This window comes from Cajanus cajan, chromosome 3 (genome assembly GCF_000230855.2).
Source record: "Cajanus cajan strain Asha chromosome 3, NIPB_CcT2T_4, whole genome shotgun sequence".
Taxonomy (NCBI): Eukaryota; Viridiplantae; Streptophyta; class Magnoliopsida; order Fabales; family Fabaceae; genus Cajanus; species Cajanus cajan.
This window is the reverse complement of record NC_138519.1, coordinates 131,989-271,045: the sequence shown is the minus strand read 5'-3', so window position 1 is coordinate 271,045 and position 139,057 is coordinate 131,989. Positions and strand designations below refer to the sequence as shown.

At 32.6% G+C, this 139,057-nt stretch overlaps 6 protein-coding genes and 2 long non-coding RNA genes across 36 annotated transcripts; 4 read left to right on the top strand and 4 right to left on the bottom strand.

The window, feature by feature from the left end:
• Nucleotides 1-14,895: 14,895 nt before the first annotated feature.
• CSLC6 (Cellulose-synthase-like C6) lies at nucleotides 14,896-23,789 on the bottom strand. Its single transcript, XM_083070042.1, has 5 exons — nucleotides 22,909-23,789; nucleotides 20,752-21,060; nucleotides 18,638-18,928; nucleotides 18,451-18,564; nucleotides 14,896-16,158 (listed from the first exon to the last, which is right to left on the bottom strand). Exons 1-5 carry the CDS (start codon nucleotides 23,635-23,637, stop codon nucleotides 15,523-15,525), a joined length of 2,079 nt encoding a protein of 692 aa, XP_082926168.1. The 5' UTR covers nucleotides 23,638-23,789; the 3' UTR covers nucleotides 14,896-15,522.
• Nucleotides 23,790-23,943: 154 nt separating this feature from the next.
• Nucleotides 23,944-26,577, top strand: LOC145955409 (uncharacterized). The gene is made up of 2 exons (XR_014432014.1): nucleotides 23,944-24,895; nucleotides 25,547-26,577. It is a non-coding gene; the product is annotated as an uncharacterized LOC145955409 (long non-coding RNA).
• Nucleotides 26,578-56,629: 30,052 nt separating this feature from the next.
• On the bottom strand, nucleotides 56,630-60,100 carry LOC109817592 (transcription factor bHLH62). The gene is made up of 8 exons (XM_020382880.3): nucleotides 58,781-60,100; nucleotides 58,350-58,565; nucleotides 58,191-58,256; nucleotides 58,021-58,089; nucleotides 57,845-57,916; nucleotides 57,493-57,723; nucleotides 57,136-57,238; nucleotides 56,630-57,028 (listed from the first exon to the last, which is right to left on the bottom strand). Exons 1-8 carry the CDS (start codon nucleotides 59,726-59,728, stop codon nucleotides 56,991-56,993), a joined length of 1,743 nt encoding a protein of 580 aa, XP_020238469.1. The 5' UTR covers nucleotides 59,729-60,100; the 3' UTR covers nucleotides 56,630-56,990.
• Nucleotides 60,101-63,365: 3,265 nt separating this feature from the next.
• Nucleotides 63,366-82,024, top strand: LOC109817593 (fatty acid amide hydrolase-like). 22 transcript variants are annotated; one of them, XM_083070038.1, is made up of 11 exons: nucleotides 63,366-63,639; nucleotides 63,740-63,804; nucleotides 64,084-64,206; nucleotides 64,287-64,402; nucleotides 64,529-64,589; nucleotides 64,979-65,043; nucleotides 65,300-65,433; nucleotides 66,228-66,423; nucleotides 66,552-66,586; nucleotides 66,757-66,806; nucleotides 68,168-68,450. In XM_083070038.1, exons 3-8 carry the CDS (start codon nucleotides 64,128-64,130, stop codon nucleotides 66,247-66,249), a joined length of 477 nt encoding a protein of 158 aa, XP_082926164.1. In that variant the 5' UTR covers nucleotides 63,366-63,639; nucleotides 63,740-63,804; nucleotides 64,084-64,127; the 3' UTR covers nucleotides 66,250-66,423; nucleotides 66,552-66,586; nucleotides 66,757-66,806; nucleotides 68,168-68,450. The 22 variants fall into 22 exon arrangements, with proteins under 22 accessions (XP_082926164.1, XP_082926153.1, XP_082926151.1 ...); XM_083070040.1 differs by lacking the exons at nucleotides 63,740-63,804; nucleotides 68,168-68,450 and adding exons at nucleotides 71,689-71,790; nucleotides 71,868-71,918 and having other exon boundaries at nucleotides 63,367-63,639; XM_083070041.1 differs by lacking the exons at nucleotides 63,740-63,804; nucleotides 68,168-68,450 and adding exons at nucleotides 70,678-70,774; nucleotides 70,852-70,978 and having other exon boundaries at nucleotides 63,367-63,639.
• Nucleotides 74,387-75,235, top strand: LOC145955939 (uncharacterized). The gene has a single exon (XM_083071487.1). The coding sequence runs from the start codon at nucleotides 74,387-74,389 to the stop codon at nucleotides 75,233-75,235; it is 849 nt and encodes a 282-aa protein (XP_082927613.1).
• LOC114917133 (uncharacterized) lies at nucleotides 75,593-78,837 on the bottom strand. Of its 2 annotated transcripts, none has more exons than XR_014432012.1 (3): nucleotides 78,426-78,837; nucleotides 77,730-78,309; nucleotides 75,593-75,931 (listed from the first exon to the last, which is right to left on the bottom strand). It is a non-coding gene; the product is annotated as an uncharacterized LOC114917133 (long non-coding RNA). The 2 variants fall into 2 exon arrangements; XR_014432013.1 differs by lacking the exon at nucleotides 75,593-75,931 and having other exon boundaries at nucleotides 77,105-78,091; nucleotides 78,239-78,309.
• Nucleotides 82,025-99,894: 17,870 nt separating the features above from the next.
• LOC109817600 (putative mitochondrial-processing peptidase subunit beta, mitochondrial) lies at nucleotides 99,895-107,656 on the top strand. 2 transcript variants are annotated; one of them, XM_083070019.1, is made up of 9 exons: nucleotides 99,895-100,747; nucleotides 102,252-102,416; nucleotides 102,585-102,632; nucleotides 102,816-102,967; nucleotides 103,080-103,188; nucleotides 103,806-103,904; nucleotides 106,186-106,251; nucleotides 107,104-107,211; nucleotides 107,320-107,656. In XM_083070019.1, exons 1-9 carry the CDS (start codon nucleotides 100,100-100,102, stop codon nucleotides 107,404-107,406), a joined length of 1,482 nt encoding a protein of 493 aa, XP_082926145.1. In that variant the 5' UTR covers nucleotides 99,895-100,099; the 3' UTR covers nucleotides 107,407-107,656. The 2 variants fall into 2 exon arrangements, with proteins under 2 accessions (XP_082926145.1, XP_020238495.2); XM_020382906.3 differs by having other exon boundaries at nucleotides 99,897-100,747; nucleotides 102,585-102,722.
• A 974-nt stretch (nucleotides 107,657-108,630) lies between these two features.
• Nucleotides 108,631-119,132, bottom strand: LOC109817597 (Disease resistance protein (TIR-NBS-LRR class) family). 6 transcript variants are annotated; one of them, XR_014432011.1, is made up of 6 exons: nucleotides 118,476-119,132; nucleotides 116,368-117,460; nucleotides 115,787-116,062; nucleotides 114,908-115,681; nucleotides 110,112-111,889; nucleotides 109,142-109,280 (listed from the first exon to the last, which is right to left on the bottom strand). XR_014432011.1 is itself a non-coding variant. In XM_020382899.3 (5 exons), exons 1-5 carry the CDS (start codon nucleotides 118,949-118,951, stop codon nucleotides 108,735-108,737), a joined length of 3,165 nt encoding a protein of 1,054 aa, XP_020238488.2. In that variant the 5' UTR covers nucleotides 118,952-119,123; the 3' UTR covers nucleotides 108,631-108,734. The 6 variants fall into 6 exon arrangements, 4 of the variants coding, with proteins under 4 accessions (XP_020238488.2, XP_020238491.2, XP_020238489.2 ...); XR_003805903.2 differs by lacking the exon at nucleotides 109,142-109,280 and having other exon boundaries at nucleotides 109,758-111,401; nucleotides 111,485-111,889; XM_020382899.3 differs by lacking the exon at nucleotides 110,112-111,889 and having other exon boundaries at nucleotides 108,631-109,280; nucleotides 118,476-119,123.
• Nucleotides 119,133-139,057: the final 19,925 nt, after the last annotated feature.

The following is a 139,057-nucleotide window of genomic DNA, read 5'->3' as shown; positions in this document are numbered from 1 at the left end:
ATATTTAAATTTAACAAATGTTGAGGCACAATTCTTATTATATTATGTTTTTTCACAAAAAAAAATATATATATTAAGAGAGTATTTGGTATCTGGAATGCTTTTACATTTTTTAGAATCTTAAAATTGGAATCTAAGTTTTTTATTTTTTATTTTTATTTTTTTATTTTTTATTTTTATGTTTGGTAGTTATTTATAAAAAAAATTCTAAAAAATGTAGTTTCTCAAACATGTAATTTTTCAAAAATCATTTTTATCTCATTTTTTCAAAAAAAAATTCATACAAAAGGGAGTAAAAATCCAACTTTTATAGAGAAAAAATTTAATGCATGTAAAAAGACCATAATATCCTTTTAAAACAGAAAGACTCTCTTTTTTCTATCTCCTATTTTTTTTTTTTCTATATCTATCTCTATCACTCTCACACCCCTTCTCTTCCTCTATCCCTCTCCCTCTCCCTCTCTCTCTCTCTCTCTCTCTCTCTCTCTCTTTCTCCCCTTCTATTTCTATTTCTCTTTCTCCCTCTCTCTCACTCTCACTCTCACTCCCCCTTTATTTCTCTCTCTTTCCTTCTCTCTTTTTCTTTCTCCCTTTCTCCTTCTATTTCTCTTTCTCCCTCTATTCCTCTCGCTTCCATATCTTTATTTCTCTCTTCCTGTTTAATGGTATTTGTTAATTTTTTAATTTATTTATTTGAATGAAATGAAATATATATTTTTATCCTTCTTAATTATTATGTAGCACTTTATTTTTTTCTTGTTGAATTCTATATTTAAATAATTTTAATTATAAGTTTTTGACATTTTAAAAATAGTTCAATGTCATATTTATTATAAGATCATGATTTTTAAAATTTGTAATTTCCAGAATCATGATTTCTAAGAATAAAAAAATCTCTACCTCACCAAATGCTCCCCAAAAGTGTGAAAAAAATTCAAACAATAAATTTTACTGAGAAATTTTGAACAAAATTAATTATATTCATCATTTTTCAATTTCTTTTTGTATTTATTTGTGTTATGCGTCACTTAATTTTTAACTATACAAAAGCGTGACTTAATTTATAACTATACAAATTATGACAAAATAAATTATTTTTAAATTTATTTTAACCAAAAATCATTATTTTTCCATCAATTTTAATCGTGTATAATTAAATTTATAACATGTAATTATGCATATCAATTCATATTATACATGAGAAAAATTATATCCTAAAATCATATCAATTTGATTTGTAATTTTAGTAACTATATATATATAATTTTTTTTGGCTAATTATTCTGTTATAATAATGTACATATTAATCTTTAGTTGTCAATTTTAAAATATTACATATACATGTCTATAAAAAAAATTGTTCACTTATTATAATTTATGCACAATTATATAAATTTTCATTAGATTCGACCTTATATATCTCCTATATTTAAAATATAACAATGACACAAATCATATTAAATTCAAAAATATATTAATGAATGGGTTAAGAATTAATATTTTAAAATTTTAGAATAAAACTAAATTGAATATAGCAATATAAAAAAAAATATTGTGATAAAAGAATTTTACTTTAATTTCCAACATATAAAGTAGTATACTTTAATTCCAGAGGTATAAGGCTATTATTAAAAAAAATTCATTAATTTAACATAAAATTTTATAAAATCTAATTTATAATTTAAGTAATCTTGTTTCTACTTAAAGAGAACTATAATACAATTACGATAACATAGAATGTTACAAATCATTTAAAAATTTGTATTAAATTTATAAAATCTAATTTATTATGTTGTATTAATTTTGCTTGACGATTTTATTATATCCTTTAAAGAGAACTATAATACAATTACGATAACATAGAATGTTACAAATCATTTAAAAATTTGTATTAAATTAGCTATTATATAAATCCTACATTTAAAACATAATAATAACATCAAGTTTAGATTGAGTTTACATTAATATGATTTTACTGTATTTTTTAATAAAATATAATTGAAAACTGAATTAATAATATTATAAATACGAAGATTAAATACATTAATAATTTGCATAACCAGAAACAAAAAAGCTACCGAAATTTGTGATGAAATAATTACTTGTTGATTGTGTAATTATTTATTCATATTATTAATGCATTTAATTTCCATAATTATGCAATTATAATGCATTAGTAATAATTTGAATAAAAAAAAGTTACTGAAAATTGAATTATGGAGATTAAATGCATTATAATTGCAGAATGTTTGTGTGATTTACTTCTTTAACAAAATATGCAACAAAAATTATATTAATTATTTATTGGTTCAAAATGTTTATCGTGTATAATTTTCAACTTGTATAACATTGTTGTTGTTGTTGTTTAAGACTTATCCAAAAAAATATAAAATTTCTTCAAAGTAGACATAATGGTAGAAAGACTAAATGTTGAATAATTATCGTGAATATGTCGATGTGAAAATTCAAAAAATTGTTGTAATAAACTTACATGTCATAATTCAGAGAAATTACATCTAAAACTAGCACATGAAATGATTGAATAATATATTTTAAAACATTTTTAATCACTATTAATTAAAATAGTTTACTTATTTATCCCTGCAGGAGCGCAAGTCCATATCTACTCTTTTGCTAACAACTAAAACGAACTTTTGATAACAGCTAAAGCGACACCTATACATTTGTACATGTCACTCTCCTTATTACGTGCATGTTTAAGGAAAAAAAAAAAAAAAGTAATTGATCAAGTTATTCAAAATTACAAAAAATGAGATTATTCAAGCAGGAAAATTTATCAAATTCCAACTAGTTAGAATGTTTAAATTACATATTTGCTACAATGTTTCTATTTTTTTTTAATGAGTACATTAGCAATGTGTACCCTTTTAATGAGACAAAATTTTATTAATTTATTTTATAATTAATCCAATAATTCAATATATGGGTATTTTTATAGTTTATGATTTCTTCACCGTTTTTTTACTCTTTTTTGTCACGAGGTCTCAACAGGGGTGGTCATGACTCATGAGGTGGGTACCGTCGGATTTGGTCTAAAATAATCTAAATTAGGTGCAAGTCATGAGAAAACTATGTTGAACTGATTCAAAGCAATTAGGCTTTCAATTTTGTTAGATTCCGGTTTAATGGGTGTGACAGATACTTGTTTGGGTTGTAGCGGGTAAATCATCATTACTGTTAGGAAGTTACTAAGGTACTTTGAAAGATTGTGGGAATATATTCTCCTATTTAAACTCATAAAAGATCTAAAAAATTACTAATTTAATTATAAAATAAATAATTTGAATTATATTTATAAAATAAAAAATTATAGAGATTAAAATTATAAGATTCTAATAATGCTATAAAACATTATAAAAGAAAAGAATTAATAAATAATAGAAATAAAAAATTATTATAATATAGAAATTTAAAAATTTAGGGTAAAAAAACAAAAATATACTTTAAAAATTATTAAAATTAAAATATTTTAATATATAATAATATTATTACAAAGAAAATTAAAACATATAAAATAAAAATAAAATGACTAAATAATTTAAAAAATAAAAGAATAAAATATCATAAATATTATATAAATAAATTCTAAAGCCTAAATATTAAAAAAGAAAATAATTAATAAATAATAAAAATAAAAAATTATTAAAATTAAACTATTTGAATATATAATAATATTATTAAAAATAAAATTATAACATAAAATAAAAATAAAATGATTAAATAATTCAAAAAATAAAAGAATAAAATATCATAAATATTATTTAAATAAATTATTAAAATATAAAATATAAAATAAAATTATAATTATAACTGTACCGGTATCCTCTCAAATAATATAGATACCATAGAATTTCTGTTATTATTATTATTATTATTATTATTATTATTGTTGTTGTTGTTATTATTATTATTATTATTATTGATATTATTATTATTATCATTATTATTATTATTATGATTATAATTATTATTATTATTAGGATTATTATTATTATTATGATTATTATTATAATTACGATTATTATTATTATTTATTATTATCACTTTTTTATTATTATTATTGATATTATTATTATTTTTCATTATTATTATCATTATTATTTTATTTTTTCAATCATGTCCTTTCTCAATTCTTCTTCCATGGCAAATTGCTTGCAGACAATGTCCTTCACCTGCATTGTGGCATGTTTTCGACATGCATAACTTACAACAACTAAATGACTTGTGCATCTATGTATACTATAACTAATATTATAATAAGTAAAATCCCACTTTTATGTTAACAAATGAATGCCAAAATCTTTTCTTTCGTCCATTCTTTTTCAAATGACGAGAGATCAAGATATTCCAAGTGACTGTAAAACCCTTTTTCTTCTTTAAAAAAGTTATTTTTTTTTTCTTTTTAATCTTCTCCTTCTCAAACTCAGGGCCTTCTGACTTGAAATGACTTGACTTTTTTCATCACATGGGTTGTATCTTTCATCTCCCTTGAGGTCTTCTTGTTCAAATTTCTTCATCATTGACGTCCCTTCTTCCTTAGCATGGAGTGGATCCTCCTAATGATAAACAATATCTCATCCTCAAAATCTTTGTCTTCTTCCTCAAAAAATGCTTTTATGGATTCCTCAACCTTCATGGCTTTGGACGATGAGCCTTTTCCAGGCTTCTAGATGTTGAGGGCTAAAGATTTGGCTTTCTTTCTAGCCTCGTCTTGTTGAAACTCAAGCTCATGTACCTTTAACAAACTGATCAACTCTTCAAGTAACAACTTGTTGAGGTCCTTGAACGCTCTTAAGGATGTGAATAGTGGTCTCCATTGTCTCGAAAACTATGCAACAATTTGTTAATGTGATCAAAATTATCATAAGTTCTTCGTAGAAAAGACATTTTACTTACAATGGTTTGTAATTGTCCAAACATGGTTTAAATGTTCTTATTTTCTTCCATGATAAACAATTTATACTTATATGCCAACAAACTTAGCTTGTTACGTTTTACTTGTGTGGCCCTTCGTACATGAGAACAAAGTGTTCCATATTTGTTTAACACTTTTGAAGTTGTGTAGTGTACTTTTCTTCAAATAGTGTACACATGATGGAGTTGTGAGCCATTGAGTTAAGGATGAATCTTTCCTTTTGCTTGTCACTCTATCTCACCTTGGGGATTTCCTTGTTTTGATCATTCAGTGGAATATAATTCTCGTTTTCAACAACATCTCACATGTTGATACGTCATCATCAAAGAATGCTTCCGATATTCGTACTTGACTTCTCTAAAAAGAGGTGGATGATTTACGGCTTGTCCCTCATTTTCCATTGAAAAAAATAGAAGGTGGGTTGAATGGGTAAGTAAAGGTTTTTAAAAACTTTTCGTTGAGCACGATATAAGTTCCTTTAAAACACTTTGTTTGATAAAAAATGAGAGATAAGGGATAAAGATAAAACACTGTTATTTTTATAATGGTTCACTCAACCTAGGTACTTCCTGTTACCTTCGAACTTGAAGATTCCATTAACTTGAATTTTTTTTACTCTAGTGTTATCTATGCCACTCCTGGCTACAGATGCAACAACTTATTGTAGTATTTTTCAACTAATCACTTCAAGCTTACAAGGGCAAAAAGGTTGAGTGTTTACAAACTAACTTTCATCGAGAGGATATGTATGTTTAGTACTCTTAGAGATGTTGACTTGCTAAGACAAGGATAACCAACTTAAGCTGTTGTCAAAAGATCGTCCACTGGACAATGTTTATAAGACTTGGAAGAAAATCAAAAGAGTTTCACTAGTGAAAAAAGACTTTTAAAATCAGTTATTTTCAACTTTTAAAATCGGTTCCGTAACCGATTTTAAAAAAGCCGATTTTAAAAATTAGACTTTTAAAATCGGTTATTTTATAACCGATTTTAAAAGTTGGCTGAGAAAAAAAAAATTAAACTGGAACGGGCCGTTCCAAAACTGGAACGGGCCGTTCCAGATTGTGAAAAAGGAAAAAATGAAGAATGTTGCTTAGAACGGGCCATTCTCCATGCAGTACGGCCCGTACTGAAAGGAGAACGGGTCGTTCTCCATTCAGTACGGCCAGTACTGCATGGAGAACGGGCCGTTCTCCTTTCAGTACAGGCCGTTCTTCAGGGAGAACGGGTCGTTCTCCTTGCAGTACGGGCCGTACTGCATGGAGAACGGCCCATTCTCCTTGCAGAACGGGCCGTTCCAGATTTTAAACTTGTTCAAAATGAATGAATCTACAACGAAAATACAGACAAAAAAAGAGTAAGAGAAAACGAAAAAGTTACAAGAAGAGGAAAACGAAAACGAAAACGAAATTTACCTCTTTAAAAAATGAGAACGCGAGAGAATGTAAAAACGTAGGAGGGAAAGATTAAAGAGAATGAGATTGGAGGGAAATCCGGAAATATAAAAGGTTTTTGACGATATTTTTAAAATCGGTTATTTTAGAACCGATTTTGTATACTACATACAAAATCGGTTCTAGAATAACCGATTTTAAAAGTAACACTTTTAAAATCGGTCATAAAAGAACTGATGTTAAAAGTACTTTTAAGATCGGTTCTTTTATAACCGATCTTAAAAGTTCTGTCTGACACAACTTTTAAGATCGGTTCTTTTATAACCGATCTTAAAAGTGTGTCAGACAGAACTTTTAAGATCGGTTAAATTTGAACCGATCTTAAAAGTGTTCGTATTATTTACAAAATTGTCACCGCGACACTTTTAAAATCAATTACCTTATAACCGATCTTAAAACTCCGATTTTAAATCCAATTTTTGTACTAGTGTTTATAAGAACAATTATATGTAAGTGTTTATACAATTTTCACAGAGTTATAATCATTAGCTCATTCTCTCAAGGTCTTATTGTATTTATTGGCTTCAAAATATATCCACTGGTGATAGCTTTGACACTTGGCCATTTGAGGTTGAGATCTTTGATCTTCAAAATATAGCATTTATCACACTTGTTTAGAGCTTCAATAATGTTAAAATATGAGAAGGGAATGAAGTAGAGAGGCTTCACTTGAACACACTACTTTAGGCATTAGTAATTCCTATTGTGATTGACTTTTCTTTTTCTAAATGCTATGCTGGTTTTGGTTCTTTGTACCATTTTTCGTGCATACACAAAAATAAAGCATCATATATTTTATAACTTGCACAAATTATTATAGTGTTTATAATGACTTGTTTTTGAATGTTTGAAATGCTTATTCAAAGGCGAGTAGACATTCAATAACCGTTGTACTTGTGAACAATTAGAGGATGTAGATGTTGGTCACAGTATGTTGGATGCTAGATACAAACACAAACTAGCCTAATTAATTAAGTGTTACACTTGTTTTATTTTTCATATTTTTAGAAGTTGGTTATTATAAAAATATTTTAGATCTTTATTTCTTCTACATCTTTGGACACATGATTCGTGAAATGACCTAACTTATTATAAGTCTATCAAAGTCATTGCTTTGTTGTAAAAAAACTAGAGTATTAGATGCATACTAATGTCTTGGGTTCAACAATATCTATCTATCACAAAAAAAATAATAATGTAACATTATGTTTTTAACAAAGACTAATTTTTTCATCTCTATCGGATAATTTTCATTTTCAAGTTAAGTACATATTAATTAATGTCTTTGAAAAAAAACATTTATTCTCCAAGCGATAAACTATCAATTCTAATCCAAGATAGAAAATTGAAAAACATCTCTATTTGCTTGGCTAAAACCATTGAGAATATGTTTAGTGCTTGATCAAAGTGATCAAGTTTCACTAACTTTAAAAAATTAAACAATATTATTTACCAAGCCATTGTTATGTCAACTTAAGTAGGATTTGATTTTCAACTTGAACTAGTTATCTAAGTATTCTTTGACACAAAGTCTCTTTTGGATTGAAGCTAAAAACATAAAGATTTGAGCTAAGGGTAAGTAACTACAAAATAATGTCTTATAAAAGAAGGGTAATGCAATGAATCACAAAAGGCAAAATAAAGATTTTTTGGAAGGTTTAAGTATGAAGTGCAATATATAAATTAATAACACACTCTAATTTAATTAAACAACTAATGTTTGTATTTATAGGCAGTTTCAGAAGACGCTTTTATAAAGAATAATGATCCTAAGACACTTCATAGATGCTTCTATTATTATATAAGATAGAGAGACAATACACTTCATATAAAAAAATGTTTATCTTAGCTTATAAAAATTTAGTTATATACTTACTTTAAATATTTTATCGACGAATGTGTTTTTCTTCTTCTGGTTAAAAACACCTTTTGTTATTATTAAAATACCTTTCGAGAAACCTAATTCATCCTTCATTTAAATTGTAGTGAGATGCGGATTAGGCACACAATGAGATGAAAAGAGAAAGATTGCTAAATAGAAGAATAAAGAATTGGTGAACTACAATGAAATGGAGGAAGAATAGCTAGTAACAAAGATGGGAGGATGGTTCCATGCCTGGTGGACTCGTTTACGACTGTCATGTTTTATTGATGATGGACAATGATAAATTGGGGATAGAACTTGAACTAGTTTTGGGAACCTAAGGGAATGGCAAGTGTGTCTACCTGGATTTTGTGCACCCATTTTGTTTGGGGACATCGCAATCCTCTCCTAACAGGCTTGATAGCTAAATATTTGTTGTTGGAAGCTAGGACTTATGGTACTTTGTACCTGCTACCAATCTTCACTGATAGTCATCCATTTAAGGTGCAAAACCATTAAGGTATGGGAGGCTATAATGGCAAATTAAATGCCCAATGGTGATAAGTATGTAGTTATGTGGTTTAGGGTATCAAGAAGGTTGTCTACCTAAAAATCAACACAAATTGATTTCGTAGGTTATATGTATTTTGTTACGTTTTCAGAGCGGAACTATCTTGAGGGTTGTATCCAAAGAAGACAAAATAAAGAAATTAAAAAAAAAAGTGATGTTCACATCGAAAAAACAAATAAGTAATTACTTCCTTTGTTTAGGTTACTAAAAATATCCCTAATTTTCATGCTTAGTGTAGATATTTTAGTGACAAAGCTAAGAAATCTAGGTATAGTGTTAGTTGTATTAGTTTTTTTTAAAATTTCCTATTACTAAACAACCTTTTTAAATTAAATCTTATGAATTGAACTTATATATAACATTGTTTTCAATTGAAAATTATTAAATAAACTAGTTAAAAAGCTAATCATAAAGTTCAAAAGAAGAAGAAAAGCAAATTAATACAATGTTAATAATGGTTCATAACTTCTCCTTTCTATTAATATTTATTTTTATTTGTTGCATCCTCTAACGTAATCCAAGGTGAAAAATTAGATTCCATTTGCAAACAAATTGCAAATCCTACATTTTGCTTATATGTCATTAAAACTATATTCCATTTGCAATGCAAGCAAGTTGTTGAATGGGGGTTAAGTCATTTTATTTGAGAGGAGAATTGTTGAGATACAAGTTAAGTTAAACATCATTAGAATAAAATGATAAATAAGAATTTATAAAATATATACATACTACATTAATAAAAAGTGTTTTGGGTGATGACCAAAACAAAAATCATGAAAATTTAGATTTAAAGTAGACAATATCTTATTATTACAAAAATATGTGCAAAAATATCCTAATACAATAATAAAATATAATAACCCTCCTCTAAATAAATATATCTCAACAAACAACTATCATCACATAACTCTATTGTAGATTCATGGTTGTAGACAAGATTATGAATACTAAATTTGAATGGGATTGTTTGAAAGGAGGGTGATGATTTTTAACACCCAAATAAATAGAATACCTTACGAAAATTGCTATATCATCCAAAAAAATCAAATTGAATCATCATTCAATTGTTAATTTAAATATAATACATAAAAAAATTTGGCATGTTATTTCTGACGAAATAACATTTTCCATTACCTTATGGATACCCCTAAGCTGTATCTATTTTGCACTTTTTATATATATATAATGAATATATCGATCATTTATCTATCATTTTTTTATCTCACTCAGTGGTGACAATTTTTGAGATTTTTTTTTTCATTTTGAAAAAGATTGGTGAGAGGGATTTTTGACGAAAGTAAATTAAAATAAAAATAAAATAAAAAAAATAAATAAAAAAAAACAAATTACCAGTATAGGTTGTCTTGGCCACGTGGTAGGTGGAACAGAAGGCGTAGGAGGAGATTGAGCCAAGTAATAGGACAAAAATTTGTGTAGATGGCGTAGGAGCTGAGTACTCCATCTCATGGCACGTGATGATGTAAAGATGGAGTAAGGGGGGAAAGAGTTTTCGATTAGGACAAAATGGGTGAAAATGACTCCTCACCCATGCGCCATGTGTAGGGACGAACCTTCTTGGGGACAGGGGGGAGCCATGGCTCCCCCAAATTTTTCTATAATATATATATATATATATATATATAATATTATATTTGTATAATTATTTTATGAAATGACTAATAAATGATAATATTTTTTTAGATTTCATTATTATGTATGTTTATTTTGAGTAGAAAAAATGAAAAATTTTATTATTATTTTAATTAGTAAAACATTTAATTTATATATAAAAGATTAATTTGGCACCTCCAAATTTTTTATCCAAGTTCTGCCATTGGCCATGTGTGTTTTTGGTTGTAGAGTGAGATGACGCATCCCCTATGCACCATCTATATACTCTTTTATCAGCTTTACCAGACTGACTTTTACTAGTTTTGACCGAAAGGGAACAAATGGCTTAGGGGGTCCTTAAGCTTTTCCTTGCACCCTTCGTTCCTGTTGTCTTAGCCCTTTCTCTCATTCTTCTCCCTAGTTTTCCTCTATAAATTCAGATGATGTTCTCCTTTTTCATTATAAAGTTGATTTCTATTTTTCTTGCTATTGTAAGTACTTAAATTTTGTAACATAGAATTTATTATTTATTTAATTGTGTTTTAGATTAATTTTATTTGTTATTGTGAAGGTTAAAAAATAAATATATTATTTGTGTATCTACTTTTGCAATTTGGTATGAAGTAAGTTTATAATTTTTATTCTTTAAATTTTTGTGTATATTGTAATATTAAGAAAAAATTAATGTGTTTAAAATATGTATAGATAATAACATGTAAATTTCAAAATAGTTATTAAAATAAAAAATGTGAAGTATAATAATTATATAATTTAAATTTAAAATTTGGAAAAAAAGTTTATAATTGGATTTATTAAATGTTCGTATTTTGTTGAATTTGTGTATTTATTTTAATATTATAAAATTGACAATTTTACCGAATATTATAAATTTGACAAATTGAAATAATAGTAATAAAATTTAATTTTGCTTTATATTTTATCAGAAATGTCTCGTAAAGGAGTGAATTATGTGTCAAACAATGACGACGAGGAAGAGATTGTTCAGTCAAAGGCTGACACATACATGCTACAAAAGCCAGATTGATAAAGTTGATAAAAGAGTATATAGATGGCGCATAAGGGGATGCGCTGATGTGAGTCAATCGATTATAAGGAAGGCGCCACAAATACGATTATTTGATAAGCCAAGAAAGATCGCCACAAGAATTGGAGAATTCTTGATAAGATCAGTTGATGCAAGGAAGAACCCTAACAGAGCTAAAACTCACAAAAAAAATGTAAGCTGAATAATCTGTCCCTTTTCTCAATTCCCAAAATGTTTAATACAACTTTAGTTTGAGTTTGCCTCATTTGGAAGTAAATAAAGAAAATTAAAATACTAATATCCCAACAGAAGCTAATATGCCCAAGTGGTTTGATGAAGGTATTATAAGCTTAAGGTCTTGTGTTCAAATCCTGAAATGTAGCATTTTATTATTTTTATTTTTAATACTGCCTTTTACAAAACAAAACTAACACAGGTTTGAAACTTAAGACATAAAAAGATAATAATAATAAAATAAAAGCTAAATCAGTTGGCCTCCTAGCTCTCCAAGCAAGCTATGCATGTAATAAGTCTAGCCTCCTCAAATGGGCCACTTTGTGCTCCAATGCCTCTTGGGTTTTTTTAAGCATCCTTCTAGTCATAGGCCCACCTAAGATTTGAATTGGATCTTGATCTTTATCCTCTTCGTCGTGGACTTGGGCCTTCTAATCATGGGCCTCTTGAGTTTGGGATTTTATGTCCACATCATGCCATCTCACTCTACAACCAAAAACACACATGACGCATGGGTGGGAGGAGCTATCTTCACCCATTTTGTCCTATTAGAAAACTCTTCCCCCCTTACTCCATATTTACATCCTCACGTGCCATGAGATGGAACACTCATCTCCTACGCCGTCTATACAAATTTTTGTCCTATTACTTGGCTCAACTCTCCCTTGCACCTTCTGTTCCACTTTCCACGTGGCCAAAACAATCTATACCGGTAATTTGTTTTTTTTTAATTTATTTTCTGCATTTTATTTTTATTTTAATTTCCTTTCGTCAAAAAGCCTGGCAAGAGACACCAAGTCAGAGCTATTAATTGCGTTGTCCCAAGTTTTAATTCAAAGTAAATCGTGTCATATTAAGTCATAACTTGATATTGTAGCACATTTACGTCAACCAAACCTGATTTTGTGGCACGTTTACTTTTATTGCATTTGCGCGTTTCCATGTCTATGATGGAATAGACTTGGTGAAGTGATTGTTGTTCTTCCTCAAGCTCCATCCATACGTCCAATCTAGATCTTAGAGGTTCTTCAATGGTGAAAATGCGGAAGCAAGACAAGCTCCAAAGCTTGTTTAGAAGCCACACTTGTGGTTCAGTTTCTTCTTGAAGAAAAAGAAGAAAAGAGAAACCAAGGCACAAAGGAGAAAGTCCTTTGTGAAGGTTTCCTAAGGGAGAGAGTTTCTCCACGGTTTCTAGGCTCTTGGAAGAGAGAATTTTGAGAGAAAATTCTAATTCATATATCCAAAAGTGATTACAAATGAGAGGTTTAGGCTTATATATAAGTAGGTAGCTTATGGAGCAAGCTAAGCTTAATCATGGTTCAAGTGAATCATGGTTGGCTTAGCTTGACCGTCCACTCTAGTTTAGGAGGGTTGTGGAGCAAGCTTCTATCTTAGCTTGCTTGAGAAGCAAGCTAAGTTAGAAGCTTGTAGCACAAGCTTCCTAAGGCACCAAGGCTTAAGAAGCCAATTGGGCCAAGGAGGGAGTTAGGCAACCTTGGGCTTGTTTTGTCCACTTCATTCGTTTCAATGATTTTGGATTTGGTTTAATTAGGTTCATCCAATGATGGTGAGACCAAGCTAAATCAATTCCTTGAAAAATATGAAGCAAAACAAGTCCAAAATGTAAAATTTGGCCTAGGCCCAACTCTGGCCCAATTGCTAATCACACTCTCATGCCTTACTATTTGTCACCCCACTTCTACTACTAAAAAATGTAAAATGGGTGACCTTTAATATAAGGTCAAATGGAGCAAAAGTCTCCAAAAAAACCTATTCTAAATACACAATAGAATGTTCTATAAAAAGGAAATAAAATGTCTTACAAATACAAAGACAAAAAGAGACCTATACAATGAAAACTATGTACAAAAGAACTATGTCTTCTTTTTAAGATAAAGTGGTCCATATGAAAAGTACATTGGGCTTCAAAAGCCCATTAACCTTCAAGCTATCCAATCCCTCCTGTATGCTCTTGGCCATAGCTCTAGTAATTAGGTCCTTGACCCATAGTCCATCACCCTCTAATTATGTATTTTGACTTATTTGGTAACTTCAAAGAAGTTGGAATTTCTAGATTATTCAAAACAATGAGCGAACTTAGAATAATATTATGAATTTTGTACTTCTATTTGTTTTTGATCTGACTGCTATTAAGGTTAATTGGTCATTATTTTTTTTTTTTTTTAGTTATAGATACATTTTTATCATGAAGAGTTTATATATTATAATTTCTTATAGATTGTTCACATATATTTCTATAATGATTTGATATTATCTATTTTAATTTTAAATTTATAATTTTTTTTTTGTTTTTAATCATCATATAAAAAAATTCTTTTTAATTAAGTATGTATATATTTTATAAACTTTTATTTTTCTTCTTATACAAGACCTTATTTATGTCATAATAACTACGTTACTGCTAGCCAGACATTATCACTGTGTTTTGGAATACATTTGTTACACTGGAAGTTAATCCGCAGAAGCAACTTAGGCTTGCTTCTGCATCATTTTAATAAATTATATTACTGTTAGCCTTTTCTTTTAAAAGTTAAGATACACACAACACAGATGTATATCCAGTTTATATAGCAGATCTCTCGAATCATGTTTTATAATGCCCCATTCAACTTGTCCCCAACGTGTGGTATCTTCATATACACTTCCTCTCGTGGACCTCCACATGTTAACTCTTTCGTAACATAAAAATGAAATAAAATTTCACCCCAACTTTACTGCACAAAATAAGAGCAAACATATTGAATTCACGTCGATACAGTATTTGCTATCAAGTTTTATATACCATTAAAACTAAGTTGTTTGCTTAGGTTACGTATTTCATTTTGACATACACTTGTACAGTGGGAGCAAAAGGAAATATTATGTCAATGGAGAAGTCTTGGAGCTTTAACTACGCAAAATGCAAAACAGGCCAACAATTTATGAGAAAATGATTGTTATGCTTATTATGTCAAAATCCTGAATTTTGCTAAAATCCTATATTTCTTTTCCTTTTGCTCAGTAGCATCAATGTTCTATAATTTTATAACCTTAGCCGATCAAAAGATACATTTGTGATTGCTAGATACACTCTCTTGTACATATGCTTGTAAAACTTCCACAAAATTGATATTGTCTATGCCCTAGGGCAATACATTTACAACTTATAGATGAGCTTAGTTTATCAGAAAGGTAATATTTAGGCTATCCATTGCTCAAAGTTTCACAATCATAATCAAGTACAAAATTAAACAATGATAAAGACAACCAAAAAAATTAAGGCTAAAAGATGAAAACATGCTTGCTGACAGGTGTTCCAAAAACCTCACTGCCTGGTATCAAATACAAATTGAGCAACGACACGTTGAAACTATATGTGATTGTACAGTTTGTCAATATTGAAAAAGAATAACAAATTCTATAATTTAACAATCTCCACCTTTTCAGTTCAGGCAGGCAAGCAACTGTATATTGGCATTAAAGGTCAGGAATGTTAAACCCCTTTTTTTTTCCAGAGCGTTGACACGTTTTGCCATTAGGAACTGAAACAAATTTTATGTAACTTAAGGCATATAACTTGGCAACAACAATGAGGCATAAGTCTTTACACCAAAAACAAACAGAACTTCGAGTTTGACGCCAAGCAGCAACTGATTTGCTTTAATTGGGAGCCAAAAACCACTGAACAGCTTAGGCTCAAATCAATGCGTTTAGGGATGGGTTTAAGGTTTGGCTATTCTGACCTTTATCTTGAATCAATGAGGATCTGAGAGGTTTTGTATGCACCCAAAATGCAAACTGTGGACCTCAACTAACCTGCTCTCCAATCAAATCAAGACCAACAACCAGAAAGCTTATCCCTTGAAATAATAGGAAGTAGAAGTGAATTCCTTGGGCAGATAATAAGCTTCTAACAGAGGCTGTCAATAATATAAATGCAAGATAAAGTTCTTTCCTGAAGAGACGATTTCTCTTGGTCTTCCCAATTTTCTTTGACAATTCTAGTTTGCTTAGTTCCTCAATGCCTGAATCTGAGGATGATCTATGAAGACTGTTAGATCGCATTAGAGGTTCAGCTTCTTTCTCAAAGGCCACCAAATCTGTCTCGGATGATCTTCCCAACTTTTTTGTAACCACCCACTCATATGAACTCCCAAAGCGAAGTAGTCCAGATATCATGGCATTAAATTTAGTTACTGACATAGTGTTCTCAAATAGAAGGTAAGGAACTATAAATGGAAATGACCGTGGAGCTGGGAGAACACTTAGGATGGACATGATTCCAGGAATGTAACAAACAACCCAGGCTGGGAGCTCAGCTTCGGGAAGGAACATGGTCAAGGGAAGAATGATGCAGAATAAGGTGAAGGAATAAAATGGCAGGATGAGCTTCCTCAGGAGGAAGAAAAGAAATATCAAATTGACCTTCTTTACCCAACTAACCTGGTACAAATGGAATTAACATCATATAACTCAAACTATTTTAATAAAATAGAGGACAAAAATGAGTTAGCATCCACTAAAGTGCAAGATGTTGACAAATAACTGTTTAAGCATTTCAACAGCCAAAAGTTTTGTACAAAATTTAAATAGCAATTTCTAATGTAAAGAAAAATAAATTTGGGAAAAATAACGTACAATAAGCCTGGACTCCATTAATCCACTACCCTAATATAGACGCTTTAACAATGTTGCATTAGGCATAAGATAGTTAATTAATATACCACATTGATCATTACTGTTTTTAAAACATCAATTACAACTATAATTGCATTATTAATGATATTGTGAGTTTTAATTAGGCGAACTTAACACTAATTTTAATTATTGGGCTGAATTGGGCCTCAACAATTTTTCAGCATTTGTATATTGACATTACTTCAGTGTTCTGACCATATTCCACTTATTTTAAACGCGATTCAGGTGGATGAGCATGCCATGGAAAGCTTATTTCAGGGGTCATCTTTTCAACTCGGTTTTGATTAGGGATTGCGAAAGAAAAAGCAGCTGTGATGTAGGGAATTTAGAATACAAATTAACACACTTTGTAATTCATTGTTTAGGGGTTGATAGCTCCAAGATTCTTCTTCTTCATGATTTCTGTGTTGTTGTTTAAAGCTTTTCTAACAGTGATTATCATGGAAGAAGACTAAAATCCTTATCAATCTAAGAGACTCAAGGATTGTGGTTAGGGTATTGAGTTTCTAATTTATATGCTTAATATTTTTATACTTTTATGGAGTTCTCTTGCAAACATGATTATGTTTCACCTATGTCTAATTGGATTTAGATTTTAATTTTATAATTAAAGTAATAAAACTAGGATTAATAAATCTGAAATCTTATTGAGGCTAGGTTAATTGAATTGATTTAAAATTAACATTGACTTAGGACGGTGATTGTGAATTTGTGATTCTTTCTTTGTTGATTGAATTCTAGATGATTACCTGGTGAAAATTCAAAATTATCAGATATATAAAACAAGTAAATACTTAAAAATGATCAAATTTTGCCACGTGAACTTGAATGCCTTGGATTAGTTTTTTGCTTACTTGATTTGAGATTTTCACTATACTTTATCTTGATTTTCTTGATTTGAACGCAACCCCAACACCAGACTGCCTTTTAATCGGATAAGAAATTCAATGTGTTCTTGGAAGAATGACCTAGAATCTTGTACTATATTTTAGTTAAGGAACTCGGTTATATTCTGGCTTGAGTGTGACACTCATGTCACACCTCACAAGCAGCCTTTACCCTGTCCGATATCGATTTGGATTTTTTAATGTTAAAGGCTTGACTGAAAGGTAACAAGTTAGGAGTAGACAGTTGATAGCCTTATGAGAAGTATCTAATGATTTTGCAACATATTTTCAAATGTCATCGCTTCAGCAGGAGATAGTCATATTATTAAAAAACAGAGTTGTAGATGACTGGGTCTGGAGAAAATTAACAGATCGAAAATACATTAATGGAGCAACTAGGAGTTCTCTCTGTCCTCAAGGAAAACCAGATGCTTTCCTGCTACCGTACACATCATGACCATTACTCAGACCAAGGCATGATGCAAGGACGACTTCACATTATTCTAGTGAACAGTTGGTGGGTGGGCTTTAGCTTTTAAGTTTTAACCCCTTACATGTCTTCTCAAGAAAGACAGTAAAACACACTACATATAATAATATCTAACATCAAATAAGTTGTATATGATAAGTAAGATGCACACAGAAGAACAATAATTCATGTATCTAATTGGGAACATCAACAAATACTATTTGGTCCTTCGTCAGCTTCCTAGTATGTAAACTACTTTACAATCTTATTATCATTGAAAAAAATCAGAAGAAAATATTTATGTAGCCTAATATCACAAATTTGATATTTGATACCATCAAACTCATCAAGTAGGCACTTTTCCTCTTATGAGAATCTATATTGTAAAATGTCTTAAACTATGCTAATAAATAATAATAACCAGAACAGGCACCTTCACGATGTGGGTCTGCTTCTAAGTGAATTTATGCAATAACAATTCAAATTTTGCTACCAAGAATTGGATACTCATTGAAAGACAATGTAGAGATAGAGTTCTTAAGTTAAAATACTGAAAAAGATCAAAGTGTCAAACTATATTTATACTAATGATATTATAACAACAACAACAACGGAATGATAGTTCCCTGGATTTAAAAGAATTCAACTGCTCTGAAAAAAAAATAAGCATGGATTCAATACCTTTGAACGAAGTATATCGAGAAAACACAAGCGGAACAATTGCATTGGACCGGAATGCCAGCGGTGTTGTTGTTTCTTATATGCCTCATAGGTCTCTGGAAGTTCACAAAGACACTGCCAGAAGCAAAATAGTCATATTAAACTCTAAAACATTTATTATTAGGCCAATATTTGAGATGTAGTGCACCTTAACATCATTGAGAAATATAAACTTCCATCCACAGAGATGAGCACGAACAGCAATATCCATGTCTTCAACAGTTGTTCGCTCCAACCAACCACCACTCTCCTCAAGGGCCTTTATTCTCCAGACACCAGCAGTTCCATTAAAACCAAAGAAGTTAAGGAAGATACCATTCACCTGCTGTTCCACCTCAAAGTGGAAAGACAAATTGATGTTCTGCAATCTTGTAAGCAAGTTCTCATCCTTGTTTACAAATGCCCATCTTGCCTGGACTAAAGCCAAATCATCCTTTCCCTTCAGTTAAGGCAAAACAGGGGAAAAAATGGTTAGACAGATGCTTAATACAGGACACACACAAAAAATATTCATCTAAAATGACTTCGTAATAAATAAGCATTTTCTACTATATGTCTAGACTATTGAAAACATTGTTCCAGTATTTATTTAGTTTCTATGTTATAAATATTATCTTCTTATCTAGAAATGATTTGTTTACTGTCATTCTAATAGAAGTCAATGTCATCAACTGGAGGCCTTATAAAACCCACACTAAAATCCCATACTTCTGATGTGGGACTCAAGTCCCTTACCTTCCAATTGGATCCTAGCATCCCACCACACTCCGCAACCTAGGCACCCTTGCGGGTTGGCTTGTGCACTAGCCCCTTTGACCAGGTCCTGGGCAAACACTGCAATGCCAGTGTCACCACTGACCACCCACGCTGCTTGTTTGCAGTTGGGAGACATGGTGGAAGGCTCTGATATCAATTAACAAGGATCTTCGGAAAACCACACCAGAAAAGCTAACTATTGTAGTTGGACCCAAGACCTTATAAACCCCAAACTAGAATCCCATACTTCCGATGTGGGACTCAAGTCACATACCTTGCAATATATTCTTTCCCCTATTTTCTGTTTAATTAATAAAATCTTTCTTTGGTAACACACATACCACCCTTTTGAAATTCAATCTTGTCCCCAAGTCTGGAATTCTGAGAGCTGAAAACAGCATTTGGAATCTTGACTCCATAACCTCCACCCTTTAAGATATTCCTCAGGAGATTCAAGGGCTGTGAATCTTGACTTCATAACCTCCACCCTTTAAGATATTCCTCAGGAGATTCAAGGGCTGTGAATCTTGACTTCATAACCTCCATCCTTCTCTTTGGAATTTGAACCCAGCAGGTTGGACCAATTTGTTAACAAAGAGAGATTTTATTTATCGAACAAAAAATAGGAGAGAAAGAATACTCTCTTCCCCCAAGATTTCTCCGATTCCCTTTCACAAAGGATTTCTCCTTTTATAAGTAGCTAGTGCTCAATTTGCAAAACCATATAGAACAGAATGAACCTCTTCCTTTCAACCATTGTATTTAACTCATTAACCCTCACTAACTAACTTAACTAATATCCAAAGTCCCAACTCCTAATTAATGTTTCCATTCCTCTCTCCTAACCCCTAACAAAGTATCAACAATATTTACAAGAAAATTTCTACTATGATGACTATATGTTGCAATATATGACCCTTGGATGAATTAAGCACACCTCTGGACTAAAAATGTGAAGTCAATTCCTAAAAATATACGTTTTTTTTTTTCACTGTTCCTAGAAAGGAGTCAATTATGTAACTTGAATACAAGCAACAAAAATTGAAATTGATAAGAAAGTAAACACTGATGGTTCAAAACCTCAGTTTTGAATGAGGATGGTGGATGGTTGGGTTGTGCATGCCTACAATACAACTTATCTTGGTTCAGAATGATTAATCTGATTTTAAATTGGCAATTAGATCGATAAGGAAATTTTATATTGTATGCTACAGACTACACATCCAAAAAGTGCACTGATCTCAATTTTTTATGGCCTAAAAACTGAAAAGCATGTATAAAATCTCCAAATTAAAACTCAAAGATAAAGCACCTTCAGAATCTACAACTCAGACTAATTTTAAGGATGTGTTCAATCTAAAACATGAAATTATTATAAGCATTTTACTGAAGTCTAAATAAAAAACATCTTTAACTGTTCTTTTCATACTCAAAAATATGCTGCTATATTTACTCAAATCAACAGTATTTTTTATTTTATCTTCAAATTTATAGACATAAAATTACCTTGAAATAAGGCACTGTCTTCTTTAAGAAATCCGGTGTTGGCTGAAAATCGGCATCAAATATTGCCACAAACTCATAATCCTTAACATAATCACAGCCCATTGCTGATTTAAGATTCCCTGCCTTGTAGCCTGTACGTATAAGGCGGTGTCTATATATTATCCGAACACCTCGTTGTTGCCATTTAAGCACTTCTGCCTTGATGAGCTGCTGGATATCTACTTCATCAGAATCATCAAGAACCTGCACAAGCATTTTCTCCTTTGGCCAATCCATGATACAAACTGCTCCAATGGATTGTTGGTATACCTATGGGCCAACAAGATAAAAATCAAGTAATGGTAACAAAAAGGAGAGTAGAGTGATATAAAATTAAGATATCACTTAATTGTTAATTGACCAGCTCATAAAGAAAACCTTTGCTGGTTTTATGTTCGTAGAAAGGCACTGATTGGAAAAAGCAGAGAAACTTCTAATGACATTGGTGATGAGAAGAGGCACCTCCTCCTTTCAACTAAAATGATGTTGATTATGAGTATTAAAAGAGAAATAAGGATAGAGGAGGAAAATTAGAGTGACATGATATGAGAAAAATGGCACTGTATTTGAAGACATAATAATTAAACAAGCAAGGTTTTGTAGGATGAGTTGGAAAAATATACACCTACCTTAATACCTTATTAGCATTTTCATATAAAATGTTTTTCCCACTTACACATTTATTTTCTGTTTATAAATACACTATATATCATATATCTCAGCATAGTGTTAAACAAATCTATTGCTTTTGCTCTCATATTTTCTTGTTTTCGTCTACACAGCCAAATGCTAGTTGCTTCTATAACCTTGCCTCAGTAATTGCTTCCCCATGTGGAGCATTAGGAGAAGAATATTCTTTCCCTAAACCAACCGCACACAAATAAAATTCCCTATCAATCCCTCTTTAAAATGGAGCATCAAAACCCAACAGCTAATCCAGTCTCAGTCTCATACAATGTCTCAGAAAACATTCATTTTGTCATGGCTCTAAGCTCCAAGACACACCCATCTGTTTTCCCATCTGCAAGTTACAAAGCTCTAACTTTAATCAACCACACATGGCCCAAGCCATATACCCTTACAAGACTGATTGCACAAGCCATCAAAAACCCTTCTGCACACACACGTCATTTAGTTGCACTTTGCTCTATTCAAAGAAGCATCCTTTATATAGTACAAATTTACGACTGATACAATAGCCTTGCTCCACTTATACATTTATTCTCTACCTACAAATACACTTCCCCAAGTTCAGAATTAGGAAAAAAATACATATGTTATTTTAGTTGTTGATACATAGTTTATGGATCTAGTAGTAGTTGTATGATCAATAGTATTTCATATATATTTTCAGTAGAGAAACACTCAAAAACTCTTCTAAACTTGTATCCAAGCAGGCTCATAATGTAACTAAAACAACCACATGCACAAGACAATCCTCCACCATTCCTTCTTTAAAATGAAGCATCAAAATTCAAAACTCAACACCTAAGCCAATCTTACTAAAAATGTCACACAAAACATCCATTGTATAATGCCTCCAAGCTCCAAGACAAACACTCTCACATTTTGCCATCACCAAGCTGCAAAAGCTCTAACTTCAATCACCCAAACCCAGCCCACACTACATGCCCCCAAAAGACTTGGCATTCGTTTGGAAGAATTTATTTACAGCTTTCTTGGACTTTTATAAAATAAATACATGTGCAAGCATTTGGAAGACCTTATGTATAAGCTGTTTTCGGCCTACTTCAATAGGCTATACAGGTCCATAAGCTGCTTTCAGTTTACGTCAATAAGCTATTAAAAAAAAAAAAACAACTTGCAACTTACATGAAAACAGTTTAACCCAATTTCCTTAAAGAAACAACCCATACATAAATGGAGCTTATTCCACTTATTCAGTGAGCCCTTAATTAAGTTGTGTACCCAAACGGACCCTTATAATACAAGCCACAACGGCACTCGCGCACACACCCATCATCGTTCATCAACATCTACATCCCTTGCGCACAACATTTAAGATCGCAAAGAAATAAGAAAACCCAACAATAAAAAAAAAAAAACAGCATTGACGAAACCGGTTCAAAAAGGACAAAGTAACCTACATCATCTTACCTCCCTCTCATTGCACATGGGAATCTGAACCAACACCATCGGAAAATCCTCCACGCTGGCACTATCATAATCCACACTCGCCAAAGGCTTGAGCCTCCGGAACTTGATCCAGAAACAGCCCAAGATTAAAATGATCCTGTCCACCGACTGCACGATGAACAGAACGGTGCACAGGTTGGCCAAACTCTGCAGCGGCGGCGACAGGTAAGCGGCCCGCACGTCGAGCCACTTGGCATAAACGACACCGAGCATCCCCAAAACGTCGGTGGGATCGGGGGGGCTGAAATGCCAGCCTTTGAAATACGCGACGAGCTCGAACCCTAGAAGGACGATGACGACGGCGAGGAACACGCGGATCGCGCGGTAGAGGCGCGAGGAGTCGCCGCGAAATGACGCAGAATCGGCGATCCGGCGGTTGGCGGTGCGGAAGAGGTGGAAGAGGCCGTTGGAGAGCCAGCCGAGGGATGCGGCGAGCTGCTGGAATTTGAGGAGGCAGACCCATGAGAGCTGCCGCGCGTTCCGGGAGCGCTCCTTCTCGACGGCGGCGTCGGTGGTGGCGGCGGACCCGATATCGAGCGTCGTGAACGACGGAGTCGGGGCGGAATGGGAGTGGTCGTGCTTGTGGTGGTGGAGGAGGTGGTGGTGGTCGTCGGGGGGGTCGAGGTTGTTGTTCTTCTCGCGCTGCTTGTTCCACCATTCCTGGAACTCGTAGTTGGGAGTGCGAGACATGGAAGAGAAGAGAAGAGCTTCGATTGATCGGAGCTTGGAAGAAAGACAAGTGATCTTTCTTCTTTTTTTGATTCAAAGGCCGAGGGGGTGTTGTTAGTGCTATAATTAAGGTAGCACCAAGTTTTTAGCTGAGGTGTGCTCCTGATGCTTTGGGCGTTTTCAGGGCTTCTATTTTTTAAAGGAAGACTCAAACAAAACTCAAAAACCAACACACCTTTTTAACTCTATCCCACCAAAATTAAATATAATCCTTCAATTCTATCTATTTTTAATTTTCATTCATGTAATTAAAACTCTACATTTTTATAATCACAACATGTTTTAAATATAAAATCTTGTTCATGTTATCCAAACCATCAAATCCCTCTGCATTTTCGATTTTATTTAAATATCTTTTTTATATTTATATTTTGACACAATTTTATATAGTCAAATAGTATAAAGATTAAAACGTAAAATTTTTAAATATAAAAACTAAAATAAAAGTTTGTGTAAGTTATAAAGATCAAATACTTACTTAAGTCTACATTATTTTATTAGTTGAAATACTTTTAAGAAAATTATTTATGAATATTTCATTGTTATTTTATATTTAAAAATAAATGTAAATATGATAGGTGAAATAATGTAATAAAAAATAATAAGAAAAATTGCGAGTCTCAGAGTTTGAAAATATGACTCTTATTACATTAGTCGTAGTATTTTTATTAGTTGTAATATTTTCCTTTCTTAAATTATTTGTTAAGAATATTAAGAAATGATTAATTATTTTTTATAATATCTTTAAAAAATAAATACATTAGTAGATATATAAATATAAATGTTTTTTATGGTGAAAATTTAGAGGGAATAATACCTTAATTTAAGGCAGAAAAGAATTCTGGACTTACGAAGTACACTTGTAGAAGTGTAATTATATTTACCTTATTTTAAAGAGATGAGTGTGGGATCAAACCATACTATTATAGTATTATTAAAGAGTCTACTTTTATAGGTGCTGTTACAATTTAGATATATAATTGTGTCTGTACAATCCTTTTATTATGATTATCATTGATTATTGACTGGGTGTCCCCGCGCTTCTTTCTGTTGCCGGTGGGTGACTGGGCGATCGCGGAGGATGGTGGCGCGTCAGTTGGGGAGCTGCGTAGATTGGGCAAGTCCACACAAACTCAAAGTGGTGATGAGAGATTGCCTGAGGATTTAGTTTGTGTATGTTAGCTGACAAAAAGGGATGAGTCATGTGACTTCAATTAAGGTATCACGTTAGTGTCGCTATTTTAAGTTGGTTACTGTGCTCTTGATTACTTTTTTTTTGGAATATATTTTAATAACTTTCAATTTTTTAGTTTTTGTTAAAAAAAAAATTTGACATTTAATTTTTTATTAGATAAATTAATCTTTATGATTAAATCTTCTTTGTTAAATGATAAGTATGGTAATAAGTCATAATTGATTGACTATTGATTTTTAAGTAACTTTTTAATAAATGTTAAATCATATAGTAAATATATTTTTTATATTGAGACAAATAATATGTCATATGGTTATCTAGTAGTAGTAATTGTTAGAGTAAATAGAAAAATTACACATATCATATGATTTGTCATCTAAGTTTCACTCGCTTAGATATCAATATTTCAATCAAATCATCACTTATTAATACACATCATTACTTAGAAAAACCTAATTCCAAGAACTAGCTTATGTGAGGAATAATTAATGAAAGATTAAAAGTTGGAAACAAAATTAAAAAAAAAAAAACTAAAAATCATGTTGAGTAGTGTAATTTAAATGTATGGTTTGTATGCATTGTCTGTATGTATAGTCTATGTGTTTAGTCTATACATATAAAGTTTGAAGGTTTAATATGTACATATAGTGATGGAATCATATTTTGGAATGCAAGAGGTGACACACTCAAAGATCCAAGAGGAGTGGGCTAGACATGGAATATTGGGCCAGTCAAAGCCCAATGGGCCCTATGGGCTTGGAAGCCCAAACCAAATTTCAACATGGGCCTATCTTGATATGCATATTCTTATTATATTTTGTTAGCATAGTTTGATTATATTTTGGTCTTGTATTTTGGACCACATAGAGTAACATTTTAGGTTTTAGGCTTGTTGGACCTAGTTTTGGGTTTCATGGGCCTTTGGGCTTTTGGTACCCAATATTGGGCTCATTTTCATTCTTGTAATTTTTCCTTTTCATTGTATTTGTTGGACCAATGTATTTAGGTCATTAGAATAGGAAAATACAAGGAATACTAAAGTAGGCTAATTAGGTTAAATTAGGTTTAATTTGGAAGTCATTTAAGTTACATTTGAGTCACATGTTTAGCACCATGGGTGGCTGAACATGTGCCACTCAAATTAACCCTAAATAACTCTCAAATCAAACCTAAATGCACCTTGGTACCTAAATTTTCGGACTTACACATGTGCACCAAAGTTTGAATTCAAATTTCAAATTTGAATTCAAACTTTAGGCGCCATTTTGTGAAGCCTTAGTTTAGGCGCCTATGTGTCACAATTCCGTGCATACTTAAGCCATTCCTTCACACTTTGTATTCACTTTTGAGATTAATAAAATTGGAGAGCTTATTCAGCCCAATTTTCTCTTGAGAGTCACCGTGAGAGAAAGCTTCACTTTAGGAACCCTACTAGGTTTTCCTCCTCTTTGAAGTGAGCTTTCCCTTGAACCTTAAGCTTGGATGCTTCCATCCAAGGCTTAAGCCTTCTTCATCCAAGAATTCTACCTCATTCAAGTGTTTCAAGCTTCGGTTCCAAGTCTCCTTGAAGAAGATCCGAGCTAAGGAGAAGCTAAGGAGAATATCATCTACCACACCTCCTTACCTCCTCCATCATATAGTCTAGTAGTGTAGTTTATAGGTAATATCTGTGTACTTTAGTTTGTTAATGTTATATGTTTGTATCATCTAATATTCTCTATAAATACATGTTTGTATTATTGCTCATTAAGAATGAGAGGTGAGTAGTCATGTGTAATACAAAAGTGTGAGAATAAAGTTTTTTTCTACTTAGTTTTCACTATATATTATCTATCACAAGTGTGTGTGGTTCCATGTGTGTCATCCCTAACAAATTGGTATCAAGAGCTTGTTGATTATGAGGGGCCTATGGGTGACATGTGTATAAAACCCACTAGGTTGTAAGGCATTTTTTTGTGAGAGAAAGTTTTTTGTGTGAGTTTCTACTATTTGTGCGTGAATACTTATACCTTTTTGCATGGTGTTAGAAGAGTGAATCATGGCTGTTTTCTTATGGGGCATTTCTCGGCCAACTTACCTATTTTTTGTGGCAAACACTTTGTGTAGTGATGTGTGAAGATGAGAGTCTTTTTTTGTTTCCAAGAAGTGCTAGAAATTGTGAAGAACAAAATTTAAGAAGTGGAAGAAGGTGTTATAGAGGTGCCACAGGCAACTTATAGAGAGGCCAAGAAGAAAGATTGTAAATTACTTTTCTTGATCCATCAATGTGCAGATTCTACAAATTTTGAGAAAATTTGCTCAGCTAGTTCGACAAAAGAAGCTTGGGATATATTGTATAGCTTATGGAGGTGCTCACAAAGTGAAGGAGGTGAAACTTCAATCTCTTCAAAGGCAATATGAGTTATTGTCTATGAATGATTAGGAGTTTGTAGCAGATTATTTCAATTGAATTCAAGCCCTCATTAATTCAATGAAATCTTGTAATGAAAAGTTTATAGATTAAATAGATTGTAGACAAGGTGCTAAAAACTTTGACTCCTCATTTTGATCATATTGTGGTGGCAATCAAGGAATCCAAAAGATTTTGAGACGATGAAGGTTGAGGAGTTGCAAAATCCCCTTAAAGCTCATGTACAAAGTCTTAATGAGAGGAAGAAAGGTGAAAAGATTCAAGAAGAAATCTTGTTGGCCAGAACCAATTGCAAGAAGAAAGGTGCAAGAAGAAAGGTTGCAAGAGTGATGGAGCTGGTGACTCATCAAATGATCAAGATTAGTGTCAAACTGAACATGATCAAACCAAGTCTTCAAACAAATGACAAGGTGATCCAATTTAAAGATTATTAGAAAGAAGAAACTTGATAAGAAGAAAATTCAATGTTACAATTGCTAAAATTAGGGGCATTTTGCAAAAGAATACAAAAAGTCGCAAAGGAGAAAAGGAAAACTCTGATGTCAAAGCATATCTTGCTCAAGACAAAGGATTAGATTTTGATCAAGAATTGATGGATGTGGAGAGTGGGGAATATAACTCTAAGGAGATTCATGGTTTTTGTCAAAATAAGGATATTGAACATGAGGTAATTGCTCCCTATACCCCTCAAAATAATGGATTGGTTGAAAGAAGGAATATAATTTTACAAAGGAAATTTAGAGTTGGTCTAGTGTTGTACTAAGTTAGAGGTTGTAAATACTTTTACTAAACCATTAAAGATAGATAGATTTAGGTAGTTAAAGGGGATGTTAGGAGTTGTGTCCTTAGAACATTTGAATTAAAGGGGAGCGTTGAGTAATGTAATTCAAATGTATAATATACATGCATCATTTGTATATATAATTTGTGTTTTTAGTCTATACATATAGAGTTTAAAGATTTAGTCTGTACATGTAGAGTCTGAAGGTTTAATTTGTACATATATTTTAATAGTATAGTCTATCAATGATATATATTTGTATTATCTATTAATATACTTTATAAATACATCTTTATATTATTGTTCATTAAGTATGATGGATAAATAGTTATATATAATATATAAGTGTAAAAATAAAGCTTTTTTTACTCAATTTTCACTTTTTGATATCTATTACGAATGCATGTGTTTTTATGTGTGTCATCTCCAGCAAATCCCATACTAAAAAATATTGAGACACTAAAATTGGATTTAATCCTTTTATTTTTTATTTTGCCCTCTTATATGTTCATTTGGTTTAGATTGCTTGATCATAGATGTTCGACTATCCATGTTCATTATTCTAGTCTAAAGTCTTTTTACGTGGACGCACGTTTGTTATTTATTCCTTGTAATTCGACAAGCGTGAAAAAAAAAGAACACTAATATTAAATGAGTATGGTCGTGTGTCACACTATTTGCAAAATTAGCCTTGTAGGTAGGCATGGCAACGGGGTGGGGCAGGGCGGGGGCGGATTTTACTTTCCCCGCCCCCATTCTTGCAAATTTAAATCGTCCCCGTCCCCGTCCCCGCTCCCGATACCTGCCAGGGATAAAATCTGGGTCCCCATCCCCGTCCCTAACGGGGTTCGGGTTTCCTCGCCCCGCCCCCGCCCCCGCCCCCGCCCCCGCTCCCGCTCCTATTTTTTTTTCTTCTTTTTTCTTTTAAATAAATATGAACAATTTTAAAAAAAAATAAAAGAAAAGTAAAATAATATAAATTTTTATATATAAATATTTATAATTTTGGTTATATATATATATATAAATAATTTTTAATTATATTATTAAGCGGGGCGGGTGCGGGGCAGGTATGGAGGCGGGGGCGGGTGGGTATTAACATTCCTGCCCCCGTCCCCGCCCCCAATTTTATCAATCGGGAAAAACCTAAACCCGAACCCGATAAACACAGGTTTTTCCCATTCAAATTGGAGCGAGTTCAGGCGAGTACCCACGGGGGCGGGTTAGATTGTCATGCCTACTTGTAGCCCTGCTAATCAAAGCATAAGCGAGTGAGCCCACATGTACTCAAGCATGCTAGGATTTGAATCCGTATGACATATCACACCAAAGCTATGGTTTTATATTAATATTTGTTGGATAAAATGTAATATTGTAAAAACATATTTAATGATTTAAAAAAAAAAAACTGCAATTCAAGAAATCTTTTTATATACACCTTAAGGACACTTACTAAACGAAATATTTTTACTTTTCTAAAAATGTTAAATTAAGAATCTTGATTTTTTATATTTAATAATTATTTAAAAAATTCTTTAGAATATAATTTTTTTGAAAATAATTTTTATTTTACTTTCTCAAAAAAATATTTTTATGAAATAAAGGTAAGAATCCAACTTTTCCAATTTAAAGAAAAAATTATATATATATAAAAGTACAATATTTCATTTATTTTTAAAATAGAATATGTGTGTATATATATATACACAAAAAAATAATATGATTCATCTTTTCAAAGTATCTTTCTCACTTTCTTTTTCTTTCTTTTTCTTTCTCACTTTTTAATCTTATCAATTTTAATAATATTATTAAAAGTCTATTTTGTTTATACTTGTTAACACTTTTTTATTGATTTATTTTTTATTTGAATGAAATGAAATAATTTTTTTTTATCTTTTTTAATTATAATGTAGCTTTTTTTTGTTTATTTTTTTGTTGAAATCTTTATTTGAATATTTCTAACTATAAGTTTTAAACTTTTTAAAATAGTTTAATGACATATTTGTAATAAGATTTAAGTAAATAAATATATCTAATAAGTTTATTTTAAAAAGGATATTCTTGTAAAAAAATATTTATATACTCAAGAATATATTATTATAACTAAACATGAAAATATTTAATTATTGTAAATCCTGTATGAATATTACAAAAAAAACCTTTATGAATAGCAAAACATATTTTAACTATTCTCAAAGATCACGATTCCTAGGATTTATAATTTTCAATATAAAAAAAACTTTCTCCTACCAAATATCTCCAAAGTAAAAGAAATATTTGGTCCTTGCAACCACCATGATATTATTATTAGGTCCTTGTCGGTAGATAAAAAATTTATAATGTAAATAATTAGTAGATATCCATTTGAAAATTATTACTTCAAAAAGATGACTTTTTATTTTTTACTATTTAAACTGAAATAAATAAATTAAAATTAAAATATTTTTATAATTACTAATTTTTTATTAAAAAATTTATTTCAATATTAACACTAATTACTAATATATACATCTTCTTCTTCATAATATTTTTATATAACTCTCTAGAAGCCTAACGCTTAACATGAGATTTCATGCTTAGCGTGGAAACTAAGTTCAATACCTTCTTTTTTAAGTGAGTTGGTTGCTCTCCTAATGAATGATGTTGTATGATAATGAAACCTGTGACACCCTCTACCCCGCATATCCTACTTCAATAAATTTAAATAATATAACTTTAATAATCAAACATGATTACAGAGTATCACATTTTTAACAAACATAATCAGCGAAAATTACAAAGAAATAAATCTCAAAGTTTTCAAAGTAATTTAAAATAACCTTAACAATCTAATTTAATCTTATCTATACCCCGATGTCACATGTCCTATCAGAGCATAGCCCATAAAGAAGCCTAAGCTTCACCACCAACATCCTCAGCCTCATGCTGATAATCACCTGTATAACGGTTAAAGAAAAAAAACAACACAAAGAAAAAGGGAGTGAGAAAACATCTCACTCGGCTCACAGTGTAGGAATATATACTAGATAGCCAAACACAAACAATACATACGTAAAATAACAATATCTCATATTTGCACATATATCATGCATTGGTTTTCTTGACTAGACTCACAAATGCATGCATGTGGCGCCATACGGAAGATTCTCATATCATCGTGGGTGACCCTAAGGTACACCTGGTTATCATATCGTGGGTGACCCAAAGGTACACCTAGTTATCATATCGTGGGTGACCCAAAGGTACACCTAGTTATCATATCGTGAGTGACCCAAAGGTACACCTTGTTAGTCGTGGGTATGCGGCCTCAGCGGCACACCTGGAGTATTGTATGCATATGATGCATGTCAAACAAGACTCTATGCATTCTCATATTACTTTATCACTTTCCATGGTCATTTCATATCTCATTAACATATTATCACATTTCATATCTCATGTCTCAATCATATTTCATATTATCTCATGGTCATTTCACATCATCATATTTCATCATCACATCATATCATATTATCATCATATCATATCATCACATTCACATTATCACATCATATTCACAACTTTCACAATCATAGTATCAACATAGTTTCTATTCATACACGTATATTAACCAAGCAATTAGAACATACAAACAATATGACATATAACAAACACAGGATTGGGAGCCAATCCCACTACCCAGCATACAATCCCACACCCAGAGCGAGGTTTCTCACTCCCCCCCTTACCTGGATGACAAGCGCTGAAACTAAAGAAGAGCTTCCTCCTCTAGGCTCCTTCTACTAGGATAGAACCACCTCCTATGGATTCCTCTAGGTCTTCAAAGAGAAGAAGAGGAGAAGAAGAGAGTATAAGAGAAGAGAGAATGAGAATTGAGGGATGGTTTGCAATGGAGAAGTGAAGGGCTATTTATAGCCTTCAAGACACATTAAAAAAATGGAAAATAATGAAAAAAATCTTAGACAAAACTAAGTGGAATGAATTAGTGAGATGAATTATTAAAGTTGGTGGGATGAATTAATGGAGTTGGTGCCATGTTCTTTTCCTCACCGACTTTAGCTACTGATTTGGACCTTATAGACAGCCGAATCTGAAAATATTTCCTTCATGAAAGTTGTAGGATTTTCTCTTATCTTTCCATAGCCACCAATTTTGTATCATTTGAACAACCACCGACCAAGTTATACCCCACAAACCGAGGCTTGCCAATCAGTCCAGCGAGAAACAATCGTATCAATCAAATTCCAATTTTGACCTCCTAAACGACCGATTTTGCAAATGGCTATTTCTGTAAAAGTTGTGCGTTTTTCTCTTAGATTTCCATTGACACCAATTTTGCATCATTTGGACCATCACAGCCCAAGTTATGCCCTAAACACCGAGGTTTGCCAGTCAGCCCAGCGAAAACGATTTTATTGAAAAGAAAGTTTACAACTATCTAATTAAGCCCAACAATATACATATATTTCTAAAGCCTATAATTTAAGCATAAATGGAGTATGAATTAGCTACATTTGGAATAAAAGATAACTACCAAATATCATAATAATAATAGTAACCATTTTGGAAAACTGGGGTGTTACAAAACCAATATGTTGTATGTTATATTTGTGTAGTTGAAATGATGATGAACAATGATATGCTTTATATGATTGATATGCTATTAACTACATGGTTGGAGTGTTGAATTAGCATTGATATGCTAATGTTGAATGAATTATTAAGCATTGACATGTTATACTTGGATGAATTGTTAAGGATTGATATGTTACATATGATTGAGTAATTTCATCTCTATATGTGTTGACCTAAGGCAATGTGTATAGAAGATGTATGTTGAGGTGTTGTTGCTAAGGATGTTGCAGACATTAAAGCATGTTTATTAAATTAGGAATAGAAGGGAGGGAGTTGTTTATAAAGTTAAAGATCCCATATAAGAAATCTTGTTTTGGAACTCTAGTAGGTCAATCGTTGAAAACTCTCCTTGAGTAAGTGGGAAACTCTTGGAATGAATTTTGTTGAGTCTTCTTTAAGTCTTTAGTTAATGTGGAGTAAAGTATGAAGTCGACAGTTATAACTCTTAATTGATTATTGGAAAGGTTGTGTGGTTCCTTGCGAATAGTTAGTAGGCTAACTCCTTGGTAACGCATATCAAGGTCATGGTAAGCTTATACCTAACTATATTGACGATGGAACCAGACTTTCCTAATGTGTGACAACACCTGAGAAATCAGAAATTAAAGATTAGTATCTCATTTTAACTGTGATCAAGTATGCGCATTTTGGCGTGAAAATAATTGGGTTGGTTCGGTAAGATTAAGCCACATAGACTGCTCTGGTGTAGTAGGGGATCCCTATAGATGAATGCATGACAACACATTAGTGAAAGTGTATGCATATGATGTGTTATTGATTGGTGTGTTCATATGCATTGGATGAATATATATATTATTGTATGATATGTCTTGGTGTGTAGTTTTTAAACATGTTGGTAATGTGTTGTTTGGCAAATGTTGTAAACCATGAGGTGTGTTTTTGGTTGGTTTACAAGGTGGATAGTAGTATAAATCTTTCCTATATTAGTATGTTTTTTTAAATATAATTTATCCTTATGTATTTTTCATATGGTTTGGATTATGATGGTCATGATTTTCATAGGAATGGTAGAGTTAGTCAAAGTGGGCTTCATGGAGATGTTGTTGAACCATTTTAGCGGTGTAGTCTTGGATTACTTTTTATGGCCTATATAATAGTGTTTGACCGACACTCAGAATTCTATATTGTTTTATACTAGATGACTGTACATGTACTGTATATATTTATAGAGTTGTTCTTAGTTGCACTTATACTTTTATTCATGTCATAATGTGCATATCCATTATGAATAGTTTAGTTGCTAATTGATGATTCCACGAAGGTAGTGGCCATGATGAGTTGTTACAAATTTAGGATTTGAAGTTTAAATAAAAAATGATAACACCTAAAAATATTTTTATTGAAAAATAATTTTTAAAAATATTTTTAGATGAGATAATTGTTCACGTTTAATATATATGGGATAATTAAGAAATAAAATGGATGCTTAGAGTTTGTGGGCTTTTGTTTAATTTATGTTATCAAATTTTATTTTACTGGCCTAGTTTATTAAAACAAAAACATGGGAAAGGGTTTATGAATTACGCCCACAAACTTTTTTTTTTAACACACCTGGTACTACTAGTCGATTAAGATATTGACATTAGAGTGATTCACAATTAATTAAAATACCTATTGTTAACTATAGTTAGATTTTAAATTGGCTAAAGTCAATTAGAATATCCCAGCCAATCTCGTTTATTTTTTTTAATAATGTGTTCTTTCCTCTCATCTATGTATCTGTACATCTATGTAAATTTAAATTGTGTTATCATTGTAGCAATTGCTAAGGACTATGCTATGGAGAAAATACTGTCCCAAAACTATAAATATTAGTTATTTCATCGCTGACGTTCTGCCCAATTTCATATATACATGCACAAATGAAAACATTTATTAATATATAAAAAGATCAACATAATATTTAAAAATAAATAATGTCGTTGAATATTATAAAATATAAAAAATAAACATGAAATAACCCTATTAAAATATTAATATGATAAAATTAAAATATTTAAACATAATATAAAAATAGTATACAAAAGATTTATGCTTTTATAATATTAAAAGTAGAAAAAAGATATAATATTTTAAAATATTATGTAGCATACAGTGTGAGAAAAGGGATCTTGCTACGAGTTAATAATAACCGTTACTGCAACCGATATGAAATATTTAATTCCAATTCTTTTATTATTATTTGTATAAAATAATTTATTGCTTTATTATTTTTTAAAGTATTAAGTTAATTGATTACTTGTTGAACCGGCAGTTAATAATTGAACCATATAGAATTAGAATTTTTTTTTATAACAAAAAGTTTAGACTATACGTGACGATCTTCATGTACAATCACGACTCCATGCATGAAAAGGATAAAAAAAAATACAAAATAAAATAAAATAAAATGTGGATGGACAACAATTTGATGGACAACTTTCAAGTATAGTTAGATAGTCGGTCATCGGTTTAAGAGTGAATTGATGACATAATCACAATTTAATGACATATCTAATGAGGTTATGACTAGAACAATCAACGGTTTGTTTCCTTGTTAAATTCATTAAATATTCGGTCCAAATTTTAAAATTGTTCTATTCCTTAAATGACTATTATAAGAGAATCTTTAATGATATAAGTGCTAAGCAAATATATTAGAGCAACTTCAATGAGAGTTGCTTGTTCCATGAAGCAACTCAAGTCTCGATTTTTTGCTATTGGAAGACTCTGACGTGGCAACTTGAAGAAGAGAGAGAGTTGCTTCCTGAAGCAATCGTTCCTTATTGAACATATTTGAGAACGTTTCGAAAATAATAATGATAAAAATTAATTTCGTATAATGTTTATGTATTTATTATTGTTTTATTTTATTTTTAATATCTACTTATTGTGTATTTTTTCTCGTAATTTATTTTCTTTCATTGTAGTGTGTTACAACTCGAAAATTTTCGATCTCGCGACCTATGATTTAGACATCTTTTTGAAAATCTCATCAATTAAGGAATGTCCAGACACCAGACTAATCCTTAATTAATGGTTTTGAAAATAGGTTCATGGAGTCGCCACCAATGTTTTACTCAAAACATTGGGAGAAGAAAAGGTTTTTAAGGATCCAATAATGGTCTTGATAACCAGAATTGGGTTCGGGGGTCGGTTACGTGTAGGGAAGGTATTAAGTACCCCTATAACGCCCTTAATTGGTACCCTATGATGAAGTTAACATTAAAAATAATAATATAAATATTGAATCCCCTTTTATTGATGACTATTTACACGCTTAAAATTTAAATTACATAATTGACTCTAAAATGTCTACATGATTGCTTTTGCTATAACAATGTCTATTAAAGATGAGAGATAAAAGTTAGAGAAGAAGATAAAGATGAGAAATAAACGATAGAGAAGAAGATTGATTGAAATACCTCGTAACAAGCTTTGTTAGATCTTCAAATATGGAAAATCTAGGTGTTTTGTGACAACCTTTCACACTACAATTGCCTCAGAAAACTCAAGAAACACAATAAGAGGGAGAAAGAGACAGAAATTTTGAGCTCTAAGGAGTCTTAGACAAAATTTTGTGGCCTTGAGAATTATGTCTGAGTATGCTATTTATAGACATCAGAAAGTGGCCAGAACGGCCCGTTCCAAAATTAGAACGGCCCGTTCTGGATCTGTACGTTGTGTGTTACTTTCGTATCTTGGAACGACCCGTTTCAGAGGTGAGTTTAACACATAACTGCTTATTCTGGAATGACCCGTTCCAAACTAAGGTTTTAGGCCTTTTTTGTAACTTGGAACGGCCCGTTCCAAACTTAGGTTTTAGTCTTTTTTTAGGAGCTTGGAATGGCCCGTTCTAGTTAGGAATGGTCTGTTCTAGTTTAGGAATGACTCGTTCCAAACTAGGGTTTTAGGCCCATTTTTGTAAGTTGGAATGACCCGTTCTAGTTTGGGAACGACTCGTTCCAGTTTTGGAATAGTCCATTCCGGGCTACTAAAATCAGCTTATTTGGGCTTTAGGCTTTCTAATGTCATGTCCTGTTATTTCCATGCTTCAAGAGCTTCTTTCCTTGATAATAGACGTCCATTTCATTGCTTTTGGGGGTCCGGACAAAATTAAGTGTCTATAGCTACCCCTCTTTACTTGTCCTTTGGAATAGCTATGTGTTGCTTTTCCAAAGGCAAGTAAAGACGTAGATATTTTGTCCGAGTCTTCTCTCTGTCTCTTTATGTTGGCGCTTCTAAGTTGCTTCCCTTGGATATGTGTATTTGCTTGTATCCTCACCCTTTAGAGTAGCTGAGTGTTGGGTTGCGTACGCTATTAGGTAACAAGGGTGACAAACTATACACCTGATCTTCATTCTTCGAGTAGATGCTCTGTAACGCCATGGAAATATCGAGCTATTTAGTAGATATACTTATGTATATATATATATATATATATATATATATATATATATGTATATATATGTATGTGTATATATGTGTATGTTGTTTATTTGGATTTGGAGGTGTGGATTTGAAATGTACTTATCTTTGTGCATATTGTATAATTATGTGGTTTTGATTAGTTGTTTGGACATAGTAGTGATTTTGTAGTATGAGATGAGAGATTTATATAACCATGTGTATCATGAATGTGGTGAATGATGCATTGTACACCATTATACTGAATTGGTACTAAGAGGGAAGAAGACTGATCACCTTCCTTCTCATCTTAGTTAAGTGAAGTATTATGACATGCAACTTATTATTCCAAGCATATGTATCTGAAAGTGATATTTTTGTGTGTGTCGATACATGTTGCATTTCATATGGTGGTGAGTTGTGAGTATTATATAGAAAGGAATAGGATGGGTAAGAGATTGAAGGATAGAAACATAAGATAAATCTGGTCTTTCTGAGTGAATTTGAGGTTGTTTTAAAGCTTAGGGAGTTGAAATACTTCAAGGAATAGAATATTTGAGGTGAATAGGTGCTAAGGGTGAAATTTGGAAATTTTGGAAAATGGCTATATATAGGGACTTAGGACCGGAGGGTCTCATTTGTCAAACAGAGACAGTTTCTAGAGAGGAAGTAGAGAGAGGCTCTAGTCCGGAGGGAAGCTGAGGACACATTTGGGAAGTTTATCAAGTCAGGATCAATCTTCACAACTGGAGTTTCAAGAGATTTGGCCTCTAAAGCCTTGAAAAGGAGGATTAAAGTTTGAGTTGAGATTTGAGGGTTTTGTCTAAACCTTGCATTTCTGAGGTTTCTAAGGTAGGGGTAGTACTTATAAGACTTAATCTGGTGTGTATGGGTTTGAAATATCACATTGATTCCATGATTTATGCATGATTAAGGATGGATTGATGGGAAAGGGTTTTGGTTAGGGTTTCTTCATGATTTCCACGAATTAGTGGTTAAGACTTGATTTCATTGTTTAATATGTTGTTTTTGGATAGTATTTATGCTTTGTAATGATTTCAACTCGTGTAATTTGAATTGGATTCATGTTGGGAAGAAATTTTTGAGGTTTTCGAGGGTTTCTGGTAGTAAATGCGCCGAGCGTAGTTCTTGGCGCCGGGTGTGAATTCATCAGGGACCACCATTGCCAAATCACGCCAGGCGCAAGGCTAGTCGCCCCGGGCGCAATTTGAAATGGGAATCCCTGGGTGAATCACGCCGGGCGTGGGGAGAACCATGTCGGGCACACTATCAGACGTGGTCCTTGTATTTTGGTTACTGATATTGCGCCGGGGCGTGATCTAAGCATGCCAGGCGTGGAGATCGACTCATTGGGAGTCTCTGTCTGGAATTGCGCTAGGCATAGGATAATTGCACCAGGCGCTGAGACCTCTGTAGGTCTCTGTTTGAGTTTTGCACCGCGCGGGATATTAGTGCATCGGGCGTGAGTATGTTGGTCTTTAAGTCTTCATGAAAGTTGTAGCCTTGGATGTGGCGTTGGAATCACCCAAAAAGGAGGTCTAGAACTCCAGATATGACTATTTTAGTGAACAGGGGTCAAGCTGCCAGCATTGGTTATAGCTGTTGCGGTTTTTAGAATTTTTAACAAAGTAGATGATGGAATTAGGACTTGATGTCTTCATAAGAGTTGTAGGAAATCTTCTTATCTTTCATATGAAATAAGTATGAGCATGATAGGAGTAGTATAACTCCTGATATGCTGTTTTATGTGAAGGTTGCCATTTCATAAGGAGTGATTTAGTTAAGTTGGTATGCTTATGTAAAAGTTTGTATGTAATGATGTAATATGCTTTGTGTGTTTGGTTTGGAAAGCTAATAGGACTTAGAGGAGTAAGGTTATGATATGGATTATGAGATCTCTTGGTGAGATCAGGATATAATCTTTAGGAAAATATGGAATTTGGGAGTTCCATGGTGAGGATTCCAATATGGAACTTTTCCAAGGATTATATAATAAACCACTTCAGATGTTAGGTGGATTCTGAATTACTCCTCTAAGTATTCTATTTGCTACCGGTATGAGGGCAAGGCCAAGTCAAACTGATGGATGAAGTGGCCCCGATCACCAGGCTTACGTGACGACGTAACCCAACTGTATATTTTCCATGAGAGGTTAGGTGTGTGACATGGGCAGGTGACATGTTCACGAGTTCAACACTTGGTTTGGATGTGTTGAGGTCAACATTTGGTTTGGATGTGTTGGCTACTTCATGGGATTATACAGTGGTGTGACTTTGGTTTGGATGTAGAATATGTATGCATTTGGTATAGATTGTATACATTGGTTATGAATTCTTTATTATCATAGAATATGTATGCATTGGCATTGATGTGTATACATTGGATTTTGGATTGGTTTATATTTAGCATGGAAATGACTTGTTATAATGTTGTCATTCCCTTGGTATGGCTACATACTGTTGATGAATATCTAATTTAATGATATTTCATTTTATTGTACAATGGTTGGTTTTATACGTGCTAACCCTTATATTTCCATGATGTTGATTGTGATGATCTCACTATGTGGGGGAGCAGATCAGGTGTGAGGCTTTGGGATGACAAGGAGTCTTTTGGGTAGCTGCTTTGAGAAGTGGCTAGACTTAGAGCTTGACCAGCACCTAGGGTGTCTTATTTTGATACTTCCATGATGTTGTAATTATATTATCTTTTTGGATGACTGTATAACCTTATTGATGATGACTTTTATAAAGTTATGTTTTACATGCTGAAAATAATTGACTCATTTTTTAAATATTTTCACTCTAGTGTAGTTGGCCTTTGCTCTATTTTCTTTATTATATTATTTTATTTTAGTTGTCATATTGGTTGTTGATGTGACGGCCTAAGGCGGGCCGTTACATGCTCCATTGTTTCTCTTGTGATAGTGAGGTGAAAATTTGAATCTTCACTCTTGTTTTGACAATAGATACCTTCACATTGTTTCCTTCGGGTAGACGATGTTCCCTATATCCTTGCCCCTTGGAGAAACTGAGTGTTGGGTCGTATGCATTATTGGGTGTCAAGGATGGTAAACCGAAACATCTAGGCTTCAAGATCCATGTGAATGCCCCATGTCGCTTGCTGTGTCTGAATCTTTTCCTTTACTTCAATAGTGTAGATGCCCCCACACCATTTCCTTCGGGTAGATGGTGTTTACTTGTATCCTTGTCCCTAAGAGCAGCTAAGTGTTGGTTTATATGCTTCGTCGGGTGATAAGGATGGTAAACTTGTACCATATAGGCTTCTAGCTTTGATGTAGATGCATCCTACTGCTTCTGCTTGCTTCATGGTAGTGTGCTCCTTTATTTGTAGCTTGTTGAAGAGGGAGTATTATTATGTCGGCCTCTCCAGGCCGGTTGCTGATGTTTTGAGTATTGTTGTGCTGACCTCTCCAAGCCGGTTGTTGATGGTGAGTATTGTTGTGCCGGCCTCTCTAGGCTGGTTGCTGATGGTGGTATTGTTATGCCAGCCTCTCTAAGCTAGTTACTGATGTTGTGAGTATTGTTGTGCCGGCCTCTTCAGGCCGCCTATTGATGTTGTGAGTATTATTGTGCCGGCCTCTCCAGGCCGATTACTGATATTGTGAGTATTGTTGTGCCGGCCTCTCCAGGCCGATTATTGATATTGTGAGTATTGTTGTGCCGGCCTCTCCAAGTCACCTGCTGATATTGTGAGTATTGTTGTGTTGACTTCTCCAAACTGCTTGCTGATGTTGTGAGTATTGTTGTGCCGGCCTCTCTAGGTTGCCTGCTGAATGTTGAGTATTATTATGATTGACCTCTCTAGATTGCCTGCTGAATGCTGAGTATTATTATGGCTGGCCTCTCCAGGCTGCCTGCTGAATGCTGAGTATTATTATGGCTAGCCTCTCCAGGCTGCCTACTGAATGTTGATGATTTAATTGCCCCTTTTCTTTGGAGAGGACGTTTGATGAAGACGAAGATTGCTGGTAAGTGGTGCCCTTGTGTTGGTGGGAAAAGGAGTAGATAGGTGACATGGATTCTAGTGTTGCCCCTGCCATGTGAGTATTGTGATGCCTCTCCAGGCGTCTGCTTGTGGTAGGGTCTTTTCTAAATTTCATTTTTGTTTAGCTTCGAATCTTTCATGTTTGAAGCTTGCCTTTTTTTGCTATTTTTCTGAATGCTTCGGCTTTTTCAACATTTACGAAGCTTGCCTTTTGCTCATGTTGCTTTTGCTCTTTATTGGTGGAGGGATCTATTCCCATGATGTTATTTGCTGAATCTTTATTGATGAGTATTATTTTGGAAGCCACTCCTGGCTTTGGTTAGGGAGCCATTTCTGGTCTTGGCATTATTTTGGATCATCCTTCATTTGGTTAAGAAGTGAGGCGCAATGACCTTTTTCTGCTTATGGGCTTGATTATTTGGTCGATTCCATTCTATTCAACTGTTGATATGTCTTTGCTTAGTGGGCACATAGAATACTTGGGGTTGTTGTTTGACACCGCTTCGGCTCATGCTTGGCTATTGAGATTTTATGAGTTCTTTGTCCTGATGACTCCTTTTGACCCATAGCAAGTAGAATGCATGGATGCATGGATGCAATGAAAATGCAAGACAAGAATGATTTTACTATTTATTATTTTTTTTGTGTAACGCCCTTCCATATGCCCCTACCTCATATGCATGCAATGCAATTTATGCTCATGTGTTTGTTCCTAAATATGCAATTCAATTTTTTTTAATGTTAGGAAATTAACCTGTACGCACTAAGGTTAATATTGACAATTCCTCTCAATCCATGCTATTTTTGATTATTGTCGGGATATGTTCCTTTGAACTCTAGGTTTTAGTGGCTCCTTGATTATCTCGTCGATGCGTAGTTAAGCGTCTTCAAACTCTTTTCGAGGACATCTCGGCCTTCCTTCTACGAGTATTCACTGTGCATTTTTCGTATATCTTTTCTGTACCATTTTAATGCCATAAGGGTCAAGAGAAAAGAAAGAAAGGATGTTTGTATTTTTTCAAAAGGGTTGTTAGAAAGGATTTTTTTTAAAAAAAAATATTTTTAGAAGAATGGCTAATTGAGGTAGGCTTTGGTGTTTAGGGTTATCAAACAAAACGTATTTGATGCAAGGAAATTATCATTGTGTTTTATCCTTTTTGGAAAGTGGAGTGATTGTAACGACCCACCCTAGGCCGTCACATCAAAACCAACTAAAATAAAATGATATATAATATAGAAAATAGAGCAAAAGCCAGCTACGCTAGAGTGTAAAATTTGTCTTCATAAAATCAAACATAATTATATCAGAGTCAGTCTTAGTAAAATTATACAGTAATCCCATAATAACATCATATAAGACACCCTAGGTGCTGGTCAAGCTCTAAGCCTAGCTACTTCTCAAAGCAGCTACCAAAGACTTCTTGCTATCCCAAAGCCTCACACCTAATCTGCTCCCCCACAAAGTGAGATCATCACAGTCCAAACCACATGGAAACATAAGGGTTAGCACGTATAAAAACCAACCATAGTACAATAAAATGAAATATCATTAAACTAGATATTTATCAACAATACATATCCATACCAAGGAAATGAACATTAAAATAGTTATTTCCATGCCAAATATAAACCAATCCAGAATCTAAGGTATACACATCCATACCAATGTATACATATTTAATAAAGAATCCATAACCAATGTATACAATCCATACCATATGTATACATATTCCACATCCAAAAACAAAGTCACACCACTGTATAATCCATAATGTAACCAACACATCCAAACCAAATGTTGGCCTCAACACCATCCAAACCAAGTGTTGATACGGTGAAACATGTCAGCAACCCATGTCCCACGCCTAACCTCTCATGGAAAATATACAGTTGGATTTACGTCGTCACGTAACCCTGGTGGAGCCACCTCATCCATCGGTATGACTCGGCCCAGACCCATACCGGTAGCAAATAGAATACTTAGAGGAGTACTTCAGAATCCACCAAACATCTGAAGTGGTTTTATTATATAATCTTTGGAAAGGTTCCATATTGGAATCCTCACCATGGGACTCCCATATTCCATATTTTCCCAAAGATTATACCCTGATCTCACTAAGAAATCTTCCAATCCATACCATAACCTTACTCCTCTAAGTTCTATTAGCTTTCCAAACCACATGCATATAGCATATTCCATAATTACATGCAATATTTTCCATAACCATGCCAAATTACTCAATATAACAAAATAATTAAATAAACACTCAAAACAACTATCAATTTAACCAAATTACCCTTTTGTGAAAAGACAATCTTCATATAAAATAGCATATTAAGAGTTATACTCCTCCAATCATGCTCATACTTATCTCATATGAAAGATAAGAATATTTCCTACAACTCTTATGAAGACATCAAGTCCTAATTTCATCATTTACTTTGTTAAAAATTCTAAAAACCGCAACAGCTATAACCAATGCTGACAACTTGACCCCTGTTCACTAAAACAGTCATATCTAGAGTTCTAGACCTCCTTTTTGGGTGATTCCAACGCCATTGGAAAGCTAAGATCCAAGGCTACAACTTTCATTTAGATTATAAAGTCCAATTCGAAAAACAAAAAGGCGCTCAGCGCCTCCAAAGCGCTCAGCGCTTTACCTCCAGAAACTCTCCTCTAGCTCTCAGCCTCAAAAGCGCTCAGCGCCTTAAAACGGCTCAGTCGTTTGGCTCCAGAAACCCTCCCCTGTCACGAGAACCCTCAATGGCTCAGCCGTTCAAAACGGCTCAGCCGTTTGTGACAGAATGCCTCCATTTTTGAACAAAATCTGCAAACAGGGGATTCCCAACATATACAAACCATCCCAAAATGCTACCATAAGTGATAAAAATAAGTATAAATCATTAATCCACGAAAATCATAAGAAATCATGAAGAAATCATGAAGACCCTAACCAAAACCCTTTCCCCTCAATCCAACCTCAATCATGCATGAAACATGGAATCAATGTGATATTTCAAACCCATACATACCAGATTAAGTCTTATAAGTACTACCCTTACCTCAGAAACTTCAGAAATGCAAGATTTGGACAAACCCCCAAATTCCCAATTCAAACTTCAATCTCAATTTTCAAGGCTTTAGAGGCCAAATCTCCTGAAACTCCAGTTGTGAAGATTGATCCTGGCTTGATAAGCTTCCCAAATATGTCCTCAGCTTCCCTCCGGACCAGAGCCTTTCTCTCTCTACTTTCTCTCTCTAAAAACTGTCTCTGTCTGACAAATGAAATCCTCCGGTCCTAAGTCCCTATATATAGCCATTTTTCAAAATTTCCAAATTTCACCCTTAGCACCTATTCACCTCAAATATCCTATTCCTTGAAGTATTTCAACTCCCTAAGCTCTGAAACAACCTCAAATTCACTCAGAAAGACCAGATTTACCTTATGTTCCTATCCTTCGATCTCCTACCCATCTTATTCCTTTCCATGCAATACTCACAACTCACCACCATATGAAATGCAACATGTGTCAACACACAAACAAATATCACTTTCAGATATAGATGCTTGGAATAATGAGTTGCATGCCATAATACTTCACTTAACCAAGATGAGGAGGAAGGTGATCAGTCTTCTTCCCTCTTAATACTGGTTCAGTATAATGGTGTACAATGCATCATTCACCAAATTCATGCACACACATGCCTATACAAACTATCAAAATATCAACCTCTCATCTCATACTATAAAATCACTATCATGCTTAAATAACTAATCAAAATCACATTAACATACAACATGCATAGAAGTAAGTACATTCCAAATCCACATAAATAACATATACATACATACATATATACTAAATAACTTAGTATTTTCCATGGTGTTACAGTGATGACTTGGGATCGTGCTCTAATTAGATGATTCCCCTGAGCCGCCTTTCGGTTTCAACTCAGGTTGCTGCTTTAACGTCCTAACTTTTGCCCAGGTTACCCCTTTTTGATTATGGGTCCCGTAGCGGATCTTGCCCTAATTTTGCGTAGCCCGCTTAGTGAGTTTCTGTCAGGCTTTCATTTTTGCAGCGTTTGTGTGGGACGCCCTATTTTTATTAAACCCTAGTCATGTTTGAATTCTTGATTGTTCCTTTGTTATCATTTCCATTCTATTATTGAGTAACATCTTTGTCGCAAATACATTTTATTTATTAAGGGTTGATGGATGAGGCCCAGAGTGAATATTTAAAGGGAGAAGAGAAATGAAAGAGTGCTATGGCATTTTAAACAGTACTTTCAATTTACACGTGCCCCTTTAGCAAAGCTCGAAGGCTTGGGCGTGCCCCGAGTTTGTGATTCATACACAGAGAGATAGACAGAGGTTTCTCCCTAGAGAGTCATGGATGATTTGATAATTTAAAAAAAAAAAAAAACCGTTCCACTTGCTTGAACGTCCGTGTTTTGAATTTGGAATAAAAACTTTATGAATTTTTGCTTTCGAATAGAATATTTGAACCACCTTTCGATTTCAACTCATATAGACATTTCTTATTTTTATATCCCTAATTTTTACATAAGACGTATCCTATCGGAATTCGCATGGATCAGAAAAGAATAAAAGTTATACTCATGTTTTAAATAGGTTTTTTTTCCATAATTTTAAAAAATTAAAAAGCGGTTGATTACTTTTTCAATTTTAACTTTATTTTTCGGTATATATCTATTAATTGGAATGAAAGAATTTGTTAATGGAGCGAAGAAATAATATAACTAAGGACAAAACTTATTTCTTATAAATTTTATTGTTAAGTTCTCTTATTGAATAATAATATAAAAAAATTAAATTAATTAACATATTTTTTAATAGAGACTTTTTAGACGTATAAAAGAAATCTCATTTCTTTTAGTCAGAATTTAGTATTTAAAATATTACATTATATTTAACTAATCCTACTGGAGTAAAGACTGATCTAGAACACTATTAAAGGGAGCTGATTTTTTTATATTTAAATTATAATAGTTAAATATATAATATCCAATATATGATTTATGAATATATATATATGTATATATATTAATTTAAATTAACTTCACAATATAATCATATATATTATAAAATATATATTTTATCATCATATATTTTTTCATAGATCGGGTCTTTGGACCCGTCCCTCTATAGAGATAAAATTATTAGGGTTTTTGTATTTCATTCACAAAACCTGATATCACCCTCAAGAAGAACAAGTAATCATAAGCAATGGAGTTGTCTTATCATTGTTGATATGAAAAATCAATTTCAAGAATAAAAATAATCTAACATATATTCTTTCGTTAAATTTTTTTTTTGGGTACAGGATTCTTTTGTTAAATGTATTATGTATATATACAAAATTAGTAATATTTTTTTTTTTAATTTTCATACTTTTTAATAAAATTTTCATACTTTTTGACATGTGTTCGGGAAATAAAATTCTGAAAAGTTGTTCCTCCCCAAAAAGCTTCGCAAGAAACTTTTGATTAAAAACATTTTTAACTCCAAAATAAACTGAAATAGACACAAAGTGTTGGGAATTGGCATACTGTGCCTGTCTTTTACGACATGCATTATACTTCGATTCTAAAATTAACAAACATCATGGACGAAGTTTCTAAAATTAACAACTTCGTTTCTTAAATGCATCTTAGACCATTTTTAGTTCTCTTGAATTTTTTAAATTCAATTTAGTCTCGTAAAGAAAATTTTCTGCTATTTTGATCTCTCTAAATTAAAAATCACTACTTTTAATTCTCAAGTTTAGAGAAAACTTAAAAATAATTATAAAATTCTATCTAAATAATTATTTTAAGGACCCAAAAGAGTGCATTTTTCAAATTAGAAGCTCAAAATAGTACAATTTTTTTTTTAGAGACTAAAACTAAATTTCAGATATTTTAAATGGAAAAAATTATATTTTACCCCGAAATTAACAAACATCTTAAAAACTCTTGAAGTAACTTCTCATCATTGTCCAGTTTTATTTATTTATTTATTTTTTATCCAGATTTTATTGTAAAAGGCTTGGACGCAACAACATAACAACCAGAAGCGGAAAAAGGTATAACCGAGTTTTGAGACTATTGCAGTTGAAAACAGTTTTGCACTTATGTTGAACAAGAAGTTGCACAAAAAGGTTTTATATACCGCGTCTTATTGCATGTGGCAGGGTCGATAGAGAATTCGTTGAATGTTACTGTCTATGTTCTATGCATGAGTTAGGCCAATTTCTAATTCCATAATAAAAACGTGATTTTTGTTAGACAAATTCTTAATAGATCAAGCTTTTTGGTTGAATTTGAACATCTCTTGCATGTTACGGTTCTAAAAAAGTAATTTTAAGAAGTTCGTCCAATTAAAGTCTAATATATATATATATATATATATATATATATATATATATATATATATATATATATATATATATATATATATATATATAGTCTATTTCATAAAATATAGTCTTGCATTAAGTTGTAAATTTGAATTTTATTTGTTTCGATCTAAAAAAACAATACTAGGATTGATCTGATCATCTAATTAATGTCAAACCATTCAAAAATGTATTATGTTTAGTATCACTCTAAATTTTTATATTAATTGTTATGGGTTTATGGATCCTTAAAATTTTGAAATTTTATAGGACAACTACTCACTATCTGTAACGCCCGATTTATATAATAATAATTATATATTTTCTTATATAATATTTTTGTAATTATATCATTAACAATATTTTGAAGATAAAAATAAAGAAAAAAAATATTTTATGAACTTATTACATGACATATCGTTCTAAAATATTTACAATAATGTACTATTTTACACATTATTTCTTTCTTCCACTTCTATTACAATATTTACATTTATAGTGGAAAAAAAATTACAATTAAAATAATATGGTTGGCAAATAAAATTATAACAGATCCATCAAATAGCCTCCATATTCCAATTTCTTCCAAGTAGGACAGCAGTAATAACAACTGCAAAATGATCTAGAATCCCAAGTAGATTCATCTATTTTATAATATATTTAATTTTAAAAACAAAGAAAAGAGAGGAGTGAGAACAATATCCAATAAATACAATAATTCAAAAAAATATACAAAATTATTTATAATCAATATTAAACATATATATATATATATATATATATAAATATATATACAGATCATATATTAGATTTTCATGATACAATAAAATTTGAATTATACTTGTAGTGACTAGTCAGGATAAATGAGCATCATCATAATATCAACCAACAAAAGGATATTTCACCTTAACTAACAAGAGAATATTTCACCTTTATTCCTTACTCATTTAAATCCCCAAGGTCAAACCTCCAGCTATAAATAATTCAAACTTTATCTTCTATGGCCATAAAACAATATTTATCTTCATAAATACATGAAGAAATAACAACAAGACGAGTCCAAGATATCACAACTATATTATAGTTGATTATAAAATATATTTACAATAAATATATTTACGTAAAAAGAATATATTAAGAGTACCAATGATATAAATAAAAATAACAATCATTATAAAATAATTAAACAATATAAAATATGAACACCTTAATAATTATTATGGATAAAAATAATCATAGATTAAGCAAATAAATGAGGTTAGGGACACCTCACTAAATAAATATACATAGAAAATAACATAAATAAATATATATAGTGGTATATAAAATTTTAAAGAGATAAAGTTCTCCTCCCCCTACCTTAGAACATCGACTTATTTGCATAAAAACTTCAAGATCCTTTCCTACTCATTTTCTCTCTTTCCCTCTTTCTTTCTCTTTCTCTTTCTCTCTCTAAGTTTTCACCTCTGGCTGTTATAATTTTTCACAGCCCCCTCCCTCCTATTTATAGAAGTTCAGAGTGGCCAGAACGGCCCGTTCTGAAACCGGAACGACCCATTCTAGACCCATTCATCCTATGTAAATTTTACAACTGGAACGGCCCGTTCTAGGGTTAAAATTTTCTCACAAAGACCATAACTGGAACGACTCGTTTCCAACTGAGATCTTTAGGCATTTTTTAAGCTTGGAACGGCCCGTGCCGCTTTGGGAACGGCCCGTTCTAGGCTAACAAATATAACTCTCTTTGAAAATTTGGAGCGGCCGTTCTAGGCCTTCAACAATAGGCCTCTTTACTAATTTGGAACGGCCTGTTCCCGGTCAACAAACACAAGTCTTTTTAGAAATTTGGAATGGCCCGTTCCACTTTTGGGAACGGCTCGTTCTGAGCCCTCAAAATACCAGAATATTATTTTATTATTTTTAATTATAAAACCCTTTTAATAATCCCCATAAATATTTAAAATACATAATAATCAATTATTAAAATCTCTAAAATATTCTATATAAAAAGAACCGTTTTTATTAATTAATAACTATAGGAAAATAATTTTTATAAATATAAAAATAATAATTAACCATTGTATAAAATTTGGGATGTTACAATTCTCCCCTACTTTTAGAAATTTCGTCCCCGAAATTTTCTTGAAAATAGAAATGGGTATGCTCCTCGTACCTTGCTTTCTAATTCTCATGTAACCTCACTACTTTATTGATGTAAAACTATCAATCTCTCCAAGGAATGTCTAATGTTAATAAGTACATGGTGAGCAAACTTAACGAACCTATCCATTATAATCCAAATAAGATCAAATTTCTTAAGCATATCAGATATAACTGCAACTAAGTTCATAGATACATAATCTTATTTCCAAATTAGGACGTCTAAAGACTGTAAAAATATTAAAAGACTCTAGTGTTCCACCATAGACTTTTGGCATACCATATACTAGTATACAACTTCTTCTACTTCTCTTTTCTCCTTAGGCCACACTTCCGCTGCGCCACTCTGATACATTTTAGTATCTCCTAAATGAATACTAAGAGTACTTTTATGTCCTTCCTCTAAGATCATCTTCCTTAATTCGAGATTACTAGACACATAGTTCTATCTTTGAACCTCAAAACACCATCAACTTCCAAGCGTAAAGGGTTATCTATACCTCTACCAATCTTTTCCACTTGGCTCACTAAGAAAGGATTTAACTCCTGGGTCCTCTAATCACATCCATTAATCTATTAGTCATTTCAACATACTCAATTCAATGCTCCTAAGGGTGAGCTCACACATCACGCTTAAGTTTCTAATCTCCTCAATCAAATTCAACCCTTACATCATCAAAAATGATAGATGAATGATCATCCTACTTAAGGCATTTGTCATCATATTACTTTAATTTTTATGACCCTCTCCAAGGATCAAGTACTTAAGCGTAAGTTTACTAGGTACGTATAATCAATCTCTAAGTCTTACCACCCTATCTATACCCAAGGCAAACTCATATCTACTACCTTGTCTTATGGTCTCATGTCTTGCCATCAAAATGAATCAACTAATTATGTTTCTCTAATTTCACAAGTCCAACTTAAATTTCTAATGCGAGCTAAAAGATACATCCCTTTAACCATAAGAGGAGATATATATAGAGGTTTCCTACTCAAAGTATCAACCATTACATTGGCTTTTTCCAAATAACAACTAAGATTAAAATCTTAATCCTTAACAGTATCCAACTATCTCTTCTGTCTCATATTCAACTCCTTTAGATCAAACAGATATGTAAGATCCGTATGATCACTAAATATCTCAAACTTAGAATCATACCACTAATGTCTCCAAAATCTTAAATGTAAATATTACAATCTCTAATTCAAGGTTATGGGTAAGGTAATTTTTCTCATGAATTTTCCATACCTAGATGCCTAAAAATATAAGCTACTACCTTTCCTTCTTGCATCAACAATCCACTCAAACCCGTCTTCGAAGCATCACTATATAACACATAAGACTTACTAGAGTCTAGTAATCTTAACACTAGTCAATCTTTCCTTAAGAGTTTGAAAAATATTTTCACACTTACTATTCCATAAAGGCAACTCTCTCTTCTTGGTTAATCTAGACAAAAGTAATGTTATCTTAGAAATTTCCTCAATAAATCTCCTATATTAATAAGTTAATGCAAGAAAACTCTTAACTTCACTAATTGACTTAGGTATCTCCCACTTAAACACAACTTCTACCATAGATAGATCTACATTATATCTCCACTAGAAATTACAAAACCTAGAAAATTCACTTCATACAATAGAAATTCATACTTAAATAGCTTGGCGTAAAGCTATCTTGAATATATTTTCACCCTCAATTCCAATATGATGATATCACATCCTAAGGTCAATCTCACTAAACACACAAATATTCATTAATTGATCCCTAAGGTCATCTATCCACATATTAACATACATGCATATCAAATCATATTAGAATACCTACTTTAAACCTTCATATATACCATCCTTAAGCATGTATGAATCAATTACTGTTTACTCCGTATAGCCTGTACATGAACAACCTTTACCACATAACATCATACAACCTTAAAGAAACTTTTGATCCACAAGACAATACCTCAGAACATCAGAATAAAATCAATTTCCTAATAACTCACAAACATCATGATAACATATATATCCCTTTAACAACTATCAAAGAAAATGATACATAGAGAATTATACTCATCCAAATGATCTCAAACCTATCACCAAAAGAAAGATAACAGGATAAGCGATCACTCTTATGAAGACTTGAAATTCTAAAATGATCATATACTTAGCTAAAAATTTCAAAAATTTTAATAGATATAATCAGCGCTAACAACTAGACCTTTGTTCACTAAAATAGTCATAACGAATGTTCTAGATCTCCATTGTACCTATTTTTGGTGCCCTTGAAAAGATAACATCCAAGACTACAACTTTTATGAAGATCATAAAATCCAATTTTGTCAATAAAAAAAAATACTTGTACTGGCGCAACAAAACTGCAGCTAAAACATTCCCTGTACTAATCACTAAAAGAGCGCACCAAAGTCTAAGGCCACAAAAATGCCTTAAAATACTTCGGAACCATTATTTAAGCTTTCTCCTACAATTCTAAACCAAAACAACTCACATATTTAGCACAAAGGATTTAGAAGCTGAAATTGAATCCTCATGTAACCTAACCATAAAAGTTAACATGTAAGCATCAAAACTCAAAAATCATATTAAAAAAAAATTAAAAGTAATAAAGAAAATATAAATTCATTCCAGTAAAGGTGGCAGAGCCTTCTAGTTAGGAATAATTTATAACTTCCAAATCATGTAATAAAAAACTAACAGAGATGCACACTTTAGCCTTTCGTCAAGAACATTCAAAACTCCAATTCTTGGCATACAACCTCCTTGGATTCAATCGCTACAAACTTCATCTACTAAACAAGCATAGTAAACTCAATACTCACGGCCGATTGAATCGACCTGCTCTGATACCACTTAATGTAACGCCCGATTTATATAATAATAATTATATATTTTCTTATATAATATTTTCGCAATTATATCATTAACAATATTTTTTTAATGAAGATAAAGAAAAAGAAAAAGAATATTTTGTGAACTTATTACATGACATACCGTTCTAAAATATTTACAATAATGTACTATTTTACACATTATTTCTTTCTTCCACTTCTACTATAATATTTACATTGATAGTGGAAAGAAAATTACAATTGAAATAATATGGTTGGCAAATAAAATTATAACAGATCCATCGAATAGCCTCCATATTCTAATTTTTTTCCAAGTAGGACAACAGTAATAACAACTGCAAAATGATCTGGAATCCCAAGTAGATCCATCTATTTTATAATATATTTAATTTTAAAAACAAAGAAAAGAGAGGAGTGAGAACAATATTCAATAAATACAATAATTCAAAAAGAATTAGAATTATTTATAATCAATATTAAACACATATATATATATATAAATATATATATACAGATCATATATTAGATTTTCATGATACAATAAAATTTGAATTATACTTGTAGTGACTAGTAAGGATAAATGAGCATCATCATAATATCAACCAACAAAAGATATTTCACTTTAACTAACAAGAAAATATGTCACCTTTATTCCTTACTCATTTAAATCCCCAAGGTCAAACTTCCAGCTACAAATAATTCAAATTTTATCTTCTATGACCATAGAACAATATTTATCTTCATAAATACATGAAAAAATAACAACAAGACGAGTCCAAGATATCACAACTATATTATATTTGATTATAAAAAAACTTATTTAAACAAATTCTTAAGTAGAAGAAAAACTAGCTGTGATATTGGACAATTCTTTATGTAGAATTGTATCTTATAAAGAATATTTTTAAAGCATCTTTAAGAAATAGATTAATTTATAATACATAGAGGACTATTAAAATTAGGTTCTAATAAAAGAATTTATGGATAATTTATTTATATTTATTTTATTCTATAAGTTTTTGCGATAATATGCAGACAAATTTATAAAATATTTTTTAATCAATGCATAAGATGTTTTAAGTTTATTTTAATAAATTATCTAGTATAATTTATTACTTAATTTATTTAGGAACTTATTTGAAAATACTTCACTAACATAAATACATTTTATTTTTATTTTTTTTATTCTTTTACCCAAAATCAGTTATATATATATATATATATATATATATATATATATATTTATTTATTTATTTTCATTACTCCATTCAAAGGTTTTCATTTCTTCCTCCTAAAATTTTTATTCCTTTTTATTTTTTTTCTCTTCTCCTCCAATTATTTTTATCTCTCCCTCCCAAAATTCACATTTTTCCTATTATAAAGAAAAACTCATAAACTTTTTCTTTCTCTAAAATAGCACATCTGTAACAATTTTATTATTAATATTTATACAATAATTATTTATTCATGATTTTATAAAATACATGGAATTTTTTAGTTTTCAGAATTTATGGTTCGTAATTTTTAATCATGGTTATATGTATACTTGATTTCTAATATTTTATTAATAATTTTATTTTTTATAAACTAAAATTAGGTGAATGGGAGTAGTATTTTTTAAAAAAAATTTGCAATATTATTGTCATGTATAATCATTTTAAAAATTATTTAATTTCTTTTTATATTTTTATTTGACTTAAATATGTTTTTAGTCTCTATAAAATTAATGAGTTTTGATTTGGTTCCAGTAATTTTTTTCTTTTGTTTTTCATTTTTCTAAATTTTCTAAATATTATTTTTGGTCCTCGTAAAATAAATAAATTTTGGTTTGATACTAGTAATATATTTTTCTTTAATTTTTATATCTCTTAAATTTATAGCCACTAATTTTAGTCTCTAATGATTATTTTTAATGTAGACGAATAATAATTATTTGAAGAGTCTATACGAATTTTTAGAAGTGTTAACGACATAAAATCACCAACAATAGTGTGTAATAATTAGGATGTTTGCCTAATCTTTTAATTAACGTACTAATTAAAAAAAATTGTTTCAATTTTAGAGAAATAAAAGTAAAAAAAGATTACAAAAACTAAAATCAAAATTAACTAATTCTGTAAAGACAAAAAACATTTTAAAGTCTTTTAATTATATTTTTTTAAAAAATTAATTTATATTTTTAATTTTTAAAAATAATATCTTTTAAATATTTTAATAAATAAATATATTAAATTATATAAATACTTATTGATATATATATATATATATATATATATATATATAGTCAAATATAATAACTTATTACATTTTAAATACTTATAACACAAAATTTTTATAATATAAATTTTTATTATATCCGAACTTATTAAATAGAATAAGTTGTTTAATAAAAAATTAAAAAAAAATTCAATTGCAAAAGGGCCAATTTTGAAAATATTGAATTGGATTAAATTTTGCTACCTGCTAACAACTATCTGGATGTTCCTTGTGAAGTTTGGTTCGTCAGTTACCATTATGATAGGCATAAATTTAAAATACAAGTACTCAAAAGAAGAATAAAACATCATGGACAGTCGAGGAAAATAATAAAATAATCAAAGAATCAATCCCTAGACACGTCGTAATATGATTGGGCGTTTTGTAGCTTTTGGAGACAACACTGTCAGACTAACATTTTTCTATTTCCATTTCTTTATCTTCTTCAGAAACAAGAAACTTGGTATTATACAATAAAAATATCATTACATTATGATGCACAACTGTTCTGTTCGCAGTACTACATTCAAAGCATCTTTCTAATTATTAAATCACACTTAATCTACTGCCCAATAATAGACTGTTCAATAAAATATCACTGCAACCTATAAATGTTTAGGTATATTATTGATATAATAATTTAATAATATTATTATTATTATTTATTATTCGATTAATTTCATTTTTTACTTTGTGGTTGTTTAATGTTTTATACTTTGTATGGAATTACAGTTTCTCTAAATTCACTATAGTAAAATTGTAAGTGGTTAGATATGTTATACCTACATGAACTATCTATTTAATGAAAAAATATATATTCGATTTCTGTATATAAATTTTTTCAAATTAACGTCAATCATAGCATTGCATTAGTATTAATCTATCATCCAATAGTCTAAGAAATATCATTGATAAGATTAAAAAAAAAGTTAACGTGAAATTAAATATTTAGATAATTCTTTTGGGATCTTAAATTCAAACATTACTCCAGTGATTATAAAAAAGATATAGTTTCTCTAAATCTTTTGTTAAACCCTAAAACTGGATTTTTCCCCACAGAAAGAGATTAGTCAAATATTTTAAGTGCATCTTTCCAAACTCGAACTCCACTAGAAACTCCTTTTCCTATTCACAAGTTAATAGCAAAAGTTGTTGAGATTATAAAGCTCTATGATTCATTGGGTCTAGTCAGAATCTCACCACTGCCAACCTGGGATTCTTTTGATGCTCACATATATTATTAGTTAAAAAATTGTATTTTCTTTACAAGCTAGGGGCGGTTCTATCTTATTCTAACCTCTAGCTACCCTCCGGGAATTTTTTATCGTGTATAGTAAAATTATTTTTAAAAATGTAAAAACAGGCAAGCTTCTGTTTTTTTGGTGAATCAAAGAAAGGGTAAACTCAAGAAATGCCACAATTATGGTTGACCATGGCTCAAGTTAACCAAATGTCGAAATCATTTCTAATTAGACTTTTGAGACAAAACGGAGACCCCATTAATACAGCTGGTTACAGCACAAGTGAAATCATATCCACCAGATTTTGCGATTTAGCAGAGATTAATTGACATGACCTTTAACGAAATTTTAGTGAAGACCCACGAAAATTCATAGTGGGTTGATGTGATGTGCGAATTATTAACGGGCATACGCTAACCAATGTTTAAGGATAAACAAATAGTTTTTTTATTTATTAGAAAAATAAGTATCTATTATACTATAAAATATACAAATTATTTAACACATATTTTAAGACAATCATTTTTAAAATTTTATTAATATAAGGCAAAGAGAGACAATGAGAGCTGGTAGAAAATCTTTGTTTAATTAGCGATATATCTTACAGTTGGTGCCACAATAGTAATAAGAATTTGCACCATGGAATACAGAATCGGTCCTAAGATTTTACAGTGAATAAATTGTATGTAAAAAAATTGAGAAAGACCTGCCCCAGAAGACAAGAAACTGAAATCATAGAAAGGAAGAAGGGTGGGTAAAAATTTGAGAAAATAAAAAGACAAAAAAGGGTTCTATTGAATAGATCTAGTAATAATGGCTTAATAATAATTCATGGGTTGTTGAATTAAATCTTTTGTTGTTGTATACAGCAGTCTTCCTAATCTTCTGGGCTTCAATTCAGGCGTAATGAAAGGTGAGTCCTCACTGATCAAAGCTCAACTTTCATCTGTGGTGCATTATTTGAACCTGCTTGTACCAAAAATAGTAATAAGATCAATGTCAATTTTTTGGGCCTAATGAAAATGATATTTTCATTAACGTGTCAATAATGCGTGACTTTTCTGCTTTATTACCGTTGAAACTCGGGGATTGTATTGATGTTTTCCTGTTAGCAGTTTGGCCAAACCCCATCTGAACAATTGTGTGGAGGTCATCTTCACAGAATGTTAATGGAAACTAAAAAATCATTAGACACGAGTTAGGGGAATAAAAAGAGAGTTTAATTTGTTTGTTTTATTTTTACACTTTCAATCAATCGCAAATAAGGATAAGTATCACTTTTTGAAGTGCAATTTGCTATTGGATGCCAGCATGAAAATGCTTTAAACTCATAAAAAGAGATTTAGAAATCAAAACATTGTAGTAATGTAATGGACCTTTTTTCTTTGAATATTAATTTGTATAGAAAAGTAGAAGAAACTTATTATTACCTGAGAGCCACCTTCATTAAACCCATTTAGGGGAGGTAACAGCATGCCAAGATTTTGGCACAAAGAAGTATCTAATGGGTCCACTGAGCAGTGGGACACCGTTCTGTTAGGTGTGTTATTATGGATAAATGGATTTTGCTGAGGCTGGTGTCCATAAAAGGCTTGTGCTGAGGAATCTAATGGGAATATTGGATTTGGGTGTGTTGCCAAAGAATTATTTGATTGAAATACCTGAAATTATCAAAAGCCAATGAACCCAAACTCAGGAATTTTTTAAAAAATAAATAAATAAAGTAACAATTTTGTTGAAAAAGCAAAGCATATATTATTTGTCTAATGTCATGGAACTTACATCTTTTGAAGTAAGACTCTCAATACTAAGATCCATCCTTGTGTTAACAGAAGCCAACTTCATAGACAGGAACTGGCATAAGGGAGAAAAGGCATAACTTAATGAGCAAGAATACAAACAAACACATGATGACAATCATTTGAGAATTGAGATGCTTATCGGCTAAGATTGGTTACCTCAACTTGTCGTTGCAATGACTGAACATAATTTATAATTTCATCTAGCATAAGTGCCTTGCCAGTGACCTAAAAGGAACAAATAAACAATTCATACCCAAGTCAGAAAAAAGTACCGAATTCACCAACAGAAGCCAGTCTTCTTTGAATTTTTAACTTTTTCTACACACCTTGTTGCAACCTGGTACAAGATCTTGGAGCAGCTTCATCCTCTCACTGATTTTCTCTCTCCGTACCTATTTCAAGGTTAATAAAATGTCAACATGAAAGCTACACATGTTTTGTAAGTGTCATTAATAGGAACCAAAATCAAAAGCACTAATTCTTACACGTTCTGCAAGACTATGGCTGTCAGTGGCTTGGCCTCTTCTTGCTCTTACATGAATGTAATCTTTTGGAGGCTCAGGAGGTTTTGAGTTACTTTTCTTTTGTTTCTCATCCACTGCTCTAGACTCTTCCTCAACTTTCACTGTCCCGTTTTCATTTCCTTCACCCTCATTTGTCTTGCAGCGCTTTGAATTTGAATCATCACTAGCTTCAACACCCTGATTTGAAAAGGACACAGTTGAGATTTCAAAATTGCCTTGCAGAATCAAGGTTTTTAAAAAACAGTCCGCAACTGGGTATATGACCACAATTTCTCACAATAATAAGAAACATGACAAAATCACGATCACAATCACAATTTAGAACCTTTTATGGAATCAAAAAAACATCACAAAATAGAAGTTTGACTTTTAAAAAAGTGTTTTTTGGTTACCTTAGTGGGATTAGTAGAGTTTGAAGTTTCTTTGGCTTTTCCTTTGGAAGAAGCTTTTCTTTTCCTGGAATTCATATCTTGAGAAGTTTTCCCCCCAGTTTCTCCATTTGGGGTTTGCTCAGAAATTGTAGATTCCTCTTGAGAATTGGTCACTTCCATTTTGTCCTGCTCCTGAAATGCAGAATTCTTGTTCTCCGGGGTACCAATTTGAGATCCAAGTGTTTTCAGCAATGGACTACTTGAGACTCTTGGTAACTTGCCGTGTTCCATTACTGGTGCAGATCTCTGAGCCAATTCACCATTGTTCACCCCGAATTGGGCACTCCTATCATTGAAACTCCTGCTGCCAAAGCAAGAAAACTTTGCAGCCCTCTCAGCAAAGCCAGGATCAGCTGAGAATTCGGCTACACTGGAATTCAAAGCCATTGACTTGCCTCCCAAATTTGCCAACTTCTCATTCACCAAACTGTGGACAATGTTCCCCTTTGGTGGGGAACTCAAAGGAGTGGTGTAGCATGAAGTGTTGGTGCTGCTATTTCCATTATTCATGTAAGAAGATGCCACAACCAAAGGGTGAGGGGAGTGTTGTGGGATCTCATCAGAGCTTCCAATAGCTCCCAATTTCCCCACCAATTCCCTGATGATGAAATTCTCATTGGACATGTTAGGGTTGGATGTTGCTGCTGCTGCAGGAGATGAGGCCATTGAACTGAGTGCTGAGGAATCAAAGTGATGACGATGGTCATGATCTGTTGACTTGTCCCAATTGGGGCTGTAAAAGCAATCTTGGGTTTGCTCAGAGGCACAATTCAGAACTGTTGGTTGAATTCCCATGGTTGGTGTGAGTGATTGCCAAGAGGGCATTGAAGAAGGAGGTGGTGAAGGCTCAAAGTGAAGGGGGTGTGGTGTTGGTGACACCCCAGCATTTAGAAAGAACTGGTTTTCCATATGCAGATCAAGGGTGGTGGTGGCAGTGGGAGGCACGGAAAGAACTGAATTTGGAGGCGGTTAAGCTTTATATGTCACTGGAACCTGAAGCAAAATGATTGTGATTTGGGAATTACATTAGGAAACAGGGAGAGGATTTAAAGGAGTAGTAGCAATGTGGCAAAGTGGGACAAGTGGGCGTAATTGGAGTGATTAATGAAGTGGGTTGGGTTGGAGTTGAGAAGAGAAGAAGAGAAGACAAGAAGAGAAGAGAGAGTTGGGTGTGAAAGGGGAAGTGTGTTTGGTAAATAAAAAGCTGGAAAGATTGAGAGAGAAAGGAAAGGGGGGGGAAGAGAATAGATGGGACTACAACGGGGTTAAATAGACCCCAAAAGAAGAGAAACACTACTGACCTTTTCTTTTTGTAATTGGATGCTAGTATTTTGACATCTCATATGCTAACGTAAATAAATAAAAAAGTCAACAATTCTTGATAAAATAAATGTATTTGTTACTAGTTACCAAAATTTTAACATAAAGAGAAAATTTCTTTATGTTATTAGTGTGATCGATGGTTTTTTTTTATAGAATATCACTAACCGTTTTTAATAAAATTGTGGGGTATAGAAAAGTGAATGAGTAATTAATAATTACGAGATAGTAACTACTGTATTTCTCTCTCCATCTCTTAAATTTTGAATGGTATCTTTCTCTCCCGTAAAAGACGGAGATGGGTGTTTGCTGCCCGGCAATGGACGTCAGAACACCAAAATGTTTCGTCTCCTTTCCTTTTCTTGAAATCGGCAGACTCTACACTTTACGGGCCATGTAATGGAAGCCAGGAAGGATCGACAACTTTACTAAACTTATTTTAATTTTCTTCCTTCCATTTATTTTATTTTATTTAAAAAAATTGAGAATTTATTTATTGAATTATTTTTAATATATAGGATATGTTAGTGTTGCCTGTTTGGAAATAGTATTATTGTGGAAAGTTTTTATCAAAGTGAATCTGCTATAGCGGGTCCCATAGTCAATTTACTATGAACATTGAGGTAGAAAATTTGAATACTTTATATAAAGTTTTTTATTATCAGTTAAATTATATTTTTAATCTTTTATAATACTTAATTTGTAATTTTGGTTTAAATTTTTAATTTAATAATTTTAGTCTTAATTTTATAAAGTCTATGGAGGTAATTTCTACCCCTCTCGGACATCCTCCTTTTTAAAAGCATTGCATCTTTGTGAGCTCATTGACATAGAAACCATTGGTGGGACCTTCACTTGGCGTCGAAATGGTCCCAACGGGCTTCATATTTGCAAAAAAGTAGATAGATACCTTCTTAACACAGACTGGCATCTTGCCTTCCCGCATGCCATTGCAGAACTACTCCTTCCACACAATTCTAACGACAACCCCATCCTCCTCAATTGTTGCAAAGCCCGAAGCAAGAAAATGAATCTCTTTCATTTTCAAGCAGCATGGTTATCTCATCCTGGATATCATAATATTGTGTCTGCAGCCTAAGGAAAACCAAGTATGAATATTCTAGCCAAGTTGCACCATGTTAGAGAGGACTCTTTACATTTCAATGAGGAAACCTTTGGAAATATTTTCAAAAGGAAAAGGCAACTTGAAGCTAGAATTAAAAGAGTACATAGAGAACTTGATATCTATGCCCAACCCAACTTAATTCAACTTGAAAAGGATCTTCAAACACAATATGATGAGGTCGTCACTTAGGAGGAATTATTTTAGTTTCAAAAATCTCGAGAAAAGTGGATCAAATTTGGTAATAGGAACACCAAATTTTTCCAGACCCAAGCAGTTATTAAAAGACGCAAAATAAAATAGCTAGCCTCATGATAAATGGAACTTGGTGCTCAGATGAAGAGACTCTCCAAAAGAAAGCCTCTATCTACTTTAAAAATATCTTTCAATCTTAGAGTTCTTATGCCCCTTCAAGCCTTACTTTACATAGCATACCTCAAATAAGTCAACAGATGCAAGATAACCTACTCAAACTTGTCACTTTGGAAGATGTTAAACAAGCAATGTTCTCCATGGATTTCTACAAAGCCCCGAGCCCAGACCACTACCAACCTATCTTTTTCAAATCCTTTTGGGATATGGCAGGCCAAGATGTATGGAAACTAGTTGCTCAAGCATTTTCCACTAGTAATATCAATCCAACCCTTGCAGAGACCCTTATTATCCCTATCCCAAAAGTGGATCACCCTCAACACTTCAAGGATTTTCGTCCAATAAGCCTCTGCAATGTTCTATTCAAAACAATATCTAAAGTCTTGGTGCATAGAATTAGACCATATCTTGATGAATTCATCAGACCTCTCCAAAGCAGCTTCATACCAGGTAGAGGAACCAGTGACAATGCTTTAAATTGCTCAAGAAATAATACATCATATGCATAAGAAGAAGGGCAAGGTAGGTCACATCATTTTCAAAATTGACTTCGAAAAGGCATATGATAAAATTAATTGGGACTTCCTCCAATTAACCCTTTCAGATTTTGGTTTCCCTAATCCCATTACTCATTTGATCATGAATAGCACAAGAGCCACAACTCTCTCCTTGAAATGGAACAATGAAGTATTGTATTCTTTTTCCCCAACTAGAGGATTACGTCATGGTGACCCTTTATCACCATATTTATTTGTTTTCACTACAAGAAATTAATTAAATAGAGATTAATTTAGAGACCAAATTTATATAGTTATTTTAGCAACTTATTTAAATACTATTTTAGAGATTGATTATAGTTGGTCTCTAATTCAATCTCTATTGTCATTAATATTTTTAATGTAATTAGAGACTAAACTTTTAGTAGCTAATAGTTTAAAAATATTATTTATTTAATTAGATACAACTTTTTTGATCTCTAATTAAAATATAATCAGAGACAAAAATTTTGGTCACTATTAAAATACTTTAGAAACCAATATTTTAGTCTTAAAGATGCACTAAAATTAGAGACTAAATTTTTTAGTTTCTAATTTAAATATTACTAGAGACTATTTTTTTGATCACTATTGACTCAAATTTAGATACCATTTTTTTAGTATCTAATTGTTCTATATTAGAAACCAATATATTAGTCTCTAATAAAAATATAACAAGAAACTAATATTTCAGTCACTATTAAATTATTTGACACAAAAATATTTGGTCTCTAATTAAAATACACGAGTAAATAATAATTGATTTTTTAGTCTCTATTAACTCATTTTAGATACTTTTTTAGTGTCTAATTATACTATATTAGAGACCAATATATCGATCTATGATAGAAATATAATATGCAACTGATTTTTTAATTAATATTAATTTATTTTAGATAAATCGAGTTCTAATTAAAAAATAATAAAAATTATTTTTTTAATTACTGTTAACTCATTCTAAAAATTATTTAAGTATATAATTAAAATTAATAAAAATTAAAATATTAATATTATGTATATAATATTTAAATTAGAAACACCTAAAGTATCAAATATCTGTCACGCAAGAAATGGACTTTAAGAGCTACTTAATAATAATTAATAAAGGAATCTTAAGAAAATTAAAAAAAATGAAACATTTACGTGTGGAGACGAAAAGCCTCCACGATTTCTTCTTATCCACGTGTAGAGTGTTTATGAAGACAGGTTTTTTTGATGAGCGGAGGGAGGTCTGAGACATTTACGTGTAGAGAAAAGGGTCTCTCTGAGACACTCACTCATTAAAGGAGCTCTGCAACTCTGTCAGCCTCATCGGTGTGGTGGCCGCGACCGTCGAACTCAAACACCTCCCCTCCGGCAAGGTGGTGGCGTGGACCCGCCTCTCTGTCAAGAAGAACGCCACGCAAGTGTCCTCCATAAGCCTCACTTTCTGGGACGAAGAAGATTAAGGGATATAGGAGTTGAATCCAGTAAGTTTAGCAAAGTTCATAGGAATTTCGAAATCTAAATTTAAAATATTTGTTATTAGTATTACTCATTAGTCTTTCTGACGAAAGGGTGCTAATGTAGATGAAGATTTTAATGGAGGGAACAATATAGTCAGAGAGTTTGTTGGTTTTAGCAATAGGAAACAGGTTTGAAAATGATATAGTGGTTTTTCCGATAAGAGCATTTATGAAATATATTGCCAAAATGGCTATGACAATGACAGCGCCGGACTCAAAATCATTGATACTTAGCTCTCCCTTCCCAACAAATGAAACCAAATGCTTACTATCACCATAGTTTAGTTCATCGTTCACATCGCACTTCGCTAACTTTGTTGTAGTTTCTATCTCTGGTTTTTCTGTTTTCTTCATCCTGTGATTTGAGAATTTATTTCTTTTGTTTTTTTGTAATTCGAATTCAATTAGGAAGCTAAAAGGTATGGATCATCCGAGTTTCGAGATCTTCAACAATGGGGAAAAAGCGTGCGATGACGCCGGCGGAGGATGTTGACTTGTCCTCCATCAAGTACGAACGAGAGGTTGTGCAAGGTAACTTCACTGCCTTGCTTCTTCTATAATCAATTTTGATTCAATTTTTTTCCTCTTTTGTTTAATTTATTTTTTTGCAGCTCCACATTTGACTGGATTTGTATTTAGATTCTTTGTGAGGATACTCGAAGCTCCGCTGATAGGCCCTATCATAATAAATTATTTGAAGAAGCAAAATAAAATTAACCAAGTTTGTGTATGACTATTTTTTTCCTAGAAGTGTTTTGTTTCGGTTGTTCATTATCATTTACGAATGATACAACAGTAGCATAGCAAATTGACTAACTTTTATCTATCTTTTTGTTCTTACGATTATGAACAGTTATTGCAGTACACTGTGATACCTGAGGAACCCATGTTCAAACCTGAATATCCACCTCAAGGTGGTTCTCTCTCCACATTTGTGAATTGTCAATTTGCAGTCTCAATATATTTTTATGTTTAAATTGTCATTTGTGAATTGTCAAAACAGAGTGAAAAGATTTTTCTTCTAGTGCATAAAGCACAAAGGTATTAACAAAAATAATCTCATAAATTCCATAATGTCCATAGAGATTTATGAATTTCAATTGAATAACCTGAAAATCAATAGAGATTTGCATGCAGCAATACGAACATGCCTTCCTTTCCTATTGTAATAAAAAGTTATGAATGAACTATAATCAATACACACCAGAAAACTGATAGTAGCTGCAGTTGTACTTTGTTGAAATTGATTGCATCTTCAAGTTGTATGTGAATAACTATGATGTCTCTATTGTTTGTGATTCAGGGGAAGAATATGCCAAGGATGGAGAAAGGAAAGGTTTGGGTGGAATTTGCAGGTCGATTGGAAGGGTCAGTTTGTATGCACCACAAACTCACTATTGTCATTTTTCTCACCATTTCTTTATCACTTTGGTTTTTAATACCTCGCAATTGAAACTCTTGGTTTAATTCAAGATGGCTGTAAAGCCAATGTGGAAACTAATTTTCACTTGAAAAATCAACTCTACCATTAGTATTAATCTCTCTTGCACCAAGCATTTCCAAGACCATCATTCCATAACTATAGACATCTGATTTATGTGACACTCCACCAAAATTTCTGCAGAACAATTCAGGAGCAATATATCTTACAGTTCCCCTTGCAACCAGCATTGATATAGTACTTTTTTCTCTTGGACATATTTTAGCAAGCCCAAAATCTGATATTTTGGGGCCAAACAACTCATCTAGCAGTATATTGTGAGATTTAATATCAAAATGCAAGATTCTAGTGTTACAACCCTTGTGCAAATAATAATAATTAACTTTTTAATTACTATTAACTCATTTTAGAAATTATTTAAGTATATAATTAAAATTAATAAAAATTAAAATATTAATATTATGTATATAATATTTTAATTGAGTCAATCAATTAATATAAATTTATTATATTCTATTTTACTTTATTTTTAATATTTTTTTAAAATAAATATCAATCTTTTTGATAATTATCAAAGCCCAATCTTTAAACTTATATTTTGTCTAACTTATCAAAGTCCATTGTTAATTTTTAGAAATATAATATGCAACTAATGTTTCACTCATTGTTAATTTATTTTAGATAAATTGGACTCTAATTAAAATACACTAAACATTGATATTTTTTTTGTTATTGTTAACTCATTTTACAAACTGTTTTTTTTAAGTATATAATTAAAATTAATAAAATTAAAATATTAATATTATATATATATATATATAATATTTTAGTTTAGTCAATCAATTAATAAAAATTTAAAATATTAATAAACATCATAAATATTCAATTATATTATATTTTTTTACTTTATTTAAAAATAAAATAAATATCAATTTAATTTTATAACTATCAAAGCCTAATCTTTAAATTTTGAATTTTAAACTTATAAAAACTCAAATTTGGATGGACATAAACATTGTTTTAGAGACAGATGGTTAAACAATTATTTTCTAAAATGTATCGCACAAATATATACTTATACAATTATATTATATTTTTATTTTTTGAAAAGAAATGAAATATTTGCGTGCTGAGATGAAGAGCCTCCATTAGAAGCACAAAATTATGCGTCAGGTATAGGAGCATTCACGATTTCTTCTTGTCCACGTGTGGAGTGTTCACGTGGCCAATGAGGACACAAGAAAAAGCATGAGAATGGAGTGTCTTATTCAAAAGTAACGTGGAGTAACAGAAAAGATGCTTGTGTGGTATGAGTCTTCTCCATTCTGATTTCTCTCTCTCTCTCTGTAATATTCATTTCTAATTCTCATTTTGCTTTTCTGTTTCACATTTATAATCCATAAGTTTACTCACACTTCATTCACTCATTTTTCAGTCTACACAACTCAACTTATTTGCTCAAACCCTCAGGTATTGTTTCTTCTTCTATTTCTACTCATTTTACTCAATGCTCAAACCCTATATTCTTTCTTCTTCTTTTTCTACCCATATTACTAGATACATATTCACCTTGAGGTAATTTTTTCTTTTTTTATCTTTTTTTTCTTCTTATGTGATGATAATCGTGGATTCTTCTATAGTCTCGCTCTGATGCTTGTGCCATAGCCACTATCTCCTCAATTTCGTCGAGGTATTGTTTTCATTATTTGTGGTGCTTGAGATATTTTTCTCACTATTTATGATATATCACAATGTCTATTATAGTTGTTTACTTGTATTATTGAAATTATTGATATTCTTTTGTTAATTTTAAATTGTTATTGAGCTGTTTTTTCAACTTTTGAGTTTTGAAAGTTGTTTGGATTGATGTCTAATTTTTCTTATAATTGAAACCTTTAGTTGTTCTTAATTGTTCCTAACTTTCTGTATACAATTTCTATTGTTCCTAACCTTTAGTGTGGTGGCTTAAGTGGATTTATTAATGCCAAAAAAACCTTCTGTAACTAATACAGAAGGCCACCAGGCATTCTATAATTTTTTTTCAAGAGGGAAATTGTGTGGTGGCTTAAGATATATAAGATTTTGGCTTACAAGAACTTTAAAAGTTCAGGTATCATTTTTGTTAGCTGAACATGTGAAGATCCATTAGAACTGTCATATATCAGTATCCAAATAATTATTATGAAGAAAAACATTATCTCAGGGGTTAAATCAAAAAGATTTCATAGTGCCACACTTTATACAAATTGACCAATGTTGCTTCAACAACAAAAGTCTTACCCCATTAGGTAAGGTTAGTTACATAAATCACACAATTCATTCAGTATGGTAAATGGTTATAACTTATAGACCATGTTGCTTCCATTCAGATTATTTAAAACAAACTAAAACTGCATTCCCACATAGATGGAATACCTTTGGGAAGTTCACACCAAAAGCAACCAAAATAGCAATTGTTGAAGAACAACAAAAGCTGTAGAGCTCGATAGTCCAGACCCTTTATAAAAAGCAAAAACATTGTTGATTGGGTTCAATTCTATTAAAAAACAAAAGACACGATTCTATCATCTTTGATAAAGTATCAAAGATAGTGTAATCATGTACTAAGATTGGTCAATTAGAAGAATGCACCCCTCAGAACTGTTCCATCAACAAGAACATCAAACCCCACCGGTTGACCAACATCCACTCCTTTCAATTTTACGTAGTCATAAAATCCTTTGTACCTTCAAAAACCATACTTTCAATGTTATGTCATATTCCTCCTATTCCTCCTATTCCTCTGTATGAATTTGGACTCATGCATACGTGAGAACAAAAGAATTCACTTTAGAACAACTCTCGAAAGAAAACAAAAACAAACTAATCTAATAATAATAATAATAATAATAATAATAATAATAATAATAATAATAATAATAATAATAATAATAATAATAATAATAACAGAGAGAGAGGTATCTTTGGAATAAGAAAGAAATAAAAAAAAAGATTAAAACATTGCTTACCTTTTTAGATTTATATTAATTATAATATTTTTATACACAACAGAAGATGGATATTCGGCAAAGTCGTGGTTGGATGTATGATAGACTAAATTCAGATCGAAGGGGATATACTGACGCATTTTTAAATGGGGTAGATGAATTTGTGTCTTATGCATCCTTACAAACAAACTTATCAAATGGAAAAATGAGATGTCCTTGTTTTAAATGCAAAAACTTGAAGTTCTTAACTTCTGAAGAACTTAAAGTTCATCTTTATAAGAAAGGATTCATACCTGATCTTTATGATGCTGTTGGTTCAGACTATGAAACCCATTATGATCAAGAAATGGATGAGTCTCCAAATATAGATGCCCAAAAGTTTTATGACTTGCTACATGCAGCTCAAAAGCCATTATGGCCAGGATGTAATGATCATATTGAATTATCTGTTGCTGTTAGATTGTTGGCAATTAAATCAGAGGGAAACATGTCCCAACGATCTTTTGATCAAACAGTGGCTCTTATGAAGGAGACACATCCTCCAAATAATCTTACCCCGAAAGATTATTATAGGACAAAAAAAATAGTTTCAAAACTTGGTTTGACAGCGAAAAAGATTGATTGTTGTATCGATGGCTGTATGTTGTTCTACACTTTTGAAGATATGCAATTAAAAGAATGCAAGTTTTGTCATAAACCTCGTTACCAAAAAAAAAAGGTTGGCATGGGTAAACACAAAGAAGTACCTGTGAAGAGAATGCATTACTTACCACTCATTCCTAGGCTTAAGAGATTATATGCCTCAATGAGTTCTGCTCCACATATGAGGTGGCATTATGAGAATAGACGAGAACCAGGGGTGTTGTGTCATCCATCAGATGGTGAAGCCTGGAAGCACTTTGATCAAATGTATCCTGAATTTGCAAGTGAACCAAGAAATGTGAGGTTAGGTTTAAGTGCCGATGGTTTTGCGCCTTTTACTAATACTGCTAAACATTATTCTTGCTGGCCAGTAATTGTCACACCTTATAATCTTCCTCCAGAACTATGCATGACAACTCCTTATATGTTTTTGACATTGCTCATTCCTGGACCACATAATCCCAAAGGTAAGATAGATGTGTATTTGCAACCGTTGATAGATGAGCTAAAACAGTTATGGAATGAAGGAGTGGTGACATATGACATTTCGAGAAAACAAAATTTTGTAATGAAAGCTACACTAATGTGGACTATTAGTGATTTTCCTGCAAATGCAATATTGTCAGGTTGGAGTACATATGGTAGATTAGCATGTCCGTATTGTATGAATTAATCAAAGGCTTCCAGATTGAAAAACGGAAGTAAATTTTCTTGGTTTGATTCACATCGTCAATTTTTGCCTATGAACCATTCTTTTAGGAGAAATAAGGATGCATTTTACAAGAATCGGATAGAAAAATCTCAACCACCTCAATTTTTAAGTGGGAATGAAGTATGGGAACAAGTTTGCTGTCTCCCAAAAATAACTGAGGTTAGTCCTTGTATATGTGATGGACATGGTGTGTCTCATAATTGGACAAAGCAAAGCATCTTTTGGGAGTTGCCTTATTGGAAAACCAACTTAATAAGACATAATCTTGATGTGATGCATATAGAGAAAAATGTGTTTGATAATGTCTTTAATACAGTGATGGACATCAAAGATAAGACTAAAGATGATGTCAATGCAAGAAAAGATTTGAAAGAACATTGTCGACGACGTGAATTAGAACTACAAGTGCAGACTAATGGAAAAGAGTTAAAGCCTAAGGCAAAGTTTGTTTTATCCAATGAACAAAAAAAGGTTGTCTGCAAATGGGTTAGTGAGTTGAAAATGCCGACGGTTATGCCTCAAATTTGCATAGATGTGTAAACATAGAAGAAAGGAAGTTTTATGGAATGAAAAGTCATGATTCTCATGTTTTCATGGAGAGACTATTACCCATTGCTTTTCGTGCATTACCACATCAAGTATGGAATCCTATAACTGAGTTAAGTAAATTTTTTAAGGATTTATGCTCAACAATATTACGAGTGGATGATTTGTTGTTGATGGAACAAAACATTATTATTACAACATGTAAGTTGGAACGAATCTTTCCACCTGCATTCTTTAATTCCATGGAGCATCTTCCTATTCATTTACCTTATGAAGCAAAGGTGGGAGGTCCAGTTCAATATCGATGGATGTATCCGTTTGAGAGGTAATTGTTTACTCATTGAATGCGCAAAACTTTATTCTTATTTATCATTAGTTAGTAGTTAACAATTGATGTTTGTATAGGTATTTGAATAGATTGAAACGGATGGTTAAAAACAAATCACATGTTGAAGGATCAATTTGTGAAGCATATTTATGCCTAGAGACTTCTCATTTCTGTTCATATTACTTTGAGTCTCATGTGCAATCAATGAGAACTAGAGTTGGTCGAAATGATTTTACTTCTCTACCTTATGCTTTTCCACCTATTGATCCATCACCTAGAACATCTCAATTCCCAACTTCACCTTTGGTACAAGGAGTACAATCATCTAATTCACAACCCAATTCAGATGAAGGACCTAATCCTAGATCAACTAGATCAACTGATGTTGCACTAGAGACACAAGAAAATAGTGGCAAGCCAATCTTAAACCTTGATGGGCAAGGGTATATATTTTCTTCTTCTTTTGCTTATTTAAGTATATTGTAAATCCAATGACCATGCACATGCAATGTTTTTGCAGATTCTTACCTTCCCACCCTGCAGCTAATGGAATTGGAGATATCCTCAAAAGTCATTATACTAATCCATGGCCATCATGGAAGCAAATTCCAATTAGCACAAGAGACTTATGGTTTGGAGAGTTTTTGGTGAGTTTCATATGTAAATAATTTTATTTATTTTTGATGTCATCTAGATTACTAATAACAAACTTATTTGGTTTTATATATAGAGAAAGTTTTCTATTTGTCCTCCGGATCATAGGTGGGCAAGAAAGAATTTTGAAATGCGAGGAGCTGTAGTCATGAAAAATAATCTAAGTAAGGCTCGACAAAGTCTGAATAAACCAAATTGGATTGGAGATAGTACATGGGATAGATTATGTGAGCATTGGGCATCTACAAAATACAAAACTAGGAGTGCAATTGCAAAAGCAAATCGGGCATCTGACTGTGGGGGTTTTGGAGGGTCTCTCCACACTGGTGGCTCTATTAGCACATCTCAGCATAGATATAATATGACAAGTTTATCTTACACAAACTTTTTTAAAAATAATATTGATCTTAAATCTGAATTTATATATTTTTTATCATATTATTTGTGTAGATTTGTAAATTTGATATCAGTTTATTGGAATGCTTGATTGATTGTGAAATTTGGAAAAGATATAAGGTATTAGGTATGTACTCGTGTGTACCTTGTAATGCATCATATTTTATTTGTACTCATGTGTGATATTTGCCCTGTTTGGTTGTCACATTTTATGGCTATCTTTATTTGGGAATTAGGATGGAAGCATTTGTAGTGGAGTCAATAGAAAGGTTGTGACACTAGCTTATGTTCATTCTCTTTATTTTAGACAAAGTTGAATGGAATTCCTCCTACTATATCTGAATTGTTTCGTCGCACACACCAACGGAAGGACAAGTCATGGGTGGACAGGAAATCAGAACAAGTTAATGTAATAAACTTTAATATTCTACTTTTAGTTTGTTTTTATTTTTGAAGTCATAACTATTCTTAAATTGGTGTTGATAGGAAAAATTTTCACGCATATTTGAAGAATTAACCCAAAAAGCAAATGAAGAAGGAACTACTCCACCAAATGAGTTAGATGTGTGGTGTGATGTAGCTGGAACCAAAGGAGGAAAAATATATGGCCTTGGAATGGAATCTTCTGTAGTGGCAGGAAGACCTTATTATCGTGGCTCTTCTTCTTCCTCAAATGAGTGGGTACAAAGACAAGAACTTGATGAACTAAAAAAAGATTTGGAAGAAGTTAAAAAATGAAAGAGATGAGCTTCGAGTTAAAGTTTTAAATATTGAGAAACTCTTTGAGCAAAACAATGCAATGATACGACAATGGATGGATAGTATTAATCGTCATTCCATGCCACCTAGTATAGAGGATAGTGAAGATGAGGATGAGACACAACCACCCAGTCAACCATTTAATCCTAATAGAGGTAACTTATTAATTAAAATATCATAGTTGGAAATGGTATGATGTTATTAACTTGGTTGAAAAGTATCTACCTGAATAATTGTGATTTTATTAGGAAGAATTCCACATTTTTCTTGTCAAATTATAATCATTCATTTAAACTAATATACAATTATTAAAGTTGGTGAATGAAGATAGTACGTACTACATATGTTTTGTATAACATTTCAATTTTGTATAACATGTTTTTTTTATCAATTATATATTTATTTATTTTGTACTTCTTTGTGTAGATGACTATTTTAGAAGAAACAAAAGAATGTGATGTACAAGAAGAGTTCTACGCACAACATAAAGGACATTTTACTTTATGGAAGTCATACATGGATATGATTGGTTGCATTTTGCTTTAAAGTTTAATATGCATCTGCTAATAAATGGATATGATTGGTTGGATTTTGCTTTAAAGTTTAATATGCATCTGCTAATAAATTGGTTGGATTTTGCTTTAAAGTTTCATTGCTCTAGATTGTAGGTGTAGGTGATATTGTTGTAGATTGTTGCTGATATACAAACCAATACATAAGAAACCAAAATAAAGTTAATAAATAAAAAAAAGAATCAGAATTTAGAGATTGACATGAAAAAATAGGAAAACAACAAACCTGCAATGCTCTTTGAACAGGAGCAGCACCACGGTACAATGGCAACAGGCTAGGGTGAATATTTGAAAGAGGGATTAGATTATGCACAAGCCAATTTTAGTTCATGGAGAAACTTATTTCTTTTATCTCTTCTAGAAGTACTTTTGAAAAAATTTACCCAACCAAGTTCTAAGCTAATTTGTATAAGTTCTCTCGTGTAACTTCTTCATACACTTGTTTTTAATTTATACATAAGTTAATTTAAACTTACGGAGAAGTTTATTTCATTTTTTTTCCTAAAAGAATTTTTGGATAAGTTTATGGAACGAGAGAATTAGTATTGCATAATAGATGTTGGCAATGTGAAGTATGTTAGTTTGCATTGGAGGTGGCAGTGACTAACCGAATGACGGAATATCTAGAAACTTGGTAGGTAATATATATTGCCATAGGCTGCTGTAATGCACAAGTGAGGGTGCAGAGCTTTTAAATTTGACAAGAAAGTATCCTGCAGTGATTAATTAATTTTATAATTTTAAACATGATTTCGGCCTCAGTGTTAAATTGTGCCCACAACGACTTAAAATCTAATTTTATTTGATTTTGCAACTTTCCCTAGACATATGTCACTGGGTTATGATATATTAAAATGTTTGACCTATGTGATATTATGTGTAGTTTTAAAAAATTAAAAAATTTAATTACTTAATTTTCATGTTATTATATAGTGTATGTTGACTTTTTGCATAATAGTTTAACATAGAATAAATATGTGAAGTAAATAAATAATTAATATTATACTTAAATAATTATTATGTTTTAGTAGAAAAATAATTGAAGTTACATATATGGTGAATTTGAATAAAGAAGATAATAAATATGAAAGAAAATGACATAAATAAGAAAGATAAATAAGGAAAAATTTTAGTGACTACTTTTTTTTTAATTATATCAGTCACTTTGAGTCATTGAAAAATGGGTCACTAATTCTGTTATTTTAAAATTTGGTCACTAAAATAGTTACTTTAGAATCAGTTATTATATCAGTCACTAAGTTGATTATTACAAAATAAGTTGCTAAGTTAGTCATTATAAAATAGGTTACTAAATTAGTTGTTATCAAAATTGGTATCTAAATTGGTTACTATAATATTGGTAATTAAAACAGTCGCTATAAAATTGGTCAATGAGATGGTCATTAAAAATTGGTCAATAAATTGGTCATTGTAGAATAAGTTACTAAGTTGGTCATTATAAAATTAGTCGCAAAATCGGTCATAAAAAAATTGGTCATTAAATTAGTTTTTAAATCAGACTTTAGATTGGTAGCTAAAATTAGCAACCAGTGGTTTAGCTACTTTCTATAATTGGTATATAATTTAGTCACTTATTGATTTAGTAACTGATTTTGTTAATTTAGAGACTAAAAATTTTGTCTCTAAAACAGAGTTTTCTTGTAGTGTTTATGCATGGAGAAACTTGCAATTCTAATCCATGAGAGAGTTCAAGATAATAGTTGGAAACCTATCCAAATTTCAAGAAAGGGTCCATCTATTTCACATTTGTTCTCCGCTGATGATTGCTTACTCTTCACCAAAGCAAAATCCACACAGGTTAGACTAGTAACACAAATTTTGAATGATTTTGGCCATGCCTTAGGATTACAAGTCAACCTCCAAAAGACAAAATTCTACACATCAAGAAATATCCATTGTACCAAGATTAACAAGTTTAGAAACATCTATATATTTTCCCCTACTATAGATATTGATAAATATCTTGGTTTCCCAATTTTAATAGGAAAAATCAAAAAAGCTGATTTCAAATTCATTTTTGATAAATTGCATTCTCGATTGGCGGGATGGAAAATGAGCCTTATTAGCAAAGCAGGTAGAGTTGTTCTTGCATCCTCAATTATGAACACCATACCAAATTATATCATGCACAACCTCTGGCTCCCACAAAGTGTTTGTGATGATATCGACAAATGCATAAGAACCTTTATATGGGGTGGTCATCACAAACACTGGGCCAATTGGGAAGTGGTGACAAAATCTAAGAAAGATGGAGGCCTTGGTATTCGGCCAACCAAAGATGTGAATACGGCTCTTCTAGGGAAACATGTATGGGACCTTATTGGAGAGAAACAAAATCTTTGGACTAAATCATTAGAATCCAAATACCTTAAGGGTGAATTTGTACTTCGAATGAGAGACTACCAAGGGAGTTCTTATACTTTGCAATCCATTACCAAAGCCACTAAGATTCTAGAACCAGGCTCTATATTTCGAGTTGGAGAAGGAAACTTATCCATTTAGTTTCATAGGTGGGCTACACACACTACTACAGGATGCATAATCTACATCAGTTCTAAAATCGATGTATAATAGGGCAAATTAGAAATATATACACTTCTACATCGATTTTGAAACTGATGTAGATTTATGCACATATCTACATCGATTGTTTGCAAAACTGATGTAGATATGTGCATAAATCTACATTGGTTGTCAGTAAAAACGATGTAGATTTATGAATAAATCTACATTGATTTTATCAACAATCGATGTAGATTGCATTTTAAAAAAAAAATTGGTTAGTTTATTTTTTAGATTCTTTCTGATTATCTGTAATAAACACACACACACATATATAAATATATAAATATATATATATATAAATAAATCTCATACAGAAATTGTATGGTGTACTATTCTACTCAATTGTCTTGCTTGAGTAGAGTGGATATACAATTTAACTTGTTTAATAATTCAAAAAACTTGTTCAAACTTAGTAATGGTTAACAAAAGTATATAAGTGACAAGAAAGAAAAAATGACTTGTTAGAGTAAAAAATTAGGATCAACAAGATTAACCGAAATGTTTTCTTAAGGAGAATTATTAAAAGGAAAAAGAATGCAGACTTTTATTCTTACTCTCATTGTATAGGTTCCATTAAGTCCATTCATAGCTGCCAAAGCCATATCTCTATGAGAGTATTAACCAAATCACATCCTTCAAGCAAAATAAGAGAAATTATTATATATTTAGTATTAACATCACACACATACAGAGACACAAAAATGTAACCCTTAAATAAAAAATTGTGATGCCTCCAAACATTGAAGGGAAAGGTCAAAAACAATAACACACATTGCACCAACCAATTCGTACTTTCCTCAACAACATTTATGAAACTAAGGCACATAGAAACCAACCCCTCACCCCCATGTACAAAGTTAGATGTTGTAAAGAGAATTAAAAACTTCTTAGTGAAACAACAACAAATAATTGACTAAGCAATTTAAGTGAATAGTTTGATGAAAAATTAATAACCAAAACATGATAAACAAGTTTTAACTACTTAGTTTATTTTATTTTGGAAAAAGAAAATAAATTATACAATTAGAAGAAAAGGACTAAGGTTTAATTAAGTGATATAAAATAGTAAGATCAAATTCTTATCTATAGCTGCTCATTGAATCTTGAATATAGTACTATCCTTTCTCTCTTAATTTTATGTCATTCTTTATAGGTGGTATATAAATTTGAATACAAAAATAAGAATAGTCTAGTTGACTAGGACAACCCAACTTCATTTACTTTGTTTAACCATCCACTGTCTGAAACCCAACCATGAAAGATGAAACTATTCCCCATCTAACTTAATCAACACTATATAAATATCAATTAGTTTACTCTATTTCCCCTTCATTTACTGCATATTCTTTTTAAATAGGAAAAGAACCAAGGTTAAACAAGGCATAAATAAAACAATATTATACATCACATAATGCATGCAAGTATCTTTCCTGCAACCTCCTTTTATTGCAAAGTGGGCACAATTAGAACACTTTTCGTTTCTTGAGTACAGATTGAGATAGAGATATCCTAAGTCACCCTAAAATGATTTTGAGTCTCAATGTGAAATAATTAATAAAAAAAGAAAAATTATTGATTCCAATAATCACTAACAATGTAAAAGACATATGGCACATTAGATCTTTGTCACCACACAGTAAATTTAGTAAGGCCCAATAATATTGATGCAAGTTTATCCTTAAATTTTGTATCAAATATTTCCTAATTAATGCTTTTATTTGATTTTGTAATAAATCTTGTCAGATTCAAATGTGTTGCACTCCTATCAGGGGTCCAATTTTGAGTAGTGACACATATTTTAGTTTTTATTTCACTTATATCTTACTACAAAACTGTACCATGCTACTAGCAATCAAAAATTGGTGGTACAATCATGCCATTAGATAAATGATACATAGACATGCAAGTGTTGACATTTTTAGATTCATATTTGGGTCAAGCATACATCAATACAATGTTATTTACATACATTTTTTTTTCTCATAACATTCTTACATCACTTTCTTTTTATAATAAAATAAGAAAAATATGGCACCTGACAACCAGGGGAAACAAAACTTCCAACCAAAGTAAAACAACTATTTAACACAAGTACATGGGAAGTAAATTGCTTTCTTAGAATGCAACAATGTATTTTAGAATTTATATTACTAAACTGCTTTCTTTTCTTTTAGGAGCCACAAATACATGGTAAGTAAACAGGAATTTCCAACTTCAGCTAGTTTCGTAGAGAAGTCTAGAGAAAAACATAATTTGTTTAAAGTTAGCCCTTCCATGTCCTAAGAGAAAAAGTACAACTATCCATTAAATGTTCATATTTGTCTTTGACCATGTTCAAGGCAAGTACAAGTACAACACTAGTAGTTCTACTAACTAAAACTTGGACTAATACTCACGTCAAACACCATTCACACTCTTTCATAAATGTTACCTTGTGTCATCATCTTGGAGAAAGTTAACCAACGCTTCTTCCATTGTGAGAACTAGATGCTTGAAAGCAAGATTGTTCTTGACAAGAAAAGCCACCTCAACCTAAAATATAAAACCATTAGACCTGAGACTCAATTAAATATTTAAACACAACAAATAGATTCCAACTTACTATCCCAATGAAGATGGTCAGGAAATATTGATATGCAAATAACACCACCCTTTCCCTACGTAAATTAACTAAGCCTATTCATTGCAGTCTTCTTAGATGATATATATGTTATTTCTAGCTTTCTTTAGCACCCAAAATCATATGGAACAAGTCCTTTTAGCTCGAGACCACTAAACCTGTTGTTTTCAAAACTGAAACAAGAGTAGGAGAAATATTTAGTAAATATAACAACAACAACAACTCATTGAAATCTAAATTAATCCTCCTTTAAAATGTGAAGATTTTGTGCCATCATGGATTGGTTTTGAATCAAACTGTTGTAGTCAACAACGACTTGCCTGTTCCTCTTGATGATGTGAACTCGATTTATTTGTACCATTGATCTTCCAAGGGGGTCTTCGATTTGAACCTGGACGAGGTGGAAAAAATTTGCCGGAAGAAATTTGGGCAAATGTGAGCACCTTGCAAAATTATAAAAAAATCCCAAAATAGTTTTCAAGTAAATTTACAAATCTTCTAGTTTACCCTTTGGCGAAGAACTCGCGCAAGAGCACTACCACATTTTGAGACAGCTCCTCTGGGAGCGTTTGTGGATTTGGAGCACCACTCGAGAGAGCTCCTCTAAGACCGTTTGTGGATTTGGAACACCAGAAGAGCCCGCAAGAGTGTTGTGTTGAGAAGGGTCAGTTGCGTGTGTGTTGAATGTCGCGAGACACGTTGTGTCCAGAGGGTTCAATTTTGTGAGTTGAAGATCAGCACTAGAGCCCGCGAGAGTGCCCACAAGAGTGTTGTGTCGAGAGGGCTCAGATGCCGCAAAAATTTGGCTTTACTTCTACATCGGTCAAATGCAAAACCCGATGTAGAATAATTTTGTGATTCCATTTCTACATCGGTCAACAACAGAACAGATGTATAATTTTTCATATCTACATTGTTTCTCCACAAAATCGATGTAAATATGTTTACATCTTCTATTTATTTACAAAATTATCACCACATTTCTTATTTACATCATTTATAGAGGAACCGATATAGATATAATGATGTAGAACAATACTTTTCTAGTAGTGACAGGGACCACTTTGCAACCTTGTGGACTATGTCCATATCCAAGACTCCTAATTGAAGTTGCATGACATTTATAATGAGGGAATATGGAATTGGAATGCTTTAGCTACCCCTTTAAATAAGGAAATCAAGGACATCCTTTGTAGTACCTTCATTCATGAAAACACTAGAGACAAAATTAATATTCTGGAATGCCTCTCCCACCGGGGATTACACTGCCAACACTGCATATAAATGGCTCTATAGAAACAACAATGTTCAAAGTAGGACCAACAACAACATGTCTTGGATTTGGTCTCTCAAGATCCTTGATAATATAAAGCACTTCTTATGACGAGATAAATGAATTTTGATATATAATATTTAATTAATGGTGACTAATTAAGAATATTTTTAACCTTCACTTAAAGAACTTGTAAGAATTTAGGAGACATAAAATTTAATAATTAATAACAATATTTATATTAAAACTAATTATTATTTATAAAGTTAATAAAAAATAAGTAATATCATTAAAATGTTATAAAAATATCATTTTAAAAATATTTAAAAAATATTATCTAATTGTATAAAAATATTATTAAAAATCTTTAACACTATAGACTATATATAATATTTGATAATATGTTATAAATACAAATTAGTAACATTTATACATAATCATATAATATTTTCTTCTAATGTACGTTGTTAAAAACTCTTTATATTGTATTAATTAATGCACCAAAATTGTTTGGCTCTCTGTTTCCAATAAACTTCAATCTAAGTAAGCTTGAAGCTAAGGGTGTGTTGTAATCTCATATATCTAATCAAGTTATTTGCAGTATGAGATCTGCAATCCAGCGTATCATTCCTAATACTATCAACTTCACGGTTCCTTTTATTCATTTTATTCCTACCCGACTCTCTAAGCCTAACCCCGCAACGTTGGATCTTATCTAACACACAAGAATATGGTCCCTCGACATCTAACTATTAGAAACAATCTTTTTAATATCTGGCTGAAGAAGCCAAGCGTGTTCAAATTAACCTAAAGATATAGGATTTCTTAACGGTTAGCGGCTCCGCTAGTTTGAGCCACAACGAGTTATATATTAAGAAAAACTAAGTCTTATATGACTAAAGATTAAGTAATTGAATAATATATAAGTGAAAAGGTTTTGTAGAGTTGAGTTAGGTTTAATCTACAATTCTAAGATGATATCAGAGTTATCTAGATCCACTTTAAATGAGTCACCTACTATTGATATATACACCATGGACATGGGTGTATTGAGAAAAAAAAACTCAAGTTCCGTTAATCCTAGATCATTAAAAATGATCACTTACCATTGTGGGTTGAATTAGGCTCGATCCACAATTTTAATTTTAAGACTATGGTCGGACATGGCCGCAACACCATATTAAGGGTACGATTTGGCAACCGGTCTCTCCAGCTAGTATTAATCATAGCCCTATCCAATCTTTCCTCAATAATACCTTCCTGCGTTCTTTGTCAAACCCAAGTAAACTTATAACCTTCTAGATTGATATCCTCCAGTCCAGTCTAATATAGTTTGTCTGAAACCAGAAATGATGAGCCACTGGGGGTGAGATAATCCACCAGCTGGTTTTTCCTCGGCGGCCAAGAGATCATTGAAATCGCCTATAATACACCAAGGTATATTAGAAATAGATGCAAGGTATTTAAGTTGGTCCCAGGCTTCCTTTCTTTTCGACCTTTCAGGGAAACCGTAGTAGCCAGTGAGCCTCCAGGTGTTTCTCGAGTCTTGACTATCTCAGCATTAATAAAATTCGAGCCATACAATGTAATATCAACCTTGTACCTATCATTCCAAAATAAAGTGAGTCCTCCACTTCTACCATCCCGATCCACCACAAAGACTGATTGGAAACCAAGAGCCACCCTGATCACTTCGATACGATTCTTATAAGCAAAGGTTTCACTAAGAAACAAAATATTAGGCTTTTGTAAGTCCTGACAAGGTCACGAATGATAGGGATTGCACATGGTTGACCTACCCGACGACAGTTTCAATTGACAACACTCATAATCCCTGGCAGCCCTGGGTGCCAGGGCCAGCCTTTAAAAAAATTTAGTTCTTGGGTTTCCATGACTATGGAGGTGGTAGCTGCATTGACCTCCTCCCGGTCTGTCGTTGGTGCATGAGATGAGTTCATGCATCTCTTTTTGTCGCTCAATATAATGATCTTTTCATTAGTTCCCTCAAAGATTTTGTTCGGGTGCAACTCACTCTCACCGTCTGCACCCTGCTTGCCAACGTCCCTAATTCTAGGATGCAGATCGTCATTCCAAACAGTTTCACCGGTATCTTCTCTTAGCCATCTTGTGCCTCCAAAGTCGTTTGTGTTGCATATGTGTAAGATATAGGTGTCTATTTTAAAAGAAATCCTACATTATTTGGTAACTTTATATATCAAAATGTTCTTTATACTTCCAAAGATGTCCATGAAAATGGGCGTTGTAAACCCTCATGCATGCAAATCTGTCTATCACAGAATTGGTCATTGTGTCCCATGATCCCACGCAAGTAACAGAAAGGCTCCATTCTTTCATATGTAAATGTGGCTATTACCCATTCTCCTACTTTTCTGAACTTCTTCTCTTTATTTAATGGTATTCTAACGTTTAATTGAACACGAATACACATGTAGGCTCGCTCTCCAGGAGGTAGAATTATTTTTTTCGTTGTACTCAACAAAATTTCCAGGAACGTTACCTAGTCGCTCTCCCACAATAACAGACATAAAACCAGCATGTAGGTTATGGATCTGGATCCAGAATGCTGCATGGTTCAGCGGTATAGCTTTTGGAATTTCTCGCTCATGTAGACGGTTGAGCAGAAGCAAGTTGTTGTCGAAGGACCAGGGACCTCCCTCGTATATGCGTTTGAAGTCAATTATACAATAAAATATGAAAAAATAGACCTGGCTCAGCCACTCTCATAAACAAAACCCTAAATTTTCTACATTAACACGTCCTATGTTAAATTTGGAAACTTACACAATTTTTTATTTATTTTTAATTTTTTACAGTACTTAGACAATTTAATAACTTGAATTTAATTATATACGTGTAATCTTTCCATACAATTAGTTAAATTTTATAAAAATTAACGTGAGTTACTTTAATTTTATAATCATTTTCTACTTTTAATATCTCACTAACTAATTTTTGTTGCAGATATTTGTTGAGAAGTTCGATTATGATATTACGAATAGACATCATATATATGACCAACTTTGAAATTAATTTGATGGCAGGTTAAAAAATCCAGAGGATGCAATTATATTTAAATATAATAAACTTTCGTTTCCATTTTCTTAAAAATATTTATTACTTTTACTAGTATTTTAACATACATAATATATGAGTTAAATAATTATTATATATAAGTTAAATATTTATTATATAATTAAAATTTAAAATACTCTGTTTAGATAAATAAATATTATGTTTGAATATATATAATATATATTTTCTATTAACTTGAATAAATAAGTTTTTTTTAAATATATAAATAATATTTTAGATTTATGATAAATAATCTATATTGTAATACAAAATTATTTTTATTTATTAATAATTTATTTAAAATATTAAAATTTAAATCATAAATAATTATGATAAATAAAAATTAAATAACATATAAAGTTAAAAAAGTTCCTAAAAACCTTCTTCTTGAAGAAAGACCTCTAAAAAGACCCTTGTACAAGATAACAAATTATGTTTTAATTATATATTGGAGTTGATTGTAACACAATATTAATAATTTATTTTAAAATATTAAAATTTAATTCATAAATAATTATAATAAATAAAAATTAAATTAAATAAAATTGAAAGAATTTCTAAAAATCTTTTCATCGAAGAAAAACTCCTAAAAATATTTTACACAAAATAGTCATTTGTATTTTATATATAAAGACTAGTTTTTATAGATTTTATTTTTTAAAAATTATTATTATCATTGAATAATGTCATGTTATATATTAAGAATCTAATATATATATATATATATATATATATATATATATATAACCTGCCATCAAATTTCAAAACTGGTCATATGATATGTATTACGTTTGACTATGATATTACTTCATTTATGAGATGTTTGAAATGCAAAACTTTTTAACATAAGAAAATGAGAATTGTTCATAATAACTAATAGACTAAAAGATAACTTAGATTAAAAGGTTATAAATAAAATTATTATGTATTTCCATCATCATACTTGTCTCTATTGTAAATATTTTTATGTAGCCTTTTTAAGATGTTCGACTACCTCTGAGATCAATGATTGTTCCCAGAAATTAATACAAGACTTTTCAATATTTTTTTTTCGTCACTTGCGTGCTTAAGCTACCAAAAAATAAATATATCTTATTGGTATATGTAATACAAATTAATTTATTTAAATTATCCTTACTTGTACAATCTCACACTTGTACAAATTTTTATATTTCTCTCATTCTAGCGTGTTCAGAATGTTACACATTACATTGGGCCTATTTTACCTTTATGAGTGCCTTAAATCAAAAAATTACTTGTGATTCACTTTATGTTTTTTTATTAATTTTAATTCTAAATTCTATTTAATTTCATAATTTTTTCCACTTTGACACGATGTCTTGTTTATGGCATATCTTAAAGCGCTCGACCTCAAAATTGGACTTTTTGGTGTCATTAAAATGTTAAGCTAGAAATCTACAAAATACATCTTTCACAAGTCAAAGCATGCCAATTTTTTTGTCATGTAATTGATTTAGCCTTAGTCGAATGGGTTTCGACTATTCTAGTTATAACACAATTCCAAAATTTGGATTTAGGATCTAGCAATTTGACTATTAAGAGGAGAAGTCTGCCTCTCAACTCATTTGAATGCATGTCCTCAAGTTACTTACAAAAAGCACTTGATTGAAAGGTGAAATACTTAGAAAATCATATAAATGGCTTGGAATAATAAATGATGACGGAATTTAAACATGAAAGATGACTAGGTAAAATGTAAAGATAAAGCTCAAAAAAGAAAACTAAAAAGAAAAATCATGTGTTTGCTTGCTTGGGCTGTTTCATTCATATAGTCTAGTACACAAATTTATATTACAAGATTCAAACTGGTAGCTTAGATCGTGCGCGCTTCAGTACCTACGACCACTAAATGGTTCAATTTTCAACCTTTCCGACTATTCGATCCAATTTTGGCCAATTCTCAGTGCTAGCGCACTTTCCCATATCCTATTTCGCAAGGGATGTCTTCAAAATTCTCGGGTTTTAACTCTCTTAACTGTAAGGAGCGTGATCCCTAATTTTTTTGGCTTGTCATTCGACCGTTTTTCCTCTTGATTACCCGGAAATTTCAACTAAATTTTTTTATTCCTATGTTGTCTAGCTGAATCGTCCATTTAACTTATTGTTTACTGTCAATATTAGCATATAATTAGTATCTGATACCTTATCTTTTTGGCTAACCAAATATTGACTAGTAAATTTTAAATGATAATACATGTTTAAGAGACAAATTTATCTACTAATTATGTCATACTTGGTTAGTAATAAATAAAAACACCCATTAAATAAAACTCTTTTAAAGTATTTCCTTCTAAAATATACTGATAAAAAGAAATTGAATAGTAATACTCTCTCTGAATTAAGTAAAAAAAATGTTTAAAATTTTTAGACTAAAATATAAACAAATTTTAACAAACTTAATTTTATTTATTGCTTCCAAAATTACTCGGAAGACAATAATTAAAAATATTATCTACAATAATTATAATTAAGAATGTTTTAATAAATATAATATATATTTTATATGAAATTATAAAAATTAAATATATTTAACTATTTTTTAATACATATCAAATTGATTTTTTCTTATTTATATATAATTTCTGAGGGAATACGTACTTATATTTAAGCAAGAGAAATTTAAAATTTGGCAATGATTGGAGTCAACATCTTGGAACTGTTCACCAAGTAAAGATAAATAAAAGTCAAAGCAAATTTAAATACGTTCTCCCATTGGACGGTTAATATCCACCAACATTTCACCTTATATTTAATACAAACAAATAAATAATTATTTCTTGTTTATTTTAAAATTATTTCAAGTCTCAACATGTTTGGGCTGAGTCAATGATTGCATTTAATGTTGAAATTAGCGTCTAATCCGGCAATTGTCGGGTTCACACAGTTCCCCGTAGAAACGAAAAAATAAAAACACCTAACCTTTATGAGAAGTGCAAGAAAAGCTTATTATAAGTTATAACACGTTTCAATATATAAAATTATGTGCTATATTTATGGCTGTTTCCTCGAAATAAGACATTGAAAAACAGTTTTTCTTCACAATTTGATTGCCCATCAGATTTTGGCTATACAAAATTGGTAACTTCATCATAAGAATCAGTGGGATATGCCTTCTTTTAGGGGTGTTCATGGATCAGGTTTTTTAAAAATCCAAACTGAACTAAATCGAACCGTTTTATAGAACCGTTTTATAAAAGTGGATCGGTTAACCGATCCAATTTTTATAAAGTAGATCGGTTTGGTTTTTTTAAAATATGAATTGGTTTTTTTGAAAATGGATCGGTTCGGTGCGGTGCGGTTATCCACTTTTTACTCACATATGAATCTGTTTTTTTTTAAACCAAACCGAACTGAACCGATCCACTTTGTAAAAATGGATCGGATAACTGAACCGGTTTTATAAAGTTGTTCGATTCGGATTTTTTTTCAAAATGGATCAGATTTTTCAAAACGGATCGGATCAATTTGGATTTTTTGCACACCCCTACCTTCTTTTAATGCTCATCACGGCAATGGATGACACCAATATGCTTTATATTTCATTTGACATTTCTTTTAAGAAATGCTACCAATTAATTGTTGTAATAAACACAAAATATTTTCACAGGAATGAATATAGAAAAGGAAAATGATATTTATTTGTCCAACAAATTAATATAATAGAATGACAATATTATTTTGTTTTCAAATTATATATATATATATAGAGGAGAGATTCATTTATTTTAATAATAAATCTATCTAAATTTATTTTGTTTAATAACTCATGTTTTATATCAAATTTTAATAATTTAAACATTGAATTTAAAGTCTTTAATGTATAGATCAAATCTGTAAATTTATAAAAAAAAAATTAAAAATTATTTGATAATTTATTTTATTAATTCAAATTAATGTATAAAAAACTTTTATAATTATATATCAACTTGACTTAATGAAACAAAATATTAAATGATTTTTAAATTTTTTAAAAATTGCAAGTTTGTTTTATACATTAAAAACTTTAAATTCAGTGATTGAATTATATAAAAAATGAATTATTGAGGAGACTAATTAAGTCTAAATAAATTTATTCTTAGAATAAACGAATCTTTCCTCACATCTAACCCTAAACCCAAATTAGTTAAGCTAGACTATGGTTAGTAGTCTTAAGTTCAAGTTAGCCTAACCTAACCTAGGTTATTTTTAATTTAGGTTAGCTTAGATTAAATCTCATATATAGGTCTTTCATTGTATTGGACATCACTTTTGAATCATTTTGAGAAATATACACTTGAGATTTCTCTTCCAAAAGTCCTAGTTCTTTCTCTTGGAGAAACTTCTCCTTACGAATTGTTATTAAGAAATTAATCCTTGTGACTAGTTCTTCATTTCTTGCTCATCTTCTCTCTATAATTAGTGTGTCTCATTCCTTTCCTTCTCCATCATTTGAGTTTGTTTTGAAGCTTTTGGAATCCATGGAAGAAGAATGGAAGCACACTAGAGCTAGTTAAAGATTTCACCAATCATTTTCAACCTAGTTTCATCACATCATCAAAAAAGGGGAGTTTGTTGATCAATATCGAGTTGAAAGCTCAAGATTTTGATTTTTACAAATAGGTATAATGTTGTTTAGAATAAGCCTTTTTTGAGAAAGTGCAACTAGTATTGGTTGTTTTGCTTTGTGCTAATGTTAAATTAACAAGTTATCTTATAGTCTTCCTAATTAGTTGACAATGGTCATAATTAAGGTTTAAAACCAAGGAAGCATGAGTCATCATCATCAATCTTTGAAGATTGTAAAACCTATGGTTTAAGTTTTACATTTGTATTATTTATTTCAGTGAATCAGGTGATACCCTTCCTTTATCTTTGTTTGAATCTTGAGTAGGTTTCTCAAGTGAAAAAGATTACTTGAAGTGGGGTTTCTACAGGGCACTTCTTAGGGTTCAAAAAGTGGGGTTCTTTTAAATTTCTAGATGTAAATTGTATGAGGTTGTGATTGTAATCTTTCACAGTTTAAAGTTTTAGTGAAGTTTTCAATCAGGTTGATTGAGAGACTAGAAGTAGGTCACAGTGGTTGTGATTGAACCAAATAAATTTTGTGCAAGCTATTCTTACATTTTCTTATTGTTTCTTGATTTCTTTATACCTTGCATAATTCATTTTAACATCCTTATCTGAAATTGATTAGAATCAATTGAGTCAATTGAAATTCTTTTAGAAAAGTTTTAATCCAATAAATTTTTTAAACAATCCAATCCACTCCTCTCTTGGATATAACCATCTTTTTTAATAGAAAGTGGTAACAAAATACCTATAAAGTTAGTAGGTAAGAAAGTGGAAGTTAGAAGGGAAGTTTATCAGTTTGGTCAAGGTGATGAGAGATGATGTCACATGTGAAACTATGTGGGAGTTAGAGGGGAAGGTGGAAAATCAATATCTATATCTTTTCCCAAGTAAAAGAATTTTCATGGGGAAAATTTTTGTCGTTGGAGAGAATTATAATACCATTTTTCCTTAATAATCTATATTGGTGATATATGTAATTAAGATATTTTTAATGTTGTTGTAGTCCTATGAGGGATAGGGATTAGAGTTGAGATGGTCTTTGGCTTAAGTTGTAAAAGATATAACTTAAGTATGTAAAAGTTGACCTAAGGAGGGTTGAGGTATATAAGGTGGATTCTAAAAAAAATAAAAACTTCATAAGTTTATAACTCTAGAATTATAGAGAAAAATGCTCCAGAACCAACGAATTCCAATCTTTAATCCAATTTTATTAGAAGATTTATTTCCTTTCATTGATCGATAGTTTGAGTTGTAGAGGTTGCGATTCAAGCTATGAAACTTGGGATTATAGAGAGAATTAGTTGCTTGAAGTCCACGATTATCCCTTTTCCTTTTGAATTTCCCAAACTTTGAAGCTATTGAGGTAAAAGAAGTTTGTAGATTGATTATTTTTGTATTGTCTGCATTGATTTCTATGTTGTCTTGCCCATTGGTTGCATTTATGTTGAGAATGGATGAATTTCATGTTGTTGGATTTTGGGGTTTTCAAAAGTTGAAGATAGGTTGATAACATTAAGTTTGTTAGTTGTTGTATGAGATATTTTTGAGGAATTTCGAGTTGTATGAGGTGTGGAAAAGAATAATCATGGGATACACAAGTTGAATTTGATGTTGTTAGCTATATTTTGTTGAGGGAAGGTGATTTCCATGGGGTACCATGGGGGTAACATCACATTCTTGGCTAAAAGTATATGGTCATTCAATGTTCAAGCACAAATGAAGAACACTAACTCAATTTTTATATTTTCACTCAATAGTGAGTTTTGGTCACTTAATGAGGAGCCATAGTATACTCAGCTTGCTCAAGGAGAAAACAATCGCTTAACCAATAGAAGATGGTCGATTTAGGCTTTTTTGTCTTTATGAAAGTTGTAATCTTATATGTTATCTTTCCAATGTCTTTGTAATCACCAAAAAATGAGATATAGAGCTAAATTTATGAACTTTTTAGTTAGCAAAGGTCAAATTATTAGTGTCGCAACCCGAAAATTTCTGATCCTGCGACTAATGATTTAGACATCCTTTTAAAAGTCTCATCAATTAAGGAATGTCCGGACACCAGACTAATCCTTAATTAATGGTTTTAAAAAATGAGTTCATGGAGTCGCCACCAATGCTTTACTCAAAACATTGGAAAAAGAAAAGGTTTTTTAAAAATCCAATAATGGCCTTGATAACCAGAATTGGGTTCGGGGGTCGGTTACGTGTAGGAAAGGTATTAAGCACCCCTACAACGCCCTTAATTGATACCCTATAATGAAGTTAGCATTATAAATGATAATAATATAAATATTAAATTCCCTTTTATTAATAATTATTTACATGCTTGAAATCTAAATCATACAATTAACCCTAAAATGTCTACATGATTATTTTTATTATGACAATATTAATTATAGATAAGAAATAAATAAATAAAAAGAGAAAGAGATTAATGAAATACCTCTTGAATGAGTTCTATTGAATCTTCAAAACAGGAAGATTTTAGGTGCTTTGTGGCAACCTTTCACACTACAATGCCTCACAAAATCTCAAGAAATACAAAAGAGAGAGGGAAAGAGAAAAAGAGAGAAATTTCGAGCTCTAAGGAGTCTGGATAAAATTTTGGAGTCCTAAGAAATGAGCCCAAGCTGTCTATTTATAGACTTCAGAAAGGGTCCAAAACGACCCGTTCCAAAATTGGAACGGCCCGTTCTGGATATGGCCATTACGTGTAAATTTTGTAACCGAAACGGCATGTTCCAAAATTGGAACGGCTCGTTCCAGAGATAAGATTAACACGTCATTTGGTATACTGGAACGACGTTCCAAAAGGGAGTTTTTAGGCCTTTTTCTGCCGTTCCAGTTTGGAAACGGCCCGTTCCAGTAAAGCTTTTAACCCATTTTTTATAAGCTTGGAACGGCCTGTTCCAATCTTGGAACGGCCTGTTCCAATTTAGAAACGACCCATTCCAATTTAGGGTTTTTGCCCCTTTTAGAAACTTGGAACGACCCGTTCCAAATTGGGAACGGCCCGTTCCGGTTTTGGAACAGCCCATTCCAGTCTTCTAAAATCAGCCTGTTTGGGTTTTTGGGCCTTCTAAAGTCCTGTCTTGTTGGAGCTCCTTCCCTCCATAATAGAGGTCCATTTTCTTGTTTGTATGCCCCTAGACGAAATTGGGTGTCTACAACTAGCATTAGGCAAAACTATTGCGATTTTTGTAATTTTAAGTATGATAGATGTTTTTATTAAAATAGGAGGTCAACATAAGAGTTGTGTATAATCTTCTTAGCTTTCTTATGGTATAAAGATGAGCTTGACAGGATTAGTATAACTTCATATGTGTTTGTTTATTTGAAAGTCATCGTTGTTTGGTAGCTGACTATGAGAGGTTGTATATTTTTTATAAAGTACATAATAATTCTATGTTGTAATAATATTAAAGATGATAATGGAGTTTATGATATCAAGATGATGAAAATGTATGAGATGATGTTGTTATTCAAATTGATATGAAGAGGGCAATTTTGTGATGGATATGATATTGAAATGACAATGCTAGTATATGTTGTTTATGACAAAGATAAATCTCAAGGTTGCCTTTGTAAGAACTTGGTCAACAAGTTGTGATTGCCCGCCAATGAGCTCCAAAAAAGTTTGGTCGCCTGACAAGTCCAAGTCTATTGGCCGACATGAGCCACAAAATGTTTCCTCATTGTGTAAGAGTAACTTGCCTAGTGATGAGCTCTAGAGAGCTCTACTCACCTAACAAGAATCATGTTTTATAACTTATGATACTTTCAACTTTTATATACCATATAATGTTGTAAGTTGATTAATGGTTCAACTTTGTTGTAATATGTTGCTTTATGATTAAAGAATCATGTTGTAAAATGTTGAGTTGATATGAGTTGAATTAGATGATTTTTCCAAGTGTTGCTATGTTGTATGTTGAATAAGTTGAAGGGTTTAAGTTATAACTAAAGTTGATTTACATTGTGTTAAGTAATGCATGATGCATGTTTTTGAGTTTTAAAGTTAAACTTAGGACCAGATGAGGATGAGTTATTTTATAAGTTGAAATATTTCATTGTGTAGATATAAATTGTGGTGTTCTACGAGTCCAAAGTTGAAAACCCTTCAACAAGCAAGTTGCCTCTTTAGATTCTTAGCTGATATAGTATGATGGCAAGCCAAACATATTTTTCTTAAATGGGCTATAGAGTAAGTGTTAAGTCAAAAGAAGATCTAAGATTCCTCATGTTTTATAAGTTTTAACGATAACAAACACTACATCTTTTAGTAAGAAAACGCTTTGTAAAAGTTGTTGTTTTAGACTGTGAAAGAGAAATTTCTAATGATCATTATTTATTGTGATTGACAATTTTAAATGTTCAAATAAATGCTTTATACCTTAATAGATCGAAAGTTGTTATCTTGGAACTCACATTCTGTTAAAAGTGTATAAAAGCATGAAGGGTAGTAGAACAAAGGATAAAGATTGGGGATTTCACGGAAAGACACTGAAAAAAGGATTGCATCCTCGCCTACATGCTAACTTTGCTTCTTATTGTTCCTACTTTGCTACTTTGCTACTTTGCTCTGATAAGTAGCTTGATCTATCAAAGATAAGGAGTACTTTTAGGTGGAAGACATTGATTGAAACATTTAATGCACCAACAAATACTTCTTCTCTCTAGATTAGATAAAGGAGAAAGATGAAGCAATTCTATGAATTAGACTCAAGAAGCTGCAACAATCATCTCTTTCAAAGCTATTATATAAGAGGCTTTGGAACTCAAGAGAAGATAACAAGCATAATAGAGAATAGAGGTGTAAACATAGTAAAATTCTAAGATACAATACACATCTCTTAGAATATCTACTTCAAGAGCTTTCTTGTGCTTAAACGATTTGTTATAATCATGTCTAAAAGAGACGACAACTATAATGTTGTAATACTTTCATAGCCTAAAGAGACTTGACTATAAAAGAATACTTGGGGTTGAGCCTAGACAGACTTATCTGTGAAAGAATACTTGAGTAGTGACTTAAAGAGGCTAGTCAAAGAGCATTTGTTTGAGCTAGAAGTAGCTTGGTAAATGAATATTTGTAACTTTGCAAAAAGTTAGTGAAACTTAATCTAATTGGATTGATAACTAGACATAGCCTTAGTGGTTGAGGTAAACTAGTATAGTTTTTTTTTGTGATCATTAAATATTCTTACTAACCCTTTGTCTGTTACATATACTACTTCATGTATTTGAAAGTGTGTGAGTTTTTTATATACATTATTAAACCTTCGCTTCTAGTGTCTATCTTTTCTCCACGGTAAGGCATAAGGTTGAGGGTCAAATCCTCAACTAAGTGTTAAAAAGGTGCATAATAATTGGAGAATAGTTGATGAGTTAATTCCATATAGACTTAGTTAATGCAAATTAATGTTGTGGTAGACTCATACTTAAGTTGTTACATTTTTAACAAAATTATTGGACTTTCATAGCTTAAGTGGCAACATTCAAAAAATAATCAAGTTATTAAATTGGCATTGGTATGTCAGACGTTGTGTTGACTTGATCCAAATTTGAAGGGATTTGATGTAGTGATTTGGTAAGATCATGTTACTTAAACTATTTATCTATGTTGTAAGAGATCTCTTAGTTGGAATGCATGACAACACTTAAAATTGTTAAGTTATATGTTGCATTGATAAGTTATTTATTGATATGTAAAGTTTTGAGTTGTATACTTTGTTGTTAAGTTATATGTTGTGTTGATAAATTGTTTATTGAGATGTAAAGTTAATGAGTTGTATACTTTTTTGTGAAGTTGCATTTCTGTTGATCAAGTTATTTATAAAGTTGTTAATTGTTTTCAATTGCTCAATTTTTTATGATGTTCAGTTGCTCATGTTGTTCAATTTCATTCAATTGCTCATGTTATTCAATTGCTTTTAGTTGCTCAATTGTTTATGTTGTCAATAGTTCAATTGATATAAAGTTGTTTTTAGTTATTAAGTTGATTTTCAATTGTACAAACTACTACATGTTGATGTAGTTTTCAAGTTTTTTCTAATTGAATTATATTGATGATGTTGTTTATTTCAAGCATGTTATGTTGTTTTCTTTCACAAATTTACCCTATTGTTTGTTGTGTTGATTGTGATGATTATATCTTGACATGATAACAAACTAGGTATAGCTGGAGGTTTGGGCAATTAGAGTTGTTGTTTTGTTGACCATTAGGTGGATGGTGGAAGTTAGAGACAACTGGTTTCTTGGCTTTGTTTGTTTATTGTTTAGGATTTGCTCAATTTGTGTAATAGTTTCATTATTGTATGTAAATATTGTAAATTTTTTACTATAACCCCATAAAGAGTTCTTTTATTTGTTGTTTTGATGATCAATATTTGTTTTATAGTTTTGATTCCAATTGATCATTGAGATCCCAATGTATAGATATTGTACATTTATGATGTTTAGGTTTCTATTGCAAGAAAACCTAAGATAAAGAATTTTTTTCCCACTATGTTGTGTTTTGTTGTCATGCTAGTGTAAAGTCTATTGGGTCGTTACAATCAACTCCTAGTTCAATGGTTTTATTAGTAAAATTGTTGAACTATATTTGTTTTAACTAACTCAAAGACAAACAATCTAATAAGAGGCTTGAACTAGCTATACTATTGGGTCCCAGTTTGATTGACCAATTTGAGTCAATTTTTAAAACTATGATTTTAATCATAAATTATTTTTATTTATAATTTAAAAACTATTTTTTAACTCTGTCATCCCTCATAATATATATATATATATATATATATATATATATATGTATATGAAAATGGATCCTTTAACTTTAAGAGTAAGTCTACCTATACTTACTCCGTTCAATAACTCATGTTCTACATCAAATTTTAATGATCTAACTGTTCAATTTAAAGTTCTTAATGCATAGATCAAATCTGTAAATTTTTAGAAACTTTGAAAATCATTTGATACTTCATTTCATTCATTCAAATTGACGAATAATTATAAAATCATTTTATACATTGATTCAAATTAATGAAACAAAGTATCAAATGATTTTCAAATTTTTAAGAAATTTGCAGATTTGATTTATGCATTAAGAACTTTTAAATTGAACGGTTGGATGGTTGAAATTTAATGTAAAACATGAATTATTGAACAAAGTAAGTCTAGGTAGAATTACTCCTGGAGTAAAAGGATCCCTCATATATATATATATATACACACACACACACATGATTGTTATTGTACTTACATTTATTTTTAAGTTAGACTCCTTAGTAGCCTACACCAAAATTTTAAGACAAAGAAAACATTCATTTCTTTTTTTTTAGTTAATTGATCATAGGAGCATTATAGTAATTTACTTTTTTTTCTTAAAATTACAAAGTCTTTTCTCCCTCTACTCACTTCTCTTCTCATATTCATTTTTTTTATCTATCATGCCATTTTCTTTTGCAATTCATTGCACATATCTTGTTTCGTTGGTTTTATATTTTTTGCTCCATCTTTTTATTTTTATCTGATACGTTGGGTTTATTTTATTACAAACTAAATTAATATTTTGAAGTTAAATTCAATAATGTTAGGAGTTTGATTTATCACTGTACATTGCAACTTTCTTTTAAACTAAACATTATCCTAATCTCTCCTCGCTCCCATTGTTGACAAAAGTTACTAAGGTAACCAACCTTTTCCATTACAAGGCCTACACATGATAACTTCATCAACCTATATCAACAAGAATATACATTTGAGATGATTATTTTTTAGAAGTTGAAATGAAGGTTGAATTATCTTTTGGTCCCTTTGTTTATTTTTATGATTTAATTTTCTCCCACTATTTTTAAATTGTTCAATTTGATCTTTTAATTTCTAAAAAATGTTAAAATTTCCCTTTCATCTAAATTGATATTAACAGCTCTAATGAAATCAGACAAAAGATCAACATAGAACATTTTTTTTAAAAATAAATGACCAAATTGAACATTTTAAAAATAATGGGATCAAATTGAACATTTTAAAAATAGAATTACCAAATTAAATAAATAGGCAAATTTTTTTTATCTAAATAAAAAAATGATAGATAAATTATTATTCAATTTGATCACTTTATTTTTTGAATGTTCAATTTGGTCTCATTATTTTTAAATAGTTCAATTTAGATATCTAATTTTCAAAAGTTCAATATTGTCCTATCATCCAATTTCAATAATGTCGTTAATGTCAATTTGGATGGAAGGACAACATTAATCATTTTCTTACAATTAGAAGATTAAATTTGAAACTAATGGAACCAAATTGAATCTAAAAAATAAAAAGGGACCAAAATTATAATTTAACCTTTATGTTTTGTTTGAATGGTGTAAGAATTTCAAACAAGAGACAATTGTCAATTCTACTGCAAAAGCTAAGTATATAGTTGCAACAAACGCAACTAAAAATGTTGTTTGGATTAGGAAGTTCATTATTGAACTTGATGTCATACTTGGCATTGTAGACTTGATTAACCTTTATTGTAATGACAATGGACCAATCATGCAATTCAAGGAACTTATGTTTCATTAGTGATCCAAGTAAAATATTTATACTTAAATGTTTCCATCTGAATTGATAAAGGAGATATTAAGATACATAAAATGATGACATTAGAGAATGTGGCTAACTACTAACAAAGCATCTTGCTTAGCATAATCATGATGGCCACACTAGGTTGATGGGTAATATGATTATGTTCGATTGATAGAGTTAGTCCTAGTGGCTAATTTTTTTATTTTATATCATGACTTTGATATATATATATATATATATATATATATATATATATATATATATATATAGAGAGAGAGAGAGAGAGAGAGAGGAGAGGTATGTATGTATGCATGTATGTATGTATGTATGCATTGCTAGATACCTATCTATTATATATATGAAAAGGATCCACTTACTCAAAGAGTAAGTTTTGGTAGACTTCACTCAATAATTCATGTTTTAAATTAATTTTCAACGATTCAACAGTTAAATTAAAAGTTCTCAATATATAGATTAGTCTACAAATTTTAAAAAAAAATTAAAAACCATATGATATTTCTTTATATAGATTTAAATCAATGTATAAAATATTTATATGATTGTACGTTAGTTTAAATTAATGAAACAAAGTATCAAATGATTTTTAAATTTTTCAAAAATTGGTACATTTGATCTGTGCTTAAGAAGTTTTGTGCCTTAGGTTTCTCAATAACAAGATTTATTCTTAAGAACTTTTTTTAGAAAGGATTCATCCTTCTTGCATAACAAGATTTGTGTTTTGTGTATCTCAATAGAGTGAGACATGAAATATGTGTAGCCACATGATAATGTATCAATATGATATATTGGGCTTATTTGTGTTTGAACTTCTACTTCAATATCGAGAAATATTTGATTAGACTTAAAAAAAATGACATTATTGTGTCTTATGTTCAAGAAACCATATGGACAAAGGGACAAATTACTTTATAATAATTTTAGTTGTGGAAAGGTTGAAATCAAATAATCGATTATAATCACTCATTAATTGGGTAACAATGATGTATTGTTAGATGTCTATCTATTATAAGATATGATATTTAAATAATATTGCCAATTGAGTGATAAACTATGGGTCACTCACAAAGTAAATACTAGGAACAAGTCATTAAATTAAATATAATTTAATTTAATGGTTAATTAATTAAATATGGTTTAGTTAATTAATAATAGATGTAATTAAATATAATTTAATTAAATTGGTTAGGTAATTGAGTTTTTATTGTACAAACTCAATAAGAAAGCAAGTAGGTTGAATTTTAGTGTATAAAGGAATTCGATAACCTAACTTTGTCTATTATGTGAAAGCTTAGGGTTTGTGTCATCTCACAACCTACTCTTCTTCTCCCTATGGTTAACACAAAACCCATTCCAATGATGCTTGCGTAAAGTCAATAGAGACACCATACTTTTAGTGCTTGGTGCTCAAAGGAAGTTGGTCCTACATGCAAACCAAGGTTTTTCAATAGAATTGTTAAAAAACGTGCTCAAAATGCAAAATCACTTTTTTTTTTAATTTCAATTTTACCGTATGAAACCACAACATTGGCCACCTTATGCTCGAGAAAAAAAATAAAAGAATTCACTCAAAAAAGGTCTAAAACCTAAAAAATGGGCATAAGATTTGATGCACTCTCATAAAGGCCTAACTTTTAGGATGTAATTGAGCAAGGACGATATTTAAAGTCACCGAAACATTTTTTCAAAATCAACAAAGGGAAACCTAATCCTTAGTTGACCAACAAAAATGTCACAGAAAAAATGAACAAAGACTCATTCGACTCTTGACTTAAACAAACTGGCTCCCATTTTTTGCACAAGTTTATCATTTGTATTCACTATAAAATTGCATTCAGATGGATCAACCTTTTACACATGTGGCCAAAATGACTACTGTCAGAATTATTCTTGCCATTGCTGCCTCTGAATCTTGGCAAATTCACCAATTAGATGTCAAAAATGCCTTCCTTCATGGTGACCTCAAAGAAGAAGTTTTACATCAAACTTCCTAATGGTATGTCTTCACCATTACCTAATACTGTTTGCAAACTAAAACGTTTTTTGTATGGATTAAACCAGGCACCCAGAGTGTGGTTTGAAAAGTTTAGAACAACCTGATATCTCCTTTTTGTCCACACGGTCAGCAAATTCATGCAAAATCCTTGACACCTACATCTTTCAATTGTACAACATATCATTAAATATTTACTAGCCACTCCATGGCATGGTTTCTTCTTTTCTACAAGAGCAACAATACAACTTAAAGCATACAATGATGTTGATTGGGCTAGATGTCCCGACACAAGGAAGACTACTACTGGCTGGTGTATGTTTTTAGAGGATGCCCCTATATCCTGAAAATGCAAGAAACATGATTCAATTTCTAAATCCTCCACTAAAGCTGAATATCGGTCCATGTCTACAACATGCTCTAAGATTATTTGGTTACGGGACCTTCTTTCTGAACTTGGTTATTCACAAACACAACCTACTCCATTACATGCTAATAATACCAGTGCCATATAGATTGTAGCAAATCATGTATACCATGAAAGAACGAAACACATAGAGGTCGATTGTCATTCAATCAGGGAAGCCTATGATCGAAGAATTATCACTCTACCTCATGTCTCAACACCTGTTCAAATAGCTGACGTCCTCACCAAATCCTTGACAAGTCAACTGCATAATTTCCTAATCAACAAATTGATGCTTCTAGATTTACCTGCATCAATTTGAGGGAGTGTCAATAGAATTGATGACAGATTATTTGATATTATTTTCACTAATTTGCTGACCCTTTAAAACAACATATCTTACATGATTGTATAGCTATAATTATGAAATTGTATTCTTAATTAGCCCATTTGTAGGTTAGCATTTTTCAACAAACTTCAAGGCTAGAAATCGGTTTGGAATCTTATTATTTAATAGATAATTCTCCAGAGGCACATTATTTTCACCTCAATTTCTATGAGTTTTACACTTCTTCCTTAAACCTAGTGGACACGTACTCAACTTTTAAATGATTGATAAACCCCCACCCACAAAAGACTGAACTCAACTTCACGACCTTTTATTTTACCCACTTGTACATTTCACTATAATCATCCATTATCACAAAATGATTATAACTTTTTACAAGGGACCAATTCCACAACACAACTCAATAAGGGGAAAGGATAGACTCCTAGCGATATCAAATGCTACTAAGAGAGGGGTTGGGGGAAGAAGATGTAAAGTTATTACCTTTTCAACTTCTAACGAGAAAAGACTTTTTAGAACAACGAACGATGTCACTAGTAAAAACCATCATGAAAAAAGAACTATAAGGGAACTTGAGGAAGGTAGCACAAAGGAGAAGTAGAAAATATTTTAGTGAGACCACCATTTATAGTAGTGGGAGGGTGTGAAGTTGAAGAAGTAGGGTCTCTTTGTTTCATGAGTGCGCGACACACTTCATGAAGTGACAAGGCCTAGCCTCTCATTAATGAGAGGAAAAACTCGCCATTGATAACATGCCACATGTCATGTGCTAGTCCTTTTCAATCCATGAAACAATGATTGTGAGCATAGAGCTTTGGGAAATGTTGTAACATTCCAACTTATAATAAAATGGACAACCTTTCAAATCCAAATATCCTATGAGTGTGTGTCTTAGAAATGAATCTAATTGTCCCATACTTTGGCCAACACACCAAAGATGAGGATATGCTCTTCTTGACTTTAACCCTTAAGTTTGAAGGGTTGTGTACCATATCGACCTCCCTTTAATCGAGCTCCTCAAATTGTTAGGTTCTTCATGACTTTAACACTTGAGCCTAAAAAAGTTGTGTACTATATCAACCTCCCATTGATTGAACTCCTCAAATTGTTAGGCTCTTTGTGACTCTAGCACTTGAGTCTAGAGAGTTGTATACTATATCGACCTCCCATTGATTGTCTGGTTGATTAGGGTTACTTACCCTAATCAACTGATTGTGTCATCCTTTACTTGCCTCTTATCAGTCGTCAAGACATCACAAGATGACACTCGATCAATGAATGACCCCTTTTCCAACAAGAGACAATAAATAAGGCACCATAATTTGCAGAACCATTCATGACAATAATCATAAATATAGGATAATTAATGGTAATTAATATATATCTATATAAGATCATGATAAAATAAGTAAAATATTTGGTGCCAATTAGAGGTTTTTTTTAGGGACAATTATCGATGCTACAACAAATTTTATATAAGGTAATTTTGATGTATTTGTTTTTATTTTTATCTTTTCAATTATTTAAAAACCTCTCGAACTGGTTAATTGATAACGATTCACGATTATAGTGTTATCTACTTAACCTTAAATATTTTATTTTCTATTTTTTAAAATACAAGGAAGGATAGAGCGTGTCCTTTATGAGTGTTATATATTACAAATTCAGTTATATAAAAAAATTATATTATATTATAAAATTACACAACGGGGAAGAGGAAGGTAACTGTGTTCATGGCATTGGTCAAAGAAATTCCGAATGATATGGTGCCGAAAGTGGATCAGTGAAACAGCCATCTCTTGCTCTTTTTGTTTTTCCTACATCTCATAACTTTCCTTCTTACTCTCCCCCCTCTGAGCAAACCTCATACACACAACTGGTCAGGTCGGACCCACCCATCATGACCTCCAACACCCTCCTCACCCTAACCCGCCGCCTCCGCCGCCGTCCCCCCGCCCTCCGGCCCTTCTCCACCGCCCCAGCGGCATCTAAGCCCTCCCCCCGCCCCTCCCCGCCGCCGCCCGACGCCATGGTCTACGACCGCCTGGCTGAGGCCGTCAAGACCAAGCTCCGCCGGCTCGAGAACCCGGACTCACGCTTCCTCAAGCACGGGTCCCCGGTTCCCACGCTGGTGGACCACACGCGGGTCCTGGGCGCGCCCGAGACCCGGGTGACGACTCTCCCCAACGGCCTCCGCGTGGCGACGGAGTCCTCCCTGGCCTCGAAAACCGCGACCGTGGGCGTGTGGATCGACGCCGGGTCGCGGTTCGAGACGGAGGAGACGAACGGCACCGCGCACTTCCTGGAGCACATGATCTTCAAGGGGACGGCGAAGCGGACCGTGAGGGAGCTCGAGGAAGAGATCGAGAACATGGGAGGGCACCTGAACGCGTACACGTCAAGGGAGCAGACAACGTATTACGCTAAGGTTACGGACAAGGATGTTCCCAAGGCGCTCGATATTTTGGCTGATATATTGCAGAATTCCAAGTTTGATGAGAATAGGATTAGCCGCGAGCGTGATGTCATTCTTAGGGAAATGGAGGAGGTAATGCTTGTTGTCATTCTTCTTCCTTTTTTATTGTGTTATTTTTGAAGATGTTGATTTTTTGTAGCGAATGGTCATTGGCTACGATGTTTTTTATGGGAAATGGAAAACACAAGGGAGCAATGTAGATTTAAATTGCTCGTTTTTTTAAAATGTTTTTTTTTTTTCTCTTTCCATTTTGTGTTCATCATGTAGGTGTTATTTGCGATTGGGCGTTTTCTTCTTGCTCTGAATTATGGGAAATGGAAGAGTTAATGGAGCAATGAGGATTTGAATTGCATATATATATATATATATATATATATATATCTTTTAAATGGTTTTGTGGCTTTTTTTTTTTTTTTTTTCTTTCTTTCTATTTTGTGGTAATGTTGGAGGTGTTGATTTTCGCTGGGATTGGGTGTGTTTTCTTGATTTGAATTATGGGAAATGGAAGAGGTAATGGTGCAATTGGTATTTGAATAGAAAGATTTTTTTTCTTTTAATTTTTTTTTGAGAAGGTTTCTCCATTTTATGATATTTTTAAAGGTATTATTTTTTGGTGCGTTTGGGTATTGAGGCATTTTATTGCTTCGAGTGATGGGAAATGCAGAAGCTAATGAACAATGGAATTTGATATTGAATTGAAACTTTTATTCTTTTTATGATTTTTCATTTTTTCATGTTATGTAACGATGGGTATTGGGTTTGGTCTTTTTGGAAGAATTTCGATCAAACATCATGGGATTAGAAATGATTTATTTTTCCAATATTTTGAGGAAATGATGTCTATTTCTTGTGGCTAAAGAGTCTGATTTCCAACGCTTGATTACTGCCTAGTTCTGTTTTTCCTGGATAATTCAAAACCTGGTCTTGTTAGGATTAGAAGACAGTTTTTATTGTCTTTTGCATTATAAAGGGTTGTACATTGTGTACTGTATGTTACCATTAAAATGTTGTTGAGTGTTTAAACTTGAGTAAGTTGCTATGTGAAACTACTGCACATTTGTTCTGCGTTCATATATATGCATTTACATCTATAATACACCAAAATGGTTTCCATGTCTGTAATTCTGTATCTTATTTTTCTTCTACTATAGAGAATGATTGATGAAAAGGGGCCCAATTTCTTATCTCTAGCGAAGTAGCTGAGCAGTAATTGGTGGAAGTACAGTTGTATGAGATTTGGTTTTGATTTAGATTTGGGTTGTGATTTTGTTTGTTTACATCCTAACTTGCAAGATAGCCACTAATTCAGCAGATCCTCACATCACCAACTGTAGAACCATACGAGTCTCACTTTTTGTATTTGAGTCTATATGATGACTTAAAAAAATTCTTAAATGGTATATGTATATATATGTTTCTGTGTGTGCAAGCATGCATGTTGAGCACATTCCTGTGTTAAATCACTGTTTTATTTTTATTCCTTTGTAGCTACCTGTTTTCTCCTGAATTGGTTTATGACAGGCTAACATAGTAGCATTCCCATTCTAATTGGTTTATGATTTGCAACTGCTTGTAGGTTGAGGGACAAATGGAAGAAGTAATTTTTGACCATTTACATGCAACTGCTTTCCAGTACACCCCACTTGGTAGAACAATTCTTGGACCGACACAGAATATTAAGACAATCACTAAAGATCATCTGCAAAACTACATTCAGACACACTACACAGCTCCTAGGATGGTATGCAAAAAATTATTGAGGTCCTGTTTGTATATATCATGTTAGTAATGCATCTGATAGTATTCTTAGGACATGGTTATTTTGTAATATATTTCATACAGAGTATCTTTTAATACTTAATTATGACAAAAGGCCTTATGGCTGTTTTATTTGGGCCTGCTTTCTCAGGTAGTTGCTGCATCTGGAGCTGTCAAGCATGAAGATATTGTTGAGCAAGTAAAAACATTGTTTACAAAGTTGTCAATAGTTCCCACCACAGCTTCTCAGTTAGTTGCAAAAGAACCAGCCATTTTCACTGGTTCTGAGGCAAGATTATTAGAATATACATGCTGAGTGCATATAAAACTGTCTTTTTTGGTAGTAAAATTTAATGACTATTTTACTGTGCTACAAAAACAGGTTAGAATTTTGGATGATGATATTCCCCTTGCACAATTTGCTGTAGCTTTTGAAGGTGCTGCTTGGACAGATCCTGATTCCATTGCTCTGATGGTCATGCAAGCTATGTTGGGTTCTTGGAACAAGTCTGCTGGAGGTGGAAAACACATGGGGTACAAAACTTGAGCACCCCCCCCCCCCCAACCACAAAAAAAATAGATAGAAAAAACTAGCTGCTTTGCCTCTTCATAATCACATAATGGAGTAAAATTTTATTGTGAACAGTTCTGAGTTGGCACAACGAGTTGGCATTAATGAAGTTGCAGAAAGCATGATGGCCTTCAATACCAATTACAAGGATACAGGTCTTTTCGGTGTTTATGCTGTTGCTAAGGTGAGTCACCTTGTAGACTAGAATACAAGACACCAAGTATCTGCCAATCACATGAACTTTTAGCCCTCTTGGATGTTTCTCATAATTCTCATCTGATTTTTCTACTTTTCTTTGCTATTATGCTTCCAATGGCTTTTTAGTTTCGTTTTATAATCATAAAGATTTTATCTGGACAGAAACAGTTCTCATGTCAATTTCCCTGAAATTTATCTTCCTTCACAAACAGGACAAAACCTCATTTTCCCCCAATTTCTTCTCCTTACTTTCTTCCTGCAATTTTCACCTAACTACTAAATCAAATTAAATTTTTTATATATTAACCTAGTAGGATCTAGAATGCTGTCTATATTTTCTTCTTTTAAGAAATTTTGTATATATTAACCAAGTAGAATCTAGAATGCTGTGGCCATGTTAATCTTAATTCTATGCAATGTAAATTACTTAATTGTAGGCATTGTATGAATCTTTTGTTTTTTGAGAGAACATTATGCATAAGTTGTATCCAAAATAAATTGTCTTATACATTCTCTGCCTCTAGAAGATTCTTTGTTGCTTTTTCCCCCTTTCCTATATTTAAAATTGTCTTTAATGAAAATACATTGAAATTTGTTCTTCAGAAAGATTCCTTGGATGACTTATCCTATGCAATAATGCACGAGACAACCAAGTTAGCTTATCGGGTTTCAGAAGATGATGTTACCCGAGCTCGTAATCAGGTGTGTACCATTGCTCCTATTTTACACACTTGTCTTCCCTGCTAATTCAATGTAAAAAATAGATTTTGGCTTCTGCATGAAAGATATGTTAGATAATTGGCACTTGATTAGTTTAGTACACATAAAACTATCTCCCAGTAGAAGAGGACCCGTCTGTTAGATTATCAACACATAGTTACAAGTTAAGAATTCTGTCACATAGCAAAGACCAAATTCAAAACATTCACTTCGCAACAGTTGTACAACCCACTATTGCTACTAGTCAACTCTACAACATACCAGGGATTTAGTTTTAATTTGAAAACAATTTATTAATTTATTTATGAAAATGAGAGTAAATTTTTCAAGTTCACAACCCGCTACATTGTTAATAAGAACATATCTCATGTGGAAAAAAAATCTAATCCATACACGGCAATAGATGAAAATAAGTCATACTTACAGTGATCACTGTAAATAATTAAATATAACATCAGCCTACGTAAAGAAATATCTAGTTCAAGTGTGCCACATGGTACTCTAGCCCAAAATATAAAGGTTACATTATGTCAAATAATGATGTGTGAAATTACAGGTGTACCTGTCAATAAGGATTTTACAAAATTTGAATCAAATAAATAATATATAACTTATTTTAATCAGGAAAGCTCTCTCTCAAGCTTCTGTCTGAGTTGGAAACAAAACAGATTAAAATAAATGGCTTATTTTAATCAGAAGAAATTGAAAGCTTCAATTTTATTTTCAGGACTTAATTGTAATTAAAATTGATTAATCACCTTTAATTCCTCAGGTCACAACACTGTCTGCTTTCATATTAAATTCTTAATGTTAGATTGTAAAACATACTCAATTCCTGCAAAATCCAATTTGAAATTTAGAATACAAATACTTATTTTAATTAATTTTTTTCCATAGGCAATTAAATTTCATTTTCTTTTAATTATTTCAATTACTTATTCACAAATTAGAGCAGAGATTGACAAAGAACATAGGTGTATTGAGGGTATGAGAGACTGACAATGTCACTGTGGAATAGAAAACCTTTCCCACCGATAATGAAAATTGATGAAGAACTGAGGCATAGGTCAAAGGTGTAAGGGATTTGTGATGTCTGGAAATCAATGAACATAAAACCTCGATGGAATGAGAGATGATTGAGAGAGATGAGGTCAGTTTAGGTTAAAACCATTCACTTGGGGGGTTATGGGTTGCAGGCCCCACTGCTCAATCCATTGAAGTCGTGGGTGCCAACTGCCTGTGAAGGCTGGCATTCTGGAAATTCTACCATCTTCACAATCTGACAGTCCAACTAGCTAGGAATCTTCTGTCAGAAAGAGATAGGAAGCCAGCATGAAAATTGAAAAACATAGATTGACAATCCTATGAGTAAGTGTATGTTTGGATACTAGTTTAAAACCACATTCAACGGTATAACACACGTTCCAATGCAAAAAAAAAAAAGTTTGTGACGGTAACTTTTTTCCGATTCCAATTGAGTTGAATTCAACTGATTCCCAAACACCCTAAATTTTGCATCATTGCATGGCATATAATTGTTTATAGAGATCTAGAATTGTGAAAAATTTAGATAAATGCAATCAGTTATGGCATTCTTTTCTGTCATTGACTCTATTTATGATGCCATGTTTTACTCTATTGAACAACCTTTTAGTGCTCAAATAAAATTAAATGGTTGACATATTTCACTGTGTATGAAATGGAAATATAAAACCTGAGTGATATTTATTATGGAAATTCAATTTGACATTGCTTTTTCTTCGCAATTATGCACGCTGGATTAAAACTTTTCAAAGCATAAAATGATTAAATAAGTTGAGTGGGTCACAGCATTTATTCCGATTCCATTTATGCTTCATGTTTTCTTGTCCCCAAATATATTTGAAATTGTTTTTCTAATTTATTGATATTTGCTCACTATCTACATTTTAGGTTAGGTTATGCTGATGTAAGTACTTTATTGTTATACTGCATTTTATTTAGTTTACATGTGATGAATGATGATTATCTTTTATCCCGAAAAAGGTGGTAGTTGACTACCAATAATTAAAGGTTTAACCTATCCCAATTATGGTATGTCCAGAGGGCCATTGGATCAATATTTTTTAGAATCCTTTGTAGGACATATATTTTGCTGTTGTTTGATATGTTTGTTATATTGATCCTTTTCATTTATTAATGAAAAATAATTGTTGTTTTCCTCTCAATTTATTTCTGTATTCTGTTATTGTGCAATAGCCACTTAAAATTGTGTTTTTTACAGCTGAAATCTTCACTCCTGCTCCACATAGATGGAACAAGTCCAGTAGCTGAAGATATTGGGCGTCAGGTACAAAATCTTTAATAACTTAAAAAAAATGGACAAAATAAAATTATTTAACACTTTACTGCAAGTAAGAAACTATGTACCTGTTTAGTGCAAAATACACCTATGATTTGTTACTTTAGTTTTTGAAAAACACAATTCACATGAATTAAGAAATTTGGTTAATTTAGTCTGTACGTTAAATTTGTTAACTATTTGTTATTGTTTCAAAATTACCCTTAAAATTATTGAGACTCATTATTTGACTTTTTTCACCTAGCTACTTTCCATCAAATTAATTAATGTGTTGAAAGAGAATAGTGGATATGTAGTTTATCTTATTAATTTGTGACCAGTCATCTCCAATTTTCACATGAGAGAAAAATTGTACTGTTAATTTACTTTTATTGTTTATTGTATAAAAATTGTAAAGTAATTAAGGATATTTTGATAAAAAAAAAATAATTCTTACACGACACAATTTGGAGGGGATCTTATAGAAAAGAAAGGAACTAATGAAAGAGTAGTTTGAGAAGATATATATATATATATATATAAAGATAAAAGATAGTTTGAAAGGAGTAAACATTTAATAAGAAGATCAAGTATACAAATAAAGATAAAAGGAGCGTAGTTTGAGATGATAGAGATTTTTTTTGTGAATTGTGGGAGTAGTGTATGAAATACATCCAAGGGAGGGAAGGGGAAATATTCACAATTTCTAATTGAGAGAGTGGGGTGAGTGAGTGTCACTCATTCTGTATTCTGATTCTGATTTATAATATAGGAGTAGATTTACCAAAAATACTGACCTACGCCAAATATGCTGCCCCTAGATACTTCATTTATTTATTTCTTATCTGGTCATCATTTCAGCTACTCACCTACGGCAGAAGAATACCATTTGCAGAATTATTTGCTAGAATTGATGCCGTTGATGCCAGCACAATAAAACGTGTTGCTAACCGATTTATCTATGACAAGGTATTGGTTGAACTTGAACCATATATCTTAGTGATAGAGACACCAATTGTTTTCTAGGCAATTTTGTGCCCTCTTGTTTCAAAACTTGACTTGCATTCCCCCTTGCAGGATATTGCAATTGCTGCCATGGGACCAATTCAGCGTTTGCCTGATTACAACTGGTTCAGACGCAGAACCTACTGGAACCGCTATTAGTTTTCATATTAGTTTATGCCTCATTTCAACTTCATGGGAGATGTGACCAGGCAAGTGATTTGTTCAAATTTACACCTTGTATGTCTCCGGATAGCGGCTCTGGTCTTCATTTTTTATTTATTTGGTATAGGTCTGTTTTTTTGTAACACATGCAGAAATAAATATGCTGTTATCAGTGATGTAATTGCGTCCGACTCGTACCACTTTTTGAAAGTTTTAATGGCTGAAAGTTGCCATTGTTTCTCAAGAACTCGAGACTGACTTCCTAACCCACGTAACAGATGCAGTGAAGTTTACATGATATACTCTTGCAAATACTATAGACCTGTTCAGATAAAGTTTTTCAAAAGTATTTTTAAGGAGAAAAAATAGGAAGGAAAAAAGAAACATGTTTTTTATAAGTTAAAATTAACTTATGCATAAGTTAATTTATAAAAGTCTTTTCATGTCTTTTTTAAAAAATTAAAAATAAGTTTACGCATAAATTAATTTTAGTTTATAAAAAAAATTAGTTAATTTTTTTCATGTTTTTTTAAAAAACATTTCTGAAAATGATTATCCAAAACAAGTCCTAGATTAATAAAACTTGTACAGTGTGCTGTTGATCCCATCTTTTTTTTTTTTTTTTTTTTCCCTTAAATTCAAGTTGAACTACAGCATGTGCGTACATTACTGTTCGCGTTTAAAACCCTTAACTCCCTATACCCATCTTTTTCCTTAAATTCAAATTGAACTACACCCACTAGAATGTGCTTAAAATCTCCCTCAGAATCCATTTAATTTTTTTCGACTTCATAATTCACATAGATAAAATTGCAATAATACCCAACAACCTTTTCAAAACTTGCACAATAATATTGTTGTGTCAAGCTTATCTAATTTCTTAAAATGTAATTCATCGAAGAAGACATTTTCTAAAAGATAGTTTTATCTGTCCCTTTCTATCGAATGATGGTAAAGTTATAGATAAATTTCTATGAACTTGTACTCGTAACAATAGTAGTATTCTACCAATTTTTTTTATTACAAATAGAATTCAAAAATAAGAGTCGTATTCCATCCCACACACGTATAGAAGGAATTCAATCATTTCAAGAACAAGTCTTCATTTTTTTTTTCCAAATATCAACAATATTTAGATTTATTTCATTCAATAATTTATATTTAATTGTTAAATTAATTTTTTTTAATGTGTATATATATATAACAATGCATTGTCCTTCCTTTCTCCCAGAAAAAAATATTATAATAACACATTAGGCATGAAACACTTGAATCCAATACAATGACGATGGAATGCCCAAGCAAAAATCCTTGAAACTCTTATTCTAGTTCAAGCATAAACATACTCTCATCTTAGCAATTTTTGTAAAGATATTTTTCTTGGGCTTCTTTGGTGGCTCCATTTGGACATTAAGAGACGAGTCCATTTCCACATCTGGTGACAGGTGCTCACTCACTTCAGGCAATGGCTCCATTCTGGTTGTAATTGGCTGACCATATATTAGATAAACAGCTGTCTTCTTAACAATCATTTCATGCCCAAAAGCAACAAAAATCTCCACATTGTCACCAGGTCCTAGATTTGATATTATTCGCTGCCAATCTTCATCAGTAAAGGACATTGTTGTTGCTTGCTTGTATATCTCAACGGTGCACTTCGTGTAATTAAAGATGAAGACACTAGTGAGATTTTCAGTTGCCATTTCAGGGGTTGATGAATAAACAACACACAAAATGATCCCCTTCATGCGACAATCACCATCATCAGGCACTTGAAAAGGTACCGAGTATCCTTTCCCTGTATAGGCTAACCAATAAGGATAATTGTCTCCTGGAAGGAGAAAATCACTGGAACTACGGGTTTCCAGTACCTGTATTGTGAACAAAAGCTTAGTTGTTTTTGTAGTTATGCTATTCAAGTGGATATTTTGTGCCATTATAGTGTCTGTTTAAGATAAGTATATGCACTGCACAAAAAAATAGACATGAAACAGATTGAAATCAATTTAGCCATTAGTTACTAAACAAGACAAAGTCAGACGAGATTTCTACCTCTGTAGTTGTTGTTAAACTCTTAACAAAATGTGAACTGACATGTCATGGATGTCCTTCAACTTGTATTGAGATGAAAACCATTTTCCAAAGTTGGTTCACGCACTATTATACACATTTTACACTTTTCACTTTTCATGTGCTCTTTATGATCCCCACTTATATAAAAGTTTGATATTCTCTAACCAAGATTTGTTCAAGATAACACTTAAGTATTGAATATTGTTAGGAAAATGCTTCAGGAATCAGGACTGAAACCACATTCTGATTATGTTATTTTATTTGTAGTTGCTATCCTAGTTTTACGGAGTCAATTAGAATGTTTTAGGAATTTTTTATTATCTCTGTTCTGTTCGTGGCTTATTTCTAGGACCATATTGTTAGTGGGTAGTTACTGTTTAAGCTTTATAAATTGTAATCTTTCTGGTTTGAAGATTGTAAGCTCTATCTTTCTCATTGAATATAAGTTTTTGCTCTTCGTTCAGCAGATTCTATATTTCTATTCTCTTGAAAATTTATAACATCTGGTATCTAGAGTCCATTTCCTTACGGGACCTAGAATGGATTCTGAAACAAGCTTTTCTCATGTAGCACTTCCAGTTTTTAATGGGGAAAACTATAATCTTTGGGCTGTAAAAATGGAAACTTACCTAGAAGTGATGAATCTTTGGGAAGCTGTAGAAGAAGATTATGAAATCCTTTTGCTACCGGACAATCCCACAATGGCCTAGATCAAGAATCACAAGGAAAGAAAAACCCGAAAAGCAAAGTGTCTACAACCATCTTCACTAGGATTATGACTCTCAAATCTGCAAAAGCAATTTGGGATTATTTAAGGGAGGAATGTGCCGGGGACGAAAGAATTCGAAGCATGCAGGTGCTTAACTTAGTGAGAGAATTTGAGCTTCAAAGGATGACAGAATCTGACGCAATCAAGGAATACCATAGTTTTAAAAACCGGACCGGTCATCGAATCGGTTAAGGTATTGGTTCAGTGGGTCAAAGGTTGAACCGGTGGGTCACTGGTTGAACTGCATGACTCGATTTTTATTAAAAAATATTCATATTAAATATATTTATACTTATAAATTTTAATAAATTCATATCTTATTTTAAATTTAAATTTTTCTATCTTATTTAAAATTATTTTTATTTTTTTTGTAAAAAAATACATAAAAAAATTACATGTTAAACGGTATATTAATACAAATTAAAAATATAAATAATATGTACATATATAATATGCTTGCAATTAATATCACAAAATAATATATGTAATATTTACATAGATATTGAATTATTAAATATATAACTTAAAATTAATAATATACTATAAAAGTTATTTAAGTTGTATATATTGCAAACAAATATATTAGAACAAGTAGTCATTGTTATATTTAATAAGACTCCTTGCTTTTTCATTAAGAGATTCAATTTTCATTATTATTTTTGTGATTTATGGTCCCTTAAAAAAATTAAAAAAAAAAAAAAGTGGTTGAACCGGTTTGACCCACCGGTTCACCGGTTGAACCGGAAAATTGACCGGTTCAATCCGGTTTGAAACGGGTCGACTGCATAACCGATCCAACTTCAGATTCGGACCGGCTAGACCACCGGTTCCCGGTCCAACCGGTCCGACCGGCCGGGTCGGTCCGGGTTTTAAAACACTGAGGAATACTGTGACAAATTGTTGGGTATTGACAACAAGAGAAGGTTATTGGATAATGATTTTGCACATTCCAAAATTGTTGAAAAAATTATGGTAACGGTGTCAGAGAGGTCCAAGCATCTATTGCTTCGTTGGAGAACACAAAGGATTTGTCTAAAATCACTTTTGCAGAGGTGATACATGCATTCCAAACCCAAGAGCAATGAAGATTGATGAGGGAAGATCATGCTATTGAAGGTGTCCTTCTAGCCAAGAGCCAACAAGCTAAAAACTATAAAAGGAATCATCCAACCAGCAGTCAGAGTAATGCAAATAATTACAACAAAGGAAAGGGTGAAAAGAAAAGTTACCCACCTTGCCAACATTGGGGCAAAATGGGTCACCCTCCATTCAAATGTTGGAGGAGACCCGATGCTAAATGCATTAGGTGCAATCAAATGAGTCATGAAGCAGTCATATGCAAGAGCAAAAATCAACAACAAGAGGAAAAAACTAAGGTTGCTGATCAGAAGGAGGAGATGGATCAACTTTTTGTGGCCACATGTTTTGCAAGTAGCGTAGACAATGAGAGTTGGCTAATTGACAGTGGTTGCACCAATTATATGACCAATGACAGGGAGATTTTTAAAGAATTAAACCCAACCAACATTACCAAAGTCAGAATAGGCAATGGTGATAACATATTAGTCAAAGGAAAAGGGACAGTTGCAATAACAAGCTGCTCAGGTACAACGTTTATTCCTGATGTCCTTTTGGTACCTGAAATTCAACAAAATTTGTTGAGTTGGCCAATTGATTGAAAGAGGTTTTAAAGTTACTTTTGAAGACAATTTTTGCCTTATTAGAGATGTAACTAGTTAGGACATCTTTAAAGTAAAAATGAACGGGAAAAGCTTTGCTTTAAATCCATTGGAGGAAAAGCAAATTTCTTTTTCAATCAAGGAAAACATCACAGAAGTTTGGCACAAGCTTTGCTCTAAATCCATTGGAGGAAAAGAAAATTGCTTTTTCAATCAAGGAAAACATCACAGAAGTTTGGCACAAAAGGCACGGGCATTATCACCACCAAGGGTCGCTGCAAATGAAGTCCAAGAGAAGGGCAACTAATTTTCCAGATCTTGATGATCACCTACCTACATGCAAGGCTTGTCTATTTGGAAAGCAAAAAAGAAAGGCATTTCCGAAGTCAGCAGCCACTCGTAAGTTGCAGATAGTCCACACAGATATATCTGGACCTCAAAGAACCCCTTCAATAGTAGGTAACTGAAATTATGTTGCCTTTATTGATGATTTCACAAGAACGTGTTGAATTTTTTTCTTAAAATTCAAATCAGAAGTGGCTGGAGCTTTCTGGAAGTTAAAAAATCAGTAGAAAATCAAAGTGACAAGCAAATTCAGATTCTAAGATCTAATGGCAAGGAGTACACCTCAGAAAACTTCAATCAATTTTGTGAGGAAATTGGCATTGAGCATCAATTAACCACTCCCTATACTCCACAACAGAATGGGGTAAGTGAAAGGAGAAACAAATACATCTTAGAGATGACTAGATGCATGTTACATGAGAAGAATCTACCAAAGAAATTTTGGTCAGAAGCAGCACATACGGTCGTTTTCTTGCAAAATAGACTCCTCACAACAGCAGTTAAGGATCAAACACCATATGAGGCTTGGTATGGTCATAAACCATCACTAATTTTCTCAAAAATATTTGGATGTTTGTGTTTTACTCATATTCCATAAAGCAAGTGTGACAAGAAGCATCACTAGGCATTTTTATAGGTTATAGCACTGTCAGCAAAGCCTATAAAATTTTTCAACCACAAATTGGAAGCATTGTTGTTAGTAGAGATGTTCACTTCGTAGAAGATGAAGAATGGAAATGGGATGAGGCAAAGAAGAAGATTCAAAGTGTGACAGATCTGCAGTTTAAGTTTCCTGCTTCAAGAACTGAAGAAGAGGATTGGCAAAATGAATTGGTAGATGATACTCCAACAAGAGGTACTAGATTACTCTCATATTTATGAGAGGTGCAACTTTGTTGTTTGTGAACCTACTGATTTTGGAACAACAGAGAAAGATCAAAATTGGATGGCTACAATGAAGGAAGAATTGTCTATGATTGAGAAAAAATAGAACATGGGAATTCGTTGATCGACCCTAGGATAGGAAGTTAATTGGAGTCAAATGGGTGTACACGAAGCTAAATGTTGATGGTGCTATCAAAAAATACAAGGCAAGACTTGTTGTGAAAGGCTATGCTCAAATCTTTGGCATGGATTACTTGGACACCTTTGCACTAGTTGCTCGTTTGGACACCATACGAATTTTGCTTGCTGTAGCTGCTCAAATAAATTGGAAAGTGTATCAAGTTGATGTAAAATCAGCATTTTTAAATGATGTCTTGCATGAAGAAATTTATGTTGAACAACCTGAAGATTTTCTGAAGAATGAAGAAAAAGACACTGTGTATCTTCTCATGAAGGCTCTTTATGGGTTGAAACAAGCTCCACGAGCTTGGTACACCAGGATAAATGACCATTTACTAAGCATCGGTTTTGAAAAAAGCTTGTCTGAAGCCACTCTTTATGTTAAACAGTAGAGCAATGATGTTCTAATAGTTTCACTTTGTGTTGACCATCTTTTGGTGACAGGAAATAATGTAGGAATGGTTGAAGAATTCAAACAAGAAATGATGAAGGTCTTTGAGATGATAGATCTTGGGTTAATGACTTTTTTTCTTGGAATGGAAATTAAAGTATGAAGTCTTCATTTGTCAGAAGAAGTATGCTAAGGAGATTTTGAAGAAGTTTAAGTTTGAAGAATGCAAAGAAGCAAACACTCCTATGAATCAAAAGGAGAAGCTATGTAAAGAAGATGGAGTTGATAAAGTTGATGAGAGATACTTCAGAAGTTTGATTGGTTGCTTATGTATCTTACTGCAACACTTCCCGATATTTTAAATGTTGTAAGCATTTTGTCCAAGTTTATGCACTGTGCAAGTGAATTACATCTTAGAGCTGCCAAGAGAATAATTCGATATGTCAAAGGAACAAGTGACTTTGGTGTTAAGTTCTCATGGATCAAAGAATTTAAGTTGACTGGTTTCTCTGATAATGACTAGGGTGGTTCCATTGATGATATGAGAAGTACTTCAAGCTACTTTTTTACTTTTGGATCTAGTATTTTCTCATGGAGCTCGAAGAAGCAAGAAATAGTGGCTCAATCCACTGCTGAAGCAAAATTCATTGAGGCAACAGTTGTTACAATCAAGCTTTGTGGTTGAGGAAGATTGTACTGGATCTGAATCTGGAGCAGAAAGAAAGCCCCAAGATATTTGTTGACAACCAAGCTGCTATTGCTATTTCCCATAATTCTGTGTTTCATGGGAAAACTAAGCACTTCAACATCAAGTTGTTCTTCCTAAGAGAAGTGCGGAAAAAGGAATGTGTGACTTTGATTTACTGCAAGTCTGAAAATCAGTTGGCAGATTTATTTACAAAGCCACTTTCAGTCAGTAGGTTCGAGCTTTTAAGGGAAAAAATTGACATTTGCAGCTCCTAAAGCAGGGAGGAGTGTTAAGAAAATGCTTTAGGACTGAAACCACATTTTGATTATGTTATTTTATTTGTTGTTGCTATCCTAGTCTTACGAAGTCAGTTAGAATGTTTTAGTGCCAAGTAAAGATTATTCCAGGCTCTCTAAAAATGAATAAATGTAATTCAGTCACAAACACACATAAAGCGAAAGAGAGAGAGAGAGAGAGAGAAAAAGAACCTCTGATATAGTCTTGCTAAGCATATTGATGTGTTGGTGGTAACTTCCAATTCCAATCAAATGAGATACAGTAGAATTTTCTGAAACTTGTGATGCGGGCGTTGTTTCATTGTCAGAAAAATTTACATTGCACAAGTTGTCCAAAATTATTCTTAATTCTTGAGTTAGTTGAAAATCTGAGTCACATTGTACGCTAATACTTTTAAGTTTTGAAAATTCACTAAGCTTTGATAATAGGTTACCCAAATTTTTATCCTGTATATCCACAGAGACTACAGATGTCAACGTGCTCCCAAATGATTGAATACAGGATACAAGACCTCTTGTTGGTGACATCCAAGACCATACGAGAGAAGGAAATACATCACGTGCCAATCCTTCATATCCACAAAGGGATATATATCCAATCCTTTTGGATCTTACTATAGAAAAGGGCACTTGTTTTAGACCAGTATTGTCTGCGATTAGAGTTGTTAAGGACTCCATCTGCACTATGTCTTCTTCTAACTTGTCAATCTTCAAACACCCAGAAAGGATGAGTGTTTTTAAAGACTTCAACTTATAAAATATCATTGGGAGATTCCGAAGGCAAGTACAATCCTTCAAATTTAACAGAAGAAGATTACCTAGATCTCCAATGGAATTGTGTACCTCATACAAGCTTGGACAATCTTTGAGAATGAGGCTCTCAAGATTTGGTAATTTTGAAAAATCAGGGGTCTTTGATAAGTACTTGGAATGACTAAGATTGAGGAATTTTAGCCTTTCCAGCAACTGCAAGAGTTTTTTTTTTTTTAAAAAAAAAAAATAAATAAATTAGTGAAGTAGATGGTGGAAGAAATTAATATTGCCATCGTAGAAATTTTCATGTAAATATACCTGGGGCTCCTTCCATACTAGTTTAAGATAACTGTGTTTTAAGTCAATAGCAACTACATCTCCCTGATCAAAGTTGTCAGGTATGTATGTTAATGAAAATCCTTGCCAATAGACCCATCTCAGATGTTTGGGAAGATGCCGATAATCTCCAGCAAGTTGTACATGATCAAGTTGCAAAAGTCTCAGTCTCTTCATTTTCTCAAATGTTTCAGTACTGAAGCGAACTCTGGTAGTTCTTTGCAACTTCAAAGCCAATCCCTCAATGGCTTCTGTTCCCTGTGGAAAAATAAGTGCATACAAAATTTTGGAAATAAAGAGAAACATTTGCTGTTTTCACAAGACAAAGCAAAACAGTAGTACAAAAATGGTGCAGCCTAAGCATACATCTAGGCATCTAGATAGGGTATATAACGAGAGAAATACTTTCAGCAGTCAGGATTATATATCCCATGGTTTTAACCAAAACTTAGAAAAAACCATACGATTTAGAAAATAAAATAACAAGTTTTTTTATGGTCATTATTATAAGATCACTGTGGGTGATTGAATGTTTGAAAATAGTAAGAAGAGACAGTTCTTACAGTATCTTCTGTCAATGTCTCAAGAACATCATCATGAACCCACAATCGACTGCGCTTCTGTGGTTTTGGTGAACTTTGACGAACAATTTCTCTCCCCATGTCACGTAGCAAATCATGAATTTCGAGTTTATTATTCTTTTCAACCGTGATTAGGCTCCTTTCTACCAGGACTGTTATTCCAATATCAGCATGAAGTCCACAGCCATTTAGTATCTCTGTGACATAGGCTCTGTCCTTGCCAATAAAGAAGCAGCATATGTCAAGAAATATATCCTTCTCCGTATCATCCGTTAAACCGTCATAGCTTATTTTCAATTTCTCTTGTATTTCGCCATTGGGTATTTCTTTTAGTTTTGATAATACACTTTGCCACTCTTCTTTTCTTCTCTTGTACAAGTAAGATCCAAGAACTTCAAGAGCCAGTGGTAATCCTCCACAGTATTTGACTACTTGTTTTGAGAGTTCTAGGAAGCCTTTTGTTGGTTTTGCTTCCCTAAAAGCATGCCAACTGAAAAGCTCAAGGGACTCACTCTCATTCATTTCATCCACTTGTTGTACATGGTCAACTTCAAGGAGTAGACGTTTGTCTCTGGTTGTAATGATTATCACACTTCCTTGACCAATCCAATCACGATTTCCACATAGTGCATTTAACTGTTCAAACTTATTCACGTCATCAAGTACAACAAGTACTCTTTTTGTGCAAAGCCTTTCCTTGATCATACCTTTTCCCCAGTCAATGCTATGCACCTTCAGCTTCTCTGTTTTAAGGACATCTGAAAGAAGTTGCTTTTGTAAATCAATCTGGCCCCGATCTCTTCCCCAAACTTCTCTAATATTTGCAAGGAAACTTTGATATTCGAACTCCTGACGAATTTCATTGTAAATGGCTTTGGCTATGGTTGTTTTACCAATCCCTCCCATTCCCCAAATCCCTAACATACATGTTCCTTTTGTTTGGTTTCTTACAAAGCCAACAATACGTTGCACACGAGATTCTAATCCGACTGGGAAGTCAGTGATAGACAAATATGTTCTGTCTATTCTTTTCAAAACTGCAGAAATAATTTCCTTCACGACATCGTTTTCATTTCTGCAACAAAAAATAACCAGAAAAGAAAATGAGCACAATTTATCAAAGATTATAAGCTTAAAATCCAGCACAAAATCTCAGTTGCATAAAGCCTTAGACAGTGTTATGCCTTCCCGCCCCAGTGTTCATAGCAGAAACACTTTTACTAAAACTTTGACAAAGTACATCAGAAAAGTCATAGATTGCAAAATAAAAAGAGTAATGATTTGGATATAAAAGTGTTTGAGAATATAGAAGTCTCAAATTTATCATAACTAAGTGTTGTTTATGAATCTAATGTATGATCTATATGTTTTGTATGATTTTTTGCTTGTATAGTCTTATATATTTAATCTGTCTCCATTTGTTGTGTAAAGAGGAAAAAAAAAAACTATTGGACAGATAAGGGGTTGTTTTGTTGTAAAATCATGAACTTGTTTTCAAATAACGGAATATGCTCTCTTCCATATAGGCCAAATTAACCGAACCACGTAAGTCAATTCTATTTTCTTCTCTCAATCTTTTTTGATTGTTGCGTTTTTTTGCATTTACATTTTAAGTTCTTGTTAGGTATTCTTGTTTCATAAAGTCCGTTCTTGTTTGCTTTATTTCTTGTATTAGAAACAACACAGAAAACTGAAGACTATAAGATGGGTTTGAGTCTAAAATGTCTAGAATTTTTGACAATACGGCACTTCGCAAGGTTTGAACACAGTATGTTTAGTTTTCTGTTTCAAAGCTTGAAACGGCAGTTTGCACTTTCTGATGCATAAAACGCTTAGGAACAAGACATTGTGATCTCGAACTCGTTTGACAATTTCTTTTTTCCGTTCTGTTAAGTGTGGATTGTAAAGAAATATCAGTTGAATCAAAAGCAAGAGGAATGCTGCTTTCTTTTTTCCGTTCTGTTAAGTGTGAATTGTAAAGAAATAATCCAAAGCCGCACACTTGTATTCAAATTATTGCTGGTCGGTCCATCTACACTGGCACTCCATAATTGAACAAAAAGAACAAAAAACATAATACATACACATACCCGTAATTTCTCACATCCCAACCAACCAAAGTTGCCGCTCGGGCTAGTGCTTTCTTCCATGGTTCTATCCGGTGGAGGTCACTATTTGCACAAAAGACTCCAAAAGAAACGTCTTGCACTTTACGTAAAAATGAAGGGACAACATCGTAAAATACGGGCAAAACCACTTGGCCTCTGAATGCATGACATTCCATGATCTTGAGCAGTTCATCAAGACACCAGCTAGATTGAATATACTTTTGGGAGAAAACAACGATTGATATTTGAGACCCTTCTATTGCGTCGAACAGTTCTGATTTCAGCTCTTGTCCCTTGGGAAGCTTCTCATCGTCCAGGAAAGTGTTTACTCCTGCGTTTGCAAGGGCAGAATAGAGATGAGAAACAAAATTCTTACGAGTATCTTCCCCCCTGAAATTGATGAACACATCGTATCTCCATTGGGGTTTTAATTTCGAGGACGATGAAGAGTAAGACATCAACTTAACTCTCAAGTCAACGAAAGAAAACCTAGTCAATGGTATGAGAGCATTGATTGCATTTGGTGTGACCACCTGTGTCAACTTATATGAAACCAAGTGCGCACCAGCTTGCTTGAATCTTGGCTTTATTAAAGAAAAGAAACGAGACCACTAGCGTCTTTATTCAAAAGTAGACAAATTATTGTGGGAGGGAGCAGGACCCTCATCAGTTTAAGTAAGTTAAAAGGTTTAATATAGAAGTAATACTTTTTTCCCTCTGTGCTTAAAAACTATCCGCATTAGTACTTTGGCTATCATATGTGCTTAAAAGATTAAATTTTATCCACCTTAAGACTTCTAAGTGATAATAAGTTATGAGATGTTTTTATAAGTGCTAAAAATGTATGTAAGAAGTAATTAAGGTTTTACTTTGTTAGAAATCGGAAATAAAACAGAGTAGTCGATTATATGATTCTACGTAGGTAAAATATGTTTTATGAAATTTATGATTGTTTATGAGTTAATCGATTATATAATTGTTTAATCAATTATACAAGACTTGTTCTGTTTTTAAAAATAATATGATGTTCTATGTTATCGATTAAGATGTTGTTTTAAAGTGTTTGTTTTACATGAATATCAAATTTCAAAGTTTCATCAAATAAAAATAAAACTATCTCAAAGAATTTTTTCGTTTAAACTTGTCTTTAATTGATTAAATTTAGTTGATAGCTCTTTAACTAATTCTTAAAAAAGGTTTTATTCCCGATTACCGTTTTGTTTTAATCAATTGTTAGATTTTATAGAGAAAAAAAATCCGTGTTGTTTTAATCAATTACAATTAGGAATAATCAATCGTAATTTACTTTAAAACAAAATTAGAATGATGTGGCTGATGGTCTTAACCAAGTATAACTTGGTTTAATTGATTATACTAGCATGAAAATATTCCCTACAAGAATGATAAAAAAATATAGTAGCAAGAAGTTAGACTTAGTCAACTTGTTAACATATTTAGAATCGACTCAAGTAACTCTAAACAAACATATAAATATTTCTTTTTGTTTCTTCTTATTATTTTTTTTAACAAATATTTTATAATATATTAGATTAGTCAATACTTTTTTATATATTTTATTATATTAGAGTCAACCTAACCAACTATAAATTGATACATAATTTTTATTTATTTATTTATTCAATAAATATTTTAATGTATATTGGACAAGTTGATATTTAACTAATTTATTGATTTTAGTTTTAATTTTATGAGTCAATTTAGTAAAATCTAATTCTTCCATTTACAAACAATAACTCTCTCAAACCCAATTTCTTTATCTTTCAAATTGACTTCTCTCTCAAACTCAATTGTTCTCACTCTCTCAACTTCTTTGTCTCTCAAACCCATTTGTTTTATGAATCTAGAACGTTATCTCTTTGTCTCTCAAACACTATCACTCCCTCTCAAACCCTTTATCTCTCACTCAAATCCAATTGCTCTCTCCCTCAAATCCTATCTCACTCCCTTAAACCCAATTGCCTTTGAACCAAACATTGAAGATGTGTTTGGTGTGTTGTGATATACCGATCAATAAGTATATTGATGCATTTCAACTTTAAAATATTAACTAAGTGTTGTTTATGAATCTAATGTATGATCTATATGTTTTGTATGATTTTTTGCTTGTATAGTCTTATATATTTAATCTGTCTCCATTCGTTGTGTAAAGAGGAAAAAAAAATTATTGGGCTAATTGGCCAGGCAATGGATAGGCCATTCGACTATACCCCCAAGTATCTCGGGTCTCGAGAAATCCACATAGATTTGGTGTCTTCGGCGGTTGAGGATCAACCAGCGTCTCTGGTAGCCGAAGACCACCATGCATTCTCAGTCAAATGAATAAGACCCCTCTGATGACCATTAATTATTCTTAATCAATAATTAAGGGCTAGTCATGGATATAAAGTCAATTAATGACGTATTACCTAATTTGGTAACCCTAGCATAAAGTCCATCAAGAATTGGGTCCATCAATGTCAGTGTGAATAGTTTACATATCGAGGTAAAGTCACTGCTCATTTATTACTATCGATAATTAAGCTTGTCTTGACTTGAGCATCGGAGTGCCTTTGCAGGTACCCTCTCCCATTGAAATATCTATTTGGAGCTCTTGTTCGAGTTCGACCTTCAAATTATAAAAAGATTACTAGTATGCCCTTAGACAAATAAAAAAAAATACTTTAGAAAAAGCCTAAAATAATAGAATACTAAAATTAAGATAACTTAAATTGAATTGAGTTCATCAAGTTTGAAAATATATGATATGGTATCCGATTTAATAATGGTTACACTTTTTATTATCTAACCCAAATATTTGAACAAGTATGAAATTTTCAGTTTGGACAAAAATGAACTTATTTTTTCCTTTTAATGTCGAAGAGCATCAAATTTTATACTCATTATTATGTTTAGAAGCACATTGGATGTGATTTTTCACGTCTGATTGAAGCACACAGTTCTTTCTTCCACATTGTTGAGCTCTTGGTATCAATTCATTTTCAAACACACTTAGAAGTCTAAGTGGTGAATTCAAGAAAAGTAGATATTATTTCACTCTCCACTAAAAATTTCATTCACATATCATTTATTAGTAGTCCTAAAAAAATGAAACAATATATTCTGATCAATTGTAAGATGCTTCCTTCCTAAGCCAGAAACAGAGTCAGTCTAGCTTCTCAGACAATAGATTTGCTATTGATTCTGCTCCATGCTTCTCATCCCAACCAGTTTTGCCTGTCAACCAATCAAATCACACACTCAAATTAGTATTTAGTAGTAATATTGGAAAAGTAAGAAATAATAATAATAATAATAATAATAATAATAATAACATTTCTTCAACTTCCTTTCAAGTAATCGTTAAAGGCTGGTGAATAAATAATTGAATGCATGAAGTGGTAATATAATAGCCTTCTTATGCAGATTGCGAACTTGTATAAAAATAAGATATACTACATTGATGAGAAATTGATTAGGTGAGGACCATGTGTGTAAGATAAAAACACATAGACTCATTATACAAGGCTGAGTAAGGATATAGTGTAAAACCCGCTATGATGGTTTGTCTCTTTAGCCCATTAATGGACATTTTTTGGCTTTTGGGTTTGCAATTGTTATTAAAGCTAACGGTTTAGCTAGATTGAGCACTAAGAGACCCTGATTGGTGCTTAGGTTTGTCCAGAAACCATATTGTGAAGCACTGGTCAAGACTTAATTCTTGGTTTTTATCTTGGGAATAGTAAAATAGGATTCCGCTAGAAGGGGAGCACACTAATGTTGACTAATGTTTGAACTCAAACTTAGAGAGATAATATTGGAAATTGACGTGAGCCATAAAGTCAAAATACTCGGATTCTTTGCCAAAAATTGAGTCAGGATGTGTGTTATGGTTCCCTCTTAGCCAATGGATGGATATCTCCTTGGTTTTTGGATATTCCAACTACGCTAAGTGTTGGGAAAACAATTTAAATCCAAGATACTGATAAAATTTTAAAAGATATTATCCTTTTTTTAAAATATTATTTAGAATTGAAATATATTTGTACTTATTTTAGGGATTTATTATTTCTATTAGGAAACTAGAAAACAAAAGAATTAAAAAAAAAAAACTCAATTTCATTAACTTGATGTAGTCTTTTTTATAAGGTTTGCTTACAGAGCAAAGCACGTTGTTTTATAGATAAGAATGCTTTAAGATAATCAAAATAAAGATTTTGAAATTATATTATTTGAATAGATATTATCTTATGTATTTGAAGGAAAACAAAGATTTGAAAAGTATTTATTTGAAAAGATATTATCTTATGTTATATATTTATATATAGAATTTTGAATTAATTAATTGGGATTCTTTTGATAACAAGAATTAGTGATAAAAAGAATGTTTTCTAATTAACTATAATAGATAATTATTTGAATTTCAAGAGGGGAGTAACTAAAGGTGAATTAACAACTTTTACCATGGGTTATACGAGGGTTAGGATTTCGTGTTTCCTATTTATAGATTAGTAGTATAGGGTTGTCTCTCATAATTAACATGCATCTTTGTGCTTTAAAGAGAAGGAAGTGATTTGTCATTAAGAGAATAACAACAAAACACAAAAGAGAAAAAAATATAGAAATTTGATTGTTTAATTCGCATATCCCACCAGTCATCAATTTTAGAATTGGAACAAGAGTTTCGTTTGCCGTTGGATCAAGCTGATTTTTGGACATCTGGTTCCTAGAACATTATTCTATGTTTTCAACGGTTGGATAGTCAAAAGAATGTGTAAAGTTGGAGAAAAATGCTTTGCAGAGAAAGTTATTCTTTTAAGGTTTTTCATCTTCTTGCTTCTCAATGGGGAGGGAGAACCAAAGATGATCTCGGAGATCTACATATAGAGTTTGGCATCTATTGAGGTAAAGGGGAAGTGAGAATTTTGCTCCAAGGTGTAGGTTGTTTGTTAGATAGTAGGATTGATCCCAACCCGGTTGTTTGTATATTTGTATGTGTGAAGGATTATACTCATTTATTGTTTGTGATTGTAATGTGTATGTAATATGTATATAATGTCTCCTTAGTTTTCTGAACGTGCTTTTGTGATATAATGATGTTATTGATCTATAAAATTGTATTTTTGACTTAAGTTGAATGTGAGAGTCAGTTACCTACGAACTGTGAGGTAAATGAATAACATGTGCTTTAGAATGAGAATTGAGAATATATGAGAGACATTGAATGCTTACATTGTGAAACCTTTAAGACATGTGAAATTAGTGATCAAGTTTAAGTCTGATTTAGTGATGATATGTGAAATATGTGTGATGTGAATAAGATTTTTTGGTTGTGCATTAGAGTCTATGTGTGACATTCATCATTTGCATAAATGTGTTTTTCATGTGATGGATACAATATAGAATACGTTGCTAAGGAAGGTCCCCTTGGTGCCACTAGTGTATTTTTTTTCTAGTGTAGAGTGTTGTAATGGCTTGAGCCAGCATATACTCCTAGACTACTTAGCCTTCAGGCGGTGATAAAGTGTTTTACTAGCATCACATGCACGTAATTAGGAGTCTTATCCTTGCATGAGCATAGCATACCTTTGTATATTGAACTACATTATTGATATGTGATGACATGTGGTGTGATAAGATATGAATGAATTTTCATTACTTTACTGCTACATTGTAATGGATATAATATTGTTGTTAACTATATGTATAACATGCTATGTATTTTGTATGTCTGTGGCTATCTAGTCATTTCCTACACTAATAGTTGGAGTGAGATATATTCTTACTCCCCTTTGTCCTTTGTGTCTTATTTTTGTATGTCTGGGAAGCTTTTTGGCGTTCCCTCGCTCTACAAGCCCGCTCGCTCCCTCCTATAAAATTTTGACTATGGAAATCCGGAGGATTTCCCTTCGACTAGGTTCGAATCTCCAAGCTAAGTGCTCGGAATTCCAGAACTTCGTCGGATCGACTCCCAGGGAGATTTCTAGGGCAGAACACTGCTCAAAAACCCCAGAATACTCAAGGAGGGAGTCAAAACTGAGTGAAAAAGTGTGGAATGACGTCCAATTGACGTCATATTTATAGGGAATAGGCGCAATACGGCCTACAGGAGCAATACGGCCGTATTGAAATTTTTGAACTTCAATACGGTCGTATTGAGTTCAATACGGCCGTATTGAAATTCAGAAATTTCAATGCGCCCGTATTGAGTTCACTGCGGGTGTATTGAAGTGTCAATACGGGCGTATTGACTTCAGTACGGCCGTATTGAAGTTTCAGAAACTTCAATACGCCGTATTGAGTTCACTGCGGCCGTATTGAAGCTTCAATACGGCCGTATTAAGTTCAGTACGACCGTATTGGGCTTCATTCCCTCCACTTCCTTATTTTGAGCTATTCTAAGACCTCTAGACCTACAGAGAACCCTCCTAGGGCCTTCCAGGAGTCCTTCTGGCTGATTTTCCTTCAGTCTTCGAGAGTCTTCAAGCTTTATTTCCGACCCGGACAATTTTAGGGGTCTACAGCTGCCCCCCCTTTACTTAGTCGGACGGCCTTTTGGTGTACCGGCTGACAAGTAAAGGAGTTGACCCAATTGTCCGGGTGATGTGCCGACCTTCTGACTTGTAATGTCTTCCGGCGGAAAATTGTTGAGTAGCCTCTCCAGGTGGGTGCGTACCTCGGCGCTTCTGACATCCTCGGTAGCTGAGTTTACCCTCTCCAGGGTCAACTTCACTCGACGCCCGAGCCGGAAGTTGGACATCAACGCGCCTCTGATGACGCTGATGGTTGAGTACCGTCTCTCCAGACCTAGCCTCACTCGACGCCCGAGCCGGAAGCTAGACACCAGTGTGTTAACATTACCCTGATGATTGAGTACCGCCTCTCCAGGCTTAGCTTCACTCTTTGTTCGAGCCGGAAGCTAAGTACCTTTGTGACGACGGTGAGCAGTGTGAGTTTTGCCTCTCCAGGCCTTGCTTTGCTTGTTGCCCAAGCTGGAAGCTGTAAGTACCGTCCCTCCAGGCTTAGCTTCACTCTTTGTTCGAGCCGGAAGCTAAATACCCTTGTGACGGCGGTGAACAGTGTGAGTTTTGCCTCTCCAGGCCTTGCTTTGCTTGTTGCCCAAGCTGGAAGCTGTAAGTACCGTCTCTCCAGGCTTAGCTTCACTCTTTGTTCGAGCCGGAAGCTAAATACCCTTGTGACGGCGGTGAACAGTGTGAGTTTTGCCTCTCCAGGCCTTGCTTTGCTTGTTGCCCAAGCTGGAAGCTGTAAGTACCGTCTCTCCAGGCTTAGCTTCACTCTTTGTTCGAGCCGGAAGCTAAATACCCTTGTGACGGCGGTGAACAGTGTGAGTTTTGCCTCTCCAGGCCTTGCTTTGCTTGTTGCCCAAGCTGGAAGCTGTAAGTACCGTCTCTCCAGGCTTAGCTTCACTCTTTGTTCGAGCCGGAAGCTAAGTACCTTTGTGACAACGGTAAGCGGTGAGTACCCCTTTTCCAGAGATAGCTTCGCTCATTGCCCGAGCTGGAAGCTGCATACCTCCGTGTTTGTGACGACGGGGTAGCGTGAATATTTCCTTTTCAGGGTTTTGTGATGATTTTGTCTCCACAGTCCACGATGCTGCTTCGACGGTTGTTTTTTGATTTTTGTGCCACTGAGGGCTGGATAACGCAGGGATCCGTCTAGGGGATGTGCAGTTACTCATAGGTTCTTGTGTCCCAACTTTCCATTGCGTAGTTGGTGCCCACTGGGGAATTTCTGATCCCTTTGGGGTGCAGACACAAAGATGCTCTTTCTAATGTGAGCGGTGCCTTATGATTGGCTGACGTCCTTTCGACGTTGGTGGAGTATCCCGGTTATCCTTGTTCGGGTGTCTCTTTTGGTTTTCTGATTTTGCTGCCTCTGTGTAGGCTGTTATCCGCTAGGGGATTTTGTCATTAGTTGTGATTGGCCTCTTCTGTTAGGCGTATCAGCTTGACGTTCAATGATTGGCTGAAAAGCCAAATTCCGCTTGGGGAATTGTTGTTGATTTTTCCGATTTTTCTCTTCTTTGAAGGAATGCCTCTGTGTAGGCTGTTACCCGCTGGGGGATTTTGTCGTTGATTTTGATTAGCCTCTTTTGTTAGGCATATCATCTTGATGTTCAATGATTGGCTGAAAAGCCAGATTCCGCTTGGGGAATGATTATTGATCTTTTCAATTTTTTCTTTTTTGAAAGAGTGCCTCTGAATAGGCGAATTATCTTGATGTTTGATGATTGGCTGAATGCCGAATTCCTCTTGGGGAATGGTTATTGATCTTTTTGATTTTTTCTCTTTTTAAAGGGGTGCCTCTTGAGTAGGCGACTGGGGATTTGAAGTTCAGTGTTTGGCTGAGTGCCAAATTCCGCTTGGGGAATGGTTATTGATCTTTTTTATTTTTCCTCTTTTTGAAGGAGTGCCTCTTGAGTAGGCGATTGGGGAATGAGGGATCTTATGTATCCCAGAGTATTATTTAGGAAGCCTCTGCAGGCTTAGCCTCACTCAACACTTGAGTCAGAGAGCTATCTTCCACTGAGGAAGTTTTAAGTCCTTTGACTAGATATACTGCTTGGGTGATCGTGCTTCCATTGGGAATGTCGTCGATCTTGCTTTGATAGCTCTCGCTGGGGATTTTGAATCCAAGAGCATGAGTTGAGGTTCCCTCTGGGGAGTATTATTTCTGCGAGCCTCTCCAGGCTCATTTATTCTGAGAGAGTATTATTTTTGCAAGCCTCTCCAGGCTTTAGTTATGATGAAAGAGTATTATTTCGGCGAGCCTCTCCAGGCTCAATTATTCTGAAGGAGTATTATTTCGGCAAGCCTCTCCAGGCTCAATTATTCTGATGAGAGTATTATTTCAGCAAGCCTCTCCAGGCTCAATTATTCTATACAGTTGGGGGAGTATTATTTCTGCAAGCCTCTCCAGGCTTTAGTTATTCTGAGGAAGTATTATTTCTGCAAGCCTCTCCAGGCTCAATTATTCTGAAAGAGTATTATTTCAGCAAGCCTCTCCAGGCTCAATTATTCTGAGAGTATTATTTCGGCAAGCCTCTCCAGGCTCAGTTATTTTGAGAGATGTGAAATCTTTGTCTTTTTTTTTGTCGACTTTTGACTTTTTCTGTATGTTTGCCTTTTTTGTCATTTTTTGGCTTTTTCTATATTTTTGCCTTTTTTGTCATTTTTTGGCTTTTTCTGTATTTTTGCCTTTTCTGTTGTTTTTCGGCTTTTTCTGTACAGAAATTAAAAGTGCTAAAGAAATTAAATTCAGTTATTATGAGAGAGTATTATTTCGGCAAGCCTCTCCAGGCTCAGTTATTTTGTAGGAGTATTATTTCGGCAAGCCTCTCCAGGCTCAATTATTCTGTGGGAGTATTGTTTCGGCAAGCCTCTCCAGGCTCAATTATTCTGAAAGAGTATTCTTTCGGCGAGCCTCTCCAGGCTCAGTTATTCTGAGAGTATTCTTTCGGCAAGCCTCTCCAGGCTCAGTTATTCTGAGAGTATTATTTCGGCAAGCCTCTCCAGGCTCAGTTATTCTGAGAGTATTCTTTCGGCAAGCCTCTCCAGGCTCAGTTATTCTGTATGAGTATTGTTTCGACAAGCCTCTCCAGGCTCAATTATTCTGAAAGAGTATTCTTTCGGCGAGCCTCTCCAGGCTCAGTTATTCTGTACAATTTTCTTGTTGGATTTTTTGTACCCATGCCTCTTTTCCGTTTTCGGCTTTTTGTTGACTGCTGTCATACACAATCAATTTTTCCTATTTTCTATTTTATGCAATTGCCTCATGACGAGGTCTTTGAAAATTTCTTTATGGCCAATACGGCCGCATCCATTTCAGTACGCCTGTATTGAGTTGAAATTTTGTTCATAACCCTGATTTTAGTACGGGTGTACTGAACATGGTACGGGCGCATTGTTTTTTCTGAAATTTATATTTTTTATTTTTTGTTTTTTCAATAAACAGAGAATAAGTGATCTTCCAGTACACCTATCATCTGTATGCATGTATGCAGTATGATGCACCTAATTCTATTTGATTCTTTTTTTTCAAAAGAATTAACCGATGCGTTTTTGTGTTTGGATTTTGCCATTCCTCCAGACGGACTGTGCTCTGCCGGTTTCTGTAACCGAGGAATGATGCGTATTATATTTGAAATTTGGTGTCATCAACCAAATGATCCTTCCCTTTCTTTAGAAGATGTGTCAACCCTCTTATTGACCACTATATCTCCATGTTTCCACTAGATTATTCAAAAATCGTTGGGACAAGAGAGAAAAGAAGGAAAGGGTATATTTTTCAAAAGTTTGTGTTTTAGAGGGGATTATTTTATTTTTTGAAAAATGGATTTTGTAAGAATGGCTGGCCATGGTAGGCTTATGTGTTTAGGCTTGTTCGATTAAACACTTATGAGGTTAAGCACATCTTTGTTATTAATGATTGTGCTTTGACAACTTGGATAACTTTTCTTGAGCCCCTTGTTGAATTCGATTGATGGTACCATCATGGATTTATTTTGTTTTTCTTTTTTGACGGCCCTAACTTTTGCCTAAAACACCCATTTGTGATGTCTTAGCGGGCTTTTGTTTTTGTTCATTATTTTGTAACCCTAATTTTTGCCTAGGTCACCCTTTTGTGGGATTCCTAGCGGGTCTTTTGCTCTTATTTTTGTGCAGCCCCCTTTTTGGGTTTCCTGCCGAGCTTTTTGTTTTTTTAGGATTTTTGTCCTGAATGGATTTCTTTTATCCATGACGGCACTTATTGAGGCCAAGAAAAGGTGCTCCAAGTTGACACACACACTTCCACATAAAAATGATGTGGGTTTATTATTATTAAGATGATTTTAACCTCATTCATGTTTATTCAAACAGGGTTAAAATAATGTGGTCTAGAATTTTATTGCAAGCGAGAAAAGAAGCAATAAAGAATTAATGAAGAATGATTTTATTATAATCATAATGGAAACATGTGCCCTATCGAGGCTCGGGGGTCGGGCTGTCCCCGAGGAGTGATCTCTAATAGTCACTGAATTTACACATCCCTATTAGAAGGAGAAAAACATTTTGACGACGACGACCGGCCTTGACGCTTGTGAACCGGCCTTCCTAAAGATCTGGCTTAAAGAACGTCGAGAAGGATCTTGATTCCTCTTCGTTCTTTGATCTTTATAAGGGTTGTATCCTAACCCTTGTTTCCCCGGATTATCCTTGATAATGGGTAGCTCCGGGATTCCTTGGGAGTCCTTGCCTAATCCTTGTCCTGGCAAGTATCCATTCTTTGTGAGCATATGGGCTACCTTCTTCATTTCTCGGGGAAACGTTTCAACATTGGCGATTTCCAATGCTTGGAAGGCGGTTTCCAAAGCTTCCTCTGCTGCATCCACATAAGGTATGTTGGATGGCTTACTGATGAGTATGTCATCTTCAGCTTGCACGGTCACCAGTTTGTCACCCATGATGAACTTGATTTTCTGGTGGAGCGTAGAGGGTACAGCTTTCGCATCATGAATCCAAGGTCGGCCGAGGAGACAGCTGTATGTTGGAGTAATATCCATCACTTGGAATTCGACATTAAAGATAGTGGGTCCAATTTGGAAGATTGATCTCTCCCACCACTTCTCTTTTAGAACCATCGAAGGCTCGAACGATCATGTTGCTCGGGCGCATTTGGACTCCCTTGATTGCCAATTGCTTGAGCGTTCTTTTTGGCATCACATTCAAGGAAGATCCATTATCCACCAAGACCTTTGCGATGTGATACTCCTTGCACTTTATAGAGATGTGCAAGGGCTTGTTGTGTTTGATCCCTCGGCGGGGATTTCTTCATCAATGAAGGTGAGGTGATCATTAGCCTTGATGTGACTAACAATCCCCTCAAACTCGTCTTGGGAGATAGTGTGCGACACGTATGCCTCATTCAAGACTTTCAACAGAGCTTGCCGATGCGATTCGGAGCATAGGATCAACGACAACAGCGTAATCTTTGCTGGCGTCTTATGAAGTTGATCCACGATGGGGTACTCGCTCTGTTGGATAAACTTTAACAGCTCGTCTGTCTCCTCCTCGGATTCTTTTTCCTCGGTTTTCTTTTCTTCTTTTTCTTTATTCTTGGGGGCTTTATCATGAAGATCTTCGGGAGTGTAGATCCTACCACTCCTAGTCATGCCCCCAAGTCCAGCGATGTTGGAGATATCGCTGTCGGCAGAAGAGTGGATGTCGTATATCCACGGCACAGCCTTATTTGATTCGTAAGGGAAAGGTCTTGGAGCGGTGATCCTTAATGGTGTCGGACCTTCCCCTTTATTCGTCTTGATTACCAACAACGGAGTTGATGTGCGCTCGCTTGGCGCGGTTGTTGGCTTACACTTGATGACGAACGGCGTGCGATCCATTTTTGAACATACGCATCGATTTAATCCTTTCTTTTTATTTATGTTTATTACTGAATTACTAGGAGGGATGTATGAATGACTCCTAGATCTCTCCATGATCTATATGCATGATATGAGATGATGATGTTGAATATGCATGCATTGTGTTTATTCAACTAAGCATTATCATGTTTTTAGGATGTTCCTAAAATGATGCATGATATTGCTTGGTTTGGATAAATAACCCTTTTTTCTTTTTTCTTTGGGTATTTTGTATCTTTTTTGTATTTATTTTTTTGGGTGAAAAGGGAAACTACCTATATGAATGTGATGAAGGTAGATGTTAACACCATGTAATGGAAGATTCTTATTCCCATTTATTCTTTTTTAAAAAAAAAAGGGAATGTTGTATGTTTAAATAATGCAATGTATGCTCATACAATGTCACATAATCAATGCACAAACAATTCACTCATCCACGAACAGTCACGAGCGAATCACGAGGTAGGGGTATCCTGCAGAAAAGTGCATATTCAAGGTGGATCTAACTGTTCTCACCGGTCTGAGGCCCCCAAGGTGCCCCCATTATAGGGACCCAATTCCTCTCGTCGTGGGTCGATGGAAAGTTCCAACGCACCGTCGGACTTAAGTTCATGGTTATCACCTTGAGTGATGCTTTCCGACAACGGTCTACGGGCACCTATAGACCCATTCGACAACCGGCCGTACTAACATCCACTCCCTATGGTTAATCACTCATGCCCCCGGGTATAGAGGGAACTGTTGTGTGCAAAGGTTTGTGTGCAGTTTTTATTTCAAACAATTGCGTAAATTTAAAAATACAACAGTTATTAAAGCCAAATAGATAAACATGTTATCATACAAGTGAGGGGTAATGAAGTAATTTTAACTATTATTTGTTAAAAATAATCTGTCACTAAAAGGGACTGACTCTCGAGGCTTCCCCAGTGAAGTCGCCATCTGTCGCCACCGGCCCGAAACGGGCTTTCGGCATTCGCGAAGGATGGTTGGACTCGTTTATTTGTTTAAAAATGTGGATTGCTAGAATGACTTATTCTCAAACTGAGACCTCGTCAAACGAGCAATTTTATTAAAAGGCTCACCAATCCATATTAATCCCAAGCGGGACCCTCCATGGATTAGTGGTTTTCGCAAAAGGAGGGTTCGTGGAGTCGCCACCAATGTTTTACTCAAAACATTGGAAAAAGGGATAAGGCAATTGATTTAAAGATCAACTTTGGCCACTACAACTAGAGTTGGGTAAGGGAGTCGGTTACGCGTGGGGAAGGTGTTAGCACCCCACGGCGCCCCTTTCGGGTTCCCTATGACAGATTATTTTCTAAAATAACAGCGTAAAATTACTAAATTACCCCTATTTATTCTAAGCAATTATGAATTGACTATCTACATGATGACAGTTTAAATATGCACACAGAAAGCAGTAAAAGGAAGGATTTTAAGAAGAAACCTTTGAAGCGTGCTTTTATATATTTCGTAAAACTGGGAAGCTTTTTGGCGTTCCCTCGCTCTACAAGCCCGCTCGCTCCCTCCTATAAAATTTTGACTATGGAAATCCGGAGGATTTCCCTTCGACTAGGTTCGAATCTCCAAGCTAAGTGCTCGGAATTCCAGAACTTCGTCGGATCGACTCCCAGGGAGATTTCTAGGGCAGAACACTGCTCAAAAACCCCAGAATACTCAAGGAGGGAGTCAAAACTGAGTGAAAAAGTGTGGAATGACGTCCAATTGACGTCATATTTATAGGGAATAGGCGCAATACGGCCTACAGGAGCAATACGGCCGTATTGAAATTTTTGAACTTCAATACGGTCGTATTGAGTTCAATACGGCCGTATTGAAATTCAGAAATTTCAATGCGCCCGTATTGAGTTCACTGCGGGTGTATTGAAGTGTCAATACGGGCGTATTGACTTCAGTACGGCCGTATTGAAGTTTCAGAAACTTCAATACGCCGTATTGAGTTCACTGCGGCCGTATTGAAGCTTCAATACGGCCGTATTAAGTTCAGTACGGCCGTATTGGGCTTCATTCCCTCCACTTCCTTATTTTGAGCTATTCTAAGACCTCTAGACCTACAGAGAACCCTCCTAGGGCCTTCCAGGAGTCCTTCTGGCTGATTTTCCTTCAGTCTTCGAGAGTCTTCAAGCTTTATTTCCGACCCGGACAATTTTAGGGGTCTACAGGGGTTACCGCCTTAAATGAGATCGAAGTCATATGAAAGGAGTGTTTACCAAGTTTTGCCATAAAATTTGTGTTAAAGGATTTTCAAGTTGCATCCAAAAAACATGTAAATGAGGATTTACCAAGTTTTGCCAAAATACTTGTGAGGGTGTATCATGTTTCAAATTTCAACCATAAACTAGTAAGGAAGAATTTTCAAGTTTCACCCACAAAACTTGAAAGGAAGATTTTTAGATACATATGTAATACATTTTGAGATAACGAACATGCTTGTGGATATAGTAGACATGAGGGGTCAAACCATATTAAATAAATTGTGTGACTTTTCTTTAAATTTTATGAGGTTTTGTGTGTACTCTCATCATTGTTGTGCATAAAAGAGAAGTTTTTTTGTTCCTATTAGAGTCTGATTCGTGCAACCTAGTGACCTATCACTTGAGTATTGAAGATTGACATACAATCAATTCCAATACTTTATGCTATGGAGACAAGAAATACTATAGAACAAAAGTATGATTGAAGATAATTGTGATAAGCATCCAAGATAACAATAAGATAAAGTTTGAAAATTTTATTTGAAGGAGAAATTGTTGAAAAACAATTCAAATTTTCAAATTCAAAATATCTACGATACTATTTAGAATTTAAAAGATATGATTCTTCTTTTAGGATATTATTTAGAATTGAAATATTTTGTATTTATTTTAGAGATTTGATTTTTTTTAAGACTACGATCTTAGGTCAATAAATAGATCATGAGATAAGAAGAATCACCGACCTATGGAGGAGGTCAAAGTCTTAAATGAGAAAGAGGGTCGTATGGAAGAGGGTTTACCAAGCTTCGCCATAAAACTTGTGTTGAGGGTTTCTAAGTTGCGTCCAAAAAACTTGTGAATGAAGACTTACCAAATTTTTCCAAAAAAAAATTATTAAGTAAGGTTTGTCAAGTTTTGCTAGAAAACTTGTGAGGAAGGAGTTTTTAAGTTTCACTTATAAAATTTGTGAAAAGGGGATTTCCAAACTCATCCATAAAACTTGTGAAGATTTTCAGATCCATATGTAATACATTTTGATATAATGAAGATCCTTGTAGACATAGACATAAGAGGACGAATCACATTAAATAAATTTTATCTGATGTGTCATTGATTTATGACGTTTTCATGCGTACTCTCATTATTGTTGCACATAAAAGAGGAGTTTCTTTTTTTGTTCCCAGGACAAAGAACCTTATCTTTTAGTAAAATCCTATGTAATTAATTCAATGGAATGAACGATAAATAATTGAATAAACAGGAGATATAGTTTAAATGACGGACCTCTATGGCAGCATTTCATTGCTAAGCTCCAGAAACTCCTCAGCAAGTTTCTTGAGCTTCTGTGTAAACATGGATTTACTCTTTAGAGTTAATATGGTTTTACAAATCTCTTGACATTCTTTCTGCCAAGAAACAAAAGAAGGAAACATCATATGAAATGCAAACTTTAAGGAAGAAACAATAAAAGTTTTTACCATAAATATATCATTGTTTTCATAAAAGAAACAAAAAAAAAAATAATTAAAGACAAGCACAAGTGAAAAATTGCTATGATTCGACTTTTAGGCAAGCCAAGTTGGCTTGATCATGTTCCAAAACAAGAGATAAGTTTATCATGAGATGAATTTATTTGCTTACATTTCAGAAAAATTAAACCCCGCATAAGTCAACAAATTTTCATTGCTATGATTAAAAGTATAAGCATATCCTATGGGGCTAGTTATCAATAAAGGTAACTTAAGTCTAATGTGTCCTTTTGATCAATTTTGTGGCTCTAAACAGATAAAACTAGCAGCACCATAATGAAGGCAGAGCAATCAGGATACAAATGTCTTCTACAATTTTCAGTTTAAAAAAATTTAAATACAATTCAAGTAATGTGTCACATATCTACACCACAATATGACCATAAAATAAAATGGTACAGCTTGCAAATAGTGTTGGTGATTGGTCGTGTCGCAAAGCATACCCAAGCAGGTCAAAATCATGTTTTCTTTGATATTCTTTTAGAATTTAGCTCAGCATACCACTTAATCATCCATCTTACTATCTAAAGTAAGGCATCCACAATCCTTTTGATTGAAAGAAAGTATTCATTTACCAATTTTCTTGAAATTCTTCAACTAACAACTGACTTATTCGTTTACCAATTTTCTTGAAATTCTTCAACTAACAACTGACTTACTTTTTCGATAAAAGCCTCTATTTTCTTCCAAATTTGGAAAGCATGGTCGCATCCTACCATTCGGACACGAAGTTTAGTAGAGATGGATGCAAGAAGCCACTTATAAACAACCTGATCCTGCCGCTCCCAATTTTCATATTCTTCACTGATCTTTCCAAGAACTTCATCTTCAGGTGTTTTAAACTTGCGTGGCCTTCCTCCATCAGTCACTTCTGTGATGATGATCTTGTCAAGTTTGTTTGCCTTGATTGCTTCTAAGGCTTCCTTCTTCCAAGTTGAGAAATTGGCATCATCCAGTGTCATCGAGACTGGATTCATTGCAGAAGATTGAGGAGAAGAAAAAGGTGTTAGAGAGAATTCAAGAACAGAAGAAGATAGTAAAGAGAATTTGTATCAACAGATTCTCTGATGGGAGTTACTTATGTACAAGTACAAGATATGTGTTAACAAACAGAATTTGTAACAGAATATAATTGCTGATAACTAAATCCTTTACAGTATGTTATTTCAATTATTTAGTTATGATCAGATCATTACAAAGATTACTAATTTGTGTGTTCTGCTGTGTCTTTTGACTTTTGTTGTGTCGTTTTGATGTAATGTTGCTTTTATTGTTTGGAGTAAGGGTACATGGTCTCTTTGGAATTTTATTTGTTGGTGTATTGCTACTAGGGAATTTTATTTACACTTATTATTCTTTTTATCTTCACACTTTGTTTTTGTATTTTATTTTTTTCCTTAAAAATACCTTTTAAGAAATTAATTTCTGAAATATTTTTTTTTTCTAATAGATGGTCTAAAGTGTGATAGATATGTTTTAGAGATTACTTTTTGAAATATATTAAATACAATCTAAAAGTTTTTTTTTACACCAATACAATTTAAAAGTTGGAATGTGTTAATCAATGTTTTAAAAATCGGACCAATCATTAAACCAGTCAGGGTACTAGATCAGTGAATCGATATGTCACTAATTGAATTATATGATCTAATTTTTATTAAATTTTTAAGAAAATAATCATGTTATATATATTTCATACCTATAAATTTCAGTAAAATTATACCATGTATTAAATAATCTCACAAAAAATTTATACACATTAACTAACATAACTTATACAAATTACCAAAATTAACTAACATAGCTTATTATATCAACTCAACGAATCAAAAACTTAAAAAATAATTAAGATTGATCTATAATGTTGACCCATGATCTTGCATACTAATTATTTATAATTATTTTAAATAATAAATATAATTTTTAAATTTTTGTAAAATTGCATTGCATTTAAAAACCTTGTAAAATTTCTTAATTTTGATAATTGGGAGATGGGAGACATCTAATAATTTGTAAAACGAGCTTAACATTTTATATACTGTTAGTGTAAAAAAATTTATATCATTGATTAAGAGTTATTTTCAATAATAAATAAAAATTTTAAAGTAATTAGTATAAAAATAAATAATTTTATCATAAATTAGAATATATGATCGAAAAAAAAAACTTATTTAAATTCATGTAAAATTACATTACATTTCAAAACCTTGTATTTTATTTTAAGTGATTATGTTGTGTTGAGGTTTATTATATCATGTACCATCAAATGAATATTATTTATTTCATATAAAAATTAATATAAGTTAAAATTAATGATGAAGATTCAGTTTATTAATATATTGGAGATGTTATTGTCAAATTTGTCATGAAATTTTACTTGACAAATTTTACAATTTATTGTTATTTATCAATATCTACTTTTATGGTGAATATAATATTTATTAGTGTAATATATATATATATATATATATATATATATATATATATATATTCTTCACTTTACTAGAATACATATAGGAGATAACTACTAGGGTTAGCTTAGTGATTGAGTGAGGAAGGGTTGGAATAATTAGAAGCATGAAGACTTAAGTTCAATCCTCATTACGACCATTTTTGTAATCTTTCCTATCTTTAAAAAAAAAAAAAAAGAATACTTAGGATGAAGAGTTTTCTTAAGCATTAAGATATCATTTAATACATGCATTGAGTATACTTTTTAAAAAACACTTTTAGGAGAATAAAATAAAAATAAAAAATGAAATACGTTTCTCTTTTTAAGTGAAAATTAGCAACCACCTAAAAAAACCATTTATTTTGCAATTATTCCCGTCTGCTAGAAATATATACTTATACAATGAAATTCTTAGATCCACAAGGAAGGTCACAACCAGAACATGTAAAAAAATGGAACTAGTCTCGATTGTAAAATTAACTTCACATGCATATTAAGGGAATTGGATTGTGGGTTAAAAGAGCTGTTGGAACTAGGACTACTTACGGTAAGAGGAAAGAAAAAATATGACCAGAATATTCTAGTAAGGAAAAAAAGAACGGTTACTTTTCATCGTAAGGAAAAAATCAAGCAATGAATGCCTTAATTCAAAACTGAAATAACTTTTTTAAACTAAGACTAATAGAAACAAAATGAAATATCCAAACAAATTGTACCTTCTATCTCCGGTGCTCTAGCAGAATCAGAATTAAGGGTCAATCTCTGTCACTGCATCTTTCATCATTCAAACTTTATTCTGTGTTGGATGCACATAAGTTAACTCTCATTACAGGAAATTACCATATAATAGTCAATAAAACATCAATACCAACTGCAGAGATAAAATTACATGCTTGAGCAAGAGTTAGGAAATAATAGAACAAACACACTTCATGTAAATGCTTGACCTCCATCCGCTAATAATTAGATGCATCCACCTACGTGCATGCATGAAAAATCCCCTTGCAAAATCAAAAAAATATTTGCATATCCAATTCTTCCATCTTTTAAATTTGATTCAGATAATACTACACAAGTACACATTAAATTAAAAATACCCACCCAGCAACTTTCTCTGGTCACGCACTTTAAAATCATCTTTATATTTATCTGTAGAAAGTTCCCGCAGCATGAAGAGGACACTACACCAATCTTGGAGGAGACCAATCAGAATTTAAGGTATTACCCAAAAAAAATTCTGAAAAAATAAAGGCATGTTCTGCCCACCAATGCTCTTCAAGGATTAAAATGATTTCAGAAATTCCAGCCCTATAATACCCAAAGTTGCTTGATTACAACAGTATATAGAATGCAGTTTATCCAATATCCACCAAATATTTGCTACAAATTTTATTGCATCATACCATGGCTAGCAACCATGAGGCTTAACCGTAGAAAAAATAAGAGAGACGAGATAATACTAATGTTGTGGGTGAACGTAGCAACTCACTGTATTTTTTATTGAATAAGAGATGACATTTAAATAGCCATTTTACAACATACTGAACTAACAAGAAGATAATAAAATATCTTATCAAATCAAAACTTATCAAAAAACTATCTTATCTAATCTGAAACAAAATAACTCAAAAGATAAATCAAATAATTCCAGATAACTTAAATCGGATATCTCGGATCTCTCGGAATCTCTAGAAATTTAAGATTTTCCAACAAAACTCCCCCATAATCTTAAATTTTTTTTATTATTTTTTTTATTTATTTCGATGCCTCTTCCACCAGAGCGCGATACTCCTCCGCGTACCATGGCCCCGCGAGCCACGCGTCGTCCAGCACCCCCGGCGCCGCGGTGGCCGATGCCTCTTTTGGGACACAAAAATACCTGTTGTTCTTTGGTCCACCTCTAAACCCAGAAAATGCTTCATGATGCCCAAATCGGTCATCTCAAACTC

What these genes read in the sequence shown, in the direction of transcription:
- LOC109817597 (XM_020382899.3), bottom strand. Translation starts at nt 118,951, where the DNA reads ATGTCTTACTCTTCATCGTCCTCGAAATTAAAACCCCAATGGAGATAC. An exon ending in TAGTATGGAAGGAGCCCCAG is followed by an intron (nt 115,682 to 115,786) that starts GTATATTTACAT and finishes AAACTCTTGCAG; the next exon opens with TTGCTGGAAAGGCTAAAATT. An exon ending in TTAGCAAGACTATATCAGAG is followed by an intron (nt 109,281 to 114,907) that starts GTTCTTTTTCTC and finishes TTCACAATACAG; the next exon opens with GTACTGGAAACCCGTAGTTC.
- LOC109817592 (XM_020382880.3), bottom strand. Translation starts at nt 59,728, where the DNA reads ATGGAAAACCAGTTCTTTCTAAATGCTGGGGTGTCACCAACACCACAC. An exon ending in TTAATGAAGGTGGCTCTCAG is followed by an intron (nt 57,239 to 57,492) that starts GTAATAATAAGT and finishes ATGATTTTTTAG; the next exon opens with TTTCCATTAACATTCTGTGA. An exon ending in ACAATCCCCGAGTTTCAACG is followed by an intron (nt 57,029 to 57,135) that starts GTAATAAAGCAG and finishes TGGTACAAGCAG; the next exon opens with GTTCAAATAATGCACCACAG.
- LOC109817593 (XM_083070023.1), top strand. Translation starts at nt 68,171, where the DNA reads ATGGATATTCGGCAAAGTCGTGGTTGGATGTATGATAGACTAAATTCA.
- LOC109817600 (XM_020382906.3), top strand. Translation starts at nt 100,100, where the DNA reads ATGACCTCCAACACCCTCCTCACCCTAACCCGCCGCCTCCGCCGCCGT. An exon ending in CCATTTTCACTGGTTCTGAG is followed by an intron (nt 102,723 to 102,815) that starts GCAAGATTATTA and finishes CTACAAAAACAG; the next exon opens with GTTAGAATTTTGGATGATGA. An exon ending in TTACCCGAGCTCGTAATCAG is followed by an intron (nt 103,905 to 106,185) that starts GTGTGTACCATT and finishes TGTTTTTTACAG; the next exon opens with CTGAAATCTTCACTCCTGCT.
- CSLC6 (XM_083070042.1), bottom strand. Translation starts at nt 23,637, where the DNA reads ATGTCTCGCACTCCCAACTACGAGTTCCAGGAATGGTGGAACAAGCAG. An exon ending in TATTTCTCAATGATGTTAAG is followed by an intron (nt 18,565 to 18,637) that starts GTGCACTACATC and finishes TGCTTCTGGCAG; the next exon opens with TGTCTTTGTGAACTTCCAGA. An exon ending in TCGATATACTTCGTTCAAAG is followed by an intron (nt 16,159 to 18,450) that starts GTATTGAATCCA and finishes CATTTGTACCAG; the next exon opens with GTTAGTTGGGTAAAGAAGGT.
- LOC145955939 (XM_083071487.1), top strand. Translation starts at nt 74,387, where the DNA reads ATGGAGAAACTTGCAATTCTAATCCATGAGAGAGTTCAAGATAATAGT.